Source organism: Quercus robur, chromosome 5, assembly GCF_932294415.1.
Source record: "Quercus robur chromosome 5, dhQueRobu3.1, whole genome shotgun sequence".
In the NCBI taxonomy this organism is placed as follows: domain Eukaryota; kingdom Viridiplantae; phylum Streptophyta; class Magnoliopsida; order Fagales; family Fagaceae; genus Quercus; species Quercus robur.
The window spans coordinates 49840901-49985079 of NC_065538.1; the positions used below are offsets into that span (position 1 = coordinate 49840901).

Genomic DNA, 144179 nt, shown 5'->3' on the forward strand with positions numbered 1-144179 from the left:
ATGTTTGACATGCTGGGGGAAGGTTCTTGAGGTGCTTGGATCACTGGGGGTGGTTCTTGATGTGCTTGATTCACTAGGGAATTTTTTTTTTTTTTTTTGTTGATAATTTGTCTAATTTTGGAAGTCTAGAGATGTCTTTCCCTTTTGAAAGAAACAAAGAAAAAAATTAATTTTTTATGACTAAACTACACTTAGTTTAGTGGTGAGGCCTAAACTACACGTAGTTTAGCCATCAGGTATGTTCCCACTTTTTCATTTTCTCCAATGGTTACCAACCGTTTCATTCTCTTCTTCTCCCTCATCTCTTCATCTTCTTCAGAACTCCTCTCTCTTTTCTCTTTGAATATACTTCCTTCTCCTCTCTTTTTTTTCCACAGTTTTTGACTCTCCCATTCTCTCCAACTCCCTCATTTCCTTATTTTCTCTCTTTCTCTTATCATCTCCCTCAATGGCACTTAAGGCCAAGAAATACTCTCACATTCTTTCTGCTGATGCCTTCTGTCTCACCCGTTGGAGTGGAGCCACGAGGTTGGTAGGACCTCCACCATTGACATACCAGCCAGAGAATCACATTCCCATGGGTGAATCTATAAGTTTTTCATTTTTTCCTCGTGTTCAAGTTCCTCTCTAATCTTTGGTTCAAAAGTGTTTTTTGCCATGCAAATGCTTGGGTTTTGCTGTGGGATGTGTTTAGACGAAAACCTAATGTCTTAGGAGGGGTAGGAACATGTCTAGGATTGATTTTGGATGATGCTTTCTTGAAAATGTCAAAGAACTGCTTCTGCCTGTGTTCTTGCGTGCGTGGGCTTGGGCCTACGTATGCAGCTTATATTCATGCATACATGGCTTTATTATGGCATACGCAGGTGTGTTCTTAAGGTTCTGCATACATGGGAATGGACCTGCATACCCACGGTCTTTCTTGCGTGCATAGGCTTTGACTCAAGTATGTGAGACGCCTGGTAGAAGCCCTTCTCTGCCCATTTTTACTCCTTTTCAATTGTTTCACTTCCATATGCAATTCTAACATACATTCTTGTCATTTTTGTATCTGATTATCACTATATCATTCTTTTTATCTTCACTCTTACATCAAAACACTATATTTCTTGAATTTCACTCAAATCATGAATTTAACAACATTTTCTTTTTTTTGCAGTCATCAACCCCTTATACTGGTAGGGGAAGTAGCTATAAGGTGGTGAAGTGGTTCAACTTGCTTGCAACCCAAACTAGAGGCTATGTCCGAGAGGCAGGCTTTAAGCCTATCGTCAGCCTCATCGAGAGGTGGTGGGACACTACCCATACCTTACACATTTTCGAGTGGGAGATGACTGTGACTACCTATGACTTCTACTGTATGACCGGTCTTGGCTTCGAAGGGGCCATCATCAGTTTGGATGGTGTGTCGAGTATACAGGTGGGCATCAACATGTTGGGGAGGAAGTACTCCACTGAGACTATTTGCTACTTTGACCTGGTATCAAATTACATGTCCCTCCCACAGAGGACCATGAAAGAATGTGTCCTCACGGCTAGGGCTTTCCTTCTGCACTTGATGGGGGCCTACCTCTTTGCCAATGGTGGGCAAACGGTGTCTTTAAGGTGGCTAACTCTTTTCCAGGATTTTAGGGAGGCACGAAGGGCCAACTAGGGATAAGCATGTCTTACTTACCTTTACTCCACCATCGACACTCTCAATCAGGGCATTTTGCAGCAGCTTATGGGGCCTTGGAAGCTCTTTAAGGTTAGTTCCCATTTCATTCTTTGCACTTTTATTTGTAGCTCAGGGTCTTGTATACTGTATTGCCTTAAAAACTATCATCTTACATCTATTATTTTGCAAACTATTATTGGCAAATTTTTATCTGTAAACTATTATCTTGCAAACTGTTATCTGTAAACTATTATCTTATATCCAATCCCATGGTTTGAGCTTCTTTTTGTAGTAGTAGGTGGTAAGGTATGGCCTTATAACTCTAGACACCGACTTAGTCTTGAAAGACTTCCACCAAGTGAGGGCCCACCTTGCTAGGTTGACTTCTGATGAGGTAAGTTCAGTAGTTCTAGTTTCTCATGCTTCTTCATGCACTCTTCTTAGGATATCCTTCTTCTAACCTTATGTCTTTATAGGTTAACTGGACCCTATGGACTATTTAACCCCTTCCTGCTTCTCGAGACTTGGAGCTTGCCACTCTCATTGCTTCAGAGATCACCCGACCTTTTGAAGGAGTGGGCTTGAAGGCGCTATATCTGGCAAGGAAGGTGAGGTACCAGTTGGTGGGTATGGATGACCCACAGATTCCAAGTGACCCTCCTGAGTTCATGCTTGCCCCACACTCCATGACCGATGCTGAGTACGACTTATGGGGGAGCATTATTTCTTATGCCAAATGGCTTCTTGAGGGGTTGGACTATGACGAGTTTAACATCACTCACCTCATGCCTTCTCTCACTGTTTAGGTATATGCTTAAACTCTTGTTTTTCTTCTCTCTTTTCTTTCTTGGTTTATCACGATTACTAATTTAGGAATTGTAATAGGGGGACCTGCTACTGGGGAGCCCATTGATCATCCACATACCCCTTGGATGGTTTATGCCTATGGCCCAGATGGCTTTGCTCGGGAGTGTGTCATGCCCCGTAATCCCAATGTCATAGGCTATTCTTTCCCTCCCAATACTCGAGCGATGAGTTCGTTCTTCCTTTTGTTCTTTCTTTTTGCCATTTCTTTTCTTGTTTTAGTCATTAATCCTTCTTTCTTCAAATTGCAGCCCACTATTCAAGAGCATGAGGAGTCGGTGTGGTTGGCCAGGAATCTCAAGTTGGAGGTGACCAATTACTTGAGGGATCTATATGGTCCTAGAGGAGCAGTCAACCTAGGTGGTGGTGATGATGATGATGATGGTGGTGGTGGTTGGGAGGAGACAACTCCTAGCTACCAACCAAGGAAGAGGCGAAACCATTGATTACTTGCAGTCATAGCATATATACACACAACATACAGTTTTTCTTTTTCTTTTGCTTTTACTATTTTTCAATTCCCTTAGCAAACATTTGGATTAATTTTGAGACAAAGAATTGTATTAAGAACATCTTTTTACATTTATGCTTTTGATTGGAACTTAGCACATAATTTAAAAGCACAATGATAAATTGTATGTTTCTATACAATCTTTGCTTCTTTAATGCTTGCAATTTTGCTTGGAATATGTCTTAAATGATTCTTTACGTCATAAGAACCCTAGGAATTCTTAGGAATGGAAAAACTCTACTCAAAACAGGGGAACATGCTTGCGTACTTGGAGATAAGCCTGTGTATGTAGGGTTGGCTCTGCGCACGTGGGCCATAAATTAGAAAAACCCTAACCGACTTATTTAGGTACAAAAGTGACCGTTTGGGGTCCCAAACCCTCACCAACGTATTTCTAACCCAGAGAACACTTTTTTGAGATCTGACAATGGTAGAAAACTCTCTTCTTGATGTCTTCACTTGGATTAGGAAGCTAGGTCCCGATTTCAAGGATTCTGGTGCTCCCTATGGCCTTTCTTGCATCTTCCCTTACCATTAAATTAGGGTGGATGAGCCTCTTCTTCGTGTTGCTACCAACTATTCAGTTCCTTCCCAGCATGTATTCCTCTGCAACGGAATCCCCCACTATTAATGAATTTGTTCCTATCCTGGATGAACCAGAGATTGATGATCTTATCTTTCCTATCATGGGTAGGGATCTTCCTTCCATGCTGCAAGTGGTGTTGGGTATCCCTGCAAGCACAACCAATAAGTGGTGTGTCTTTGGCAAACTCAATCTTAGGTTGGTCTTTGATTACTTTTCCGGTTCAAACCTTCCTATGGGTGAGAGGCCACGATCATACTACCTTCGTGCCTTTTACTTATGTGCCCTTGCAAGGTATTTCTTGGTTCAATAGTCACATTGTGTAGACCTTTGAATGCGTATGGTGGATTATGAGCTAAAGAGAGGTAATCTAGTGGGCTTGATCTTGGCGGAAACCCTCAATGGTTTGGATGCATTTCAAAGGAAGGAAGCAAATTTCTTTGTGGGAAGTCCTCTTCTTCTTCAGGTATGATCCCTAACTTTTGCCTAAGTTCTCAACCTAGTGGGATCCCTCTAATTTTGCATGGATTGCCTTGTGGTTTTCATCCCATTGAGCCACCTTATATCATCTTTCATCTTTATTATTTTTTCTCGCTCATGCTCTCCACTCTCTTTTTTCTCTTTTCGTTTCTCCCTCTCTTCTCTTCTCTTCTTTCTTCAGATATGGCTACAAAAGAGGCTTCAGTTACTTCATCCTCCTACTATGCCCCTCAGCACCTACCTCCCTAGGCATCTTAGGGACCACTGGCTTTGAGATGTTTTGGGCTTTGAAGAATACATGGAGCTTATGGGTTGTCTCAAGGAGACAGACATTTAGTGGGTCGTGGAATGGTGGCATATCTCAAGTATGGTCCATAGTTGCTGCAAGGACCATTCTGTGACTCTAGTTATGCTTCATTGCTGCTCTTACTACTCCACTTGTCGTATTTCAAGGCCATTTGGAGAGCGTCAAGGAGTTCCTGTTGATGAGGGTGTTTTTTGATGGAAAAATGCATGTGCGCAGCGGAAAATTAACGGATCTACTTCATTCAAAATTGATAACATGCACTATGTAAATTTCAGAATACAAGAACAAGAGAGTGTACCTTGGTGTGATGAATTTCAAAACAAAGATTGTAAGCACTTGGGAATACTTTTAATCTTCACTCCAATTCCAATAATGCCCAAGATGTGTGGTCTATCAATCAATAATGTGAATTTGTTCAAGAGAGAATTAGAGAGTGTCCAACACTCACATACACCATTTCATGCAAATTGTTTGTTCTTTTTAAAATTTGTATGTTTCTCTCTTAATAATTGATTATCTAATTGAGCTAGCTATTTAGGCCTTTCCAATTGGGCTCTAGTATGTGGCTTGGAGTGGGACCAAAAAGGACTAATAAGACACTAGCTCCAATGGGCCTTAGGCTTTTCTGTCAACTCTTGACAAGTCCAAAGTTACCATTAACTATATTTAATACCACTATATAAATATAGTTGTACTCTAGGTCTTATCTATAAATTATATCCCAAGACACTCTCATAAAATATTTGTAGTAATACAAAGTCATAAATGTAGACTGCCACTTTGTAGATTACTATATCTTAATCCTTGAGTACCCGGTTTAATCCTTTGAAGTTATTCGTCATATATTTATGAAATCCAATTTCATAAATATATAATTTTGTAATTTCTTACCAAAGTGGTTAGGCCTAACTCTCTCAATAACAAACCCATTAAACTTATCTCAAGGGAATATTTTGTATCTCCGTTAAGAGACTATGGACTTCATCTTGAGAATACATGTTCCATCAACACTAAATGTGGTTGCTCAACATACTGAGGTTTTGACCGTTACTTTAGATCTCACTACTGATATATCAAAGCAACATACACTTTATGATCAAGTCCATTATTCTCTCAGGATTAAGAGTTCATGTAAATATAAGTCGTGAGATTTATTATTCATTTGACGGTCGTTAGGAGAATAATAAATCTCACAACAGTCTAGTTCAATATGTCTTAACTCTTAAAACATATCAACATATCAACTAGGAATCTCCACTTCCATGATCAAGACAAATCATCGTAGTTGATATGTTATAGTCTTTGCAGATGAAATGCTCAATTTTATCACCGATTATGAACTAAAATTCTGAGTTTACAAAGAACTTGTGACTTATATCTTCTGTGACTAAATCACATACCATCCATCTCATGGACTATACAATAATGTCCGAATATTCATGTTACCATTATTTCAGATAATAATAAAACAAATTTATTAATCATAATATTAAGTCATACATAATGTCATATATAATGTCATACTTAATATCATATATAGCATCATACAATAGGATTTAAGGGCACTAATCCTAACAATCTCCCATTTGCTCTAAAGACTATTGTGCACTAATCTAACTCCCATTCCCTCCAAATGTGACTCAAAAGTCCTTTGAGGCAAGGCTTTAGTAAATGGATCTGCTAGATTATTTGCACTTTCAATCTTTGCTACCACCACATCTCCACTAGCAACAATATCTCGAATGATATGGTACTTCCTCTCAATGTGCTTTCCTTTCTTGTGATTCCTTGGATCTTTAGATTGTGCAACTGCTCCATTATTGTCACAAAACAATGTGATTGGAACTTGCTCCATTCTCATTACATCAAGGTCAGAAAGGAATTTCTTGAGCTAGACAGCTTCTTTTGCTGCTTCACAAGCAGTAACATATTCTGCCTCCATAGTGGAGTTTGCAATACAAGATTGCTTAATACTCTGCCAACTTATGGCTCCACCTCCCAAGGTGAAAACACATCCTGAAGTGGATTTTTTGAAATCTAGATCCGATTGAAAATCTGAATTTGTATAGCCAATGGGAATCAAATCCTCACAATGGTAAAAAAGCATATAATTTCACGTTCTCCAAAGATACTTGAGAATATGTTTTACAGCTTGCCAATGTTTTGGTCCTGGATTTGATTGATATCGGTTGACCATGCCAACTGAATAATAGATATCTGGTCTTGTACAAAGCATGACGTACATGAGACTTCCCACTACAGAAGCATAAGGAACTTGTCTCATCATATCTACTTCCTCTTGAGTCTTAGGCCTTTGGTCATTAGACAGAAGAACTCCATGTCTGAAAGGAAGTAATCATTTCTTGGAGTTTTGCAAGTTAAATCGTTCTAGAACCTTATCTATATATCTAGCTTATGATAAGCCTGACATCTTATTCTTGCGATCTCACCATAGCTTGATCCTTAGAATAAAGTTAGCCTCACCCAAGTCCTTCATATCAAATTGGCTTGACAACCAAACCTTTACTGATGACATTACCCCTACATCATTTCCAATGAGTAGAATATCATCAACATAAAGCACTAGGAACATTACTATTTTATCTCGATGTCTTTTGTACACACATGGTTCATCAAGATTTTGTTCAAAACCAAATGACTTGATTGCTTGATCAAATCTGATGTTCCATGACCTAGATGCTTGCTTAGGTCCATAAATTGACCTTTTCAACTTGCATACCATATGCTCTTGGTTCTTTGCTATAAAACCTTCCGGTTGCATCATATAGATTTCCTCTTCAAGATTGCCATTAAGAAATGCAGTCTTGACATCCATTTGCCAAATCTCATAATGAAAATGAGCAGCAATGGATAAGAGAATTCTGATAGATTTAAGCATTGCTATTGGAGAAAAGGTTTCATCATAATCAATACCTACTTTTTGTGTATACCCTTTCACTACTAGCCTTGCTTTAAAGGTTTCAACCTTTCCATCTATCCCTCTCGTAAACCCATTTGTAACCAACAGGTTTAATACCGTTAGGTACCTTTACAAGATCCCAAACTTGATTGGAATACATGGAATCTAATTTAGATTTCATAGCTTGGATCCAATGATGTGCATCTATATCATTCATTGCCTCTTCATAAGTGTATGGATCCGATTCAGCCTCTTCTGAGATAGCTTCATAAGTTTCTCCCAAACTTATGAATCTTATAGGAGGTTGAACAATTCTCCCACTACGACGAGGCACCTGTGTACTAGACATCTCATGAGTAGTATCTTGTGGTGTATCTAATACAGCCACATCATCCCTAGTTTCATCCATTGGTTGTTCTCTTACAGGTTCATTCATTTCAGCCAACACAACTATACTTCTAGGAGTAAAATTATTCATATAGTCATTTTCCAAGAATTTAGCATTTGTACTAACAAAAACTTTGTTATCTTTACGACTATAGAATAAATAACCCCTAGTTTCTTTTGGATAACCTACAAGCAAACACACTTCTGATTTTGGTTCCAATTTATCAAGCATCCCTTTTAACACATGTGCAGGACAACCCCAAATGTGGAGATATTTCATATTAGGCTTATGCCCACTCCACAATTCCATGGGTGTTTTGGGAACAGATTTTGATGGAACTAAATTCAAAAGATGTATTGTTGTATTTAAGGCATAACCCCAAAAAGAAATTGGTAAAGTTGAGTAACTCATCATGGACCTAACCATTTCTAAAAGAGTCCTATTCCTTCTTTCTACTACACCATTCTGTTGGGGAGTTCTAGGTGCAGCCAATTGGGATACAATCCCATTTTGAGTTAAGTAATCCTTGAAATCCCAAAGAAGGTATTCACCACCACGATCAAATCGAATAGCTTTTATGCGTTTACCTAATTGATTCTCAACTTCAACCCTAAACTCTTTGAACTTTTCAAAGGCTTCGGACTTCCATTTCATTAGGTACACATAACCATATCTTGAGTAATCATCGGTAAAAGTGATGAAATACTCATAACCTCCTTTTGCTTGGGTTGACATAGGACCACATACATTAGAATGCACTAGTTCTAGCAAATCTTGGGCTCTTCTACCTTTTGCATTAAAAGGTCATTTAGTCATTTTGCCTTCCAAACAAGATTCACAAATTGGAAATTCATTAAAGTCCATGGGCTCTAAGAGTCCATATTTGATCAGTCTTTGAATCCTATTTTAATTAATATGACCCAAATGCAAGTGCCAGAGATATGCATCACTAGTAGAAGGAAACTTTCTCTTTAATGATTTCACCTGAGAATTATTATCTAATTTAGAATTATATAATTCATGCTTATCAGGAGCTAAAATATAAAGACCATCCACAATATTGCCAGAACAGATAAACACTTTATCCTTCTTTATTACAACATTGTCTTTTAGGATAACATAATATCCATGTTTACCTAAGTAAGTAGCATAAATTAAATTCCTACGAATATTAGGTACATACAAACAGTCTTCCAATATTAAAACTCTAGACTCAAAACATAAATTATAAACACCAACAGCTACAACCAAAATCCCGCTCCCATCAGCCAAAGTAAGAAACAACTCCCCTTCTTTAAGCTTTCTGGTCTCCTGGAACCTCTACAAGGAATTGTAGATATGATTAGTACAACCTAAATCCACACACCAGGAATCCATGGGATTTTGTACCAAACATATTTCAAGAAGGAATGTATTATTCATACCCTTATTCTTGGCAGCCTTAAATATTGGACAATTCCTCTTCCAATTTCCTTTCTCACCACAATGGAAACATTTTCCTTTGAGCTTCTTTCCTTTGTCAGCAACCCCTAAGGCAATTTGTTTACCCTCTTTCTTGGTGAAGTCCTTCTTCTTCTTCTTCTTACCCTTGCCTTTCGACTTAGGTTGAGAAGTAGAAGCTTCACCAAAATTAGCTTCAACATTGGAAGTACCAAGAATGCCTTCTGCCGCTACCAATTCATTCATTAATTTAGACAATGTATAAATCTTTTTGTTCATATTATAGTTAAGTTTGAATTCCTTGAATGATTCTGGTAGTGACTGGAGTATCATATCCACTTGGGATTCTCCATCAATATCGGCAGCTAAAACCTCCAATATATTCAGATTAGAGATCATTATAACACAATGCACTCTCACTGAACTACCTTCAACCATTTTGGTATTATAAATTTGCCTCATGGTTTCTTGCCTTGCAGAACGGCCTTGCTCACCAAACATCTCTTTCAGACTTAGCATAATGTCCGAAGCTAGTTCTACATCCTGCATTTGATGCTGTAGAACATTTGAAATAGATGCTAGGATGTAGCACTTGGCCATTTCATTAGATTTCTACCAACAATCATATCGTTGTTTTTCCTCAGGAGGAGCATCTAATGAAGGAAAGCTAGGACATGGTTTAGTAAGCATATCTTTGTGCTCTTTAGCAGTAAGAACAATGTCCAAATTTCTTTTCCAGTCAACATAGTTGGATCCAGTCAGTTTGTTTTGATTAAGAATAGTTACAAGTGGGCTAAATGATGCCATGTTCAAATCTGAAAACAATAAACATGAATATAATAAGTAAACTGGACATTATCAATTTAGCATATAAACATATAGGAACCTTAATAAAACCACAATATAATATATGCAACGACAATCCAATCTATGTCTATAATTCCTTGGTAGCAAGTTTATTATAAACACATTAATTGATTGAGAACTATTCTCATTATTAGTGCTGTTATGATAACTCTTATCATACACAAATAATATGCCGTTATACCTTCAGCCTCTAAGTAATAATGACATAGCTCCTTTGGGAGGTTAACATTACACTTAGTCTAGTGTATACCATTATTTAGAATCGTGTGTAGCCACATTTCATCTCCCTTATAATGTTTAAACTTGTAGTACCATGGAACAAAACACCTTCCTTTGGGATCATGAGGCATATACGCCAAGACGAGGTGCTTGTCCACACTACTTTAAACAGGTTAGTTCAATCTTGTAGTACTTTGAAGCAAACACCCTCCTTTGGGATCACGAGGCATATACGCCAAGACGAGGTGTTTACCCACACTACTATGAACTGATAATGGAGGCTGTGAGATCCAACCCTTGTATCTCTCTCCCACAAGATGTTTTAAAGGAAAGGTTTTTAATTATAAAACATGCATAATCTAATTACACATAGCCTTGCTCTTTAAACATGTGAAAACACTTAGAAAAATTTCTGATTTTCCTTCTTTCGATCAATCGAATGTGCCCTTTGATCGGTCAAAAAAATTAAAAAGTTCGAACTTGACCACCTGACTTGTTTGATCGATACTCGATTGCCTCTCAATCAATCGAAAAACAAATTCGATTGATCGACTAGCAATCGAAAATCAATCTATTTAAAAAGTTTGATCATTATTTCACTCGATCGATCGGAAGTGATTTTCGATAGATCGAAACTCGTGAAACTCGAATTTCCAGAAATTTTCTAAGGCAGTTTTCTATGGTTTTTCTTGAACAAACAACTAACATACGAACATGATAGTTAGAGAATGATATCAAAACTGAATTTCATTGATGCTATAGCCTTAAAGATCAATTTAACATACTTAAATTCAAATTTAAACAACATCATAACACCAATATCAGTTTTCATCAAATCATAGTTTCAACAACCATGCAGAAAATTAAATGTGTAATCTTCTAACAACATGAAACTATAATTTCTAATTCCAAAATTCACAAAACATGTTATGCAATTCGAAATTGAAGACCGCTTTGATACCATTTGATGGAAAAATGCATGTGCGCAATGGAAAATTAACGGATCTACTTGATTCGAAATTGATAACATGCCCTATGTAAATTTCAGAATACAAGAACAAGAGAGTGTACCTTGGTTTGATGAATTTAAAAACAAAGATTGTAAGCACTTAGGAATACTTTTAATCTTCACTCCAATTCCACTAACGTCCAAGATGTGTGGTCTCTCAATCAGTAATGTGAATTTATTCAAGAGAGAATTAGAGAGTGTCTAACACTCACATACACCATTTCATGCAAATTGTTCTTTTTTTTAAAATCTGTATGTTTCTCTCTTAATAACTGATTATCTAATTGGGCTAGCCTTTTGGACCTTTCCAATTGGGCTTTCATATGTGGCTTGGAGTGGGACCAAAAAGGACCAATAAGACACTAGCTCTAATGGGCCTTGGGCTTTTCTGTCAACTCTTGACAAGTCCAAAGTTACCATTAACTATATTTAATACCACTATATAAATATAGTTGCACTCTAGGTCTTATCTATAAATTATATCCCAAGATTTTATTGTACATGCAACCCTTTCATAAAATATTTGTAGTAATACAAAGTCATAAATGTAGACTGCCACTTTGTAGATTATTACATTTTAATCCTTGAGTACCCGGTTTAATCCTTTTAAGTTATTCATCATATATTTATGAAATCCAATTTCATCAATATATACTTTAGTAATTTCTTACCAAAGTGGTTAGGCCTAACTCTCTGAATAACAAACCCATTAAACTTATCTCAAGGGAATATTTTGTATCTCCGTTAAGAGACTATGAATTCCATCTTAAGAACACATGTTCCATCAACACTAAATGTGGCTGTTCAACATACTGAGGTTTTGACCGTTACTTTAGATCTCACTTCTGATATATCAAAGCAACCTACACTTTATGATTAGGTCCATTATTCTCCCAGGATTAAGAGTTCATGTAAATATAAGTCGTGAGATTTATTATTCATTTGACAGTCGTTAGGAGAATAATAAACCTCACAGCGGTCTAGTTCAATATAATAATAAACCTCACAGCGGTCTAGTTCAATATGTCTTAACTCTTAAAACATATCAACTAGAAGTCTCCACTTCCATGATCAAGACAAATCATCGTAGTTAATATGTTATAGTCTTCGCAGATGAAATGCCCAATTTCATCACCGACTACGAACTAAAATTCTGAGTTTACAAAGAACTTGTGACTTATATCTTCTATGACTAAATCACATACTATGCATCCCATGGACTATATGATAATATCCGAATATTCATGTTACCATTATTTCAGATAATAATAAAACAAATTTATTAATCATAATATTAAGTCGTACATAATATCATACTTAATATCATATATAGCATCATACAATAGGATTTAAGGGCACTAATCCTAACATTTTCTACACTGTGGTGTTCACAAATAGGATCTTGGGTAGGATTAGTAAAGCTTGGCCACGCCGTAGGGTGACGAAAGACATTATTCCTCCTAAATACATCTACCCTACTGCAAGCTATAAGCAATGGTTGAAGGATGACATGAAGTGGATTTTGAAGGATGAGAAAGCTCACATGAAGACTAGCAAGAAGATAAGGAGGACTAAGTGACCACCTTGATATGCCCCATGTTTTACTTTTATGCACTTTTGTGATTCTCATGTTTTTGTTTTTGAATTTAATAAAGGATTGGAATGTTCCAAATCCCCTATGAAAGAAGACTTATTATTTTTTAATTTGAGCAATGAAAAAATTTCCCTTTTTATTATCTTTGCTATTGTCATCTCATTTATTCGATTTTTTTTTCTTTTTCTTTATTCCTTTGCCATGCAATTTTTGCTCATGATGTCCTTTGAGGAATATTTGCCACGCCCGTGGTCTTTTCCCCTAACTTTTTCCTGGACCACCCTTTCGGGTTTTCAATCTAGCGGGGTTCTTTTGCCTTAATTTTTGCCTAGGCCACCCTTTCGGGTTTTTAACCAAGCAGTCTTTTTCTTTTCTTTTCTTTTAAATGTGGTATTTCCGGAGTCTATCCATGTTAATAAGGCGGAGCATCTCTTCCTTATCTAAATCTATGATTCGTGTAGCAGCTCCAGACATGATCTTCTTAATGATAAAAGGCCTAGACCATCTAGGCTTCATTTTTTCTCTTAGATCAAAAGTCTCATCTCTAAGCACCTTTAGGACCAAGTCCCCCTTCTTTAAGGTTTCTTTATTTCACTTTCTTGTTGAATGCTCTAGCAACCCTTTTTTGGTATCTTTGTGCATGATATTGTGCCTTAGCTCTCTTCTCATCTATCAAAGCCAATTGCTTATATCTCGCATTAGCCCAAACCTCTTCTAGGACCTTAGTTTCTACCAATACCCTCAAAGATTGTATCTCCACTTCAATAGGAAGCACCGCCTTACTACCATAGACCAAAGAGTAAGGTGTTGCCTCAGTCGATGCTCAGATACAAATTCTATAACCCTATAAAGAAAATGGAAGCTTCTCAGCCCAATCTTTGTACATCACCACCATCTTGGCTAGGATATTCTTCACATTCTTATTGGTTGCTTCTACGGCCCCATTAGCTTGTGGTCGATATGGTGAAGACTTGTTATTGTTTTTCAAGAACCAAGCCACATGCTTAGCCTTCAACACAGAGTAGGAGGTTGCTTCCACCCACTTGGTGAAGTAGTCAATTGCCACTAGAATGTATTCATGCCCATTTGAAGCCTTGGGAGCTATCCTTCCAATTATATCTATGCCCTAAACCTAGAATGGCCAGGGAGAAGTCATGCTATACAACTTACTAGGCAGTACATTGTTCAAGTTGGCATGTGTTTGACAAAAATTTGACACGATGCTTCCCTTGATAGTTTTCCTAACCATATACTTCAAATCGAATTCTACCAATAAGATCAACCATCTTGACAATCTTCCACTCAAAGCGGGCTTCTCAAAGAGGTACTTCAATGGATCCATTCTTGCTACTACCCATATTTGGAAAGGTAAAACGATATGTCTCAATTTCTGTACAGCTCGAGCAAGTGTGAAGCATGAATTTTCTATGGGAGTGTACCTAGTTTTGTAATCATGGAATCTCTTACTCAAGTAGTATATGGCTCTTTCATTCTTCTCATCATCTTCTTATGCAAGCATACTTCCAACCGCATCCCTTATGATGGAAAGGTATAGGAGTAAGGGTTTTCCATGTTGTGGAGGCACTAGGATAGGTGGGTGGAGGAGGTGTTCCTTGATAAATTCAAAGGCTTTTTGGCATTCATCGTTCCATGTGTGTGGTTCATTCTTCCTTATAGGATCAAAAGTGGAGGTGAGCTTGGCAATGAATCGACTAATGTATTGTAGTTGACCCAAGAAACCCCTAATCTCTTTCTCACTTTTAGGTGGGGGCTTCCCAATATGGCTTTAATCTTGGATGGGTCAACTTCTATCCCTCTATTACTCACTATGAATCCTAACAATTTTCTAGCGGTTACTCCAAATGTGAATTTTTGTGGGTTCAATTTCAACCTGTATTCTTTAATCCTCTCGAAGAACTTCCTCAAGTTTGTGGTGTGGCTTCCTTAATCCTTGGACTTCACTATCATATCATCAACATACACCTCTACCACATTTTGCATCATATCATGTAGTAATGCAGTAGCCATCCTTTGATAAGTTGCCCAGCATTCTTGAGGCCAAACGGCATTACTGTGTAGCAATAGATTCCCCATTCGGTAGTGAAAGTGGTTTTGGTCATATCTTAAGGAGCCATCTTGATTTGGTTGTATCCCGAAAAACCATCCATAAAGGACATCAAGATGCTTCCTGCCGTGTTATCCACCAAGACATCAATGTGAGGGAGGGGAAAGTCATCCTTAGGGCATGCCTTATTCAAGTCTTTAATATCCACACACATCCCTACCTTCCCATCCTTCTTAGGTATAGGCACGACATTGACTATCCATTCAGCTTGGTTTACGGGTTTGATGAACCCTACCTTTAGTTGCTTAGTGACTTCTTCTTTAATCTTTAAGAGCCATTCGATCCTTATTCTTCTCAATTTTTTCTTGACAAGCACTATGTGGTCATGGGTATCAATGTGATGTTGAGCTATATTGAGGTCAATTCTAGGCATATCTTCATAAGACCATGCAAAAACCTCTTGAAATTCCATGAGGAGTTCTTAAAGATCTTTCTTTTCTTTTTCATTCAGAGTTGAACCAATTTTAATTAAGCATGGATTTTCATTATTGCTAAAATTAATAGTTTCAAGAGTTGACCAAATCAAAGTAAGCCAAATCAGAATTCATCTTATTGAAAATATTGAAAAGTACATTGGAACTTGCATTACAAAACTTTTTCCCCACGTTCTTAGAAAACCCAACCCAAGTCCAATCATTAATAGGCCCCATAGTAGGCATGATGAATTTGGAAGGATCACTTAGCTCTTCATTGGTAATGGCAAACACATCCCCACTTGTCTTTATCATGGTCTTCATTGCTTCAACATCCATGTAGTTCACCCAATCAACCTCTTCTTGCACTTCTTCGATCACCACAGTAGGCTTCTCCTTAAAAGTGACTTTTTCATTAAAGAACATCTCCCAGCCTAAATATACCCTTCCATCTTTACCTACCCAAGGTTCGGGGAAGCCATAATAAGGGAAGTCTCCTCCTTCTTTCACGAAATTCCTATTGAGAGTGCCATGGTTTTTCTTGATTCCATTGCATGAATCCTAAACCCTCCTTGGTCACTTGAGTCTTGATATTGAGAACTCAATTACCCCATTTCCTTCCTTTCCAAGGCCCATACCAAGCATGTATCCTATGTTCTTCATCATTGTAATCACCTCATGGCTACAATATGGAAACAAATTGATAGCATACTTTTCATTCTTTAATCCATAGACGGCCATGTTTATGAACTTAAAGCCACTCATTTGAAGCACATTCCCTCTTTCTTTAAGTCCACAAACCGGTGCTAGGATCTCACCATCTCCAAGCACTATGGCAATTCCTCCTTTCCATGGGATCTTCATCTTTTGGTGTAATAAGGAAGGGATTGCCCCATTAGGGTGAAGCCAAGCCCTTCCCAAGAAAAGGTTGTAATTTGGGGTGATGTCCATGACATGAAATTCTACAATGGTTTCCATTGGCCCAATCTTGCAAGGAGCCTTGAACGTACCCATGACCTTCCTTGAAATGCTGTCATATGCCCTTATAGTCAAGGGAGAAGGAATGATGGTCTCCACTCCTAGGCCAACAATGAGGGCAGTCCTAAAAGGATAAAAATTCAAGGTAGATCCATTATCAATAAGAACCATGGGAACCTTGGCACCCATACATTCAATGGTGATTTACAATGGTCTAGTGTGAGTAGCTCATTCGAGAAGGAGATCTTCATCGAAAAGGCAAGAAAAGGGTGTGAGGAACCTTCAATTCCCATGGGAGACAAAACTTCTTATGGTATAGTTTCTATTGGTACTTTTGTCCCATTCAAGGCATCGAAAAGAGCCTTACGATGTTTTTGAGAGGCCATGAGCAAACACCACAAGCACACATGAGCTTGGGTCTTCTACAATTGCATCAAGACCCTATCTTCTTCTTCTCCTTTTCCTCTAGGTTCTGTGGGTTTGGATCCTTCCCCTAAATCCCTACCAGGATGATCCTTTTCCAAAAAGGATGGCTTGTAGTGCTTCCCACTCCTAGTGATATTTACCACTTTGTCTTCCAAAACTCTTTTATTCAATTCCGTCACCCCTTTGGGAAGTGTTCCCCATATTGCTATGACTTCCTTTAGGACTTCATCTTCTTCATCCCATATTCCTTGGACTTCCATGGCATTGATATTGACAATTGTAGTTTCTATCAACTTTGAGCAATCCCATTCAACTTCATCTACTTGCACCCATTTTTTATATGGAGGGGGAGCCCTATGGTAATCAGGCAAAGGGTTCTTTCTAATGTTGGGTTTGGTGATGATGTTGGGATTTAAAAGGGTTCCATTGTCTCTGAGGTCTTGTAAATCATGTTTGAGGTGAAAGCAATTGTCAATCTTGTAGCCAAATTTTTGGTGGTAGTGGCAATATTCATTAAGATTCCAAGAGGGAGGTATGGGATTAGGCATAGGTATGGGGTCTAAAGGCTTGATGAATTCTTTGGAGGATAGGTTTTCATATGCTTGGGTGAAGGTCATTCCTAGGTTAGAGAATTCTAAACGAGCTTTCTCTAGGTAGGCCAATGTTTGTTGGGGTATGATGGTGCTCATATTTACAGGATTGGCTGCTTTAGTGATGGTCCACCCTCCATACGTCTTCTTGGTTGGAGGCTTACTTTCCCCTTTCTCCACTTGTCCATTGTTGAGAGCATCTTCAATTCTTGTCCCTCAACCACATAATTCTCCAAATGAGCTAATAGGGGATGACAAAAGCCAACTATTGTAAACCGGAAGCAAGTTCTTGACAATCATGTTGATTTGGTCCTTATCATTAGGCCTATTAACCATCCTAGGTGCCTTGTTCTTCCATCTAGTCATATATTTGGAAAATGTCTCCCCTACACCTTGCTTGGTAGTTTCCAAATCCCTTAGAGTCACATCAATCATGGAGTTGAAGATGAATTGGTCTACAAACAACTCCACTAGCTCATTCCACTCCTTAGTCTTGCTTGGATCAAGGCTATAGTACCACCTTGATACATCTCCTATGAGTGAGAAAGGAAACACATGCAAAGTTTGCTTCTCATCTAGCCCTTTCATTTTTGCAATGCTAAGGTATCTTCTTATATGTTGCTTCAGATCCCCAATCCCATCAAATTTTTATGCATCAGAGATTTTGAACTTGGGAGGTAATACAATAGGAGCCTTTGAGCTCACTCCCCCCATGTTATAGAGGAAGTCATCCATCCCTTTTGCCTTACAGAAGGCAAGTTGCATTTTCTCCATCTTCTCCCTCATAGCTATGGTTTTCGCGGTAAGCCTCTCAAATTGCTTGTTTCTTTCATACTACATTTTGTCTTTTTCATCCCATTCTTCATCTTCCTCCTCATCATCATGTATTTCCACAAGTGTAGATTTCTTGAGCCTAGATTCTTCCAACTTAGTGAGGCATCGTCCCATTTTCTTGAGAGCTTCTCCATGTTCATTTAAAGCCTTGATGATCTTTTGTGCCATTGGGTCTTCTGAGGAGGTAGCCATTGTCTCTTGGGGATTTTCTTCTTCTAGGTATGTATCCTTTATCTTGATCAAGCGTCTTCCTTTCTCTCGAATCCAAATGGGAGTGGGAACATGTTTTCTTGACTTTGGCGGTGCAATGATGCCTAAAAAGAAGCCTCATTTTCATTAAGTTCAAGTCCCAATTAAAAGGTTCCTTTCAAACTTTAGATGTTCTTAGAAAATTCTTAAATTCATTTTAATGAAGGCCCAATTACAATATTATTGATTTTCCCCTTATGGATCCTTGCCCCTATTTCATTGGCCTTTGGTCCATTTACTACAAAGCTCTCATCTTAGGCCATAGCATACTTGTTACCTTAGGCCTAAAGTCCTCTTTTTCAAAAAGGCTTTTTCCACTTGGGCCTATGATAGCAATTAGGCTATGGTCCTATGAACCTTTCAAGTTAAGATATACCTTTGGATTTAGGGACAAGCCTCTTATATGTGAGAACTTCTTTTCTTTTGTCCCACAACATCTTAAGGTATACCATAACTTTAGGGTCATCCCTTACATTTTATATCTTTTATTTGTCCTTTATGATTAGGTGAACACGTGATATATGGTTGAACAAACAATAGATATATAAAGGGTACCCTTCATGGTAGTATCTAGGATCTCTCTAATATGGGTAGGCTCCCTAAGGCTAAAGGGATAGATAAATAGGTCACTCACAACTAGGTGGGCTATGATTCTAACCAAGGGCCTAAGTGGACCCTATAGTGGATTGGTAGCAAACCTTAAATGTACCCAAAGCCCATTATAGGTGATGGCACCGATTATGAGTGGGTAGGATGAACTTCGAAAATTTTAGGCCTGAATGGAGCCTTCCATTTTCCCACTCATCACCAGCCAAGGTTAAGGGAAAATAGAACAAGTGACGTGTGTGCAAAACAAGTATTGATACAATTTTTATTAAAGTTAAGATATAGGACACATAGGAATTAAACTCACCATCCCCAGTGGAGTCGCCACTGTGGGCGCAAGGGAAAATAGATAAACGAAGTCACCACCTAGTTATATGGTCTAGGAACCATGAATATAATGTCCTTTCAAGGAAGGACCTTTGATTTTACTACCAGAGTTTGGGTTTGGAGTTTAGGTACGTTCTTGGGAAGGTGTTAGGCACCCAAAATTGCCCAACCCTAACATAAATGCATGAACATTGTTAATGCATGACTTACCCTTTACTTACCTTTCAGCAGCACAGTACCTATGGCATCAATGCATGAACATGTGAATGAATGGTATTAAAACGAAGAAACCCTAGACTAAACCCGATGGCTTGGATATTGAACTTTCACCAAACGGGGCCCATTCATCATAAAACATGGTTTCGACCAAATGGGCTTCTGCTTACTTGAAAGGGGATGGGTTTGCTGCAATCCATATCATTCTGCCATTGAGCCTTCCTTCGCACACTAGTGTTACGTTGATGGGATAAGATAGTGCTTATGCAACCATGGTCATCCCAGTAGTACGTGATATGAGACCTTTATTTTTACCATGTGGAAGTGAGTCGAGAAGGCTATAGGACCTACTTTCAACTGTAGCTGTAGGTATTCTGTCGTGTACTCACCCTTTCCTCGGAACCCTGTCACCTCCATGGGGTATCCTTGAATCTTGTTCTCCAATATTCTTGCTACTTGCAATATGCTAAGTGGGATGAGGTTAACTGAGGCACCCATATCTACTAAATCTCACTTAATGGGAATCTGATTTATGAAGGCTACCAAATAGAGTGGTCTTCTATGGTCTAGGTATCCCACCTCCATGTATTCATTGCAGAAAGTGACTTTGTTGGTATCTTTAAGCAAGGATCAGTCAGACCAAGTTTTTGTGGTGAGGCATTCGATTCCTACTCTTGAGGCAATGCTCACCAAGGCTTCCGTGGCCATCCTTCACTCGTTGGCCGTGAACTCCAACTGGTCAAACAGGTTTTTGAATGAAGAGCTCCTTTACAAAGTTGTGATGGCTCCAGCTGGTAATGAGGGCCTCTCTTCTTCTTCTTCGTCTCAATCAATGCAAATAACCATCTCTACTACTCCACTCCCCTTGTGATTAGGAAGTGGATTTCTCTGAACTTCTAGCTGGGTCAACTCGAGAGTCCTTCCTTGATTCTGTGATGGACTAGTCTGTGGAGTGCCCAACATTCTGTGGTGGCATGCTACACATAGTTATGCAACCGGCAAAATTGTGGGTCGCTTGTTTGTCCTTAGTGGGCTCTCTAGAAACATGATTAAGCTTGAAAACTCCATCTGCAATCCATTTTTCTAAGAGTACATCTAGTTCTTTCGATGTACATGGTATGGGCAGAGGGCTCTCATACTCCCTCCTTTCTAACTTCTTTCTCTTCTCGCTAGTGCACAATGTCATGGCCTATGGGGTGGACTTTCACTCCTTAGGCTTATCAAAACTGGGCCTAACTGATTAGATCGTCTTTCTGGCCTTCTGTAATAGCTGGGCGAATTGGGAAATCTCCAAGTTTTCAAGGGCAACCCGGTATTCCATGATCATGTTCCCCATGCACATCTCCACTAGTGTTCTTTCTTCGTAATAGTCATAACAGTCGAGAGCTGTGTCTCTGAACCTCTTGATGTATTTACCTACTATGATATTATTGGTTAACTGAACACAAAGGTAGAAGCCAAGTATTTTCTGATTGAACTACTAAATGCAATCCCATGTATTTATCTACTTACTGTATTATTATTTTTTCATGGACTGTATAGTATAAAGTAAAAGTCATGTGATAACTGAGAATTTTTCATATATTGTTACTCGTCAAGGCACACTTCATTTGGAGCATTCTTATAATTTCCAAGTGGTTGGTTGATCTCAAAGGCTAAGCTTGGGCATGGTTTCCCAGGCACAAGAAAAAAGGAAATGGATGCAAGCATGCAGTCGGGCCGAGTAGCCGTGTTCAATAGGTCTAGGGTTTAGCTTTACCCTTTGGTTATGTACTCTTTTAAACCCCCTCCTTCCTCCTCCCTTTCTCCTTTAGATGGTATGTATTAGGTATATCATGCTGTGTACCATTCGTTCTGATCTCTAGAGTATGGCGACCCCAATTTATTTTCCTACATTTATATTTTGGGCCATGCTCTAGGGATGTAGGCATTTACTTTCCTACTCTGTGTTCTAGCATTGTGTATATGTGATTCATGTTAGGAACATATGTCATTGTAAAATTGGCTAATCCTTTGACAAAACGCACTTTACATGTAATCGGGTAAATCTAGGATGTGTTTAATATTTCAAGAAACAAAGTTTCAAGTTCAAGTATTAAAGCCATGCAAATCTGTCCAAGAATCAAGTAAAGAAGTACTGGATTTTAAAACTCGACAACTAGCTTAACAGAGAGCATCTATTAAGGTTTAACAGACTGCTTAAGTCCGATGCTCGACAGCTGTTTGATAGATAGGTTATCTATCGAGATTTAAGAAAATCAAATTTTCAATTCTGATTTTCATCCAATCCATGTATACATGTTTGGGCTTTCTTTTCTCACAACCCTAAATGTATATATGTATTATTTTAAGGGCTGTCACAGTTGATGCAAGTCAATGCAACTTGATGAAAAGGTTTTTCACAAGCATATTATGACCAGAGACATATGCCCTAGTTCATATTTCTCTTCAAGAAGTTGCTGTGTTTGTATGCCGTAAGGTTTTGTAATCAAGGAGCTCCGTGATCTTCATCGTGGTGATGAACTGAAGAATTTTGCAACCAACATCCTTCTCAAGTTAGTGTTAGTCACGTACTTAGATTCGTGCATTGAATTGGTTAGTCACATACTAAGAGCCATGCATTAAAAGGAGAGATTGTCACTATAGAACAAGTCCAATTGGGTATTGGGGTAAGGGTTCAACTGTAGGTTGTTACAAGGTACTGTGATTCCTTTAGTTGTAATCGCTTATTGTGATAATAGTGAATTCTCGAGAGTGGTGACCATAAAATCACCTGGTAGGGTTTTTGCTTTAGAGGTTTTCCCTATTCATAAACAAATCACCATGTCAACTTTATTTTCCGCTGCATATTTACTTTGGTTGGTGATTTTTTTGTGCTACCACGCATATTGCATGTAATTGAACCTAATTAATTCACTTAGCTAGTTAATTTGTTAATTCATCACAAGGGGTCAATACATTCTTGGCCTATCATGAAGAAAAATTTAGATCTACATCTAAGGAAGATGCAGATCTGTTTTATTGTGAAGAAAAATTCAGATCTACATCTAAGGAAGATGCAGATCTTTTTTTTTTTTTTTTTTTTTTAAACCAAATTCAAATCTACATCTAAGGAAGATGCAGATCTATTTTATTTTGAAAACAAAGAGTTAATTACATGTAGATCTTTAAAACTAAGAAACATACTATAGCAACAATAAAGGAATCAAGAACATATTTTCATAAACTCAATTAACAAGGTAGAATATGAATCTTTGAAACAATTAAACATGCATCATCATGATAAGAGAAGCATAAAAACAAAACGGTTAGAAAGCAATCTCTTGCATGAGCACTCTTCTACTTGAGAGGATGTTTTAAGGTTCAAAGAAATTTACGCAATTATCTTCAAAACCTAAAAACCCTAGCTTCAATAGAAAATCAGAGAAGGGATCAGAAAATATGAGCAATTTGAGAGCCTAAAATGTATGCCTCTCAGAGCGTAAAAAAAAGAGGTGTTGACTTATAAGGTTCAGTCTCTATTTATAGAGGTTAGAAGACTCTAAACAATAGGCATGGACGATTAGGATGTGAATCCAGACGCATCCTTTTGCGAAAAGATCGAAAAGGTTGTGCCTCATCATCACCCAAAGGTCGTTGGGCCAAAGCCCAAAAGGGGGAAATTTGGCCCTTTTAGAGTGTTGTTCGGCACTCCAAAAGTGCCAAATTAGTTCTTGGACACCGAACACTCTTTCGTGTTCGGGTGCCGTTTGGACTCTTCTTCTAGGGTTTTTTTATCGACCCTGCATCTAGATGTGTTTTCATCCTCCGTCCACTATTTTTTTTTTATCTCTTTTCTAGATAATTCAGGCTTTTTAAGAAAAATAATCTTGTCGATGAATACCATAAAATAAGTCTTGATAAAGTTCAAATTATCCACAATTTTATTGTTATCCAATCATCCCTTTTATTCCTATGCATGCATCCCTATTTTAAACACTAATTATCAACCAATCACAAAATTATTTAATTAATTTTAATTGTTTAACAAATCAGAATTAATTTAAATTAATCATGTATGGTCAACTCTACCTAGACATAATGCATGTTGACCGTGCAAACTTGATCATGCAATATCTTTCGATCCAATGGTTCGATTTGGAAACCGGACACACCATTGCGACCATTAGAATCTTAAGATCATTTTTATGATATGCAATGAATGAGTTGATGCATGTAATGCAATGACAAATTGATGCATGTAATGCAAGAACAAATTGATGCATGTGATGCAATAATGATTTTTGGGGTACATGGATGGTTATTTAAGTCATTCTTCTTAATTAAATCATGGGTGCAAAATTGAGTGTCTATAGAATACCCCTCATTGACAGAGCTTGGAAAGCAAATGTCAATGTAAAACAATGATACTGATTTTAGCGACCATTATTTAATGATAGACCACAAACTGAATGATCTCTTGTGATAGAAATTAATTAATTAATTAGCCAAGTTATTAATTAATCAATTTATCATGCAAATGCGTGGTAGCACAAACAACTCACCTACAAACTAAATATGCAACGGAAATTAAATAACACGGTGATGCTTGCTTTTCTATGTTAATTTGAACAATTTCTCTTCATGTTTGTCTAATTTATTCTAAGCTTATTGCTTCTAATTAACTGGCCATTAATTAGATGATTTTAATCTTGTGTTTTGCTGTCGAAAAAGGGAATTATTGGATAGATCTTGAATATTTCAGTATAGGTAAATATAGAGATCAAAAAACTTGTATGAACCTATGTAGTATTAAAATCGTTGGTCTTAATGATTTCTTACTTTATTAAATTGCATACTCTTGTGTAAATTGATGAACAAGAATGTTTCCAATTGACTGTCGAAAGAGACTTTTGGAAGAGTTTGGAGATTGCTAACAAACAGAAAGAATTAAATTCAATTAGCTAGATGAGTAAAGCATAATGAGGTATTAGGTGAAATCGATTTCCTAGAAGTTTCTTTCTCATTAAGTTGATTTTCAAGCAACATCTTTCTTTTCCTCTGTGTAACTTTTATTTAAATTGATTTTATTTTGAATTCCAATTACAAAAACCTTAGTGACTTCTCTAGATAAAATCGAGATTAGTATAATTTTGGTATTTGTCAAAAGTAAGTTACCAATCCCTGAGGACGATACTCTTCTCATCACTTTACTATAAAGCTACAATATTGTGCACTTGCAATTTTGCACCGATCAAATAACCTTTGAAGAATGAAGTCAAATCACAAAACTAAAACAATTATAATTGGACACTAAGATTTAGTCTAAACATCAATCTTCGTATTTAGACTTTGCGAAGAGGAATTATTAATTTATGAAGAATGGTAATTCCTAGATCTAGCCTTTTATGATTTGTGGTGATAACATACAAAATTAGAATCATATGGTTTACTCTTCTAAAAAAAAATAAAAGAAAAAGAACCATATATTTCCCTTTGTTTCCAAACACTTCAAATGATAAAAAAATTGAGTACCAATCATTAAAAATTAAAATATTCTTATTAATAAGTTGTATGATACGGTTTACCTCTTCTAATTGCAAATTTTCTTCTTCTCAAAAAAAAAAAAAAAAAAAAAAAACTGCAAATTTTCTTTTGCATGACAGGGTGAAGAGCAATGAGTAGGCAATAAACAAAATGTAAAACCTATAAGACTAGTAATCAAATAAATGCTTATTTATTAGTTTCCTTGCTAGTATGAATAAGCAATAAGTGATTGATATGGAAGTCTTTTTTTTTTTTTTTTGAGAGAAATATGGAAGTCATTTAAAATTGCTTAACATTAATTACTATTGGATAAAATGAAAAAATTAAAGTTTGGGCTATTGCTAAGTACCACCACTATAAGAAAATAAAAAAATTATTCTGCATGTAATACCCTTATTTTCTTGTCAATAATGTTTTCCTTTTGGGAGGAAGGATTAGGCCCAATACAATAAATATTGCTTCTTCTTTTTTTAACATTCATGTCTCCTCTCCTCTCTCTCTCTCTCTTTCTTTTTCTTTCGACGACAAACACTAAATTTCCATTTCCCTCCTTCAAAAAAACATAAGAAAAAAAATCTTTAAACAAAATTTTAACTTCATAAGATGATTTTGACCCGAAATTTATGTGATATTTTCTTCGTAATTGACCTATTATGAGAAAGAGGTCATAAATGGGTCCATGCATGTGTGAACAACCAATTGTGAAGCCATCCATTAGATCGGCAAAAATGGCCCATTACCATCAATTTTCAAAATAATTTGCCCAGAAACACTGTTTCCAAACTATATAGCAATATACCACTTTTTTAGGTACTCGAGCTTGCCAAGCTCGAGTACCATGTTTTTTTAATCCACTATCGCCCCATATTCAAGGAGCCCTATAGTGGCGTTTTTAAGCCCTATAGTGACGTTTTCGGGCCCTATAGCGGCGTTTTTAAGCCCCCATACCAGGTTAAGGGGCCCTATAGTGACGTTTTCGGGCCCTATAGCGGCGTTTTCCTGCAAAAATTTTTTTATAAGTCCCCATAACAGGTTCAAGGGGCCCTATAGTGGCGTTTTTAAGCCCTATAGTGACGTTTTTGGGCCCTATAGCGACGTTTTCCTGCAAAATTTTTTTTTATAAGTCCCCATAACATGTTCAAGGGGCCCTATAGTGGCGTTTTTAAGCCCTATAGTGACGTTTTTGGGCCCTATAGCGGCGTTTTCCTGCAAAATTTTTTTATAAGTCCCCATAACAGGTTCAAGGGGCCCTATAGTGGCGTTTTTTGGCCCGAAAACGCCACTATAGGGCTTAAAAACGCCACTATAGGGCTCCTTGAATATGGGGCGATAATGGATTAAAAAAACATGGTACTCGAGCTTGGCAAGCTCGAGTACCTAAAAAAGTGGTATATTGCTATATAGTTTGGAAACAGTGTTTCTGGGCAAATTATTTTGAAAATTGATGGTAATGGGCCATTTTTGCCCATTAGATCACTATTTGGAGGTTTTTTAGGCTTTTAACCCATCATATTAAAGACAAGCCCAAGTTGAACTTGATCCAAAAGCAAAGTCCAAAACCGAACCCACACTCCCACACGGTAAACCAAAAACTCGACCCGCCCATCATTCACTTGAATTTCTTGCTTTCCCTTCCCATCTAGTTTCCTTGCTTCTTCTTCTTCCAAAAACCCTCAAATTCTCACTCCAATTCCTACTTAAAGCCTTTGCTTCAATTTCCAAACCTTCCTCTTAATCAAAACCAGTAATATATATTCATTCAAATTTCACTTTCTAAACCCTAATATACCAATTCTCAAATTCGACTTTATTCAAAAACCCTAGCTCCCATGGCGTCGAAGAAGAAACAACCCGAAGGCATTGCTCTGTTGTCAATGTACAACGACGAAGAAGACGAGGACATGGAAGACCTCGACGAAGAAGAAGAACAAGAAGAAGAAGAAGAAGAAGAAGAAAAGGAAAATGAAAAAGCGGAGCGGAGAGAGGCAGAGGGGGAAGAGCAATACGACGATTACAGAGATTCGAGAATGGCGGACGGAGACGATTCGATGGACATTGGAGAGAGAGTGTTTGGCGGTGATGAATCTGCTAACGATGGAACGCCGCCGATTGTTAACGACGATGCGGTGCCGGATAAGGGGAGGTTTGGGAACTCAACGCCGCAACAGCCTCAAGTTTCGCCGCAACGAGAGCCGGTGGCGCCGGATAGTTCGAGGAGGAGTAGGAGAGGGACGCTCACAATTGTGGACTATGGTCACGATGAAGTTGCTATGTCTCCTGAGCCTGAGGTATTCTTTTTTCCTTTTTCCTTTTTGAGTTTTAATTTTATTAACTTTGTTTGGTTGCTGAGAAAGTTGAAGTAATGAAGAGAGTTGAATTCTTGCATTTTTTTGTTTCATGTTGTTTTAGGCTAAGTTTTTTGTGTGTGTGTGTTTCTGTGTGTATGATTAACTCCAAAGAATGAAAATTTCAATACTTCGCATTAGTAAAGAGGGATTGTAATTGGTGTCTTTATTTATAGTTGAATTTTGCATTGCCAATAGCCTTGTGACTTGATTGGCACTTGCTGGTGTTTCCAATGGAGATGTCCAATGTCCAAATCCCCATCTCCCAACTAGCGAGCTATCAAAAAGTTGAATTTTGCATTTAGTTATTGAGAGTATAGTTTTTTTTTTTTTTTTTTAAGTTCGTGGAAATTACTTGAATCACTTGTGAAGATGAGTTGATAATGATTTGAGAGGATAGGTCTGAGTCGATCACCGTGGGGTGTGTGCCTTAGGGTGGGGGTGGGGAATGGTAGGGTGAATGGTGAACCTACTATAAACTGCGTGGCCTTATGTTATATTTTGCTTTTGTGCGTTTTATGGCAGGAGAGAGAAATATATGGAAGTGGTCGGGTCATGTTTGGAGAAGAGCTTCAAACTGCTAATGGTATGTATGATGAGCTTATGAGCTTTATATTATTTCCTTTTGTCAGTTTTGGCTCATCTTTATCACTCTTTTAATGTGACATTCACCTTTTCATTTGACATTCTATATATTCATAATGCCCTCATCCTTACAAGTAGAGTGGTGAACGGGTTATGAACTCTTGCTTGTCAAATTTGCCCTCTGAGTTTATATCATCAAAATAAGCTTGTTATATTTTTTATTTTTGAAGGGACCAAACGTTATATGTTGGAAATTATCTTTAAAACAAGGATTTTTATTCATTTATTGAAATGGGCACGCTTGGAATTGCCAAGTATGTGCCTAAGTTACCTGTTCAGCTAAATCCGCTGCTAGTTTTCCTTTGATTGCCAAAGTTAAATTGTTGGAAATGCAGAACTATAGAATTTTATTGGAGCAAAAATGAGCATTCTGTATGAGTTTTGTCATCACCCAGTCAATGTCGTAGTTGATTGGAGTATAGCTTTACAATCCTTATCCTCTTTTGCTCTTTTTGATATGTTTGAGCATTGTAATTTGAGAGTTTGATTGTACTGATCCCATTGTACACCCCTGGTGTACTTGGCTTTGTTTTGGTTTTAATAAAATTTTCGCTACTTATAAAAAAAATATATAGATTAAAAAATGAAAGTATAAAATGCAAAGTGCTGATAAAAAAATATCACAACAGTTGTTCTAATTTAGATCCTTATTTGAACATTATTTATGCACACATTACCCTTCTCTCATAACAATGGGTTGGAGGGTGAGGTCATGGGTTCAAGGCTCAATTGTTGTGTGTAAATGAAAAAAGAAAAAAAGAAGAAGTATATTTGAGATCTAGGGCCTTGGTTCAAGTTGTGAAGTGGTAGTGGGGTAGGAGAGGTCAGGTATACATCTTACTGAAAAAGAAGAGAATGGAAAAAACAATGAAATTAAAATGATATGAAATCAGATGTTTTTGTTCTTTAGTACTTTGTATAATTGTATGTCCTTTATCCCTTCTTTTCTATCTTTAATTATCTAAAAATTGCTTGCTATAGGTCATTTCCAAGATAATACACCTCCGGGTACTGTTCAGGCACCTAGCCATCAAGTAACTTCTCCATCATTTGATCAATCACAATCTGATGCAATGAATTATGTTGTGCGTGAATCGGAGGGTGCACAGGTTGAGGAAGCTGTTATGGAAGAGGGAAAAGAAGTTGATCCGTTGGATAAGTTTCTCCCACCACCACCCAAGGCAAAGTGCTCGGAAGAGCTGCAAGTAAGGTCCTTTTAAACTTGGTTGTGTTTTTTTTTTTTTTTTTTGGGTGAAAAGATCAATAATGTTTGAATGTGAAAACACACACACATGCACGTCTGACTAAGCCAAGCTTACAGGTACAGTTTTGAAAAGTACAGGACTATCAATCCCGAACTGTTCCCTTTAATATCTTCTTTGAATTAGTTTGAAGTAATGCAATTTCTCTCTAAAATGATAAGTTCGAGGCATTGGCCATTATATGCATCTGGTAATCTATTAGTTTATAAAGATGAGTTTTATTTCTTCCCTCTTTCTACCAGCGTGCTTTTTGATATATGTTCTTCTTTGGGTAGGGGAGAGGGCTATGGCTGCCCCTTGAGTAATCACTCTGAACAGTGTTCACTTTTAAAACATATAGTGTAGAGCACAATATCTGCAATAAAACATACCTTACTTATCTTTTTTTTGATAAGTAAGAAGAGAATATTATTAATAAAAGAGTAGCAAGAAACACACAAAGGGTTCACGGTAGTTGAACAAAGGAAAAGAGAAAAAAAAAAACAAAAAAGACAGGAGCAACCCCTAATCTATTCTAATAGATGAAAGAAAATCCAAAAGGGTAGAGCAATCCGAATAACCCCAACATCTAGACCAATCAAAGAGTGTCTGCTGGCAATACTCTAATAACTAAACCACAGTTTTTTCCTCATTCTCAAAAGACTGCCGATTCCGTTCAATCCAAATAGTCCACATTAAACAACCTGGAACCAAATCCCAAATATCAGAGCTATGCTTCCCAAGCCAATGATACCAACAAAATAATAAGTCCACAACTGAACCTGGTATAACCCATTCGATTCCAAACAACCGAAGCATAGACATCCACAAAGAATGAGCTATTGGACAGAAAAGTAACAGGTGATCCATAGATTCCGCGTTGCTACAGCACAAACAACAACGATTCGCCAAAGGACGACCACGAAGCATAAGATTATCCAAAGTTAGAATCTGACCATGGGTTGTAGTCCACATAAAAAAAGCCACCCTTTTAGGAACCTTAACTTTCCAAATTCCTTTCCAAGGGAAGATGGAAGGATCTACATTTCGAATCTTATGATAAAAGGACCGAGTATCAAACTTCCCACTGCCATTAAGATTCCAACAAAGTTTGTCACACCCTCCACCCCTAGGAATTCGGGCTTGGATGAAATGAAGAAAGGAGTAGGAATCTGCCAACTCCCAATCATTGAAGTCCCTCTGAAATACACCTGAAGGACATAACACCTCAGAAATACAAGCCTCCTTATTAGCTGAACACAAAAATAACTGAGGATAAAGAATTTTGAGAGGAACATCCCCAGTCCACTTATCATGCCAAAACAGAATACGAGCACCATCCCCCACCACGAAAGAGAAATGCTTAGCGAAAGTTTCTCATCCTTCACTAATGATCTGCCATAACCCACAACCATGAGCCCTACTACAAGCTCTAGTGCACCAACCCCCTTTTCCTTCCCCATATTTCATGGCAATGACCCTTCGCCATAGATGTGAGGTTTCATGGCCATACCTCCAAAGCCATTTCCCTAATAGGACCTGATTAAAAGGCGCCAACTTCCGAATTCCTAAACCACCCAACTCACGCGGTAAGCAAACCTTTTCTCAAGCCACCAATGGATATTTGAAACACTCAACTGAAGAACCCCACAAGAAGTTCCTTTGAATGCATTCCAATCTAGTCGTCGCAGCTTTAGGGATAGTAAAAAGGGAAAGGTAATAAGTCGGAAGGCTTGAAAGGGTACTCTTCAGCAAGGTAAGTCTACCACACTTTGACAAATAAAGCCGCTTCCATCTTGAAAGCTTCTTTTCCATCCTCTCAAGGATCGGATTCCAAATAGAGGTTGTTTTGTACAAAGAGCCCAATGGCATACCCAAGTAAATCATAGGCAAACTGCCCACCCTACACTGAAGGATATTAGCCAAACACTGAATGTTATGCACCTCCCCAATAGGGACAATTTCACTTTTCCCCACATTCACCTTCAAACTAGTAAAAGCTTGGAAACAAGTCAAAACCAGCCTAATAGAAAAAATCTGCTCTCTAGAGGCATCACAGAAAAGAATGGTATCATCAGTAAATAGAAGGTGAGAAACATGGATACCAGTCGAATTAACAGGACCCACAGGAAAACCCTGAATTAAACCCCCTTTCCACAGTTTTCTTCAGGATACGACTTAAAACCTCCATGATCAAAAGAAAAAGAAGTGTAGACAAAGGATCACCTTGTCTGAGACCTCTAGAGCTACTAAAGAAACCAGTAGGAGATCCATTAACCAGAACTGAGAAGCGAACGGTGGAGACACAAGTCTTTAGCCATCTCCTCCATCTATCCCCAAAGCCCATCCTCTCCAACAAATAAAACAAAGTATCCCAATTCATATGATCATATGCTTTCTCAATGTCTAATTTACACACCACCCCCGGATTACGACGCTTCAGTCTACTGTCTAAACATTCATTAGTAATAAGCACAGAATCCAAAATCTGTCTGCCACCAACAAAAGAATTCTGAGACTCTGAAATAAGTTTATCTAGCACCCGCCTCAATCTGTTAGCTAAAACCTTAGACAACAGCTTATACACACTGCCCACTAGGCTGATAGGCCTAAAATCTTTGATATTTAAAGCATTATTTTTTTTGGGAATCAGAGAAAGGAAGAAAGCATTCAGAGACCGTTCAAACTCTGAGCTCCTATGGAAATGATCAAAGAATGCCATGACATCTATTTCCACTACACTCCAATATTTTTAAAAAAAAAGCCATAGTGAAACCGTCAGAACCTGGAGCTTTATTACCCTCCATCTCATGTAGAACCTTTACCACTTCCTCCTTAGAAAATCCCTCTCTAATTCAAGTCGCTCAACCTCCTCAATTCTAGCAAACTCTAATCCATCCATAGAAGGGCGCCAAGTATCTGACTCAGTGTACAACCTCTTATAAAAATTGACCACCTTAGACTGCACCTCTTCCTCATCCTCATAAAGGACACCATCCACCTCTATACCCCAAATATGATTAGTTCTTTTGTGGGAATTTGCAACCTAATGAAAGAAGCGAGTATTATTTGCAACCCGAGGGTCAGCGATGAAAAATTCAAAATGGGTTTGTAGCCTGATGAAAAATTTCTGTAGAATTGTGGGTTTTCCTATTGTTAAGCACAAAGATCAATGCCTGGCTCTGTTCCGTCTTCTTGAACAGGACTGTGTTGATGAGGTTAGTGTTGGGTCTTCTAATGGTAATGTGAACTCTAAGCAGAAAGGGTTTAGGGAACTCAAAGGTTTGTTTTCTTCTATTAATTATGATGGGGTAGCTTCTAAGGGGAGGAACAGAGACTGCTCAGTAGGTACAGGGGCGATTATCAGTTTAAAATGAGTTTACGGCTGTTATCTTGGAATGCTAGGGGATAAATAATCTTCAGAAGCGAGAGGTATGTAAAAATCTTCTGAAGGAGTGGAAGTGTGATATAGTTTGCCTTCAAGAAACTAAGTTGTCTTCTTTAAACTCTTTTGTTGTTTGAAGCCTTTGGGGTAGTCCGTTCCTAGATTGGGTTGTTTTAGATGCAGTCAATACAGCAGGGGGGGTGTTATTGGTTTGGGACAAGAGAGTTTTTGAAAAAGTTGATTGTGTTGTTGGTCTGTTTTCTGTTAATGTGTTACTGAAGGGGGTTGTAGATGATTTTGTATGGGCTTGTTCAGGAGTGTATGGGCCTAATGAGGATAACCAGCGGGGTGCGCTGTGGGAAGAACTTACTAGAATGCAGTCCAGGTGGAATACGGCTTGGTGTGTTTTAAGGGATTTCAATACCATTCGTTATCCGAGTGAGAGATTTGGCTGTGAGGCTTTTAGTTCGGCTATGTTTGCTTTTTCAGACTTCATTGAGGCTAATGACCTTGTGGACTTACCCCTTGAAGAGGCTTCGTTTACTTGGTTTAGAGATTCGGGGTTAGTTTGTATGTCAAGAATTGATAGAACCTTGGCATCAGTGGATTGGGTAGATCACTTTGGAAACGTGACTCAAAGGGTACTTCCTCGTGTAGTTTCTGATCATTGCCCTCTTTTGGGGGTGGCAGGTAGTGTTAATAAAGGTCAGAGTGCCTTTAAGTTTGAGCATACCTTACTTATCAAATATATATATATATATATGTTTTTTGATAATTCAATAGTTACAATGGGAGAGGTGGGGTTTGAACCTTGGATGTCATGGACATACCAAGAGGTGCCCACCATTTGAGCTACAAGGCTCTTGACAAAACATTTATTACCTATCCATATATATATATATATATATATATATATATATAATGTAGAGCACAAGTAGCCCCTAAACTTCACTTTTGAAATCAATGCTATGAATATGAATAGAAAGCTATCACATGAGTGGCTCATGGTAACCTATTACCTATGTTGTATTTTAAGACAAATTTTCCTTTCAAATGGAATTGTAACATTCAAGGATAATATTGGTTGAATGAGATATAGGTTTTTGAGGGTATCACAAGGATCAGGTAAAAGCAACATATGAATTTGTGGTTAAACCAACTTTAGTTGATTACAACACTGGTGTAACCTTGCTGAAATTTAGGGCCAGTTTGTGCCAGTATCACTTAATATAACCTGAGCTCCTTACATATCCAATTGAATTGTGTATGCAAATCTAGGTGATAGATTGTAGGGATATGCTGTGGGCTGATTTTTGTATGGAAAAAAAGAATGGGTTATGCAGGACAATGAAGTCTAAGGGGGAACTTGTGTTTCGGGATATAAAAAGATAACAAGAAGGGGTAGGATCTAGGAGTTAGGACTTAGGGTTTGCTTGGAATCACAGTACTAAGTTGATTTGGTGGCTGCTTTTCTTCATCTTTTGGATTCTCATTTTCCTTGGTCTAGGGGTGGAGATCGGGTGCGTTGGAGGTTGAGTAAAATGGGAAGTTTGATATTTGTTCTTTTTATGTTGCTTTGAGGGGGTACTCTCTTGTCACTTTCCCTTGGAAGGGTATTTAGGGTGTGAAGGCCCCTTAGAGAGTGTTTTTTTGTTTGGACAGTGGCATGGGGGAAGATGAGTACTTGTGACAATCTTAGGAGGAGAGGACATACTATAGTGGATTGGTTTTGTATGTGTCAAGAGTAGTGGGGTGGGGGTGGATCACCTTTTGATTCATTGTACAGAGGCTTATAAATTAAGGTGTTTTGTATTTATTAGATCTTTTGGTATCTCTTGGGCCTTGCTAGGGAGTGTGAAAGATCCTTTGTTTGGTTGGGAAAACATTTGATGGATGTTTGGAATTTGGTTCCACTTTGTTTGATGTGGATTATTTGGCAAGAACGGAACATGAGAATGTTTGAGGATATGGAGAGTACAAGGGACCGGCTTCTAATTCATTTTTTTGGAACCTTGTTTGATTGGTCTCGAGTTTGGAGACTCACGAATAGAGGTTCTGTTCCAATGTGTATTGAGTCTCTATCTCATTGTATACAATCTTTTGTATTTATTTGTAATTCATTAGGCTACTTTATGCCGTTTTGTGTGAAGTGGTCTCTTTTCAATCAAATTTTCCTACTTATTAAAAAAAAAACCTTAGGAGTTAGCACCTCAAGTTGCTTGGAATTAGTACCAAGCATGTGATAATGATAGGAACAATGATAGGAATAGAGGAATCTATACCTAAGTGTGTGTGTGGTTGGGGTGATGGAAAATGAGAGGAGAAAATAGAGGTGATTTGTGTGTTTGGTTGGGAAGGGGGGTGGGAGCTAGATGTTTTCTCCCTGAGCCCACCATTTGGGGTGATTTTGGAGTCTCCATGAATTGGGGAGAAAATGGGGAGGGAGAGGGGCTTAGATGGGAATTTACCCATCTGCCCCTATCCTCCCCTATTAGGTGTTGGTTCCTTTTTTCTTTTTCAAAGTGATGTTCATTTTTATTTGCTTACAAACAATTATTTATTTGTGTAATAGGGGCATAAGAGTAAATTTATACAAATTACATTTTCTATCCTCTCATTTTTCTTCTCAACCAAACAAAAAGAGTTTTTCATCTCTCCACTTTTACATCCTCCCAAACACACGAGGGAAAACTAAACCTTTTCTATCTCCTCTTTTTCCATTGCCCCACCATTTTCTATCCTCCTAACTTTCCATCCCCCCAACCAAACAAAGCCTAAAGGTCCTAAACTTGCTTGGAATCTACCAAGCATTGGATGAAAGCTTCCAACACAATTTTCATTAATCCATGATCAACTATTTACAATCGTGAACTTGGGCCCATTAAATGGATTACATAAATTATATCAAACATGGAAAGAAAATAAACTCATAATGAGATTACATCATTATGAAAAGAAATATGAATAGCAATAAAATCCCTTTAATATAAACTGGGAGAATTTTTTTTTTCTTTCTGTTTTTGTGTTTCCTTTTTGTATACAACCTGTGTAGTTGGGTAGGTTTTATTTTTAATTTTTTTATTGAAATTATTTTCTTATCTAAATGAAGAAGGATTGTTTTTTTATGGTGTCAAGCGAAATTTATATCAAAGAGTTTCCTTGTATGATTGGATGACTGCCTTGGGTAGCATGATAGCATCCCCTTGATGCCATTTGTTGATTTTATCGATTTTTTGTCTGTTTAATTATATTCTTTAGAAAAGGATAGATTCACATCTTTCGTAAGTGAGCTTCCCTTCTTACTGAGAGAATCTAAGTTATTGATTTGTGCTTAATACTTCATAAAAAATTCTGTTCTATGCTAATTTTGTATTAGTAAAGTACTAAAATTACAAGTATGCTGCTATTGCTTTCAGATATAGGACATTTTATTTACTCTTATTATCGCTTTCTTTTCTCTCATGTAATTGCAGAGGAAAATAAATAAGTTTCTTGATTACAAGAAAGGTGGAAAAAGCTTCAATGCAGAGGTACGCCATAGGAAGGATTACAGGAACCCTGACTTCCTGGTACATGCAGTGACGTATCAAGATATTGATCAAATAGGGTCTTGCTTTAGTAAAGATGTATTTGACCCTCATGGATATGAAAAAAGCGACTACTATTTTGAAATAGGTCAGTAAACAGTTCCTTTGCAGCTGTTTGTCTGCATGTCTGTGTGCGTGTTGTGTAGGTCTGTTTGAGTAGTTTATTTGTTTATTCTTATGTGTGCATAGGTGTTTCTATTTGTGTGTTTCTGTACTTGCTTTATAGTATTAATTTTGGACCTCATGTCTAATTACCCAGAATGTTATTTTTAGTCATGGGGGAATATACCATTATAGGATGTGTTTGGTGTGGTGGAGAGTTAATTTTAAAGTAGTTGTGGGCTGGATAGGTTCGTCGCTAGTATGAATAGTAGATGCACAATTCAAAACCCTTTTTTTTTTTTTGGGCGGTGGTGTCCTTTTAACAATCATGAAAGTGAACAACTTAACTTTTGTCTTACTAGAATTAGTCTTGGCTTGCCAAGTTGAAGATCTGCAAGGTTGAGGTCCTTTATTTTTTTGGGTGGGTGGGTGTGTGTGGGGGGGGGGGGGGGGGGGGGGGGGGTGGGTGTTGTGTTAAGGTTGGTCTTTTATTGTTCTCCATGCTTATTTGTGCATTATGCATCTTCCTATTGCATTAGTTTCTTTGTTTGCTGGTTGTTTCTCTTTTAAATTATGTGATAATGTCTACATATTACTGCAATCATAGATTTCTTCAACATAATTTCTTGCCACTTATTTTCTGGTATGTTCTATAAAGCAGAAGCTGATATGAGACGTGAGGAACTAGAAAAGAAGAAGAATCCAAAGGTTGATTTTGTTTCTGGAGGAACACAACCTGTAACAGTTGTGTCTGCACCAAAAGTTATCATACCTATTCCAGGTCCAGAAACGATCTTATTGTTAATTCAGTGGGATGAGTTGGCTTTCAGGAAATATTCCCTTTTTTTACCCCATTTTCATGTGGGTACTGGTGTGTTCTAATATTGAGACATTTTGCAGGTGTTTCATCTGCAGCTGCCACTGGTCTACTACCTGTGCCACCTGCAACTGATACCACTACTAGGGATGGTAGACAGAACAAGAAATCTAAGTGGGATAAGGTACTCATATATGCATGTGGTGTTTGCAATTTCTCTATCATATCAGTAAACTAACCTATTTTATTATTAATTTGTTTTCATTTCAGGTTGATGGGGATCGAAGAAATCCTTTGCCCTCTGGGGGGCAGGATTCTATTTCTGCAGTTGGGGCTCATGCAGCACTCTTGTCTGCTAATGCTGGTGCAGGATACATGGCTTTTGCGTAAGAGTTCTTAACACAGGATGCCTCATAATCATCCTGTACAATATTTCTTGTAATATTTAATAAAATCTTGTTAAAAAAAAATATATTAATGATCAACTCTTTCTCCCAGTATTTATGCGTGCATGAATCTAACTTGTGTGTTATTGAAGCAGCACACGTGATGGGTTGGCTCTTCTACTTCACTTATAATATAGTTGCCATTTTCTAATTCAACTCTTTCATCACTTTTACAATTTTTTTCTATTGACTATCCCTTCCTTGCACTCTTTCAGTAACTTTTTCCATATGTTAAAGCAATTGGTGACTAAGTTTCCCCTAATGATTCTTAAAGAATTCTCTGATGTCTCTTGTTTTCAAGTGTTGCCTTGCAAGTTGTACTAATAAAAAAACAAAAAAACTTGCAAGTTGTTAGAAGATTATGAAAACTGCCAATGAGCTCTAGCTCAATTGGTATCTCATCCCCTTGCAAGTGCTAGGTGAAGGGTGAGGTTTACCCGTGAGATGTGTGTAACTTACCAATAAAGGCCCCATTTGTTTTGGCATAAAACATTTTCTGGAAAATGCATTCCTTATTTTCTGGTGTTTGGGATGGTTGAAAAACTTTCAGTCCAAAATCAGTTAATGTTGATCATAAAAAATACCATCTACGAAATTAGAGCAGTAAATGAACCAAGCTATTAAACAGCTTGAGCTTGACCCAGGAAAATACTTGTTTGTGTTTGTTTATTTAGTAAATGAGTCAAGCTCAAGTCTAAGTTTAGGCTCGAGTATTAAACAAGTCAAGCTTAAACATAATAAAGTGTTTGTGAACAAGCTTGTGGGTATGAGATTTGATTTAACTATATATAATATTATATGGTTATATGTATACAAGTATGAACATATGTTTGCTTAGACTTGAAATTAGATTGGGTAAGTTTGTAAACAAGTTCATAAGATATCAAATTATTAAATGTAATTTATTGATAATATAAAGAGTTACCTATCAAAAAAATTGATAATATAACTAGTCCATTTTCTAGTTAAAATTATATGTATAGTTTTAACAATACAAGGTTGATGAATCTAATTTTTATAAATTCATAAACGAAAATAATTCATTCTAGGAGTTCCCTTGGGTTTGATTCACATTAGGAGTTTCCCTAGATTACTTGATGCATAGTTTTGATGAGTGGGTGATACATAGTTTGATGAGTAGGGTCATGGATCCGTGGTCTACTCTAGGGTTGAGTCCAAAGGGCCCTGCCTTGGTGAGGTTCCACATCATCAAAGAAAAGAAAAACCAAGTTTGAACATGCATTCCGGTTTGGTGATGAGCTCAAGTTCAGCTCGTCTTTGAAAAAAAATCAAATGAACAATCCTAGACTTTAATACTTGCTTCTGCTTGGCTCGTTTCTAGTTTTATTTTGAATTTAAATGTATCGATCTCAAGATAACAAAAACCTCCAAATAAACAAATACCCTGAACATTTAAAATGCCATTGAAGCATTTAAAATGACCAAAATATCCTCGATACTTCTCAAATGTAAAAAAAATGATTCTAAAAACCTCTAAAATGACAAATATTCCTAGAACCTATAAAGTGAATTCCTTAAAAACCTTAAATATAACTGAATTTTTCCATTTTGAAATTTTTAACACTAATTTCTATTTGATTTTGCTTGTAATTACATTTAGCACTATATGTTCATCATCGTGAACATAGCCGTACTCTTTTTAATTATTAAACTTCTATTACTTGTCCCAAAAAAAAAAAAAAAAAAAAAATGAAATGTCCCCTAAAACCATCAAAATTACAAAAATATACCCCCGAAACCATCTAAAAGATGAAAATACCTCCCAAAACCTGTAAAATGACCACGATATGCCTCACAATTTCAGGATTTGCCCCCGAACTTTTGCAAGTTGCACAAAAAGAACTTTCAAGTGTCCTTTTAAAGGTTTTAGCTGTTTTAAATTATGCATGTGAATGTGTAAGTTTAGTTGATAATTTTTGTTAATTTGTTCGTCTTTTTAAATAGTTTTATTATGATTGTACTTATCTGAATTTAGTTGTTTTGTATTAATAATTTAAAGTGGTGAATTAAAGTTTTTTTTTTTTTTTTTAATCTATATAAAAATATAGGAAAATTTGTGACTTTTTGTACAAGCCAAATGCTTGAAAATGTTTTCTGAGCATTTTTAGGTACACAACCAAATACCAGAAAACAAGCAATTTTCCCTGAAAATGTTTTCAGCTTAAAAACATTTTTCTACAGAACATTTTTCATTGAAATAAAGGAGCCTAAATGTGAGTGGTGTATTAGGTTTCTTAACTGTACTGTAATTTACTCATTTGAGGATACTTAGGGTTACATACTTGAGTTTGGATAATATATTATGCTCCATAATTCATACGTTTTACCATACATTTTTTCAGCAATGGCTAGTGCATCTAATTTATTGGTTAAAGGGGTAGTTTGTGCTTTAAAAACTGGATGGTCGTGTGTAAAGATTTGTTAGGGTTCTCAAGTGCCATAATTTACCCATTATTTGTGGACTGAGGGTGCCATAGTTGGGTTTTGGTAGGTTTGCATATGATATATCATTTTGGTCTATGTGCAATATAAATTCATCATTTATATTTTTTGTAAATGCTAGTACACAATTATTTGAGTTAAATGGTAGGTTGTGAAGCTTGCAACTTTGATCTACTACTGTGTTCAGTATTGAGACAGACATGTAACTTCTCTACAAATGGTTTTTATGGTCAGCCTTTATGATAGTAAGGTAGTATTGTTATATGATAATAACTGGTTTGATTTTGTTTTGTTGCTTTTGATGGGTAGATATGAATTGTTTTCTTGGGGGATAACTGATAATTTTGTTGTCAGTTGAGCTTGATTTGATGGTGAACTGCCTGAATTCTTTGGTCCTGTTGACACTTCTGATTAGATAATGTAATAAAGAGTGTTTAGTCAGAGAGTGTTTCACTAAACGATCCAATGTTGATTATGTTGCAGGCAGCAAAGACGGCGAGAAGCAGAAGAAAAAAGATCCAGTGAGAGGAAGGTAGATAGAAGATCTTGAACCATTCATTGTACTACTCACAAATTAATTATCATAAAACATTTTGAGGTGGATAAATGAATTCTCTTTGCCCTCATTTAAGGCAATGGTAAGGGCTTGTATTTTTTATTTTATTTTTCAAATTTAAATCATACATCTTGTATATGGCAAAAAAATGAAAATAGATGATCTCATTAGTGCCTTTCAGCTTGTAACATGACCCTAGGAACCATTTTATCTTTTGAAAAACCAGCAAGCCCCTTTCCCTTTACTTTAGATTATATTTGTAAAGGGAAAAGTGAATGAAATTGTGAAAAGTTTGGAAGATATGTCTGAAGAATGTGATAGCCTTATTGGGGGATAAGCTCAAGGAAAGTTGAGTTGACTTGTTTTAACAGCTTAGCACTTCAAAAAAAGTTCGATACAACTTTGACCATTATCCGAACTGCAGGCTTGTAAATCATTTATTTTCTTAACATTTCTGCAATGAATAATTTTTCTTCAGTGAAGTAGCAATGTTTTATCCTGATAGGTTAATTGTTTTGCTTTTGTTTCCTTCCCCATGCGTCCTTAATTTGTTGCTGCTCATCTTAGAGAGGGGGAAAGGGGAACCCCTTAATTTTAAAATGGTCATGCTTTTTGGGACAAGTTAATACTACTTCCATAGCCACTGGAAGTTTTTGAGCCATTTTCGGTGCTGCTGCTTTTAAAGCCAATTTAAGTACGCAGCTTTTACCGAATTTGTTATGGTTGGTGTTTGTGGGGTTCGAGATTTCTCTTTTGTCGGCCAACATTATGAAGCTGTCCTTGTGTTGTTCAGCATTATCAAGGACCTATAGCGGCTAGCCAATAGCTTCTAGTACTTTATTGAAAAATATGCAATCTAGATTAGTTGAATATAGCTTGAGGATCGAGCAATTGGCCAATTGTGGTAAAAACGTGTTGTAAAAAGTGGGAGAGAGTTCTTGCTCTCCAGCTTTCTCTCGCTTTCTGACACTTGACCCTGGTCCTCAAAGCCTAAAATGCCAACCCAAAAAAAAAAAAAAAATGCACATGCTAATGAAGAAAGTCGGTAACCAAAATGTCATTCTTTTAAGATAATATGCCTCAGTTGAATGCTATCTTTTGAGAAAGGTTTTTACAACCCATAAAAGGAGAATAGTTTAAGAAGGAAGCTGTTCCTATAATGTAACCTACTAGTGCAGTTTGATTTTTTTTTTTTTTTTTTTTTTTTTTTTTTAAGTAGAGAGAGATGAATTTGCATTGTCATTTTTTTTTTTCCTAGAAAAAATTATCCTGTAGATGCACGTTTAAAATCCCAGTCAAAAGAAATCTCTTTGCAAAGTGTTTTAAAATGAGGCAATAACCCCACCTTGTCTCAATTACACCGTCATTCTTGGATGCCATCTTACAATCATATTCATGAGCAGGCTTTTTTCGATATTCATGCCAATCGACAAAATCATCCTTTGTCTCTTACTCATTCTTTGCTTCGGCCCATCAGAAGTGATATTCGGTGTTTGTTTCATGATTACTACTGGCCCATCAAAATGATATTCTTGGAACGCTGTTTCATGGGTTCAAATCGAAAAAGTACCTCATTTTTTTTAACTTCTTGAGTAGTTAGGGTTTTGCGATCAGATCGCTTGCTGTTAGCTCGATTACAGTCAATAAGGTTTCCATTTTAGAGAAAGGATAACCTTGGTATTCTAAGACAAATTTGTGCTGCATCATTACAAGGTTTATGCTAAGAGTCTTATAGCTTAACGGCACTTCTTAATGTTTTTAATGGAGACGTTAAGTTTAAATCCCTCATCTTCCAATTATCAAATTAATTTATTTTAAAAGGTTTTATATTAAATAATAAATTATTAAATTCTAACGCCAAATAGGTGTTAAATGCCAAAAAGAGAAGAAGCAATTTTTAATTATTTTTACAATTAAGTTTTTAAGAGTAAAAATGTTCTTACACTCTTGTACTTTCATTTTAGCTAATTTGGTAATTAAACTTTGATATTGTAACAAATAGACTTCCTTAACTCTTTTTTCCCCCATTGAGGACAAACTTTGATTTTGTGTGTGCCAATTTAATCTCTTTTTGCACCAAATTATTAAAATTAGAATTAAAATGAAGGTGTCATGCACTTATTAAACAAAATAAAAATTTAGGGGTCTATTTGTTATAATACCAAAGTTTATATACTAAATTGGCAACCAAAATATAAAAAAATAAATAAATAAATAAATAAAACCTTAAAAGGCCTATTTGCTATAGTAGTGGGTATAAGTACGACTATCTCAAAGTTTAGGGAGTGTAATTGTGTAAGTGCATTTAACTCTTTTTTTTTTTTAATATAATAAATCTCTTTTTTTATTTTAGAATAAATATAATAAATCTTTTAAGCAATCACATGTATCAAATGTCATTGCTGGTTTATTCTAAAATATTAATTAATAAATAAAAGACTATGCAATGTTCATGGTATGGTACAGGCATACAGCCTCAATGGTTGAATGCTGATGACTTGATTCCACTAGGAACAACCTCTATAATTTTCATAAAGAAAAAATTAATGCACAAAGCGAATGAATTTCTAATATATGCTCTAAAAGTAACTCTAAAGTGATGTTGGAAATTGTGCTGCACATATTATAGAATTTTTTTTTTTTTTTGGTTGAAAAAGCATATTAATAATTGCAACAATGAGAAAAAAAAAATCTGTTGGATGTTAATTGTTAAGTGCCGTAAAACTCATTACATTGATTCAGATTATACATAGAAAATAAATGAAATCATTGTAATAATTCAACAAGGTTACTTATTATTGAGTTCCAACTAACTACCCATGTAATTTTGGTTGTCGCGTGTGAGTTTAAGGTTTATCGAAAAAATAGAGTTCTACAAACAAAAGATAATAACATGCATATTAATTTGCATATTTGAATTGCAAGTGTATAAAATAATATTTTTAGAAATAATTAGTTGTTGATTTATACTCTGCCTAAAACTTAATAGTTGCATAAAATTTATTTTTTTTATGAAACCTATAAAATTCACAGTTAAATGAAAGTATGCAAACTTTTTTTTTTTTTTTTTTTTTTGATGAAGAAAATTTGCAAACTTTGGCATTATAATCAATTAACTACCATTTTTAGTTACACCCTTTTTAAAGGTTATGAGACAAATTATAATGTTATGTTTTTTTTAAGCGTTTATTAGTGATAGGTTCAGATAAAAGATCAGTAAAAATTTGTTATCTTTATGGTTGTAAAATATGTTGTAAAATGTAGCTAGCATTGTAACAAATAAAAATAAAAAATTACTGGGGCCTTCTGCATATGGTACAGTACAGTAGACATGGCAAAACGGGTCAGACCCGTTTTGACCCGACCCGTTTGACCTGCAACCCGTTTGACCCGTAACCCGATTGACCCGTTTAAAAATGACCCGTTTTGACCCGTGACCCGTTTTGACCCGCGACCCGATTGACCCGCGACCCGATTGACCCGACCCGAACCCGAACCCGAACCCGACCCGCACGTTTTGCCACGTTTACCAATGTTGAGTAGATTTAGATTGAGGTGTAATTTTTATAAAATATTTACTTATTCTTTTTTACTTAATATGTTATGTACTCCATTATAGTTTGTTATTTTTTACTTGCCACCTTTATTTTCTCTTCCTACTTTAAATAGATTAAAGATTATACCAAGATTAGTTTCTAGAAAGCTAGAACAGGAGTTGCACCAAATTTGGGTATTAATTCAAGTGTTTAGTGGTAATTGGTAACAATATCACTAGTGAGAATCTAATCACAATTAAGGAACTCATAAACAATTGACAGATTGCATCTATTTCCAAAAAAAAAAAAAAAAAAATTGTTTGAAAAATACGGGTCAACTCGACCCGACTCACGACCCGACTCAACCCGCAACCCGTTTGACCCGCAACCCGATTGACCCGTTTTAAAAATGACCCGTTTTGACCCGTGACCCGTTTAATCCGCAAACCCGATTGACCCGACCCGAACCCGACCCGACCCGCCCGTTTTGCCACGTCTAGGTACAAGTGTACAACATATGGTACAAAAGTGAAGTACTGAGAGCAGGTTTCCTATAACTAGTTTTACGTTGAGTAAGCTAATTGACCGTTGAATCATTTTTCTTCATTGTAATAATGGAATCCAAATCACATGACTGGCCCCCCAAAAAAAAGGGTATCCAAGTAATGTGATGACATGACCCTTTAAGACCGGGATATCCTTTGAGCAGATGCGTCTTCAAAAGTAAAAATTACCTTCTCCTTTTCCCTACTTTGTGATCTGGAAAAAAAATAGCTTTTAACATCTTTTCGGAAAATAATATACAAGTTGCTCTGCATCTATATGCCGTGACAAAAATTTGATTCTTTTGTATAGCTATTTCTTATTTTATAAACCAAACATGATTATTCTACTTGTTCTAATTACTTTCTAGTTAGGAGACACTGATGTGATATTGTTTGGTTTTTGTTATTGAGCATTGAATCCAATCTTGGTTTTAGACCTAGATTATATACACATTTGGGTTATTTAGGTGGTCTTGTCTCCATAACACAACAAAAAAAAAAAATGATTAGGATTTTGTTATTGAATTACAAATCCCATTGCTCTTTTCCCGGTCTTTGATCATGCAACAACTTTATATTGGACTAAAATATATAAACAATTATTGGGCATGTAATACTGGGCACAAACAAGCACTATTAATCTTCATAAGCGTTCAACTTATGGCTAGGTTACTTCACTACACGGATTGGGCCAATGTCCCATATTTCCTTTGCTACATGGATTGAGTTTCAAGGTCCAGGCTTGCAACTGAGATCACCATCAAAGGAAGTGCTCTTAGAAGCACACAATCAACTAGCTCCCACAAATTAAGTACTTGACAACTTATAAGCACCTTCCTACTAGCTAGCACAAACACCGCAGATCTTATCACTTCGTAAAGCAATCCAACATTATTTTCGTTACTAAGCTGTTGGACCATGGAACAAAATCCACTGACAACACACAGAAACCCTTAATGGTATGCTTGACTCACAGAGAAAATCCTTGAAGATTGCTGGTTCTTAAGGAACCTTATCATTCACATCAAAGAAGGTGCTCATATATAGTACTCTTTAGCCTCTTGGAACTCACACAACAACTACTTCCATCAGCTCATACAACAATCATTATATTTTGGGGCCTAAACCCACGAATCACATACGTAAAGAGGGGCTATTAGTTTGGTAGGTATGAGACAAGTTTCGGGAAATGAGGGACATGGTACTCATGTACCTTGAAACGTATATGCTTGGGCCTTGGGGTACATGCATTAAGGGAATGAAAATCCATGTCACAAGTGACGCAACCGAGTGTGTATGCCTCATTGAATCACAGTTCAATTTCTCTTTTTCCCAACGATGATTTTCGGTCATTATTGCAGCTCAATTAGTCTTAAAATTGTCCTCTACATTGATATGTTCAATGGCAATACCTGAAAATTTTCTAGAGGATTAACTTAATTATATCAATAATTTTTAATTCCAACAAATAGTTTATTACTATATACTCAAAGCATGTATATGTTTGAAAAAAATTTTGAGTGAAAATTTGAGATTCATACAAAAGAAGTGATCACAACAATCTTCCTTTTATATGGATCATTCACCAGGGTTTCAATTGTCGGCTCTAGTTTGAACACTCCAGTTTGAACCAGCCTTCAAAACTGTATACATATGCAAGTAGAAAATGTTCTTTAAATGAACATTCTAAAGAATAAATTACGCTTATGGTTGAAGAATATTCTATAACATGAACATCTCAAACACAAAAAACTATAAAGATGGTTTTTATAATCAAAATTGTGGATAACTGAAAGAGCTTATATTAATATAGTTCAATCTTATTGCACCAAGTGATCAGTAAACTTAATTATAGACTTTAGTAAGTTTCAAAATGACAAAATTTTGCCATGTAGTTACTTAACTAAAAAATACATTTTCATCTCATGAGAAAAAAACCACATGACAAAATCTTAGGAGGGGAATCTAAAGAACAGTGTTTAAATCTTGTACCTAAGTCTTGCCCATTTCAAAAAAAATGATTGAGAAAAATCATTTTTAAAATAATTTCAATTCATGCCTTAAGTCACTACTAACTAAAAGTAATACAAATTCACATAAATTGTGACAAAAAATCCTTCCAAGTAAAAGTATAGAAATTTTGATACATTATCACTAAATTAGTTATTATCACCAAGATATTACGATAAAATTATTATTATATAAACTCATGTCATGCTCAAATCATATTATATCTACTATATGTAATAATAATAAAAAGTGTGTCTTGGTTGCATCAAATGGATGAACTCTCCTTTTGTTATCATAAAGTTGTGATTTACAACTATATTTTATGTTGGCTTTATTCCATGACAAAAAGTGTTGTAATTGCTTTAATTTTATTTCTTGTATTTTGTGAGATTTTATTGTATTGGGTTTAGTATTAAGTTGGTGAAGAATCGACTATGAAATGAAGAATCAGTGCAGTTTTGCAATTGGCTCGCGAGTAGTTCCCGTGAAAAAAGCACGTGAGAAGCACATGTTGGAAGCTGAAGAGTCATGCCAACTTGGAGGATTTCTCAAGTATCTCGCAAGAAATGCCTTCTCGCGAGATACCCACGAAACTCTCTGCTTAGAGGATTTTAAGTGTGATTTTCTTATCATTCACCCATATTATATATATCCTCATTACCCACAAAAGTATGAGAGACCAATTCAGAGAGAAAAACCCTAAATAGGTTTTTTACAACACACACACCCATCTTTTAGAGAGAGGATTGGCAGATGCAATCGAGCGTATTGCGGGATCCGGAAAGTTAGAGAAGACATGACTCTGAGAAGTCCGTTGGTGGCAGGAGTTTGGAGAACTCAAGTACATTGGGTAGACTAGGCTTGGAGAGTCTTTTGTTATTTGTGTACTCCAACTTTATTCTCTAGTAAATCAATTACCACTTGGAGGGCAGCGAAGAGGTTTTTTGCCAAGTTCTTCGATTTTCTCTTCGATAACACGTTTTAGTGTTATCTTGTAGTTGCATCTCTCTTCCCTTACTCTTTTACTTTACTTTTATTGTTTGTTATTCATGTTCGTGCACTAGAATAGTTATCGATTTATTGTGTTTCATTTATTCTTGTTTCGTACTTAGATAAGTTAGAATAAAAGCAATCTAACTGTAATTTTTAATTGGGGGTCTAAACAAGCTCTTATGTATTCACACAAATCCGAGCTTTCACATACATTAAAAACAATGGGAAAATCTATAGCCAAAATTTCAACCAAAAAAAAAGCTAATATGATTAAAATTATAATACCAATTTTTTCTTATAAATTTCATTATTTATTTTATAATAGATTAATAGTCTACCAAAATATATTTTTTTAAGTTTTAATAATAAAATGTGCGTGTGTTTCATACTTGCAATATGTAGGTTAATGTAAGCATTACAAATTATATAACATAATTTAGTCATGTGACTCATTGTAAGTACATTAAAAATATTAACATAGTTTACTTTAAATAAAACTCTATTACCAAAGCTTTAATATAAATAAAAAACTATTCCAAAATTCAATTATCAAAAGTTTCAAAAAAATAAATAGGTGTTTTATTATTTATTTTACATTATTTTATAATCAATTATAATCTTTGATTTTTTATAAAAACTTGATCTTATAAGATTTGCATTCATCAAATAATTTGAAGTAATTTTTTTTCTTTTATTTATACTATCTATTTTTATTAATAAATATTATTAAAAAATTTTCTTCATTTTACATATTATGATGTTTTTTTTTTTCATAACATGATTCTTAATGTTCAGCCATAAGTGGCATGGACATAATACTAAATAGAATAATTAAAAAAAAGATTGTTAATACAATTTTATTAAATAAATTCTAGAGAGGTGTTTTTAAATAAATTTAAATATATCTTCCAAAAACATTTGCAGTGAAACTTTAAAAAGTTAGACCATGGCTTCGCACCCCTCTCCCCTACTATTATTTTATTTTTATTTTTTTTATATTGGAGGATTGAGTTAGGAAGAATTTGAACTCTAAACGTTTTCGTTGAAAACACAAAGATTGATGTATTAAATTAAGCTGCATGACTGTTCCCCCTCCCTCCTTCCTCTTTTCCTACTATTTTTTTTTTTTTTTGAGATAATTCCTACTAATTGTTAAGAAAAGTAAAAATTATATATACACACATATATATATATATATATATATATATATAAAAGGAAGGAAATTTTCCCCACTTTAATTGTCATCCCCATCACCCGTAGTCTTTTTACATGCATCTTTAATCCTTAATGGCATCTTATAGTCAATCATGTCTCATTCCAATTTTTCATGGCTGAGTACCTTGGTCAGCATCAATGCCATCCGTGGCCACTCGACAAACTCATATCCTTGCCCACACTAATTCTTTCGGTCATTGTTTTGGCCCATCAAAAGTGATATTCGGTGTTTGTTTCAAGATTTCTGGACCCTAATTTATCAAAGTATACTCATTTGTTCTAATTACTTTTATTATTATTATTATCATTGATTTTGAAACTCTTGGAATTGCTATTTTATGAGTTATAATCGAAAAAAGTTGTGCCTGTTGCTGCATTTATTGTCAGTTTGATTCAAATCAAGTAGGTTTCCAACTGTTCTTTTTTACAGGCCAATATAATATAGTGTACGTGAAAGTGAAATTGAAATTGAAACGCACAGCTTTCGTGGAATTATAGGTAATGTTTGGATAGAGCGTTGCGTTTCTGCGTTTTTTCTTTTTCTTTTTCTTTTATTCTTTTTTTCACATGTTTTCCCCCACAAGCGGCTACTGTTCATGTACTGTACATAAACAGTAGCCGCAACTTTTGACCAGTTTTCTGTGAATAGTGTATTTGTGCACTGTTTACGGACCCACAAATTTCATTTTTTATCAACTTTTTCATTAAAAATGAATCCCACGGCACTATTTACACATTTAAAAATTATTTTGCTACAATGTTTTCAGTTTTCAGTTTTCAATTTCAGCAAAATAAGTTCTATCCAAACAAACTCATAATGCTACAGAGTATAGAGTATAAAGTAAAGACTAGTAGCTTTTTACACATGGATTTTGAGTACATGTTAGCACAGTCTTTTCTTTCAAGTACTGGTATCCAATTAGTTTCACCTATGACTGGGGAGGGACATTCTTGGAGTACACGTATCCTCTAAAGTGATAATTAGATTTCCCTTATCCGTTTTGACCTGGAAAACAAATTGCTTTAAATTGATCTTATGCATCTTTCCAGAAAGTATACAAGTTCTTCCTCATCTATATGCCGTAACAAATTTGATGCTTTTTGTATATCTAATCTTGCTTTCTGGGTCGTAGATAATTAAAGCAAGCATTATAAATTAGTTTACTTGTTCTAGTTATATTTTAATTTAGGAGGGAGCGAGTCTAATGTTATCTGGTGTTTTGTCATTGATCAATGCAACTTTTCTTCCTCATCCATATGCTATTAGGATATTTGTGTGACAGTATAAGAATATGAGTGGTCTTGTCTCCAAACTCCAATACACAGCAAATATAATAGGATTTTACTAATGTGTGCCCTTAGGGCACACATTAATTTCTATTTTTTTTTAAAAAAAATTTCGAAAATTGAAAAAGTAATGACAGTTTTTTCAATTCTCGAGAAAATGTTTCCAAAAACAGAAAACTTAATGTGTGCCCTTAGAGTTTTGTTATTAACCGGACTCAATATAATATTAGAGTTTTGTTATTGAATAACAAATTCAGTTAAGTGCAAAAAGTCCCCTTCCTAGCTATCGTTATCGTTGCTGGCAGCATTATCTCTTATTATTGTTGCATTTAGTAGAACTCTCATAATATGTAGACTCCAATTTCTGCATATTTATAGGGTTCACATATTACGAGAGAGAGAGAGAGAGAGAGAGAGAGAGAGAGAGAGAGAGAGAGAGAGAGAGAGAGAGAGAGAGAGAGAGAGAGAGAGAGAGAGAGAGAGAGAGAGAGAGAGAGAGGCTGCATGCAGCTAAAACCTTTTTTTCCCCTTGAAAAATTCATTATATTGCATTGAAATAAACTGTAGATACACCAGCAACTAGAGTGGATACACACCTCTTGCAGCTGATTAGCTATCCGACTGATTATTTTGTTGATTTCTTATTGAAAAATGGAAAAGAATTCTGCAGCATATGTGTCAAGAATCAAGAAAAGTTAGGGATTCTACAATTATCGATAGGAACAATTTTCAATCATACATTTAACGGATGGGAAGGCAGCTTTGGTGTAATAGAACTGAGAAACTTTGTCCTTGTACAAAAAGCAAAGTACTTTTGGAATAAAGTCCAACAGGAGGACCACCTTAACGGACACAGTTTTTGTTCAGCTCCCATCTCTCAAGAAGCATACAGCATCAGCATTATCCTTCCAGAAATTACTCCCACTAATAGATTAGATTTTACACATACATGTCACTATGTTAGATCTCCTAAATTTAAGAGAGAGAGAGAGAATAAAAGAAAAGAAAAGAAGAGGAAAAAACTTTATATATGGCCTAATCTATCGGGGGTAAAGATGGTACGAGCACTGCACAGCAACAGTGCTCACTCTCTAGGTCTAGGACCTTAAAGCTGAATCATTTCAAAATTTATAGTAAGCATGAATCATTCATAAAGAGACAGCAACATTTACTTTCTCATCGCTGGAGCTTTCTATCACTTGTGGGGTTTATTCCATGACATCAAAGTGCTTTTGCAATTGGTATTAGAGACTTTCTTGGTAGCCAAAAGGTGGTATCTTTAGCAGACCCAAAAATGATAAAGATGATATCTTTTGAATTTATTTCCGAAGAGCCATCCCCAAAGCATCTTACATCCTACCCTCCCTTTCGTAAAATTCTCCTTAAACTACTGAGTGAGAGTCACAACTCACAAGAATGGTATTTTATGCAAATTTTCACATTGGCCATGATTTCATGCGGCTTTCTTGCTTTTTTTTTTCTTGGGGTAGTCACCTTTATTGGCTATAAAAAGATAGGAATCTAGCCTCTTTGGACCTTGAAGTGCATAAACTGAATCTTAAGACACTTCCTAATCGATACCCTGCAAAAATAGGATCCTAATATGACTTAAAAAAACATTAAATACACCTAAAATCAAGGAAATAATAATCCTAAATTCTAAAATTTTGAAAATTATAAAAATATATATTAAAATTAATATAAAAATATATATATATAATTGTAGATTATGTCTTATATTAGAGATGTTCTGTAGAATGTCATTAAATTGGAAATTTGATTGGAATTATTTTTTGGTAGTTTCAATGAATAAAGGAAGGGTATCTGTATAAGAAAACCAAAATTATCACTAAATTACAAGATTCATAAGGAAATAGAAAGCTCTTGATCACTGTAGGCAAAGTTCTTATTTCATTTTCATTCATTTAAGTAATCCTTTTTTTGGTGTGTAAAATAAAAGCCAAAGTGCATAAACACATAATTCCTTTCAATTTTTTCATGTTAACTGCTTAAGATTTTCATATTCATAAAATGCACTATTGGCATTAACTTCTATATGGAAAAGAATCATACAACCATCAAGTTACACCCAACAACTAATTCACGTAAAATAAAAAATTGATAGCAATAACATAGAAGAAATTAGCAATTTTTTCTCAAATTTGATAAAAACAAATTTCTTCTATTTTATTGTTATATTTGTTTCACTTGTTGCTACAAATTAGTTGATTGTTTGTTATAATGGTCAAATGATTTTTTTTTTTTTCCATTATTAAGAGTAAACAGAAGTTTATCGTTGAGAGTAATTAGAAGTTTGTCCAAATTAATAATCGTTTCATGAATGGAAAAACCTTAATTAAAGAGTTATAAAGAAATTTTAAAGGGTTCGGTTAATGTGTGCTCTAAGGGCACACGTTAAACTTTTTGTTTTTGGAAACATTTTCTCGAGAATTGAAAAAGCTGTCATTATTTTTTCAATTCACGAGAAATTTTTTCTCAAAAATTGAAATTAATGTGTGCCCTAAGGACACACATTAGTAAAATCCAATTTTAAAATCCAAAATATCAATTTGCAACTACTTTTGTTTATGCATCTTGGCCTACAACAAATATGTCAAATATCTGGCAGAATCCACAGTAGGAGCTTTGTAACAACATAGCTACGTTCCCTGATAGGCACATGCTACGTTCTGATACACTACAAATAACTTTTTTTTCATAGACAAACTGGTACAAAAATATTAAAAGCTTTTCAAAAAACTAAAAGATTAATAAAAGGGTAATATTTTTTTTAATTTGATTTATATTTTTTTGAAAAGTTGGTTGGTCAGTTTGGTCTGGGCAAGTGGACAGAGCGGTAAATATCATGAATTTCGCAGCCACTGTGACTGTGAGTGCAGGTAAAAAGTAAAAAGTGAAAAATAGAGCAACATGTATTGGGGCACCGAGATCGATGCTGCTGCTTGTCTTGGCATCAAAATAGAGACGTTAGAGATTCGTACACTGTTCTTTCACACGTTGGGGCCTAGTCAGACTCTCTGTTTATTTAAACAGAAGCCACGAACAGAAACAAAGCACCAATCACCTAAAAAAAGAGAAAAGCTCAAATCATTTCTGAAAAAAAAAATGAAAAAAGAAATTTCTTGCCTTCGTATGGGATTTAAGTAACTGATAATGACCTGGAATCTTTCAATTTTTTCCCCTTTTTTAAAAATAATTGTATATTTCTTGAACCATTAATTTGGGATAATTTACAAACCAACAATTTTTTTTTTACCTTCATTTTGAGTTTTGATCTCTATTTTTTTTTTAAGGTTGTTTTAAAAAAAAAATGGTCTAATCAATAATAAGCCAAAGAAATTTAATAAAATCAAGTTGTGATTGAATTTTTTTTTTTTTTTAGTTTGTATGTCTACGTGTTTCCATTAAACACGCCAATATGTAACAACCAATTGAGTGATAAGGTTCTTAGTATAAATTTCACTCTTAAATGCTCCATTTTGGCCAAAAAGAAATGGTAAACTCCTCACTTTCTTTTACAATTATTTTCCTTAAAAAACTACAGTTTTTTGAGCTTAAGATTCATATAATTTTTTTGAATATTTTAATTAAACTGAGGATATAAATTTAATGTACAAACTTTAAATCAAACTGAATATTAAAGTTTAGGATTAATAAAATAATTTGTTATCTTATAAACTTCAAGTATTAAATCTCAAGTCTATGTAAATATATTTTATTCATATAGACATATAAAAATATAATATTATATATACTTAAATCGACTTTTATACCTAACAAGCTTATTCAAGAGCACATTATTATTATGTTGAAGTTCGTATTGTATAATTGTCAAGCTTAATTTAGACTCGAGTTGAGCTTATTTGTAAATAATCTTTTTTCTCGAATTAAATTTAAACCAAATATAAACAACTTATAATTATGACGTTTTTATAAAACTGAGTTACTTGATCAACTTCATTTAACCCTCCTTAATTAAGGGAAAAAAGGATTTGAAGTCACACATGTAATGACACACATGTAATGACAACGGGGACAACAGATAGCAGTTACCTTAGCAGAGTGGCATGTCCTGGATATTAAATGTGTTCAATACTCAATAGCTGTACCTAACAACAATAAAAACAAATTAATTCGCCAATGCGTACGGTACGGACAAGGGCATTTATTCTTTTTGTTTACACTATAAGTGTTTCATAATTTCATTACCATGTTTGACGAAGCAGAGATTTTAATTTTTTTTGGACTTTTTTTTTTTAATTTTTAAGTATTATAAACAGGTTTTTTTTTTTTTTTTTTTTTTTGAGAAACAAACACACACATTATGTAGTTGGTCAAATTAAATCATTCAGGTTATAATTATGATTAATCTGATGAATAAAAAGGAAGGGAGAGAGAGAGAGAGAGAGAGAGAGAGAGGAGAAAAAAATGTATCAGCCAAACAAAACCAAAAAAAAAAAAAAAAAAGGAAAAAAAAACAATAAATTATCCCGCTTTTATTTTGGGAGTTCATAGCTTCTAGTAGTCTGTCATAACTCATATTCTAGCTTCAAGTAATGATAAAAATAATTGACTATAATGGAGAGAGCATGTACCATGTTCATTTATGCATGAAATTGAGATGGACGGAGGTAATGATCACTTCATTTTAATGATCCCATTATCCCAAATTTATAGCAAACCAAACACACAATAAAGAAAGGAAAAAGAAGAAAAGGTTTTTTTTTTTTTTTTTTTTTTTAAATAGAGTTTTAATTTATGGCGTCCGTTTTTGATAATTCTGTTTTTTATTATCAAATTAAGACACCAATCGATTTTTAGTGTAGACGAGGATTGAACGATCCCTTATTCAACTATCAGAAATTTTACTAATTGAACTAACTGGAACCTATAAAAGGTAAACTCTTAGCCCAAATGAAATTCAATCAATTTAGTAATAGTAACACAAAAATTTTGCAAACTTTTTCTAATTACTATTGGAGGGACATTATGATTGATATGTAATAAGAATTGTCAAAATAATAAATTTATGTGGAAGTAATTTTGTACTAATTGCAATTTATTGCCTTAAAAAATTGAGAAAAAGTTAACTCCCCATAACCACGACTTTCTTGTGTTGGGCATATATTGGACTAGATTCAGGTGGCAGCCTCTTCTTTTAGCCAAGGCTGTTTTACCTCAGTAAGCTCGGATGAACAAAATTGGGTTGGAGCTAGCTAAGTATGCCAAATTGCCAAGTGTATAACTAATTGTATGATTTGGATGGAGAATACACCTCCATGTGTAGAGCATGTAGTTACTCAAGATTTATAAGCCTTTACTAAAACCCTATTATCTTTATATTCTTTATATAATAATTTATTCTCCTTCATAAAATTTATGTAATAAGCAATAAAAGTTTGGGATAATTACATAATAACACAAATTTATGTAAAATGTACTTAGTGTTTTATCTAATTGTTAAAAGATCTTTTTATTCATAAGTTAAAATTTTACTTTGAAAAATATAAATAAATAAAAAATTCAACTTATTCATGCAAAAAATATATATATAATGAATCAATTTTTTTTGGTTGGTTTTTTAAAATCAAATAATATACACATAAATTGATTTGATATCAGGTAATATATGTGTGTAGATAGATTAGAGTGCACATGTATAATGTCTACATAAATTGTGCCCCTAGAGTCCGTCACTAATGTCTTAGTTTGTTGTAATTAATAATAAAAATAATGTGAGCAGTGGGCTAACATGAAAGTGATATTACTCTAATAACATTTTATCGCCTTGAAAAAAGATGATGAATTGTTCAAAAAGTTATATTCTTAGCACGCTCAATAAAATTAATAGGAGAGGCGTGATTATGCAAAATCCTGATTCTGCCACTTATGTCATAACTCATTATGATTAATATATAATAAAAGTAATGTAAGTGATGAACTAACATAAAAGTAATATTTTTTTAATAACATTTTATCACCAGAACAAAACAAGGTGAATTGTTCAAAAACTTATATTTTTAACATGCTCAATAAATTTAAATGGAGAGTCGCGATGATCATGCAAAATAAGCACTGCTTTAATCTACATACATGATATCATCATCCACCCACTACCTTTGCTTTCTTTTTTTCTTGGGGTACAATGGATAAAATTTCATTACTTTAATGAAAATGCCTATCCTTAGTCTCTCTTTTTCTTTCTCTCCTTTTAAGGTAAAAAATTAAATATTTGTAAGGATAGAAAGCATCTCCCACACAAATAATATTTTTTTCTTTAGACAAATGTTATGTCCATAATATTTTTACAATATTTTCACAATAAATCACAAATGATTAGTTGTTATTGATTCAAATTTGAACTTAACACTAAAATTACTTTTTTACCCTAACAATAACAATCAGTAATAATCTACCACTTAAAATTTGTTGTAAAAATATTATAGACATATTTCTCTTACTTTTATTATTTTTCCTTTGAAGGGCAACAAAATTACCAGCCAAAGTATTAAAGAAGTTGCCAATGTTAAAAATTATGGGAAACAGTGAGGCAACGGTAACATTCAGTTTGGCAGTTCCTTAAGGGGCAGTTTTGGGAATTACGAAAAAAAGCTCAACGGAACTTTGTATAAATCAAAAAGCAGAGCAAGAGAGAGAGAGACAGAGTTTTAACTCTACACTCGCTCACAGAGAAAGACCTCAATTTAGTGGGCGGCAAAGTGCAATTTCTAGTCTCTCTTTCTACTGTGAAATCTTTCTCTCTCTCTCTCTCTAAACTTTCTTTTTCTTGAATCTCTTTCTTTTGCTTCCATCAATCCCATTGGTTTTTCTCTATCTGCTTTTTTACTTTCTTTGACTTTCTCTCCCTCCTTCTCTTTCTCTCTCATTGATTCATTAAGCAAAATTTTATTTTTTTCATTCATTTTGTGAATACCCCATTTGGATTTGGAGGCAAAAGGAGAGAGAGCTTTTGAAGTGGGTGTGAGCCATGGCAGCTCCAGCTCCAAAACCAGAAGAGATAAGCCACCCAGCAATGGACCAACTTCAAGGCTTGGAATACTGTATTGACTCAAACCCATCTTGGGGTATGGCCAAAGTTCATTCCTTTTCACCACCCCATTTCTTCAATCATTGATTTATTAATCTTTTTCAAAGTTCTAGACCTTTTTTTTTTGTGTGTTCCTTGTTTGTGACCCATTCTCATTTCTGCATGTGAAAACAGGGGAGGCAATAGCTTTGGGTTTCCAGCACTACATTTTGGCCTTAGGAACTGCTGTTATGATCCCATCATTCCTTGTTCCGCTCATGGGTGGCACTAATGTGAGCTAATCTCATCTATCTATATTGGATTGCATGTCATTTAAGTAAATCTACCATGAAGTTCCTAAAATCTTCAATATTCATTGTTAAGTAAGTATGTTATTTAGGTTTTTACCACCTAGTAAGTATTTAAAGAAAAATATTTAATAACATCAGTTTGGCACCTATTTGAGTTATTGAAGACTTGAAAAAAAAAAAAAAAAAAAAATCAAAACTACCCATTTACAAATGATTAATCATTTTCATTGACCTTGATATCTCAAAAAAATTTCCCATGATAGGAATTTTGAGAACTAAGTATGTTCTATGATTTTTTTTTATTCACTTGTTTTGAAGGAAATTATGATTTTTAATGTTTCTTAATTTTATGATAAACTAAAATATGCTCCAAGGTTGTTTTTTAATGTTTGTCCAATTGATTGTTCAGGGTGACAAAGTGAGGGTGGTACAGACTCTACTCTTTGTTGAAGGGGTTAACACACTAATACAAACGCTGTTTGGGACTCGATTGCCAACCGTGATTGGAGGGTCTTATGCATTCATGGTCCCCATTATTTCTATCGTTCACGACTCGTCCTTGGCGAGTATTGATGATCCCCATCTGGTTAGTCCAATTTTTGTAACGTTTTTCAGCCCCTGCCTCTGTACCATTTCTGCTAAAGCTGTACTCACTATCTTGAAAAGACAAGTTCTTTCGGTGAATAATTGTGTGTCCCACCCACTTAACCCAATTGACTTTATCATATCAAACAATATCAAGGTAAGGGTATATTGGTTAATGACCTTAAACTAATCAAATGTGAGTCATGTCAATGTGTAAAGATCCAAGGTTGATAAAGCATGGACCAGTCAAATATTTTTTTCCCACATGACATGAATTTGTTATTGTAAATATTAACCTTATGCGCGTGTGTAATAGTTTGGATGACTAAGTTGGCGGGCCTAACGGCCCTGACTGTGTGTGTATGCGTTAATCCTAATTAATACTACCTTTAAATTATGAATTTGTCAAATAAAATAATTCCATGGCAACAAGGCGCAACAAGCTTCCAATTTACTTAGCTGCATTCCCTGTGTGGTCCTGTTTTAAAATAGATTTTGTCATAACAAATGCTAACTGATAACTAATTTGCTCATTAAAAATTATGGGAGTGATTTTTTTTTTTTTTTTTTTGAGGAAAACTATGGGACTGACTTGATTGTTGTTCCATAGAGCAAAAACTAATGCTCTTGTATATTTTTTTTTTTTTTTTTTCTAGAGATTTCTCAATACCATGAGGGCAGTCCAAGGTGCTCTGATAGTAGCATCAAGCATACAAATTATTCTGGGATTTAGTCAGCTGTGGGCCATCTGTTCCAGGTACAAATTTGATCCCAAATGAATTTTTGCTCTATTAGTCAAAAGCAACTAATTCCAGTATCATTTATTTCAAATATCAAACGTTAACATTAATTTTACATTTCAGGTTCTTCAGCCCTCTAGGAATGGTTCCAGTGATTGCACTAGTGGGTTTTGGTCTGTTTGATAGAGGCTTCCCTGTGGTATAGTTTAAAGAATATCACCGCGATTTTTCTTTTCAATCCTTTATATTGAACATGCTGTATATATCACCCATTATGTTACTTGTACTGCTTCTCATTGATTCATTGAACTTGTATTAGGTTGGACGTTGCGTGGAAATCGGCATTCCCATGTTTATCCTATTTATAGTCTTCTCCCAGGTACTGCTTCTATTAGTTCTTTTTTAATCAGATTCATGTATAAAATTGTGCTAACACATTTGATACCATCTTGTTCGAAAAAATTAGAGAAGCCAGATTAAAGTAACTTTCCATATCGAGTTATTCATGGTGATTTTTAGGAGCAACTTCTACATAGAATTATAGTTTGTTAGAGATTATTCTATGAAATGAATTTAGAACCTAAAATGGAGTCAGTGGCCTCTTGGATTCACGTCTATTGACGATGACATAAAGTTAGAAAGCTATGTTAAATCAGCAATTTTGGGAAGTAATCAATAAATTTTTACTATATTTTCCAAGTAAACAAAATTCACATTTTTATATCAGCTCCAGAAACTTAATTTTTTCCAATTGAGTTTAATTCTTTGTGGTGTTAAGAGTCCAACAAACTCTTATATTTAGAAAGATCTTAGGCAAGTTATCTTAATTATACTATAGTTGAACAACGACACATTCTCTACAGCTAGTTATTCAAATGGATGATATAAAAAGGGAAGTCAGGTAATTGGAAAATGGTATATCCTAGGGAATTTCTCTTAATTCTTCTTGTATATTTTCAAAATGTGGTTTATCATGCGAAGTCTGCTTTCTTAGTTGCATAAAATAGATACTTGCTATATAGAAAGGCAATCTAATTATCATTATTCTTTTTCTTTTCTTTTCTTTTTTTGGTGTGCAGTACTTAAAAAACTTTCAGGCAAAGAAACTGCCAATACTGGAGCGGTTTGCTCTCCTCATATCAATCACTGTTATATGGGCATATGCACACCTCTTGACAGCCAGTGGCGCATACAGACATCGACCAGATTTAACACAAATTAACTGCCGAACTGACAAGGCGAATCTCATTTCTTCTGCTCCATGGTTGGTAGCTAAAGTAGTCCTTATCAGTTAAATATTAAAATCTAATAAACTAAAACACTTACTGAATGATGACTAAAAATATGCGCAAATTCCTGCTGAAAATTTAGGATAGTTTCTGAATGACCCTCAGGACTCAAATCAAGCAAATTCCTTATTGCCATGCTATGAGGAGTTATAGGGAAGTTACTGTTCTTAAGAACAAGAAAACTCCACCAAAAGAAAAGATGCAGTCCTCTTTGTTGGAAACTGCTGGTGCAGAAAATGGGTGGCATCCAAATGCTCTTGTGATTTTTTATTGAAAACCACTAAAAAGCGGCACCAAGCTAGAAAAGTTTGACTGCCGTCCTTCGTCATCTCACATGTGCACTGAAATGTAATATTATTAGGAGAATCTTTTGATTTCTGATTAGTCAAACACATTTTTTTTTCCAAACTTAGTAGAGATCGTGAAAAAATCAGATGAAATTTTTAGCAACTTCTTTTTTTACCATGAAATTGATTTTTGTCAGGATCAAGATCCCATACCCTCTTCAGTGGGGTGCTCCTACCTTTGATGCTGGTCATGCTTTTGGAATGATGGCTGCCACTCTAGTTTCGTTGATTGAGGTAATACTTTAAAATAAACTATAGAGTTGATGAAGGAGATCATTGTGGATCAGAGAAAGTAAAAACTATTGTTTTCTTGACAGTCAACGGGAGCTTACAAGGCTGCATCACGTCTAGCAAGCGCAACCCCACCTCCAGCTCATGTTCTTAGCCGTGGTATTGGCTGGCAGGGAATCGGGATTCTGCTGAGTGGACTCTTTGGAACTTTGACTGGTTCAACAGTCTCTGTGTAAGCATTAGTGCTTCTTGCTCTTAACTTTATCATTTGTTCACTGCAAGTAGACTAATTAATAATGGAAAACAACAGAGAAAATGTAGGACTTCTTGGAAGCACTCGCGTTGGAAGTCGCAGGGTTATCCAAATCTCAGCTGGTTTTATGATATTTTTCTCTATGTTAGGTAAGTGACTTATTATCACATATATTTACCTATATAAACTCACTTCTTAATGTCATTTTTAACTTGATTTCTTGATTCCTGCAGGAAAATTCGGTGCTTTGTTTGCGTCAATACCCTTCACTATATTTGCTGCTGTATATTGCGTTTTGTTTGGTCTTGTTGGTGAGTATCATTGACTTCACATTTTAATACCATTTTATGGCGTTTCTTTCTTGTCTCTTCTCCCTGCATATGATTGTTGATACATTTTTGTTTCCAGCTTCGGTGGGGCTGTCATTTTTGCAATTCACAAATATGAACTCGATGAGGAACCTGTTTATCACTGGTGTTGCCTTCTTCTTGGGTTTGTCTGTTCCAGAGTATTTTAGAGAATACACAGCCAAGGCTCTTCATGGTCCTGCTCATACCAGAGCTGGATGGGTAAGTTTGTCTTTTCATCAGTACTCAGGCTTGTATCCTACGTGGAAAGAGAAAAGCCTCTGTTGGCAACTTCATTGGACCCCCCGATAATTTGTTTGGAGTTGTAAGCAAAAACTACCATGAGTAATAACTGTCTATCTGAAAAATGACAGACTCTGTCTTGAAGATGCTGACAGCTTATGTGGACCCTGTTGTATGGTAAATAGCCTAAGATTTTCAAAATACCTTTTTACACATGATTGCGGAAATGAACTTTTTGCAATGACTTGACTCAGAATGTTTGAGCTTAGGCCGTATATTTAGGCTATTATACTCCTAATATCTTCTCCTATATATGCTTATAATGATTTTTTTTATTGTATTAAGTTGATAAATATGACAGCATATCACCATTTGCTTCTTCTCCACAATTATAGTTTGTATATTTTTGCATTAACTTTGGAGACCTTATTACCTTTTTCGGTTAAACTACTAATTTGGTCCTCCAATTATAAGGTAAAGTTTAATAGGTCCTTCAATTATTAATTGTGTCAATTTAGTCCTTCAACTATAAACTTCATTTGGAGGAAAAATTGAACCATACCCCTAATAGTTCAACTATCAACACACACACAAATATATATATATATATATATATTGCAATGTCTAGGGTATAGAGTAAGGTGCAAGACACTATGGACTATTAAATTCTTCCTATAAGAACAACTTCCTATACGAGCAACTTCCCTTACTTCGTGGTGGAAGAACTCTACATTAATTCTTAAAGCTGTATTCTGAGGGTGCTATAATCATTCACATTAACTCGTGTTTATTTGATGTGCAGTTCAATGATTTCCTTAATACCATCTTCTTCTCATCCCCAACTGTTGCATTGATTGTTGCAATTTTCTTGGACAACACACTTGACTACAAGGAAAGTGCCAGAGATAGAGGAATGCCATGGTGGGTTAAATTTCGGACATTTAAGGGGGACAGCCGTAATGAGGAGTTCTACACCCTCCCTTTCAATCTCAACCGTTTCTTCCCTCCAAATTGAAGTAATGCCATTAAAAAAAAAAAAAAAAAAAATGAAAGATGTTAGAGGAAAAGCATCATTTCCATATAAGGATTATATGATGATCACAATTACAGTGAAGAAGAGTAGTGAAACAAGGATCCATATGTTCTGAATTGCAGAGGAATGAATATGATCACAATTACAGCAAAGAAGAGTAGTGAAACAAGGATCCATATGTTCTGAATTGCAGAGGAATGAATGAAATCTTTGCTTTTCTCTTCCCTCTTTTTCATTGATTATATATATTTGAGTTGGATTTTTTTGGTATAATAATACAATAATGCTATTATATTTGCCCCTGAATTCAGTTTGATTCAACATAAAATTCACCTCATTTTTTGGTTTAGTTTTGAGAGATTTCAAGAATCGAGTCTGTATATTGTAAGGTGGAAGTGATAGTTTCAGCTCAATGTTCATGGAGGTGGTATAGATACAACATTTAATTAAATGACTATTAATCAAAAACATTTAATTAAATGACTTATACATGTTATCTTGGGAAACCTTCTCAGCCACCCATGGTCAAAGATTTAACAAAGAAAAAGGGGAAAAAAAAAAACGAATTTGGCTATATAAATTACAATTTTCAAAGGTTATTGAACAAATCGAATGGAGATTTTTACAATCTGTGAAGTCACTTGAAATACTCGACTATGTTGGACACAGATGAGAAAAATAACAAAGGATTTAAAGAGACTCAAACCAGTTATCAGCATGAGATGTGCTAACGAGCTTCTTTGCACATGCATTCTGGGCACCTAGGCTGACGATAAATGCTTCGACCAAAGCCCCTTGCACGCACCCTTTGACCTTCCTCAATCATCTTTTTCACTCTATCTTCAAAACCGTTCCACCCAATGGTGCTATTCTCTGACAAAATTGCTGCCAGCCTCTTCTTGTTAGGCCGCAAGGTAGGGGCGTGGCCATCACCATAATAAGTCCGAAACCCAGATACAAGGGATGAAAGTTGGCTTCCAGAGTCAGTAATGGCAAAGACATCAGCAGTTGCACATGCAATAAAGTCCAATGCAGCCAGCTGCATCCATACCAACTCTCTATTTTAGTAATGTAATCAAATTTAGTTGACAACTAAAGAATTACATGGTATTGAATCAAGGTCACTGTTCCTATCAGGTGAAGAAACCACAACTGTGAACCAAAGATGCAATTTGACAGTTTGCCCTGGAGATTTGGCTCTAAATGAACGTTTGATGATTTATGCATTTATAAGAACTAAAATATTGAGTAAGGAACATTCATTAAAATTGTTACCAGTCCAATAAACAGGCATCAATCTTATGCATAAGATTTGTTTGATTAATGCCATATGACATAAGGGAGGAATTTTGATTATTAATAACTCATATGAGATCACTTGTCAAATCAGGTCATGGTGTTAATTAAATACAAAATAGCATTCCACAACAATACGAATATGGTTTGAACGGCAAAATCTCCTTGGATTTAAGATATAGTTCAACATGTATTACTATTATGATTTGATTTACACCTTTGCTTTAAGCTAGTATTTAAATTTTAAATATTATTATCAGACCAGAGGATATGATAGACAGAGTGCACACAATTCTTAGGTATGCAATACATTTTTCAATTGCCGTTCAAGTCAAACAGTGAGAACTAGGCACTTGGCTCCTGTTTACTTCCCTAGGTTACACATTAACATAGAAGGCATATTTTATATATTCAAATTCTTCCTAGACTCTCAAGAGACAATTTCCCATACTTTTTGTATTTAACTTGTGTCCATTTTTTTTTCCAGAGAATTCTAGCTATTTACCTAACATCAGAACTAACCTGTCTTGAGTTGAATCAGCAAATGCTGCTCTTTTGACTGTTTGGATTTTAGCACTCTGATATTTGGCTAACACTCTTTTAGTTATGTATAAATGAAGGAATGCAAAATAGTATAAAATGCTTAAGACATCCCTCCTTAATCATGCAGTTTTCTGTTTGTTAGTTTTTAAAAACTGCTAAAAAAGAAGCAAGTGGAGCCTACATGAATTTTGTAACTGGTTTAAAACACCCACATCATGAATTCATAATCAAATGAATGTTGATAAGAAAAGAACTGTCAGATACCAGTGAGATTTAAATTAAAGTTTGATACATTTAGAAGTTAATGTGATATGTTACACTTAAAAAATGAAATTGATAACACTCATTTACCTGAGAAGAGAAATTTCTAAATTGTGCAAGTTCATCAGATGTGAGGAGACTCTCCTTTGTGACCAAGTTGGGATAGAGGCTGGTGAAGGGAAGCATCCTGGATTCTCCTCCATAGATATGGTGTCCTGCCAAATAAATGTAAGTTCCACGCTTAAAACCAAGTCCAGCTAGAACTAGTGCTGCTTCTTCTGGTGTCAATGGACATCTTCCCAACTTTCTCAACTTTGTAGGAGAAATAGGGCTGCAAACACCAATATTTTTAAGGGAGATAGATCAGTCAACTAAAACTTGCTCATCAAAAAACATTAGAGAAAACCATAACTTGATAAGCCTCAAGAAACTACCTTGAGTTCTTTAAGCGCTCAATAAGTAAAGGAAAATGGGTTTCTCTGTAGGCTTGAAGATCCTTTTTCTCATTTTCTCCACCCCCAAATTCACATAGGGAGTAGGCCACCATATCCACTTCAAATCTCAAGTGTAAAGCAAGGTATTTGGATGGGCCTCCAGAAGTATCCTGCTTGTTTGAGGAATTTTTGGGCACGAAGTTTCCAAGCAATTGCTTGTCCAACATTCTCCGGGCAGCATCATATTTTCTTATCCTTCTAACCAACAATGATCCAGTTTGTTGAATTTTTGGTACAAACTTCAAAGCATGGAAGTTGCATTTGCATCTTAGTTTCTGCAATACATTGAAGTATATTTAACTGGATTATAAAGGCATTGGGATCATGCACAAGAGTTATATGCCACTATATATATTATACAAATATGCAGAATTTTTCACACTTCTGAAAAGTATAGGACAAATTACTTTAAATCAACTACCAAACAAGTTCTCAAGAAGATATTATGATATTCAATAGGAACACAGGTAGGACATGCATTTTCTAGCTAGTAGCTTTCATTGCACAAATAACTATTTTTGTGAAATATTCAAATCATTAGGGGAATCATTTATAACCTGAAGATTAGAAGGCAACGGATCAAAGCCCAGTCGATTTCCAAATCCAAGAAAGTGAACAACTCCATTTTTTAAGAGAGGAGGAAGTACACTTTTAATGTAATCAACAGGCTTTGCCTCCTTCACAATATCTGCATCAGTAATCTGAAAAGGCAAGGTTAAAGCTTTAAGATATTGTTCTCGAAATGAGTGCAATTTATTCATCTAAAGTATCACACACAAATTACCAGGCTACCAAGTGCTTCAAAGTCAAGTGAACTCAGATGAGGAGGGAGATCCTTAACAATGTTGACATCATCCTTCAGGGTACTCATAAAATACTCCTCTTGATAAATATCACCAAACTGGCTGCACTTATGTCAAATTAAATGTGTGCATCAATAAATGAGGCATGTACATCGCAATTGAAAAAAAAAAAAAAGCACTAACTGTATCTAGGCATTAATTGAATCATAGAGGTCATGAAAAACCTATCAAGTAATCAACCAGAGATTCTTGAAATGGATGTACAATTCATCACGAGCAACATTTTCTTGTTCTTTGAATTGATATCATTCAAATGCTCAGAAGCTTAGTTTAAGCTAAATGATATCCATCTAAATATAATTTTATTTTTTGTAGATGGGGAAAAGAAATAAATTTTATATGAATACTTCTCAAGCCATCTGTGATAGTTATCAACCACATTGCATGCTTAAGATACTTATTTTTGGTGTGCACCTTAAGATGCAATGTTAACTTAACAGTTTATCGTATGAGATGCAATGGAGAAAAAACCAAAGATCCCAGGCATACTGGGCTTTCAAAGAGAAGAAAACTTTGGTTTTAACAAAAAATATTTTGCTGAAAGGATAGTGATAACTACAAGTCATGCCTGCTATGTGTTAGTTCAAGAACAAGAATTGCTAAACAAAGCAATGCTGGGTTTGGCATCCTACTCTTCTGTAGTTATAATAGCCAAAGTAATACTATGTAGTATGTACAGAGGTAAACAAGTAATAGAGAACTGTTATTCATATCTGAAACTATCTTTTTAGGATTTAGCTGAAGTAGAATGACATAATAAAATACCAAGACTGAACTGAGGATTTGTTCTATGAAAACTGAACACAAATCTGAAATTAGATAGCAGAACATTCACACATAACCAGAAATTCATGAAGCAAACCATATAACTAGAAAAAACTAGTTGTTTGTTTGGGTGATACCAACATTGACCTACAGAACTATGTCAATGCCATCCTGATGATGTGAAAAGTAACCAACTTAAAATTACTTTAAAAAATTTCAAAAATAATATCAGATATGATCTCAAACCTGGGATCCTTCCAAACATTGCTATAAAGAAATCTTGGAAGAACTAGAGTGGCATTAAGAAGAGATGCCACGGCAACAGCATTACAAATCTGTAAGCATTAACAATAACTTAGTCAGTTCCACTAGTGGAGGAGATAACTGAATAAAAGATCAGAAAAAAGGGACTATAAAAAATTCCTCCCAAACACACACCTGCAAAGAAACTAGAACTAGTTGATGAAAAAATGGAATCAAAATTGAAACACGTGAGACATTATTTAAATATGCTTCAATCACTTTTAGGTAGAAGTTATATACAATTCAAATTTTGTTTGGAAAATTAAGTATGCAATTAAATCTATATCAATGAGACAATAAGAATGGTCCAGTAGAGCCAAACACCTAGCCCCATGTTTATATAACACGATTTTTACATAAGCATCCTTAAGTTTCTGAAAACCCAAATTCTTCCGGATGTTCATTTCCATGGATACTCCTATATCAGATAATTAGATGAAAGAACTCAGAGCAAACCCATATCAGTTGCAAAAGAAATCATGATACTTGATAGTGACCCTATTAAATATACAAAACCTAGGACAAAGAGCTGTCTAACGTCACAAGCTTGGAGCTGTCCAAAGTATTTCTTTTCTCAGTAGATGGAATTTCAAGATTGTCCTAAGTAATTTCATTTTTCCTACTCCAAAATTTCATTAGGTTTCAGATTTTTTTTGTAGAAGGAAAACTATGACTCAAGGCAGCCAAGGTACTTACAGCAACTCGTTGTTGATTGAGACCACCATTTGCACTGATTAATATGTAGCCATTATTTTTGTCAAATTTCCCTGTCCAAAAGCATGACAAAGTTTAGAGTGATTTGCACAGTAAAGGATGCAAGTTCAACTGTAGTAACTGACTATCATTTGAAATGCATATTTCTCATGCATCGAACAAGGTTAAAGAAGAATCAAATACCCATATTCGTTGGAACTTTTCTGTCAGAGCATGGTTTCCATGCAGAGGCCTGCTGATATGGTTCCTCCAAGAACCTTGATGACTCTTGCTTAAACTCTTTCTAAAGCATAGTTAATGTCTCAGATATTTGCACACCTAATTTCATGAGCTAATCTGAAAATGTGTACCAAACATTAAAGTTATGAAGCTAACCTCAGCAAGAGCACTGGATGCTAAGTTTAGAAGCCGGTCATACATCACTGGTGATTTTTCTTCATTGATGTAGGCATCTCTATCTTCCTCCTTTGGAAAATACATGCCATTGGAATTAGATATATTAGTCAGCATGATTTAATAATATTTCCCTTATTCTAGAATTAATAATTCATTACAGTTTGCTCGTGTATTAGAGGAAAATCCTTGCCACATGACTAAAGAAACTCCACACACTAACTGATGCACATAAAGCAGACTTGGAATGCAAATTGCCCATGACCAGTAGCAGCTGAAATCCTGAGCCTGAAGAGTAAAAACACATATGCAAACACAATGTCCCAAGTCTTGCAGATAGAAAAAATGGACATGCATTTTTTTCATACCATATGCCAATGCAGACAGATCGCTTAACTACAACATTTCAGTAACAAAATATGTTCTAAAAAATGCTAAAATGCATCTATCTTGAGGATTCACCCATAGGTTGAAAAGATAGAAACAAAAGAATCAGACACTCAGTCATCCACAGCAGCAACAGACTATCAGTGAACCGGAGGATAAGATAACAAGAAGAAAATATGAAAGAAACTACCATATTAAGAATTGAACAAATAATATTGACTAAATTCTTGTTATTTAACTTCTTTTCAAACACTCAGTCACCTACACTTTCATTGCTACATTCTTGCCAATTTAACTTCTTTTCCTTGAGTTCCAAGTTACTAATTGACCAGCTCTTACCTAGGCAGCTAAATCAAGAATGGAACATAAAATATTGACTCAAGAAGCATTTCAAAAAGTGTTATACCTTGAGTCCAGTTGATTTTCTTTGGGCTAAGTGATGCTGAAAATTTCGCAAATCAAAAATGGACATCAAGAGAGAATCAATCAATAGAATAAAACCCATCAACCCCAACATGAAAGCAATCAATTTCACATGCTTTCTAAGCCACAAATTTTTCTTCCCCACATAAACTCCCTTAGAAGCATTATATTTTGCAGGATCATTCTTCCACCCATGAAGCAATACAGTTTTGGAATTCCAATGGTTATCACCCCATGAAATTCTCCTTCCAATAGAAGGATCACTACCAGGTAAAGTATCTGGGCATCTAAACTGATACTCTTTCATCCCTAAAAAAGAATAAGCCTTTGGGACACTTACTTCCCCTTAGACCATTATCTCTCAGCAAAGCTTCAAGTATTCAGAATTTTAACACAATACCACAACTACCATCTCATATTCCAACAAAATTTTGGCCAGTAAATTAAGCCTAAAACAGATAAACACCCTTAATACAACGATTTAAACATACTTATCAAGCCTGTGTCACCCTCCATTTCTCATTCTGAAACCGACCCACCAACCCATCAAACCATACAATCAGGAAAGTCCAGTGTTGGGTGGCAAATATTGATATGAAAGGGAAAACAAAGTTTATTTTTTGATAAATTAAGAACGTCCAAGAATTAATTCAAAGTGAAGCTAAGAAGTTGGTGACAAAGATGTACATAAACAGATGAGTGAAAACCAAGCGAGAAGCCAAAAAAAATACAATGGAACAGCTACTTGTCACCAACCAGAAAAAAAACGTTGGTTCTGTGCTTTCTGGGTTTCCATTGTCGAATCAAATGTATTACAACGAAAGGTTTTGAACACAAATATGAGAGTTTTTTGATTTGGTATTGGCGGGCCCTTTGAACCAACCGTATATTTATATTTAAGTTGGCTCTCGGTAGCACACACATTTTATTAATTTATTAAGCATATGCTAGAAAAAGAATTTTGAACTTTTTTCTTGCGATTGGTGTGGTGTAATATGTAATTTTCATATAGCTTTATTATAAATACAATTTTTATTATACACCAATTATAATGTATTGCTATAAAAAAATTATAGCGTACCAATTTAATAGTTGTGTGAAAAGTTTTGTGATTAGATCTTTTGTAATTAACCTTGTGATTGCAATTAGTTCAATTAGTAACTGACAATAAAAGATTTAAAGTTCAATCCTCGTCTATACTAAAAATCGATTGGTATCTTGGTCTAATGATAAAAAATTATTATCAGAAGCAGATACTATAAGTTGAAACTCTCTTTAAAAAAAAAAAAAGTAAAAAGTCAATATGACAATTTCTTATTGTAAGTTCCAGTTAGTTCAACCGGTAAAGTCTCTGGCAATTGAATAAAAGATTAGGAATTCAATCTCTTTAAAACAAACCGACTGATGTTTTTGTCGCATAATAAAGAACTATCATCAAGTTATAGGTTAAAAAAAAAAAAATCTTTTGTAACCCATCTGTGCTGCTTTAGATTAGGGTGAATTTTGCAATAAAGATTTATTTATTTAATCATTTAATGGATTCTGCTATTTCATTAAATTTTTTTTTCTTCTAATTTTAGACTAACGGATATTATTATATATGTTTTTAGATTTCTGAAAAATAAAATTTTATTATAAATTGACGGAAAGTTGAAAAACAAATGAAGAGGATTCTAACACATAAAAAAAAGTGATAAATAACTTTTCATTTTGAGCTTTTTGACCTTTGAATGCAATGGTTAAAAGATAATGTTAATTATTTCCTTGAATAATAGAATTAAGGTAAGATTGAGGATTTAAGATTGTATGTTATTCCAAAGAAAAATAACTTCTGCGCACTTTTTTTCTTCATAATTTGATTGTAACAAATAAAAATACAAAAAAAAAAAAAAATGCTAGTTAAATTACAACACTTTTGACATACTCAAATGTATGGAAAGTCCTAAATTAATTTAAATTCAAATTATTATAATTTTATAACTTATATTTTTTATATTTGTAGGGGTGATAGGCCCAGTAGTATATATCTATGTATATGTTGGACAAGGGCCCAATCCAAGGACGCCTGGTAGTCCAAGGACAGGTAATCGCTATTATGGAAGTCGGCATTAGTGAATAAAGAAAGGAGATTGGTCATGATGGTCCAAGAAGGTGGTCCGAGGAGGATTGCTTCCTCTGCTAAGCAAAGCAGAGATCAGAATGTGTGGTCTGCCATCCAGAAATAACGTTCCAAGAGATTCTATTGATAAGGATACGCATCATGAAAGCTCAGGACAAATGAAAGTTATGAAATATCTAAGAGAAAGATGCTACCACTGTATTGAATGTTCTGTAGCTAACTCTCTGGCCGCATTAATGAAGAAGTAATAACTGAACAGTAATTTTCAGCCTTACAGCTACTACCGAAGACTTCAGGAATGTGCTGATGGGACAAGGATCAACACCAGCAATCTAATCTACACATGAAGGGTGGAGATAAAAGGAGAAAGATAGTATAAAATAAAAAGAAGGCCTTGAGAAAAGGAATCAGAGAATTGAAAGAAAAATATTGTAGCAACAAGAACTGTACGTGCCTGTAATCAAATTCAAGATATATATACAAGAACTAATCTCTTCGGATTGTGCCGAGGACAATTTTCTTTAGATAAAACCAGTATATGTTTACTTTCTTGTTATCTGAATCCATTATCATTGTTACCCAACTCATTAAAGCCTAATTTTCTAACCTACTCTCTACAAATTCATCGTATTAGGCTCTTTAGACCTAGATCCTTTTACTCTTTGGGCTTAAGGACTAAAAACCTGCTCTTACAATATTTATATGGAAAAACTTTAGTGTGATCATATTATTGGAATATTTTTGAAAACTAAAGGTGACACGGTTTGCATTATACCAAATGTCTATTGAAATAATAAAAATGCAAAGGTTATAAATTTATCAAATTGATGTTAGAGGAAAGCTTGTTCAAAAACTTGGATTGCTTGTGTTGATACCCATTTTTGCGACACATTTCGTACAAGCCCGATTCAAATAAGCCCGACTTCCTTGTGGGCTCAATTCATGTATTATATTATATTTTATTCTTTTAAGCATGGTCCAAGCTCATGCGACTTATTAGGGAAATTGAGGAAGTATGGTTTGGAGGGTATGGGTTGGTTCCTTTCGGACCTTTTACATGAGCCCTACCCATGCGTGCTACCAAGTGGGTAAGGGACACTGGTAGCACTTCAGGCTCATGGAGGAGGTCTTGTATCCAAAATTTCCACCCCAAAACAGCTTTTATGCTCTGTGTGATTGTAGCCTAAAGTTTCTGCCCAAACCATTTTTTTCCTTTAAACATAGTTTGCTCCCATTGGCCAACTCCATCTGCTAGCCCTCACTTAGGTGACCCTGCCAATGGTTTGAAATTTCTGACCAAAGGCAACTAATTAAAGAAAACCCACTTTATTTCCAAAATCATGCTAAAAGCATACCAAACTCTTCCCTAAACAAAAGCAACCCAAGCCAAAACACCAAAATAGTATCATAGGGGATAAAAGCCTCTTCCACTACTCAAAAACCAGTCACTTAGAGCACCCCAAGTTCAATACAAAAGGCCCCAATCAGATTCAAAATAGAGGAGCAACATTCTACCTAGAGCCCTAAAACTTCAAAGCAAAAAACTCATTCAGCTATTCAACAATCTTACAATTTTGAAGTTTAGGGGTGGAAATATGGGTATAGGGGAACATTTCCTCTCTTCCTCACGATCTCCCTCAATTTCCTCTTCTGTGTGATTATGGGTCGAAGTTTCAGACTTGTTAAACTACGTTTTCCCTATAGAGCTGAAACTTGAGAGCAAAAACCCACTGAGCCAAGAGACATTCTCACAATTCTGAACCTTAGGAGTGGAAATATAGGTACAGGGGAATCTTCCCTCTCTTCCTCACGACCTTTTTCATTTTCTTTTTCAGTGTGACTGTGGGTCAAAGTTTCATACCTATTATGTTTTTATGCTTTTTCTGCACTTTCATTATTAGCATTTTGATTTTCTCTTGTCAAAGCACCATTAGCCTTTTGTTCATTATACATTTGGAATTTTGGGCTTGATTCTCCACAAATAAACACTTCTAAAGAACCCAAGGGGAGATTTGGGTCATTCTCGCATTTTCGGCCCTTGTCGCAAAAATGTCCCCGACAGCTTGTAAATCAAGTGGGGTCCTTTTTTAAGAAGGCATCAGATGGGTTATTAACAATAGAGATCATTATTCATCAAAAAATCTTGTAAGTCGTAGTTCAACTAGCACCTTTTTATCATTTTTAACAAAGTTGTCTAGTGATCACGTCCCCTTTTTTTAATTATCGAATTATCCCCCCAAAAAAAGGGACGTCTATTCTCATGCTTTCAATTCAAGAACCTTAGTGAGGGATGGGGGCATGATGTTGGTAAAGCTTGTGTTTGTTCAATTTAGATTAGAGTTAGAATTTTGAGATTCTCTCATTTATCTTACCAAGTTTCATTCAATTAAATTTAAAAGCTATTCTTATGAAATTTTCCTCTTAATTAAATTAGCTTACAATAATACAATAATGTGGTATTTCCTTCTCTCACAAAATAATAAATTTATCAATTAAATTTATAGTGGGATCTATTATTTATGTGAGAGGAGGAAATACCAAGGTTGTTAAGTCTTATTTATGTTGGCAATTTATAAGCAAAACATAAGTTTTAAGTGTCTTTAGAAGTTTATTTTTGAAGACAAAATTGCTGCAAAGTTCTGCAATTCAAAGTTCGAATCTGGAAATTTTAACCAATCGAGACTGAAGTTCGACCAATTGAAAATCATAGATAGAATCAATTTGCAAATTTTAAAGCCTAGCACATCATCCAATCTACTAGGGTTTTGTGCCATTTATTCTACACTATATAAGAGATTGTATTGGATCTAAAAGAGAGAGAGAGAGAGAGAGAGAGAGAGAGAGAGAGAGAGAGAGAGAGAGAGAGAGAGAGAGAGAGAGAGAGAGAGAGAGAGAGAGAGGTGCCTCTTATGCCTCTTATTCTGGATTTGGGATTTCTGTACCCAAAACTCTCTCATATCTTTTACTGGTGATATTCTTTGAAAAAACTCAAGATTCAGTGTTGTAGAAGCTGCATCCTTATTCTAGTCATCAAATGTGCTAAAGATCTAAATCTTCACTATGATTGAAGTGCATGAAGTCTGTGGGATTCAAAGTTCAGTTTGGTAATTGAAGTTAGATTTACTATGAATTGATATTCTTGACTGTAAATCTCCAACTTATAGTGAAACTGTTACCTTGGGATTGATTAGGTCAAGTCTCCTATGTTTTTACTTTGGAATAAGTTGTTTCATAAGGTTTCTTGGGTCATCATATCTTGTGTCATTTACATTTCCGTTGTATATGATATGCTCTATTAATTGTTTAACTTAAGGCTTTCATAATAAATCTAATTAACAATTTGGCCTTAAAACTGGTTAAATACTGTTTGTCTCAGGTGATGCGGGATAAATCAGATTCGCAGCTTCCGCATAATCAAACAATAGAAATATACAAGAAATAAGAACAGTTATACGACTCTACTCCGATCTATGAGTTAAGCCATGATCAAGGTTCAAGACAAAGAGAAGAGATAGAAGAGTGCTACAACAATTTTTTATGAAAATCTACCGGTTTCATTATAATAATCAATTTGATAATAATATGCTTCATTTTCCCAAGGTCCCTTTACACCCTTTTATAATAAAACCTCACCTGCCTTACGACTAGGATTCCTAATCAAACTAAGAAATATAATAAAGATAGAGATAAACCAGGAAAACAAATAAATCTAAATCCTAATTCAAATACAAATAAGACTCCTAAGTCAACTAGAAGACTAATAAGGGAAATAAATAAATTGGAAATCAATTAAAGATATGATCTCCTGCTTTCCAACTTCTACCTTTGAACTTCTCATAAAGATAGACATCATCCTTGTAATTTTCATTGATTTGGGTATGCTGCAGACTTCAACTTAATTACCATAAAATGTACCAGAATATCTTTTGCAGAATTTTTGCATGATTGGCAAATTAACCTTGAAGATGGAATGCAATCTTCTGGATATGCTGACCTCCTATTATTTCTCATTAATTTCTGCCATGGAATGCCATCAGTCCCTTGGTTCTCGCTAAGTACCAAATCTCCGGGGTTGTTGCTGCAGAATGCGTCATCCTCGTCAGATGTCCCTCCATCATCAGGGGTCTAAAACTAACAAAGGCTATACACTTCATGACCATAAATATTGAATAATTTCCAATGCCTAATTTTCCGAAGATCCAAACATTCTTGTCATTGTGTAAATAATAGCATTCTTGTTAAGGAGGTTCTTGGTTAAGAGGTTTTACTATTTTTCAAATATAAGCTCTTTGTGGCAATCTCTCATGTCCTACGTAAATGTTCCTTCAATCATTGCTAAAGGCCACGTTTTGGGCATCTCACGGCCTGTGGTTGCCTTAATATTTGTGCTTGTGCAAATTTGGTTGGGACAAAATTGTGCTTTCTTTGTGTCTTTTCTTCACCTTGAGATTCCAAGGATGATCCTTTTTCCTTTGTGTGTTTGGAACCTTTGGCTACACTGAAATCCTTTTTTTTTTTTTTTTTTAAATGTAAAAAACTAATTCTAACTTGAATGAAGTTTGTAATCTGAAAACGGTGGAATATTGTCATTCAAAAGCCCTCTTCAAGAGAGCTAGTGACCATCTAGGTGAATTGACAAAAGGCCATTTAAGCGCTGGTTTAAACTCAACACTGATGGATCTTCACTTGACAATCTCGGAATTGTAAGTGATGTAGGACTCCTAAAGAGACTTTCAAGAAGAATGAGTGAAGGGTTTCTTAGGCCATTGGAATAGTTACTAGTATTGTAGACTTGTAGTAGAGCTATGGGCGCTCTGAGATGGGCTTCTTAGTGCTTGATCTTGAAATTTGGTGGGAGTTAGTTAATTTGAATTGAGTGAATGCCTTAAAAGCAAACCTTAAAGAGGGTGTCTCTGTTTTATTAAAATGCTTCATATTGTTCATCAGATTATAATGTAAGCTAGATTAAAGTTATGAAATGAATGATATGGAATGCTTAAAGTCACAACAAAATATATATATATATATATATATATATATTTATATCTTTAAATTCATTTTTAAGTTTTATTTCAATTCTTGACTATTCTTTATTAATAAAAGTTGTAGTGGGCTTGTAAAGAAATGTTAATATTATTATTAGCTAGAATGCCTTTAACGTTTCCTTTTTCATTCACAATCGAATGGATGAAAAATGTTTTTAATATTTTATCGCCTTAGTATTTGTTTTCTTTCATATCTATATTAAAATGACAAAGAAACAGAAAAAAAAAAATGGAAATACAAAGCATGTTTTAGTCAAATAAAATTGTGGGATCATACAATTCTATGATCCCACTTTTGTCCAAACAAGCTAGTAGATCAGATTAAGATAGGTGGGAGGAGCATATGTTCATTTTCAATGGCTTATGTAAGATACTAAGATCACAATCCAAAACCAATCTTACCCAATTAATTTTGACATCCAAGAGGTCCAAACCTATGTAGGGTTTCTTCGTTGGGCTAAATGAACCTCAAGATGGGCTGATCTTGTTTCCTTTTAACTAGGTGTTTTCGGCCCAAAACAACCCATTTTTACACCTTATAGTCAGGCTCAAGTTTCATCATTGTTGCATTTTTCCTGTTTCGGTCCAGACCTTTCTTTCTATGTACTTTTTTTGCCGAGGTATCCAAAAAAAGAGAAAAACCACAACAGTGTCTCTGAATTCTAATGCTTTAAGGGGACAAATTCATGTTATCTTTCTTTTTTTTTTTTTAATCATCAAAAAATGTTATCCTGTTTTTTTTAATCAACCCCTTCTTTTTCCCTGACCATACAATAATCAATGGTGAGGTGACTAACATAGACTTTATTGTGTTAAAGGGATGGAATGTGAATAATAAAAAATACACAAAGCTTGTTTATGGTCAATGTCTTCTTTGGAGACTGAGAAAGGACAATGTTACTTTCATAATTTTCAAAGGGTGACCTTTGTGACCAACTTTTTCATATTTGTTTATCATTCTTTTTTCATTTTCCCCTTATGTCTTCATAACTAGGTTCACATAACCATTTCCATGGCTACCATTCGACCTTATTGGCAAATATACCATAACTATGAAATCCAACACCAATGAATGGATTCCAACAAAGATCTTTTTGCAAATGGAGCTGAAGCAGGCACTTTGTTACTATAGGATTACCACGCTCGCACTTTACTTTTGGTTTTTGGCCCTATATCCTTCCATTAAGCAAACTTTTAAGTCTCATTAGATATGCATTTATTTTAAGAGATTAAAATGTAAAGAAAAAGAGCCAAATTCATGCAGTGCGTCACACCAAGCTCACGTTGATCCCCAACCGTAGAATGTAGATTGCTTCGATCCACATATATTATAAAATATAAGCATATATATTGGATTATTATATGCCCTGCTCATTAATCATAGATTTCTTAAAAATTATTATTCAAATTAAAGAAGGCATTAATTATCAACTGAAAATTATTAGGTACTTTCGGAGTACTATAAATGCGTACTCTTTTCTCTCATATAAATGGTGGGTCCCACCATGAATTTAATTAGTGAAACCCACCATTTATATAAGAGGAGGGAGTACGCATTTATAGTTCTCTGGAAGTACACAATAATTTCTCCATTCTCAACAAATAATAACTATAATATAAAAAAGGCATTGCGGTGAAAACATGTTCAAACAAATTGCTGAGCCTGGTTACATAGGCTTATAATAAAGTGGGGAATTACAGTAGTTGAATCTATGTTTGAATTGTATGGTTTTAAAAATCAAATTGGTCAAAGAAATAGAAAATGCATCAATTTTAGTTTTATGTTGGACCAATTCCAAGTTTGATTTCATGTTCAACTGATTGAACCAACTGATCCAATTTAGTTTTTAAAGCGATGGTGCCAAGGTAGAATCAGTATCACGGCCTGCGTCCATGGATTTTGATGGGTCAATTCTGCCTTACATGGATGAGTAGCAATTACAAATAGTTGATCATTAATATTGATTGTTTTCCTCACATATCACATTGCAGACAAATTTTATCTCCCTAGATCATTATATTGAAAATGATGTATAAATCTTTAACAACTACTAATTTTGTATTCTTAATTCTGAATCACAGACTTTCTTTTACTTGTTTTTATTAAATTTCAAACACATTAATTGCAACTCATGACATATTTCTAATTAGAGCTAAAATGATGGTAACCTCAAATCAATAGACTTAATTGTCTAGTTCTTAGCTTACAACTCATAGTTTTTATTTTATTTTTAGGATGCTGTTAATGGGTGCTGTACAGCACCCGTTAATATGATAAAATTTAAAATAAACTATTCACGTTTTTTTAGGGATGTGAAAAAAACTGAATATGTATTAAATGTATGTCAGTTTAGATGGAGAAAGTCAAATCATTTTGTGATAAATAACAGTTGAAAAGTAAAACTTTGCCAGTTTCTTATGCAATGGGATTTGTGATATATCATAAATGAACCACAACTAGTTCATTAACCACAGCTGGTTCATTAACAGATACTGGCCGGCACCTGTTAACAAAGTCCTAATTTTTATATTCAATAGTTACGACTTACTATAAGAGGAGGGACTTAAAAGAAGGGGAGTTATAAGGTTCTCATAACCAATCATACCAATTATTGGGCTAGAAAAACCCATAAATTAGTTGAGGTTTTTTCATATGATAATTTTAATGCTTGATGTGCAATAGAATCAATGGAACCGACCTTTTTTTTTCCCGAGCAGATTGATTGATTGAACCGAATTAAACAATCCATTTTAAAAGCTATTGACTTCTTGTCATGGTGACATGAACTTAATGCAACAACTAACATAATAAATTTTGCTTTGTTCTATACTATATTCATTACTTCTTTATAGCTTCAACTCCCTTGCTTTTTAAGTAAGCACCAACTATTATGTTATGTGCATTATTCCCTACAATTTGTCCTCAAACAAAACTTTCTTTATCTTTATAATTTTTTTTTCTCCTTTTAAGATTATGAACCAAAACTATTCGCAGAACCATTCTTTTTTATTTGCTCTCTCCAATAACAAGTCTACCATGAGCAACTAGCCACCCAAAATTGACTACTCTTTTGAGTTGATGCTCAATATTTTGATAATTGGCAAAATTTATATATTATTTTATTAGCGTTGCATCTTATACCTAATTATATTCAATCATTTGGTTGGATTGACCAATACGTTAAAATACAAACAATGCTATCTTTTTTTAAAGGTAAGTAAATTTAGCCATGTCATCTCTGATCAATATAAATGCATTGTTAAATTTATTTGAAAAGCTTATGTCACAATACGGAAGAAAATTGTATCAAATTTTACCTTTGAAAAAAAAAAAAACTCAACAAATTAGATTTAAAATTCATAAAGGAATATCTGCCCATCATTGTTCATTATGTTGAAATAGTTGATATTCAATATTTTTCCCTTTTCACATGAGGCTTCAATTATGTTTCAATGTCGACAAAAATATTCTTCAAATTGTCAAGAATTATTGTATAATATTACTCTACTTTTTTTTGGGTAAATTATATTACTCTCTACTTTGTACCTATAGATGTGAAACATCCTTTAAGTTTCATAATTAAGTCGTAAGATTATGCATTTTCATGTTATAGTAGTTGATATTTTATTTTTTCTTCATTTCACATTAATAACATTTTAAAAAGAAAATACAATTTAAGTGGATGAGGGAGATTTAAACTTAAAAAGTCGCCATCAAAAATAAGGAAGTGGAATTTGACTTAAAAGTCGTTAGGTATTAGCCACAGGCAGGGTTTCAATTATATTCTAACGTCAACAAAAATATTCCACAGCATAAAATAATATTACCTTATTTATACTTTTCACCTATAAAATGTGAAACAGCCCAAATTGAGTTTGATAAGTCATAACATCAATAATGTATAAAACAACCTAATAATATAGCCTTTACCTACATGTTTTCTATTATTGTATTGTAACAAAAGTCATTCGCCTAACGTTTTCCATATGTAGGAAGAAAGAAGCAACGAAAAAGTTGAAAACACGACCATTACGCCTAAGAAACAAGAGTAATATTACATCCACAAATTATTTTGTAATATTTTTACAAACTATCTTATTAATTCTAATATGTTTGTCAATAATTATTTAAAAATTACTAAAATTATATTAGCAACTTGTAAAAATATTATAAAATAATTTGTATTTGTAGTATTATTCAAGAAACAAAAATCAGAAACATTGATTTAGAAAATATTTTTATGAAAAATTGACAACTTTTATATTTTGTATAAAAATGTTATAAATTTTTTTAAAAAAAAATAATTTATTAACCATTATCTAACTGTACAGGTTAACGGCTCCTGTAGTAAAACTGCGGGCGGACAATATAACAAAGAATGTACAAAAACCAATCATGTTGACGTCGGCAGAACGAGAGACGAAATTGTTGAAAAGGTCAGTCTTCGTTATATGAGTGAAACAGTGAGGGGCGTTTTTGGCAACATGTGAAAAAGAGAGAGAGAAGAAAAGAAAAGAAAGAGAGAAGGGAAAGAAAAGAAAAGGAAAGAGAGAAAAGTGTGGGAGGAATCAAAATCACATGGGCTTGTAGTAGCTGTAGTTTTAGTTGTTGTTGTTGTTGTTTCTCTTGGGTCCAAATTCCTCTGTCTCTTTCTCTCTCTCATGATTTCCTTCTTCTTCTTCTTCTTCTTCATCTTCGTTACCGGCTGAGCCAGCCTACGACAACGACATCAATATTCCTCATTCCACTGCCGTGCCGAGCTGGACATGGCTGACGACAAGGTATTCTCCGCCGTTTTCCCATTAAAATTCTTTTTTAATTTTAAACAAGAGACTAATCTGTTCAAGCGGAAAAAAAAAATGTGGGATTTTTTCCTTCGTTTTCTCGCCTACCAAACGCCGTGGTAGGGTTTTCTTTCTCTTGTTTTCTCGGTTGATCTCGATCGCTGAGCTGGGGGGGGGGGGAGATTTCGGAGAGAGAGAGAGAGAGAGAGATCCTTTTTGCTTTTTTTTTTTTTGGGTTTTTTGGTTTTGGTTTGATCTGAGATCGGAGCTAGGGTTTTCGATGTTTGAATCTTCGTTCTTCTGCTTCTTATATCTGAGAAGGCTCCGATCTCTCTCTAGGATTAACAATTTTTTCTTTTTTTACAAATTTTCCAAATTTTGGAGCTTAATTAAGCTGTTACCAGGACCAAATTTGTGTTTCTGAGCTGGATTTTGCTTTAGATTACTGTAATTAGCTCTTGAATAGGTTTGGTTTTGATAAACAGTGGGTTCTTTGAAGAAATTGGGTTTGATTCATACGATTTTCCGTCAGATCGAACTTACTTCGTAGTTGCCTCGGTTTCTGTCTAAATTTTTTTCAGTGTTTTGTATAATTTACTTAGTGGGTGATCTTTATATTTGGTTAAGATTGCTTTTTGGATAATTATAACACGTACAGAAAAAAGAAAAAAAGAAAAAAGCTTTAGGAGGTTAGTGGATTTTGATCCCCTTGTGTTATTTAGCAACAATTTCAAGTTTTAAAGCATTTGGCTTTTTTAGCTGTTTGGGTTGAATTCGTCTCTATAAAAGTTTTCTGAGCTTTTTGGATACCTATTCTTCTCATGGAAATTTTGGGAACTTCTAGTTTTTGTAGTCCAAGCTGATAATATGCTTTGAAAGTGCTGTATTAAGTGTGTTTCTTTTCTTTACTAGTCGGCTGCAGCTGCCGATTGTCAGCTAGTGTCTGCTAATTAGTGAATTCTACTATACAAAGTTTTCTGGTCCTTGCTGGTAGTAGATCGTTTGTAGATATTGCGTATAATGTTTGAAAGTATTTTTGATTAAATCCCTCAAGCCTTAATGTGATTTGTTTTGCAGGAAATTTCTGGTCCTGTTGTGGATGGAAATGATCCGACGGGTCACATCATTTCCACGACAATTGGTGGCAAAAATGGAGAACCTAAGCAGGTAAGCATTCTCGGGAGTCGGGAATACCTGTTTGTTAATCTCTTGTTCATTTCCTTTTGTAGCTTCATGCTTTTGACTGTTCTCAATATTAAAATATAAATGCTGAACAATGTTAGAGATTTAGACGGTTTAATAGCTGATGAGGTTTCAGTTTCTTAAAATGGGAAGTTGATGCCTTTGGTGTGATTCTTCTTGCAGACAATTAGTTACATGGCAGAGCGTGTTGTGGGAACTGGCTCATTTGGAATTGTTTTCCAGGTATCCTAGTGTTATATTTCTAGCTCATCCTACTTGTTTATCTGTCATGTCATTTGCCTGATATTTCTCTTTTCTTAGGCAAAATGCTTGGAAACTGGGGAGACAGTAGCTATAAAGAAGGTTTTGCAAGATAAAAGATATAAAAATCGTGAACTGCAGTTAATGCGTGTAATGGATCATCCAAATGTGATTTCTCTGAAGCATTGTTTCTTTTCCACCACCAGTAAAAATGAACTTTTTCTCAACCTGGTTATGGAATATGTCCCTGAGACCATGTATCGGGTCTTGAAGCATTACAGCAATGCAAATCAGAGAATGCCACTAATCTATGTGAAGCTCTACATGTACCAGGTATACATGATGGTTTCCTATATTGTTGGATTATCACACATTCTTCCTGATATTAACCATGGAATGTCTGCAGATTTTTAGGGGTCTGGCTTATGTACACACTGTTCCTGGAGTTTGCCATAGGGATTTAAAGCCTCAAAATATTTTGGTACGCTTCCCTTTTATTTTTAATTGGAAGTAGAACTTGGGACTGAAACTTGTTAAAATAAAATGAACAGTCAATTTGTAACTTTTATTTGTTAAGAAGATTAAAATTACAATGCTGTAACTGGTTTTCTGACTATATTTTGCTTTCTGCAGGTTGATCCTCTCACTCACCAGGTTAAGCTCTGTGATTTTGGAAGTGCAAAAATGCTAGTATGTTGACCTCTTTTCCTCAAATATTCAAAAGTTTCGTCCTGTTTCTGCATTTCTTTTATGTTACAATTGGCCAATTATTTATGCTCCAATTATCTTTAGGATGTTAACCTGTTGATAACTTATCATTCTGATAAACATTCACGTAATTTTTCTGCTGAGAGATTGATTGGTGAAATTGTGGTATATTTTTATTTTAAGTGATTGCAGGTAAGTTATAGGTTTGAAGTTCCGTGTTGAGCGTAGAAAAAACAACTCCCAAAAGTGTCAAAACTGTTTATTACCTGCCAATATTTATTGTCCTTTCCTGCTACAATGTGACATTTGTGTAGTAGTGAGAGCAAGATGGGTCGTGCTTTTTATTTGTGGGTGCTAGTGGATTTGTCATTTGTGTCTTTAAGCTCCCTAGTTGGCAAATTTTTTACTCTGTATTTGGAGAGATGATTTGTGTGACTGCTGATTATTTTATGTTACCAAATATGATTTTATTCTTTAGTCTGTTTTCTAATATATTTTTTCCATTATTCACCATAACTTTACATGTGTGACCAGGTCAAAGGTGAAGCAAACATATCATACATATGTTCCCGATTCTATCGGGCTCCAGAACTTATTTTTGGTGCCACAGAATATACAACCTCAATAGATATCTGGTCAGCTGGTTGTGTTCTTGCTGAGCTTCTTCTGGGTCAGGTTAGTTTTTCCCTCCTTCCCAATTTTAACTTTCCAGCAGTCTTCACAAGGTAAGTTTTTCTCTATTGTAAGTTGTCTTATATCTGACCTATTTGTTTTATAATTTTTGTAGCCACTGTTTCCTGGAGAAAACGCGGTGGACCAGCTAGTAGAAATTATCAAGGTTTGGTTTGATTGTCAATGCTTCAATGCATGCAATTCTAGTGATCATGGGTAAACTTCTAATGTTGTTATTTGTACAGGTTCTTGGTACACCAACTCGGGAAGAAATACGTTGCATGAATCCAAATTATACCGATTTTAGGTTTCCACAGATAAAAGCGCACCCTTGGCACAAGGTTTGCATTTTATTTCCTTTTCAATCACAAGATTAAGTTGAAATGAGGAGGTGTTGTCCGACTTTTGCATTTAGACTTTTTTAGCAAATATATGCCCATTCTTACTCATGTTATGTGCATGTCAGATGTTTGTAAACCTAAGGTTCTTAATGATGCAAACATTAGCTTGATTATTCTAATACCAATTATATTGGTCCTCTAACATAGTCGGCAGTGAATTTCACTTATAAAAAAATTTGGCAGTACATTTCAGCTCAGTTTTAAGTTTCTGGATATAGGTTTTCCACAAAAGAATGCCTCCGGAAGCAATTGATCTGGCTTCACGACTGCTGCAATACTCACCTAGTCTTCGCTGCACAGCAGTAAGTTCATTTTAGTTTGTGCTATTTTAATATGGGTATATGATTACAACTTGTATTTGGTGTAGCCAATAATCATGTGAAGTTAGTTCGTCAATACTTACATGCCAATGGATTATTTGGTGTCAAGAGTATTGCTATTATGTTATTTTGTGTTTTTCATGTAAATGTGTTTATATTATGCAAGTGTATGTGGATATTTTTTATATAGTGTGTACATGTGCGCAAGCGTGTGTGTCTGTGTTTGCTCTCCTTTCTTACTAGGATTTACTTTTGTTATTGCAGCTTGAAGCATGTGCACACCCTTTCTTTGATGAGCTCCGAGAACCCAATGCTCGCCTACAAAATAATCGCCCATTGCCACCGCTCTTCAACTTTAAACAGGAGGTACATATTCTAATTTTATCAGTTTGTACTGAATATGCGTGTCCATTAGTGATTGGATTCAAAATGATGTCAGTATGGATTTTTAACGTCCAAATACAGAGACACCAATAATTAATATGTCTCTATGTTAGCGTGTCAAATCTAGGAGAAAGTTAGTCCTTTATGGTGCCTGCTAATGCATGGATATGGCACTGCTTTTTAGATTGCTAGTTGCTCAATTTTTGTAGGGCTAGCCATCACTGTTCATTTTGTGTAGGGCAGAGAGGGAGGTGGAGAGTTGTTAAATGGGAGTTATCAAAATTGTCCCAGTGGCCAGCAGTAGTCTGTCTTATTGTACATGGCCCTTTTGTCCCCTTTAGGAGGTTTATGATGTTTGTCTTAATCTTCCTACATGTTATAGAGAGTAATTATTAATGGTGGGAAAATATCTTTGATGTGCCTTTTTTGGGTGATTAGGTAAATGTTCTACAACTGATATATTTCATTTGTAATAAATTGCTTACATGATTCATGTGTGCTGATTACAGTTGTCAGGGGCATCTCCAGAGCTTGTTAATAAGTTGATACCAGATCATGTGAAACGTCAAATAGGTTTATTGCATCCAGCAGGCACATAAGTGTGGAAAGTCATGCGGGAATGGTTATCTTTCTGGTTGATATGTGACCCAAAGCAGTAATATCTGTGTTCAAATCACAATGCATGAGGCCTGACCAATATCAGTTCTTGCTATACCGAGACGCATAGAGACTCGAGTGGCTGGATAGCTGCACTTCATGTTGAGTTCATTTCTACGTTTTTCTCACTATTATCCTCCTCCTCCTCCCTCCCCACCCCTCCCATCCCAAAAAAGAATCGCTCTTTCCAACCCCCCTCCTTTCTCAAGACACCTTTTTGTTTCTGTACATGTTTGATAGTAAAAGTAGCTGGAGATGAACTGGTCAGAAAGCTGCTAGCAGAGGAAAAGCTAGGGAAAGTGTATCTATAGCTAGGATGAAAAGCCCCGAATAGAATGGCTGAAACTAAAGGGGGTGGTCTTCTTGTTGGTTTTTGCAACTTGTTGGGTATGGTTTACTTGCATGTTGTTTTCCATTAGTTCTTTGGTGGTTTGGGGTGGCTGACTTGTATTTGCAGACAAATGCTTTCACCTACTGTTTGTGCGAATTAAATGCTATTGTTCTCTATTTAGTACTGTTTTGCACTCGATTCCTTTGCTGGGCTTTTCACTTATCTTTTTCGCTGGATTCATAAAATGTTGGGATTGTGAATTGTTCTTTTCTAGAATATGATTGGTTTCTTATCAAAAAAAGAATATGATTGTTTCAATGCGGCATGGATCTTGTGAATTTGCATTCAGAGCTCAGAACTGCACTGTTATAAAGTGATGGAAAGCTTAGGTGCGTTAAACTAAAAATGGTGGTTAACTAGATTTTCTCCCTAAGCTCAAATTATGACAGGAAAATTCATAATAGGAACATAAGGTTTTTGTTAAGGATAGGTGGTACTGAATATTAATAACTCGATGTTGAAATTACCCTGGACAATGAATCCATTTCATTCTCCCAAACAATCTCAATTGTGAAGATGGCTTTGAGAGTTGGGACTACTTGTAGGATGTGTTTTAGTAGATTTTGCTAACCAAACAGGCACCCATCTCATCCTCCCTTTCTCCACGTTCCCTGCCACTTCCTTCACCCTTTCCTGCCAGCTAAAAAATATTAAGTATAAAAATAAATTTATTTTAATAATTAAAAATAATATGAAATGTATAAAAATAAATTAAGAATAGACTCTGATCTTTTCCACTATTATTTCTGGTTCTTTAGTCACTTTCATTTTTGGACTACTGGAATCTAATATTTGACTATCCAATTATGGAAGAGTAACACTAACACCTTACTGATTCCAAGAGTGAAAAACTCTTGGGTGTGGGAAGTTAAATTTGAGGCATTCAAGCTATGCCTGTAATTCAAAAGCATTATGAAGAAGTCTCTGGAGGAGAGCTTCTTTGTGGTAGTTGGTTAATCAGAACAGATCCTATCCGATCCGATATCCATGTCCCATTCCTCCCAACCACAAAGCCGACCAAAACATTAGGGGTCTCATGACTCAATGAGCTTGTTGTCACTCACTCACACCTTCACTCTCTATCATACTTGTCTAAATCCAACAAATTTTAATCATTTTTATCTTCTTCAGGAGAGCATGAGCATCCCATGTGCTATTATTGTCTTTGAAAAAAAAAATCTTGTCCCTTGTTCCTTCCAAATTGAGACCAACTTTCCTTAACACTTGCTAACTTTGCTCACTTCCTATATGGTCAAATAAAATGTAAATGTAAATGTTATGTACATCTACTTTTTTTTCTTTATATACTTTTTGGTTATGACACTCCATTGGACCAAAGATGATTGCACATAAAGAAGGAAATGTAAATGTTATGGTTGTCTAAATCCAGGAACTGTTCAACAGATTTTTTCTTCGTGAGAGCATCCCATGTGCTATATATCTATTATTGCCTTTCAAAACCCGGTCCCTTATTCCTTCCAAACATGGTGGTTAGGCTATTTGGGTCTCTTTTTTTGGTTGGTACACGCATCGCATTCTAATGAGCCGGTGATTGGATCCGGATTCTCCATGATAGTCTAGCCTGAACTCTGAAGCTCATGCCAATGGACCACTTTCTGATTGTTACTGTTGGGTTTTTCTTTTAGCAATAAAATAATGTAGTAAGCGGGAAAAATAGAAAAATAATGAGAAAAGAGTGTTCTTTTATGAAAATAATTAAGCTTTAAATCATACAAAGAGAAGTGATAAAATAAATATATATATATATATATATATATATATATCATAAGGAGGATACGTAAAGTTCAGAAACCTTCAATTCAAGGGTCTAGATCTCATCATTGTTGTCCTTTTGTGCCAAAGGAAACCAAATGAGCACCATTATTGGGAAGCTTCAGAAGTATCGTATTGGTGGGAAATATTGAAGTGTTTTGGCCGTTGTGCAGGCTAGACAAATAAGAGAATCAATACCAATCTTCCGCCAAATCCGAGGTATTTTCAAACAGTTCTGAATGGTAGGGAAAGTTAGGGTTTTCAGCAATGTATTCTTCAAAAACATTGTAACATTTTGGTCTTTGTGCAAGCCAAACAAACAAGGGAATCAACTTTATCAATGCGACTTGACAAGAATTCCTTTAGTAGTAACATTAACTTAAGGAGACCATTCATCAATCAATGGAAGGAGCATCAAATGAATAACCATCATAAGGATCCCACGAAGAATCATCATTACATGCATGCTCATGATAAATAGCATATTTATTACATAGTCCGCAATATAAAAGTGGCTCAAACTCTAGAGTTTTTCCTAGGATGAGAAAACTTCTTGGATTACAATGATCTGCTATCCGCAAATGAGCAATGGCATTGGCATAGGGTCTGGGACTGAAAACAGAAATTCTATCTATGCTTCCTATGAAATGATAATCTTTCCATAGGTTTTGAGCAACATCAAGAATTTGATTATTAAAATAATTTCTCTAACATTCTGCAAGAGCAAAAGGATCTTTGAAGGACAAGTGAGAATTTCCTTCAAGCTATGTTTTAAGGGCTGGACATTCATCCAGTTATCTCTTTCCTATTTTGGCAAAGTGCTTTAGCATCTGATGGAAACAAAAGATCTAATGGAAGAGCTTTCAAACCCTTTAATAGCAGTCTGAATAGTAAATAGAGCCTGTTGATTGGATTTATCTCCATCCTTGTGCTCATCTTGTTCATTATCAAATTGTTGTTTATCAAGGTTTTTATCAATTTTTAACAATAACAATTCTTGTTTAATATTATGGTTATCACTTTTAATGTTTTTAAACTCATTTTTTTAATTCAATTATCTCTTGTTTAACAACAGTGATTTCATGTTGAAGATCATTAACAGTTAAATCTTTGGATTTCTTTTTATTAAATCTTTCCAAAGTTTCTTCAAAGCTTATAGTTGATTTTAGTTTTTTACTAGTTTCATATTTTATCAAATTTTTCTTAAACTTATCCAAATATTCTTTTTGTAATTCAGGGTTTTGAATTTGATTTATTAATTGAATTATTAATTTTTCATTCTCTTCACTCTTAGTGAGAGTATTAACAGATTTAATAACATTACAATAGGAATCTCTACAACCAATTTTATATTTATATATATAGAGAGAGAGAGAGAGAGAGTGTGTTCTTGGTGATGGTGATAATGCTAGCAAAGATATGATTGTCTCATTTTCCTCTATTTGATAAATATGAATCTTTAACTCGAACAAATGTGAGGGCTCATTTTGTGAGGATCTAGCCCAAAATTCATGCCGTTTAGCTTGATTGGTGATGGTTACAGATGTTCTTTTGGTTCCCTTTAGTGATCTACAAGAAAAAGAGAGGGGGGGGAATTGGTTCTTGAGAGACAGCAAATGAGATGAGATAAAGAAGATGGGCAGAAGGAAGGTGAGAGAGGGAGAAAGTGCAGGAAGATAATATAATCCTCGGATCAAAATCTATCACAGTTCAATAAGAATTTGTACTAGCAGTACAGTTTTAGAGGAAATGATTTAAATTAAATTTGAGAAGTCACTCCTCCGTAACAAAAATATTCCCACTACTCAACCATTCAGCGAAAGCAAATTCTAGATCTTGCATAGCTCCTAGAGCATTTTACAATAAGGGTAAGTTTGTCTTTTTGAAGATTTTTCCTTGCTGTTATCTTTTAGGTTTTAAAATAGTTATTGAAGAGAGATACAACTTTTTTTTGGATGGAAAACAGAAATACAACTTGATTAGTATCTCAATGCATTATTTCTAATACCTTTCAAAAATTAGGAAGGTCAAATATTAGGAAGGATTAGGATTTCTATGGTTTGATCTCAAAATCTCAAATTTTTGTAGGTAAATATAAATCAACCTTCCAAAAATTAGGAAGGATTAGGATTTCTATGAATTGATCTCAAAATCCCAAATTTTTGTAGGTAAATATAAATCAATTAATTGGCTAGAGGTTTATGTGTAGATTATCGTGTAAAAGTTTAGTGGAACAAAAATTGGATAGGGAGAACAGAGAGATTATAGAGAAATGGGTTCTATTATTTAGCTCTCTATTTGCCAAAATCGAGTTTCAAAACAAGAGTATTTTGTTCGATAATTTCAAGAGAAAAATATTGTGCTACATAGTTTTCAAATTAAAGGTAAATACTTATCTTGGCTCACTTAAACCACGTGGAACACTTGGATCATAACACATAACACATAACACCATTACAAGTTTATTGGCATCATTTATATAATTGTTTGTAAGTATTCCCAAATGGCTTTAGTGTCAAACGATCAAAAATGAAGTAAGAAGACCCAGAAACTGATTTGAAGAAAACCAGAGTCATATAACTGAAAGCAAAGAACGAAAAGAGTTAAGAGAGTTAGAGGAACATGGTAGACCATCCAGAAGCCAAAGCTGCTTCTGAATTTCCTGATTTTTTTTTTTTTTTGAAAGTTCTTTCCGGGTCGGTTTGAGTAGGTATTGGCAATCAGGTTTGGGTTGGCTTGTGGCCATCCCTACAACATCAGCGTTCGACAACACTAATGGCCATAAGAGAAGCTATCATCCAAGACAAACTCTGGGGATACAGCAATCCCATCCTATTACTGTCGATAACAAGGCTTGAACAAATCATAAGTTCATGACGACAATGGCCTTTGGCAAGACTATCAATGTGTGGTGCCAGTGCCACCCCTGGTTTTCAAGAAGGCTTACTAACTACCTAGGCAGGCTATATCAATATACTCAAACAACTTATGGTCATGTGCTAGTTAAACTGATCTGTTTTGCCTTCAATAGGACACACCATCCCCCAAAAAAAAACCTGAGGCAGTACATAAATAAAAATATATTGACAATTGAGTAAGCTCATGCTTTTTATCTTTTAGCTTTTATGTATAACTTTCTAAAACCTCATTTTTTTTCCGCCTTTTCTTACATTTTCAATTTTTTTTTCAAGATATACTTTAGCACATTGAAAGTTTAGACTAAAACCTGTACATAAACTCAGTTAAAATAAACTAACAATTTAAGCTAAACCAAACAAACAAACATCTACTAAATTCGTTGGCTTAGCTTTAAAAAAAATAGTTTGGATAAAAATAAAACCTAAAAAAGTAATAACAAAAAAATATGTATATTTTTTTAACGAATCATGCAATCATCACTCTTTATAAATCTCCTTCCCCTACCAGCCCCTCTTTCAACTAGAATTATTTAAGAATTTGGCAATTTTGTCCTTTTTTTCTTAGTAGCAAACGTTCCCTAAATGCTTTTTTTTTTCCCATAAGAAAATTTATTTGATCGTTTGCCATGTGATAACTAACTTGTTAACAATGGTACACGTAGAGCATGGAACTGTGATCCACCCCCATGGATAAGTTATATCATGAAGCAAAATGAAAATTGAGATATACTGTCCAGAACCATGTACCATAATATCAACCAAAAGTTGGCCACCCTTGATAATCCAGAACCATATTTAGTTTGTCATGTAACATAATATTAACTAAAACTAAAAGCTGGACACCACTCATCACACATAACACTAACTAATTATAAATATATGAAAAAGTGAACTTTAAAGACTGACTTTGATTGAGTACAGGTTTGTGGAAATACATTAACAGGTTTGAGCATTTGCATGTTTGTCAGATGCTACTGCAACCACCTCCAAGTGCGTGAGTCATGGCTTCAATTTCGTCGTTGTCCTCCATATTAAGCTGCACATTCAGATCAATAGCTTATAATTAGAATGACCAATTTTAACATACTCAAGTAACCTTAATTAAAAACAATAGTAAGTCAGTGTGAGATAGTTAACAATAGTGCAGACATACATAAGCAAATAACACACATTTGCACGACATAATGTGAGTAAACAGAGTTTGTAGCAATAGATATGTTACTTAATATGCTTTATGGGTCACAGAATTAGTAATTTATTTAAAATGAATCATTTCTTAATGTCTATGTCAAACACCTAGAAAGAGATATAAAGTCATTTACATTACGGTCATTATGAAAGTGCATAACAAAGTAAAAACAATTTTTTTGAAAAAATATGAAAGAAACTTACTCTAGCTGGTGTGTGGCTCCCAAGAATGCGTTGGCCCTCATGGAAGAATTGGATGGTCCTATATTCATATTGGCGCTTGTCACAGTAGGCAGTGAAGAGCTTGATGAACTTTGTGTCCGACCTAATCTTAAAGTACAGATCTTGCCCATCCTACAGTAAGTAAGAAAGAAATGATGGTAAAATGAAAGCACAAAGCTGCACTGGATTTGTTGTTGTAAAAATTGTACGATATGGCATATGACAGTAAAAAAATTAATTAAAGATGATAAGGTTGGAAGCTGTACAGAAAAAATAGATTTAATTGGATATATAAACTTGACATAATACTTAATTTAGGTAGAACCATCAGTCACAGGCTCACAGCAATGTTGCGGTAATGTATTAAATTGAACATCATCATCAATCTATCTGAAATTTATTCGCTATGCAAGAAAGTTAAGGATAAAGGAAACGGAAGAAGAAATCTAGGAATTTAAGGACATATTGATCTAAGAAAATTTTGTTCCATTGAATCAAAACGTGGGAATCCAATTCAAGTACTGAATCATATTGAACCAAAATGCATTGTGTAAACTCTTTATCATGAATGACTTATTGTTCTAATTGTGGTTCAATGGACCATAAACACCTTAATCACTAGTTCTGCTCTCAATGAGTCTACCCTTAGGGTATGTTTGGGATGGAAGGAGTTTTTTTTTTTGTGGGGGGGGGGTGGGGGGGGGAGAGAGAGAGAGAGCAAGAGCAAGCTAAGCATTCCTATGAATAATAGCTAACAAACCAAATCATGCAAGTTCAGAACTGTAAAAACTCTCCAAACTCTTGCGAAACAGACCTGACAGAGAAGGAAAATTAAAAAGGGAAGCGGGACAAGATCTAATTTATCATATTTATATCTACAATGGATATAGAGTGGCATTAAAGTGGCCTTTTGATAATTTCCTACCATATAGTCAAATAGATTTTTTCCTATGAACTCCAGCCTTAGTGAGTCATTTTTGCCAAGGTACATTCCAATTTTCCTACCTCTCCCAAAAACAAGAAGCATAATATGTACAATAACCGGAGCACAGGTTCATAACTATCAAACTATGTATTTCAAACTATTTTAAGCGCTATTGTGGCCACATTAACCTATCTCAATATGTACAATAACCGCCAGGAGCCCCGTAACACAGCGACATTGCCTGATCTCCTTAACGAAGAGTACCAAGGTTAGAATCTCCCTCCTCATTTGTTGTAACAATTGAATTATCAAAAACAAAGAAAGATATTACAATAACCATTGCTCTGAACATTGCCCTGCCCCTTGATACAATGCAGTATGGAGTTAACATTCCATGAACATAGAAACACACACACACACACATATATATATATGCATATGCAACTACATCTTCTTCTCTCTCAGTCTCTCTTTTTTTTTTTTTGGTCTTGTCTTTTGGGTTTTTTTTTTCTTTTTTGATAATCTTTGGTCTTGTCTTTTGGTTTTTGGTAAAATAGCAAACAAACATAAAATGATACAAACATATATGTGGAAAAAAAGATAACAGTCTAGCATGCGTTACATTTTGTGACCAATAGACACAAGATTACAATAATTCCGATCAGTTATAGTAAGTATAATACAAAATAATGGCTAAAGCCCAAAAGCTGTTCCAATGCCAGCCGTTACTCCTTACTCCTCTCTACCAAAAGATTGAAAAAATCGGAAACATCCACATTACCAAATACCCTTTTTTTTAATACATTTTTTTTGCTGGGAATCCTTCAACTTAATACTAAACAAAAATACACGCTAAACAATGATTATTAATATTATTACAGAACAAAGACCTAGCAGACATTTTAACAATAAAATAATGGAAAGATTGAGAAAGCAAAGACTTGGGAAAATGATTACCCAGAAACAAAGATTTATATATATATATATACCTGACTCTTAACCTTGAGGTTGATACTGGGCATCTCGCTTGGTCTACTACGCTTACTCATTCTTTTCAGCGAGCTTAGCTACTTAAGAAAGAAATAATCTTTGTCAAAATTCTTACAAACCCAAGTGTAGTGTTCTCGTCTTTGTGTTTATATTCAAAGAAAAAGAGTAAATGGAAGGTCAGATTGGTGGGTGAGGTTTGGGTCTGTGGAGTGATGACAGGAAAAGTGGAGAGTAATGAAAGAGAAGAAGTGGAAGAAGGAGCTGAGCTGATTTGGTCTGACTTGATTAAGACCAGTCATGACCTGTGGTCTGTAGAGTGATGACAATTTTCATATGAGCGAAAGAAAGAAGGTGAAAAGAAAAGAATAATGTGGGGGCAATGCATGTGATCTGTGAAGGAAGTGGCAGATAAAGATTTTGCCAAAAATGGCTGCTCTGTCTTCTTTCTCAGAGTTTTTTGGCTTACGTGGCTTTGCTTCTTCTTTTTTTTTGGAAAGGTACGTGGCTTTGCTTGATTCGTGAGAGAGAGAAAGAGTTAATTAAAATGGGTGACGTTGTTTGGATTTGATTTTTGATTTTGTGGTACTGAATACTGAGGGTCTGTTTGGATAGAACTTATTTTCCTGAAACTGAAAACTGAAAACTGAAAACACTGTAACAAAATAATTTTTAAATGTGTGAATAGTATTGTGGGACCCAATTTTAATGAAAAAATTACTCAAAAGTGAGATTTGTGGGTCTCGTACACTGTTCACGGGACCCACAGAACTAATAAAAAGACTGAAAAGTCAACAATTACCGGCTACTGTTCACGTGAACAGTAGCCGTTGTTCCCTAAATGAGTGCGCAGCAGCAGGAAAGAAAAAAAAAAAAAAAAAAAAAGTGAAGAAACGTAAACGCAAACGCAAAAAGCTGGATCCAAACCCAGCCTGAGTCTGAGAGATTGTTGCTAGACTTGCTACGTTGCTTGCTCGATTCACGATTTGATTTTTGAGTACGAAATTTGGCCTGAGTCTGTGAGACTGTACTGTTGAATTTGAAACTTTTACCGACACGATCACATATATCAGTCATAAAATAAATAAAAATAGCGTGAACTTACGTTTTTATAATATTTTTGCTATATATTATAAGTAGTTATTTATTATTGTTATCTATTAACAACATGTTAGTTGCTGCCGTTATCTATAGCAAAACAACATCGTTTCATCCTTTTTTTTATTTAATTTAAAAAAAAAAAGTTTGATCTTGGGCAAAACCCTCACTAAGTCCTAGGCTGTTTGGAAGTGTTTTCTGTTGTGAAAGATTCATATTTAGTGTGCGTTTAGTATGGATTATTTTTGCCAACTTATTTTACTACTTAGTTTATTTTTGCTATTATTCATGGATCTTATTTTACTTTTTAGTACTATTCGTGGGTCTCACTGTACTATTTCAGCTAACTTTTACATTTATTTACATTACTTTCAATAAAAAAATTTCAGTTTCAGCAAAATAAGCGGATTCCAAACAAACCCTTAGAACCATTGAAAAAAAATCATTAGAATCATTGTAGAAATCATTTTGCTACAGAGATCTTGTAGTAATATTGAATAGAATTAAATCCCTAACAACCCTCAGTCTCTTTAAATTTTTGTAATATTTGAAAAGTGAACAGTTGATTTTACCTTTTGCCTTTCAATCATTGGAAAGAAATTTGTAGAGTTCTTGGTTTATCTTAAGAAAACCATAAACTTACGACTTTTAGTCCAATTCTTTTAGTTGTGCTAGAAGGGTATTCAAAATGAGTTGAAACATGAGTGAATGATAATAAGTCCATTTCTAAATAGATATTCTTTTTTTTCTTTTCTTTTTTTTTTCTTTTTTTTTTTTTTCGGTGGTAAAAAGGAGATTTCATTCAAACAAACAAAGAAACAAAGAAACAAAATCAACTACATCAGGTTTAGGACAAAGCTTGAAATGAAAAAGACCGTAGAGGCCAGACAGATAAGCATCCAACAGATTAGGTGGAGAGGAATTATAATACAAAATATTCAAATCTTGAAGTGATCCTATTCTAGCAAGAGCGTCCGCACAAAAGTTTGCTTTCCTATAGCAGTGCACCACCTTAATCAGAGGAACTTGAGCATTTAGGAGCCTACAATCAACCACAAGGGATGAATTAATAGCATTAGAGATGTTGTCATTGTTCATCAATTCAACAACAATTTGTGCATCCAATTCTACTTCAAGAGCACTAACTCTCAAATTTAAACACATGATTAACCCATCCCTTAATGCCCACAGTTCAGCTAGGAAGCTAGTGGTATTTCCTCTGTTTCTAAAGAAAGCTTGTATCCAAGCTCCCGAATCAGAGCGAAGAATGCCCCCTTCTCCTCCTGCACTTGGGTTTCCAAAAGAATAACCATCAATGTTTAGTTTGAACCAACTTCTGTAAGGTCTTTCCCACTAGATACCTCTCCCAACATGAGGTCTCTTTATAGAATTCCTTAGAGCACAAAATGCATGCTCAACTGCTCTTTGAATGATTTCTAAGTGGATGGTTTGGTTGGGGCTTTGCTTTTGGAAAACAACTTTGTTCCGATGCTACCAAAGAGTCCAAACACCAAAAGCAAAGATCAAGTTCCAAGGAATACGCATCTGCCCAAATTTTATATCAAACTTGCAATTAAATTTCAGCTAGTCATGGAGGTTTCAGCTTGAAGAAATTTGTTCTGAAGTTAGCTCCAAGGTTTTGCCAACAATTTAGAGCAAAATTACAATCCCTCAAAAGATGGATAATCGTTTCTAGAGCATGCTAGCATATCAGGCAAGAGATGTTTATATGAATACCTCTAGCTACAAGACATTCATGAGTGGCTATGCTATTATGAAAACACATCCACATGAAGAACTAGACCCTTGGGAGAACATTTAATTTCCATATCCAACTGCCATTAAAGGAGAGGTGAGGCTCAGAAATCTGGTTAGACAAAAGGTAAGCACTATTGAGGTTAAAATGCCCATTGGAAGTTGCTACCCAGATCATTCTATCCTTCATTGATGCAACACAAGAACGAGGCATAGCTCTAATTAGGGATGACAATTTTACCCCACCCCGCTTTGACTTGCCCCGGCCCACCCCGCCCCGCAAAGGTGGTGGGACAGGGATGGGGCAATATTTTGTCCCTGCATCCCGGCGCGGGGCGGGGATGGGTTTAGTATTTTTATCCCTAACCTGCCCCGCACTAATAAGGACTATAATTGTAAATTTAGTAAACCTTAAATCACTAATATTTAAAGTGAAACACAAGAGTACAAAACATGAGATAAAAATATTTTTTATTCTAAAACCCTACTGTTATTGCTGCCTTCTAACCCATCCCTCTTCTCTATAGTCTATATGTATTTTTCAAGTTTCAAGCCAGACTTCACTCCAAGTCCAAGACATTGCTTTTTAGGTTCATCTCATTCACTATCTTCCTTTTGTTTTAGTGTTTCTTAAATCAATTTTTTTAAATTTAAATTTTGGTTCTTTTTTTCTATCTAAAATTGGTATTTTTGTTTATAGCTATTGAAGAAGTACAGTTGGAAGGAAAAAAGGCTGGTCACATAGTGCTTCCAATAGGCAGTAGGTTTGTTTCTTATCACATTCCAATTGTTTCGATTTTTTTTTTTTTTGCACATTGTTTCATGCTTCTAGTAGGCAATAGGTTCGGGCACACTTGGATTTCATTATGTATTAGGCAGTTTGAAGCTAGATGTGATTCATTATATGTTCGACCCCACACTTGCTATTAGGCAATTTTGAATTATGTTGTTACGTATTAGACTATTTAAATACTTGGTTTATTTAAATGCTTGGATTTTAAAACATTTTGTTTTGTTGTGATTTATATTATTGTAGCAAAAATTTTATTTATATATATAAAATTGTATTAGGGGTGGGTCCCCGTGGGGCATCAAGGGGCAAGGTAGTTTGCCCTGCACCCCGGGGCGAGGCGAGGATGGGGAAGGGCAACAATTATGCGGGGCGGGGACAAAGATCACATCCTCTGGCCCCGCCCTGCCCCATTGCCATCCCTAGCTCTGATTTCCATGCCAACATGGCTTGGCAAGGTTATAGAAATTTTCCCCCAATCCCAGCCAGTATCCGAGACTATATCCCTGATTTTAAGTTCCTCTTCCCCTCTAGTGAGTGGACCATGTACAAGAGATCTCAATGGCCCATTAGAAGTCCAATTATCAAGCCAAAAATTAATATTACTGTCCCAGCCTAGGCTCCATCTGGTACCTTTGGCAAAATTAATATTCACTCCTGGTAAGGGTGTCATTTCATTGGCATCAAATAAACAAATGTGCATTTCTATTGCTATTGTGGAATATGAGTTTATAGCATTGGCACCAATAGGCAAAGAGACTGAATGGATAAGAAATAAGATGTTGGATGTAGAGTAGTAATCACAAGTTCACAACCAATACCAACCATTTTTGTGTACATTGCAATAGAGGCGTCACCATGTTTAGAGCATACAACAAAGTGTACAATGAAAAATATAGACATATAACTTTAAGACACAAGTACATAGTAGATGAGGTTGTATCAATTGTAATATCTCACATGATAATTTGGCAGAAATTTTCATCAAAATTTTTTCCCTAGAATTGGTAAGAGAAGAAATTCATTGGAATGAGACTAAAATCTTTCAAATAGAATCACCATTGCTGAAACCCAACCCTAAATAGATCCAATATAAATAGGTTTAAATGAAAACATGATGCTAATAAGTGTTAAGTAGAGTGTTAATAGTTAAGTCTTTTAGGTACTTTGATATTAATAAAACTAATATGTAACCCGTGCTTGTACATGGGATTGATGAATTGTAGTGGTACTACTGATATTAATTTGGGTTATTAAACACATATGACATAGTATGACTAGGACATTTGGAAGTACTAAAATAATTTTTCCTTGCTATTTTCATGATATTGGTTACGCCAAGTTTCTCATTACATTGTTATTACATATATAATTTTGAAAATCACTATTGGATACTACATATACAATATCAATTTACAATTATTGTCTGTGAAATTATACTAAATACAATACAAAATAAAATAATAAATTGATCAAATAGTATCTCCTAAATTGAATGAGGATAGGTATATAGGATCATTCAGCTCAATTATAGTTTGTTACATTCAATATCTTTGCATACAAAATATTTGAATAGAAACTGTATAAAAAATATGCTCATTAGTTCAAAGAAAAAATAACAACAAAAATCTAAACAATTTAATTTGTATGAAAAGCTAACAAAAGCATATATATATATATATATATATATATATATTACAATTTAAATTGGTTAGTAATTGGTTGTACATAGTCATGGTATATTATATAAATAACTTATAAATTTGAATTGTTTTTAGTTACATGATTAGGTTTTTTTAAGGTTTATTTATATTGAATTCCTCATTTTCTACACTAAATTAACTCATTTGGCACAAAAAATTAAAAAACTTAGATTAGATGGGACACATGGTGCAAAATTAAACTTTGAGATAATTACACATAACCCACCTGTGGTTTGGGTGAAAATCACTTTGCCTACCCGTGATTTGAAAAGTGTCACTTAACCCACCTGAGGTATGTTTCCGTCAATCTCCGTAACCCACCTCGGTCTCTGCCGTTACAAAAACACATTTTAATCCCAAAACAGAACATAACACGAATCAAAATACCCAAAAATCAAAAACTTTTCGAGAGAGGGACCTGAGGTGAGATCAGCTTGTTCTTCGTGGTTTGGAGCATTTGGAGGAGGAGAAAACACTTGTTTTGCATCATCGAAGTTAGGCAAGGTATGTGTGACTGCTGTTCATCGTGACCCACCCATGTAATTAGAGTTTTCTCAAAATTTTACCATCTTTGATGAAGTGGGTCTCGGGGTTGGATTCGTTATAGAGGTGTCACACCGAGGGAAGATGGTACTGCTTAAAGGAGGGTGATATGGGGAGATCAAGAAAATCAAGGGTGGGTAGAGAACGAAGAGCTTGTGCGTTAGTGGCAGGCCACAAGTTGTAAAGTACAGAAGCCAAAAAGGCAGAAAGAAGAGGGGAAAGCAGAGTAGTCGGAGGAGGAGAAGCGATGGGAGAAGAGAGACCAAGTGAGGTACATGGCGGCGGCGGTGAGGGCTCCGCAGCCAACGCCGAAGAGGAGAGCGACGATGACACTCAAGATGTCCTTGGTGCGGTCACAGAGGGAGCTGAAGTCATAGGAGTGACGACGACACTCAAGATGTCCTGGGTTTTATTTTGATTTATAGCTCCTGTTTTGATGTTTTTTGTTGGTATTGGCTGCTTTTTGTAAAGAGTTTGAGTTTTATTTGAACTGGGTTTCGAAAATTTTGTTCATTTTGATTCATAGAAATGGTATGGGATGTGTTTGATTTAAATCTTCTGTGCCGTGTGAGTATTGAAGAGATTTTGAGGTTTCCTGAACTGGGTTTTGACTGTTATTGTGAATGATGATGTTTATTTGGGTTTACTCAGGCACATTGGGGCTTGGTACTGTCGAAGAAAGAAGTATACTTCAGTGCAATATAGGAAACAAGAGTCCTATTTTGAAGGGAAATATTGTATAGTTTGGTTATTTGTGTAGGTTGATCTAGGTTTTATTTTTTTGGATATGTTCTTCATGTTCAAGATTTATGTGAATTAAGAGAGATCAATACCACTTTTTGATCTTGTTTCTCTTATATTTTTGTGCTATTTTTTGTTTTGGGAGGAGAGAGACATAAAATTTGAGCAAAAATATCTATTTACCCCTGATTTTAACAGAGGTGGGTTACGGAAAACAAACGGATCATACCTCAGGTGGGTTAAGTGATACTTTTCAAACCACAGGTAGGCAAAGTGATTTTCGCCCAAACCACAGGTGGGTTTAGTGTAATTATCCCTTAAACTTTAATTGAAATCCATTTTTTACACTTAATTAACGTTCTTGGCACAAAAATTTAAAATTTAGATTAGATGAGATACGTAACGCAAAATTAGACTCTAATTGAATTCAAATTTGAAACTTAATTGAATTTTCTCTTAACCTTACCTATTAATATATACTAGCTTGTAATCCCATGCATATGCATGGATACACTTAAAGATATACACAAAAATGCATGGTATAATTCCTATATATATATATATATTTAAATACTATTGATAGTCATTCTTATATTTTGTTAACTCTTTAAAAAGTCTTGTAAGAATATTATTAGATATAAAATGTAAATTTTCCGTTTTTATTTTTATTTTTATTACTTCTTAATTTTTGTTATTGTGAAGTACTTTTTTTTATTCATTTATTCTAAACACTTTAATTTTTGTACTCAATAACTCACTTGAATTAATATTTATGATATGGTCCCACATTTTATTCTAAAATTATGAAATAAAACTATTTCTAAAAATAATTAATTTAGCACATATGGTGCAAAATTTTACTTAAATTTGAAATTCTAATTGGACTTTCTTTAAGTTTTGCCTATATATATATATGGAGAGAGAGAGAGAGAGAGAGAGAGAGAGAGAGAGAGAGAAGCTTGTGACCCTATGCATATGTGTGGATATACTTAAAAGATATATATTAAAATGCATAGTATAATTCCTATATATATAATTTAAATATTATTAATATATAGTCATTCTTATATTTTGTTAACTCTTTACAAAATCAAGTAAGAATATTATTAGGTAGAAAATGTCAATTGTTCATATATTTTTTTTTAATTTTTTTTATGAATTCTTAATTTTTGATATTGTGAAGTACTTTTTTTTTTTTTTTTTTCTAGTTCATTAATTCTAGACTTTTTGGTTTTTGTATTCAATAACTTACTTGGATGAATATTTATGATGTGGTCTCACAATTAGCTCCAAAATTAAAAAAATAAAACTCTCTAAAAATAAATAATTTAGAACAGATGGCGTAAAATTGGATTTCAATTATAGACCTAATTGGATTTTCTTTAAACTTTACCTCTCTCTCTCTCTCTCTCTCTCTCTCTCTCTCTCTCTCTCTCTCTCTCTATATATATATATATATATATATATATATATAAATGAGGTTCTAATTTTCAAAACGTATATACATATGTTTATACATAAACATTTAATCAAATAGCATTTGGAAAAGTTAAGATTTAACTTAAGAATAATAGAGCTTTTGAAGGTGAGTACTTCCTGTCATAGAGGTTTTAAGATTTATTTTGGGAATATATCTAAGAAAATCTCAGTTATAAAACACATAGACAAAATTTCCTTAATAAAGCAAAAAACACAAATATAAACAATACATCTAGAATCATCATTTTTATTTATTTAAAAAAAAAATGAAGTGACAAGTTATTACATCATCAAGGTTTTGTTTTGTTTTTTTTTTTTTTAATATTATTAAGAGTTGGTACATTTTCTATTTTATTCTCTCTCTAAATTGACAAATCAGTGAGAAAAAACATTTTAGTGGGTTTTCTCGTTTTTAAAGGTAAACGTTTATTAGTTGTTTTTAGAAATACAGTTATACAAAGGTACATCAGTTGTTGTAGATAGTGTGATTTTTATTATGGGCGATAAATCAAACCAATGGTTCCATTCCATCTCCCAACACCCTAACTCTAGGTTTATCCTTCAGAGTTTAAAATGTTGGGTATGGTCGAAAACCCAATGGATATATTAAAAAAATGTATACATAGTACAAAATAATATAGAAGAGGCTTAAGGCTGACAAATAGACTCCAGGAAGAGATTTCAATGCTATCATCATGGTTGATAGCAGTTATTGGTGGTGACTATGAATTTTTAGCCCCAAGTCCTAAACTTCATAATTAACTAATATTTATATATTATTTTTTTTACTAGATGAATAATCCTTTGTTGTAGTGTCACATTCTGCTTCCAAAGTAATAAACCATTAAAAGGCCAAATTCAAAATAAATGATGGCAAAATGATTTTTTTTTTTTTTTTTGAGAAACTAAAAAAAATGACAAAATAAACATTAGTTATTTGAACATATGAATAAACATAAGTTTATATATTATTTCATTTAAACTAAAACATTGCTTGTGGCTAATTAGAGATTCACCTAAATATTAGCTTAGTTAGAGGTCTGTTACCCCCCTTATCATTTCATAGTTAAAATAGGAAAAATAGAGCAATATTTAAGAAAAAAAATTGGGGTTTTGTAATGTGCATAACTCTATTCAACACATCATATCACTAAAATTTTAGACAACAAAGTACAACTGTACAACCCATTTCAATAGACAAGTTAGGGTGTTGCCATTGGAAATTTGTGTGCTTTTGGTTCATGGGTTTGCCTTACGTGGGTGGATGGTTGATGCTAAAATTGTAGTCAATGATGGGTTTCTAACTGTGATTAGTGTTGGCTAGTCATAAATTTTCTCATTTAAGATAAATTAGTGCTAACAATTTTGTTGTGGAGGATGAGTTTTATACTCTTAATGGAGTTCAAAGTATAGTTAAATGTCTATGTGACATGGATATAAAAAAAGAATTTCACCTATGTAAGAACATAAGTGGTGTTGCTTCTAAACAAGAGTTATAACTTTTCTGTTGTAAACGCTGGTTAATCCAAGGAGTATCACAAGCCCATAATAGTACCAACAAGTTGTATATTCTTGCCGTTTAGGATATTTTCATGTGAGTGTTTTCTTTGGCTTTAAGAAAATAATTTGGTTTAAATTTAGACCACAGTTAACTTCTTGAAGTTTAGGCTGCGTTTGTTTCGCCTGAAATGCATTTCAGGAAATCATTTTACACCTTGCTATGTGTTTGGTTGTGCATGGAAAATTTGGTCACACGAAAAATCATTTCCGTTGACCGTAAAATATACCCACTTCAGCCGTAAAATGAATTACACTCTCATTTTACCTTCAAATGAATTCCAGGACTCAGAGAGAGAGAGAGAGAGAGAGAGAGAGAGAGAGAGAGAGAGAGAGAGAGAGAGAGAGAGAGCACACCAGTTCGAAACCTATCTCCCCTCAGCTCCACCCCACACACCAACGAGAGAGAGATGCAGCTTCACCCCACATGCAGCACCGCCGTACCCAATCCACTCAACCTCACCTTCGCCCATTTTGAGCTCTGCATGTACCCAATCCACCAAGGCAAAACTCTCCCTCACACCGGCGAAGCCCATCTCACCTCTAACATCTCCAATTCGTCGCTCCCTCATGCCGGCGAAACACTTCTGTCAAACCCACCCTCTACAATACCCGATCCACCCAAGACCGATCTTGATCTCGACCCACCCAAGACTGATCTCGTTGCCGCCACTGAAGATTGTCATCGCCGCTAAAGACCGATCTTGTTGATTTTGATTTTGTGAATAAAAGATGTTTTGGTCGGTGTTTCTTCCTCCTGTCATCGAGTTTGTGAAGATGTTTTTATTTTGATTTTTGGTTGTGTTTTTTTATTTTTTATTTATGGGATTTTTGGTTGTGTTAAGTGTATATTTTGAATGTCTCTGTTATAAAATTTGTATGGTAGCTGAGAAAATGTGAAAAATTTGTAGGAAAATAATATTTTCAAAATGTTACCAAACACTGGAAATTGTTTTCTAAACTATTTTCCATTGCAGAACCAAACACTCAGAATTCAATTTATATTGAACCAAACACAGCCTTAGAAATTATGACACTAAGGGGATGTTTAAGTTGAATGACACTTTTTTTTTTTTTAATTATTATTTTTTTTTTATGTGGATGATAAAGTATCTACCAAATTTGATATGACTATTACAAGGTTACAGCCTACTACTTGGGGGATTGTTGCATATATAGATACATACATATAGGTTTTAATATTTGAGAGATCCTTGTCTAAAAATAGAAGAGTAAAGAGTGTTTTAAAAGAAAAAAAAAATTTGAGTTGAAAAAATCTCACTCAAGCGAGATTAAAGTTTGCTCCAGTGAGATGGACCACACAAGTGAGTGACAAACAACTAAGCAAAGCATAGATGTATTTTTTTGTTTGACTTATAAGTCACATATTGAAGAATCTATTCCAGTGAAATGTGTTTTTGCTCGAATGAGATACTTATAGAAAGTTTGGTTTTTGGCTTTTTGCATAATTACACCCAAAAAAAATAAAATGAGAGAAATAAATGTGCTTATGTATCTAACAACTGGCACCTACTAACCTACAACGATAACATTCTAAAATACTTATCACATTCCAAGTGACCTTCTCAAAGGTGTTATTTTATTGCTAGCTCTTAATTGTTTATAAATAAACATTTAATTAATTAATTTTTTTGGGGATTTTTACATACCATCTATAAAAATTCAAATATGAGAAGATTTTTTTTTTTTTTTATTACCTTCAAATATGAAAAGATATCTCATATATAAGATATATACATCATTTGTTCCATAAATACTATACAAATAAGTGTTTTATACTATTAAAGAGAAGATACATATATTTTTTTTATACTAGCTGATAATTTATTATTCAAAGATGTCAAGAATTATGGATTTTAGGTCTTAAAATTTGAAGAATAATTGAAATTTGTAAGCAAAAAAAAAAAAAAAAAAAAAAAAAAAAAAACCAAAAAAAGAAAAAGAAAAAGAAAAAGAAAACAAAGAAAGGACGAAAACGACGTCGTGTTGAAAGTCCAAAAAACCGACAAGGCGGCAACATAGATCTTCGCGCCAATAGCTAGCACTTGGAATTTCAAAACCTCTATACTTTGTCCCCACCTAACCCCCCTCCCAAAAAAAAAACCTAAAAAACTACTCACCGTCGATCAACAATTTCGAAACCAAATCATAAAAATCCAACGGTCCCAACACGCCCATCATGTACATACATCTCAAACAAAACAAAACAAAACAAAAACACAAGTACACAACACAACCCTATAACCTACCACACACACACTCTGCACAGTGTGTTTGAAAATTTTAACTGAAAAACCAGCCGACAACTCGTGTCCACTTCCCAAATCTCGAGCTTCTCTCTCCTGGTTTTACGCACAGCACCACATTCACTTCCATTTTCTAATGCTACCACTTAGTTTTAGAGTATAAAAATTATACTATAAATCTCATTTTTTTTTTAGCTTCCCTAGGCAAGAAAGATTTCACAAAAAGGTTACCCAGTAATGTTTCAATCAATTGTGTATGACTTTTTGTTCAAGCTAATTACATTAACATACTAGTACATCATTCTGAACCAACCTGAGTGCTTAAAAAAACCCACTAAAGATTTCCAAACTTGTCTGGTTCTTGCTTTTTTTTTTTTCCTTTTTAGTATGGACTGTGTAAAGTTGGGTTTTTTTGGGTTTTGCTTCTACTTGTGGTTGCCAATGGTTGCTGCCTCTGACAATCTTCTTTCTCCAAAGGGTGTTAACTATGAGGGTATGTGCCAAGTGGGGTCTTCTTCAAAAGACACAAAACCCATGTCTTTTTGCTTTGTTGTGTTCTTCTTCTATATTTTTTTTTCTTCTTTTGAATGAATCTCTGATTAATTCTGTGTTTTTTTGGATGAAGCAGTGACTGCTTTGATGGCGGTGAAGATTAAGCTAAAGGACGAGTCGAATGTGATGAATGGGTGGGATATTAATTCCGTTGACCCTTGTACCTGGAACATGGTCGCTTGCTCTCCTGAAGGTTACGTTGTTTCCCTGTGAGTCTCTCCCCCATTGTAATCATTTGCACCTTTTTCACATTTGGGAACTCAGAAATTGAAGAAAAAATAAAAAATAAAAAACCCTTTTTGCTTTCTTAGTTAGCTAACTTAACAAAGAGGATTTGAAAGAAAGATTGGTTATTGGGGCTTATTGCTTTTCTTTATGTTTGTTTGGAGCTTTGCTTTCTTTGTACTAGTATTGGGTTGTTATTGGTTAATGAAATCTGAAATGTATCTCTAATGTTACTTCTTTCCCATTGATGTTGGTAGTGAGATGGCCAGCGTGGGCTTATCAGGAACTCTTTCACCAAGTATTGCCAATTTGAGTCACCTTCAGAAAATGTGAGACTTCTCTCATTCCATTTCTGCTGGACTTCATGGCAACTCCAATTGTCTATTTCTATTTCTTTTGCCCAGTTAGTCATACTTCAATAAGTAATTAATTGCTACTCATATTTTAAGCTTAAGTAGTTGGTGCTCTATTTCTATTCCACTTGGTAATGAAATGATGAGAGAGAATTGCTTGAAATGGTTTGCTTTGCTCATGTTTAGAGGAAAGTGATTAATGCATTAAAAAGAGTGAGTTGATTCAAGTGGAGGGAACCAAAAAAGGTAGGGGAAGACAAAAATAACATTAATAGTAGTAAAACAAAAGTCCATTAAGAAAGTAACAAAAAGTATGACTTCGGATAGAATAGAAACTAATACATGTGGTCAATCCTAATTAATCTGTTGAGGATTTATAGCCAACCCCAAAAATTTGGGACTAAGGCTTAGTTGTAGCTGTAATGTTTTTCAATATGGCTAATTTAGGAGCTTCAATAATGCTTACTTTTAGAGAATTCTTTGTCTTTTTTTTGTTTTTTTTTGTTTGTGTGTGTGTGTGTGGAGATTTTTGTGTTAAAAAATTAAAAGAATCAAAGGTAATAACTGGTAATGCATGATTCATGCCCATATTAGGTCATGTTTTAAATTGATTTTGGTGCAGTGATCTGTATACATGATGTCATACTTAAAAGTGTGTTAGCAGACTTAGATTTTGTAGGAAGCACTGGGCTAGGACAGGTGAGCTTGATCAGAATTCATTGCAAGGGTAGGAAATACTAAGCGTTCTTGTCTGTCTAGTTGCTTGATAAAAGGAAATATTTTGGCGTATAAGTTATGAGATGTCTTATATGTCTTTTCTTGTGCCCCTGCAGAAAAGATTATAAGAATTTAACATTTACCAATAAATATTTTCCATTTCTATTGTTGCAGGTCGTTGCAGAACAATCGGTTATCTGGCCCTATCCCAGCTGAGATAGGAAAGCTCTCAGAGCTTCAAACGCTTGATCTCTCACAAAACCAGTTTGTTGGAGAAATTCCAAGTTCTTTGGGGTCTCTAACTCATCTAAACTACTTGTGAGTATGAATTAAATGATAAATTGTGCACTACAATTACTATTGGCTTTAACATTCTGTTTGCTCTAACTATTTGTTCTCTAAACCTTTGCCATGCAAGTTTTTCAGGCGGCTCAGTAAAAACAATTTATCTGGACAGATTCCTAAGCTTGTCGCTAACCTCTCTTGTCTTTCATTCTTGTATGTGTTTCATCAGATTTCAACTGTGTTTTCTCTTTCAACACGTTTTGAGTAATTTTAATTTTGTATAACTGTATTGCATAGGGATTTATCGTACAACAATTTCAGTGGTCCCACTCCGAAAATACTAGCACAAAGCTACAGGTGATATCTTTAGTGAAAAGAAATGTTAGTATATAATAATAAAACCTGATTTTTATTTCCAGTTCATAGTTAACTGATTATAGTCCATCATTTTATGTCAAGTGGAGCATTCAATGGTGATCAATATGCTAAATTCCCACTTGATCACTAGATAGGCCATCCTATCTAGTAGCTTAAGCTTTTGTGTTGGATGCTCTAACACAAGTATCCAGCTCTTGTTATTTTATTCAATTTCTTTTAGGTCCTCCTATGGCTTCAGATTTTTTTTACCAAATTATAATTAGTTTCTGATATGTAAATAATCCTATCTGATGAATCTTCATTTGGGGAGTTTGTGTTGGATGTTGTGTAATTTTACTATAAAGGCAGAAAGAACAAAACAAAGATACTAGAAGAACAATATGACTTTTCTTTATACACAAGTGTTATCCTTAAGAGGAATTATGTATGTATCCCAAAATGTGGTAAAACAAAGACACACTGCATTTGCTTTTTTTGAATGTGATTCAATAGTTCGTATTTAATAAATACAATTTCTTCATATAGAATAGGAAAAGTCAGGTACCAGTGATGTTATGTTCAGTAGTTGATATTAATTTGCAATATTCCATTTGCCTGCATTCTTCATTTTTTGTTGACGCACTTCAACAGCTGAATTTTTTAAAATCCTTCCCAATATGTTATTTCAGCTATTTGACAGCTTCATGTTTTCATTGTAGTATTACAGGGAATAACTTTCTTTGCTCTTCTACATCAGCACAAATTTGCATGGGTGCTTCAAAACCAATAAATGGTAATATAGATATAACCTGTAAAATATACTTTGCTAATGAGTGCCTAAATATATTTGAATGACTATGCAAGATGGTGTAACTACAGATGCAAGGTCAACTCAGAAAGTCAGTGGTCATCATCAGTGGGTGCTTTCTGTTGCCATTGGCATAAGTTGCACATTTGTGGTTTCTGTGATGCTGCTTGTTTGTTGGGTGCATTGGTACAGATCTCGGCTACTCTCTTCATCTTATGGTACTAAACTACTCTTTTTTCTATGAAACAAGTAGATGATAGGGATCTGGAGAATTTCTAAAGATTCGAATGTGTTAAAAAATGCATATTTTCAGTGCAGCAAGATTGTGAATTTGATATTGGTCATCTCAAGAGGTTTTCATTTCGTGAATTGCAAAATGCCACTGGAAATTTTAGTCCCAAAAACATCCTAGGGCAAGGTGGATATGGAGTGGTTTATAAAGGATGCCTTCCAAATAGGACAGTGGTCGCGGTTAAGAGGCTGAAAGATCCAAGTTACACAGGAGAAGTGCAGTTTCAAACTGAAGTTGAAATGATTGGCTTGGCTTTGCATCGGAACCTCTTACGTTTGTATGGATTTTGCATGACATCCGATGAAAGATTGCTTGTTTATCCTTATATGCCAAATGGGAGTGTTGCTGATCGTTTGAGAGGTTTGTTACATTGTTGCTTGTCCCTGACCCTCTCTCTCTCTCTCTTTCTCTCTCTGTATTTGAAAATTTTGATTAATTTTTACATTGAATTTCTAGTTGTTCTACATAATAATGTTGTGGGTGTATGTTTTGGTTCATATAATTATTTTGGAATTACTAAAAATATTAATGATTATCCATGTGAACCAAATAACATATTATCTAGTTCATTTTTAAGATTCAAACACTGGAAATGAGTCAATTTTCTAAAAAAAAAATCTTTCTAGAAAGCAAGTCATTTTCCAAAAAAAAAATAATTTTCCATCAAAACAAATGGAGCATGAGAATCTATTTTCACTTTCAGCAATAGTTTCAGAAAATGATTATGATATTTTTCGTAAGATATTGATTTAAATTCTTCAACTAGGTCTTTGTGTTAGATATCTTTTGTGATTTTATTTATAAGTCCTTTTAAATATGAGTTTTACAGTATAAGTCAATGCTTAATCATGAGTTTTACAGTATACTAGAAATTTTTGCCTTTGGCTGGGAGGGGTATAGTATTGTTACACAACTCAAGACAAACTATATGTGTGTGTATTACATGTGTACAGGTGCAAGAAGGGAGGGGAATTTGTTAGAAATACAATGATGGTTTGTGTGTTTTAAGGGAATTCAAGTAGAATATTGAATGGGAAGCAATGAGAGATAGGTTTTCATGGATATTGGATTTTATTTATTTATTTATTTATTTTTTATGGTTGAATGCTGAAGTGTGGGCATGAGTGGTTAATAGTTTGGAGGGCTTGGACAAGGGATTTAGATCATGGGAGGGTTGGCCACGGCTAGGGCAGCAAGTGTGGATGTGATTTGGGATGGATTCTTGAAAGGAAAATGGCTTAGGGATTGATGGTAATGCAATAGGGCTTTGGAATGGAAAGTGGAAGATTGATGGTTGTTGGAGTTAATGTTTTGAATATATGAACTGGTTGAGAGATGGAATGAGTTTTGATTTCTTCTTGAGAGTCATTTTCTCCCTATGGAGACCTCTTCAAGGGAGTCTCTTCCTCTAATGCAGGACAATCAAGTCTAAGCAACACAAATTGGCAATTTCATTAATGAATTGGAAGTGTAATTATTTATAGAACCATAGAACTAATTTGACTGGCCCACTTGGCCTCCTCTTATTGGTTCTATTATTCCTCATGTGCAACTAATAATTCTAGCATGTGTTTATGTTATTAATAAATGTGTTAAATGTAATTAGCATGCTACGGTATGTAAATAACTATTCTATCTTATCCTCTACTAATTAACTTCCAACTACTTGGACAAGTTGATTTGATTACACGGGTTCACCCCAAGCTAATCCCTGACTTGAATATAGGGTTGTCAATACTTGTCTTGAATTACCACAGGTTCTGTGTGAATATGGAAGCAAGTAAAGGAGGATAAGGCTGGTTGGAACATATGGTTAGAGAGGAAAGGGTTGCTCGGCACTTATTTGCTAGTTCCAAGTTCCGCCTGACACTTTTGGTCAGAAACCTAATCTTTGTGTTCTGCCTTCATTCCTTGAATCAGCTTGTTCCTAGAAAGATGATAAGTATGAGTGTGTCCAAAAAAAAGAGAGTATTATGTATGTGTGTATATAGGGGGTACATGTACATGTTTTTAAATTAAGAGAGAGAGAGAGAGAGAGAGAGAGAGAGAGAGAGAGATGTCTCAATTTTTAAATTGTAAAGAAAGTCATAACTCATAAGTATATTTTATATGAAAGTTATCAAATCTAATATAGATATTTATAGTATAATTATATAAGATAATTTAACATCTTTCTAAATTCTATGAGCATGTAAAAGAATCCACAAAAAAAAAAAAAAAAGCATCTTCCATTAGAGTTTTGCTTGATGAAGATATAAAATTCATTCACATTCATTTTGGGGACCAAATTTTAATTTTAATATAGGGTATAGAAAATTTTAAAGATCTCATAGTATAATGTGGTACTGCTCTTGTGCTTGCTCAATATGACACCCTTAAGATTCCTGGTGGCATCACATTTTTGAAACTTGAACAATTTAATAACTGGTCATTTAAAAATATTTCTTCATGGATCGATATTTAATTACTTAAATTTATTATTTTCAATTAGAGCTATACCCAAGTGCAGCCTTTTTCTTACTCCTTTGTTAATTCCTAAATTGCATTCTTCTTATTAGCAGAAACTTGTCGAGAGAAGCCCTCTTTGGATTGGAACAGAAGAATGCAGATTGCCATTGGGGCTGCCCGTGGACTTCTGTACTTGCATGACCAGTGTAATCCAAAAATAATTCACAGGGATGTCAAAGCTGCAAACATTTTGCTTGACGAAAGTTTTGAAGCTGTAGTTGGGGATTTTGGTCTTGCTAAGCTGTTAGATCGGAGGGAATCACATGTCACTACTGCAGTACGTGGCACTGTAGGACATATTGCCCCAGAGTATCTTTCAACAGGCCAATCTTCTGAAAAAACTGATGTTTTTGGATTTGGCATACTACTTTTGGAACTCATAACAGGGCAAAAGGCGTTAGATGCTGGAAATGGTCAGGTTCAGAAGGGAATGATTCTTGAGTGGGTAAGTAGTTTCTATCTGTTATATTCGTAATGAAATACTTATGAAAAAAAAAAATATTCATAATGAAATGAAATCATTGGACTTTGTTTCTCTTTGGTCTTATGGTTCAAGATTGATAGAAGTTCATGATGATACTGTGACACAGTGAATGCCAGGAGAATACCATGGTTATTGTTTAGTTTCCAGTAAATTAATGGAATTGTGATTGATGCGAGTGTTTTAATAGTATATTATGGTGTGCTAAGTGGTGACTGATTATTAATATTATTTTAAATTCAAAGTGGATGATGCATCTTCAGACTTAAGTTGAGCATCACGAAACAATGTAAACTGAAACCGTGAAGCTTTTTCCTATCGATGCTGGGACACTCGCATGCTTTATATTTGTATAAGATTTTTATTTTTCCTTCATACACTTCCGGATATAATTTATCATCTGTGTCTTTTGTTCTCTAATTCATTCTGTAAAATATCAAAGCTACGTAACAAATGTTTGTCTTGTATTTAAGCTTATTCCTCAGCAGCCTTTTCATTGTTCTCAGCTTTGGCATCAATCATAAGTTTCTAAATAATAATTGAATAATGCAGGTAAGAACCTTGTTTGAGGAGAAGAAGCTGGAGGTGCTAGTTGATAGGGATCTAAGGGGATGCTTTGATGCATTCCAGTTGGAGAAAGCAGTAGAGGTGGCCCTGCAGTGTACTCAATCACATCCCAACCTCCGGCCAAAGATGTCTGAAGTTTTGAAGGTCTTGGAAGGCCTTGTTGAGTCAGGACAGGCAGAGGATTCACAAAGTGGAACCAACCTTTGTGAGGCAAGGGCTTGTAGTTTTTCCAGAATTTACAGTGACGTTCAAGAAGAATCTTCATTTATCATTGAAGCCATGGAGCTTTCTGGACCCCGCTAACAAGCAGTTTAATTTGTTCCTTTCTAAGTTCAAATGTAAATGAGTTTTGCGCTTTATCATAATCATATACAAATTTATACATTTTCTATTGAGTTAATGCTTGTTGGATTGTATTGTGATTTGGGCTTCTTGTGCAGATTGCACCACAAGACTCAAATCAATAATAGTAAAGACAAAGACAAATAACAAGCACACAAAGAATATTAAAATTTACGTGGTTTGGTAGATCGTTGCACACAACCAATAGGAAAGTCGCCCCCTCCTAACTCAGTTTTGGCTTCGTCCTTGCCTATGAGGTTGACATGTGGTTCCAATGGATGACATACAAGAGGCCTATAGATTATCTGTTGATGAAGAAAAAAGCCTATAAGGCAAAAGGGAGCAAATAGGATTTGTTTGTGGCAAACAAAAATGCAAAGACTCCTACGTGGGGGAAGGTGAGTGAAGTCCAATATTGAATAATAATGAAAATGGTGAGTGGTCCATAGAACATAATTACTCATATCTATTAGTTTAAGTTTTTGGGGTTAAGTGGTGTCCGTATAGGTTATAAAATATTAACTATTTAATTGGAGTCTCACCAGTGTTTTCTCCCTAATAGGGCTTATAGAATTGTGTTCATATGAAAAAAAAAGTAGAACAAAACAATGATATGGATTACAACCACTTTCAATCAAACTTTAAAAAGTAAATTGACATTCTCATAAAGAACAATCATAATGATTAAGATGGTTCCTAGGGTACTCTACATGGTATAATTTTTTTTTAAACCTCCACCTTTAACAATAAAATGGTTTAAGAATTAAGATAATGTTACATCATCAATCTACTAATATAACCCTAAATTGATTTTTCAAAAAAACAAAAAATACTCCTACATATTTATTTATAGGAGTGTTTCTATTAGTGTCCAATCTCTGTTTTATTTATTTGGAGAAAATCATCAACCCAAGAACACAAAGAACACTAAAATTTACATGGTTCGAAAAATTGCGTACTTCCATAGGTGGTGGCATGGAGAAATTTCACTATAGTAAATAAGGAGATATAACTGTAGTACAAGAACACTTTAAAAAAACCTAAACTCCAAAATACACCCTAAAAAAAAGGCCCATCAAAGAAGTATTGCCAAATAGTTCTAGATTATGGTATGTCGCAAGCTTTCCATGGGCATGGAAATGTAGTTCAGGTTCAAATGTAACAACTTAACATAATAGTAATTTCATTGTTGTATTTATGTTTAAACATGAATACATGTTCAACTCTACTATGAGATTGGTGAAGTTTAAGAATAAAAATTTAGTATGGAAATAGTGTTTACCTTAAACAATATTGTTACTTATATTTTTATCAACCTGTTTAGTACAAGGTAAGTGAAAATTTTACTCCAAAATTTAGGGATTGGGTTTTATGAAATCTCTTCTTTACATTATATGCTATTGGAATTAATTTGATTCCGAACCGATTTGTAACGATATCATAATGCCACTATTTATAGACAAAAAATCAATATACATTTGCAACAATAATGAGTACAAAGATAACAAATTTTTGTCTCAATCTCTAATAGGTATCCAACATCATAAAATTTATTTTCAGATGAGAATATGATTCATTTAAATATTATGTCTAAATATATATTTATGTTAGAAATTGTGTTCAAAATTAAATAAAAATTTACAAATAATAAAGTGTGAATTGATACTTTATTTATTTAAATTTATCCATATAAATTTATACATTCTAGTATTAGTTTAATGTGTTTTACATATGTTCGTTAAAGTGTCCTAAACATGTGGTCCATATGTCACTTATAATCACATCATGCACACAAATAGGAGTACTTTCAGCACATTATGTAGAACCTACCTAATTGACCAACTTGAATGAAGGAAGATGATCTTGATTGGGAACATATTCTTGATTTTAGACTCAATTAATGTGTCAACATTTGTTATGTTACGTATGTTAATACACACAAATCTATCATACAAGTCAAATGACCATTTAAAATTAAATACTTGATTAAAAATTATACTCCATAAATGAAAATTTCAATGGATAAATTTGGTGGAACATAATTTCTAACCTAAACAAACTTGCCTATAATAGATTGAGACGAAATATGTTATGGTTGCACTTGTTTGTTTTTGTTTTGTTTTGTTTTGGTTTTTTTTTTTTTTTTTTTTTTTTTTTTTTTTTTTTTTTTTTTTGCATATATGAATTTTTCCAAATCACTTTTATAAACTTTATGAGCCTAGGAGTTTGATTGCTTTCCTCAATTACCATCCACAATCTTTTGAAAGAGGAAAAAAAAAATCATAATAAGGCTTAATTCATTAATTTTTTTTATTATATGAATTCAAAAACTAGTTTTTTCTTTAGCTTGGAACAAATCCAAAACATAATTATTGATGAGAGAGAGAGAGAGAGAGAGAGAGAGAGAGAGAGATATTTAGTTATCACCCATGAAACAGCTTTACGCCTTTGATAGTTGGGAAATATATTATTAAAATATATATATATATATATATATATATATATATATATATATTTATATATATCAATAACTACCTTGCCAAGATTCCCAATTGTAATTGAGAAATCCACATTATATGATGCATGATCTTCTGTCATGCAAATATTTTTATTTTCAAAATTATAAGGAAAAAATGTCATTAACCAAATTTGAATTATTATAAATGATCTTTCGTCAAAATTACAAGAGTCAAAATGATATGATCTCCAAAGTACAACGGCAAGATTGTAAAAATAACTGTGGACAATCTTGTATCATTTTGTTGCTCTAAGCTTTTGAAGTAACAAAAAATAAAAGACAAAATTCAAAAGAAATGGAAACAAATTACAAATTAAAGATGGGTCATTTGAATTTTTTTTTTTTTTTTTTTACTGAAACAATAGAAAGGGTCATTTGAAACATGAAGAAACATATGTTTAAAATTCATAATTTTAATTGAGCCAAAGAAATAATTTGTGCTATTTTTTTTAAGCTATAGAGGAAAATTCGGCACCTATGATTTAAATTTATGTTTTGTGATGTATACCACATAATCATAAACATCATTTTAATTTCAACTTTTACAAATATACTACGATTTAAGGGATTTTTCCAATTTGGATTCTTACTTTTTGATGCCCAAATTACCTTCATCCTACTTACTTTTTGATAACACCTTAAAATGTATATTCATTATATATCTATTTGGGCGTTATCTTCTTATTATTATGCTTAATTTGTATAATTAAGCTATGATATGCATTAATCTATATTATTTATCTTTACAAAATTTCTTAAATAAAATGTCATTCATTGTGTGTAATTTTATATTTAGGAAATCATGTGAAATATGAGCTTATAAGAGTTTGTGGGAGAATGAAGGTCACTAAAGAGGAGCTAAAGGACCATTAATATCATGCTTAAATTTCTAAGAAGGTGCAGCTACAGTACTTGGGTCGTTTACCAGGTTTGCAAAGTTCAAAAAGGCATAATCTGAAAAAGGAAATATCAAATTTGAGCACTAATTAGTATTTTGAGCATATCTCTCTCCTAAAAAATCCAATTGACTTAAAGGCCTGATGAGCTGGTACCATGACTTAAAGATAAACAAATTTCCAGATTTGAGTTTTTTGAAATTTGTACTTTTTGAAGACCGAATTAACCCATAAATGGCTGCTGAAAATCTGGACTAATATTAAATAGTCAAAAGTTTTATTTTCTTTGTTTTTATTTTTATTTTTATTTATTTTTATTATTATTATTTTTTTATGTTAGGGGTTTGAACGTGGGCTATGGGGAATGAATTTTGGAGACACAAAACTTGTATTTCTTATTCTCTCATGGCAGCCTAAGCCAGGGACGGACCTAAGATTTTAAGTTAACAGAAGCCAGAGTATAAAGAAAAAAAAAAACTCCAAATAAGCATCCATATAATATTAAAAAATTATAAATACTCAAAATCATTGTTTCTAAATATATTAAGATGTAATCATTTATCAACAAAGACAAAAACAAAAACAAATTAACGTTTTTTTTTTTTTTTTTTTTTTTTTTTTTTTTTTTTAATACTAGGCTAACTAGGATTTTTGTTGTTGTTGAAGTTAGAGCATTCACAATAGTGGTGCTAAAGATTTTAGCTTTTAGCACCTCAAAAATCTACTTTATCTATTTTATTACCTCACTTTATAATACACCCAATATCAAATGTTCTATTCTTTTTAACACTTCATCTAAAATAATATAAACAACTCATTACAATAATAAAGGAAGGGGGAGAATTTGAGTTTTTCAATTGAAGGAAAGTATATAATCTTAATAAAATATTGTATTTTATTTTTGTGAGAGTGCCTTTTTTCTGTGACACTCAGGCCCAAGGATCCCGGGCCTAAATAAAAGGTTTGGTGAACCGGGCCTTGACTCACCGCAGCTAACAAGCTGTTTAAGAATCAAGTGATATATAGGGGATGCTCCTGACAATAAAAAAAAATGACAAGTAAGGATATTCGTATTGAAGAATGCCAAAAAACAACAAGGTAAATTCAAAAGAAAAGAAGCAGGATTAGCAAAGTGGTACAAAATTAATGCTAAGGGGATCCTGGGATTAATGAGGCATATTTCATTAATACGTTGTCTGTTAAGTTACAGAAAACTCACTAGGACGTGATACAAGGTTCAATCAAGCTCAAAAATTACAGTCTTGAGTGGTTATTTCAGCCTTCAAAACTTGCAAAGTTTGATTCTCTTTGAATCTGAGTATGTGCAATAGTGGCTTTTACAGGATACCGGGAAGTAATGTTCGTTTTCCCTTAGTGTTTTCTTTCTCTTCACCACAGATTTACTGATAGTTTTTTTTTTTTTTTTTTTTTTTTTTTTTTTTTTTTTTTTTTTTTTTTTTTTTTTTTTTTTTCTAGAAAATCTCTTCTTTTTTCTCTCTTTTTTCGCTGCCCTTTCTTCGCAACCCATCCCTTCCTTTTATAATGGAGTTCTGGTCTTCTCGGGGAACTGTTGGTTCCCCTGTTTTGCCTTCTTGCGAACAGAGCACGTCCCGTACCTATCACTCGGTAAGTCCAATTTCCCGTTTTTCTCATTCTTTCCTTCTTTCAACTCTGATTCTTTTGAAAGTTCCTGGTTGGCCACCTTCTTTGGGATGTGCTGAGGTATGCCCTTCTCGGCATCCCCGTTTTTTGGCAGTTTCCACTTTTCCCTTTTCTTTCCCATCTGGGCGGAATCCTATTCTGCCAACTTGAAAGCCGCTTGTTATCATTCTTTTTTTTGTGCTTCCCTGTTTTGGTTCCCCGAGGTTTTTTTCTGTCTGTGCCATGAGAGGTCACCGGGTTCTACTGGCGCTTGTGTTCTTTTGCTTTTGTTTCTTATTTTCTTCTTCTGTCTTTTTCTTTCGAGCTGTCCTAGTCTTCCTTTGTCTTTGTGCCTGAAAGGATCCGCGCCTCTTGATGGTTGCTGAGGATCCTGACTTCTTATCCTTTGCCGTGGTTTTTTTTTTTTTTTTTTTTTTTTTTTTTTTGGATGCTTCTTCGTCTAGGCTTCAAGTCTCCTGGGCCTTTTTATTCCTTCATGGTTCTCCTGCATCTGCTACTTTGGACTTAGCTTGATTTTTCCTTTTGGGCCTGACTCATTCTTTTGGGCCTCCTTCACTATGATCCTTTATAGACCTCAACATTTAGCCCCCCGAGCTCATGGGTTGCCTGAAGCCCACGCGTGAGTAATTCAGGTTTTCTAAGATTTTCGTAGGATCCCCCCCCTTTTTTTAACTTCTACTGGGTTCCCTTCCTTTTTACTTGGGATCCCGGCCCTTTTCTGCTGCTTTTGGTCACCTCCTTTTTGTGTGTTGCGTTCCCTTATTATTATTTTTTTTTTACAGTTTCCTCTTTGCACGGGACGTGGCAGTTGAGTATTTGAGGTAAAATTCCTCTACCCACTTTTCTCGTTTCCTGTTACTTCTCATTAATAACCGCTGATTAATCCCTTCTTCAAATTAAATTTTTTGGCAACTGGCGCGTCTTTCCATACACTGTCTTCCCCAACTGCTATTTGCGCATTTATTGTAGCCGTTTCATCTTATCACTTTGCTTCTCTGAGTCTTTCATTCTTGGGTTTCTCTTTCTTTTTCTTTTCTTCTCTGTTACTCCGGTCTTCCCCCTTTTCGCACTTTCAATCTCTTCTCTTCTCATTGTACGTGTTGTTCCAATGGCTTCTTCTTCTTCTCGAAAGAGGAGAGAGCGTACCTCCAGTCCTTCTGAGGGCGAAGGTTCTTCTGGTTCTGCTCCGAGTGATTCTCGCGAGGTTACCGAACGTCCGGCCTTCCCTTTACGGGATCCTTGGTATTCTCCCAGTCCATTTTTCCCTCATGTATCTCATGGCGAGGCTCCTCCATCTCCTCATGCTTGGATGTTTTCTGGCTAAGCGGGTTTCACCGGTTCCGCCCAGGTTCTTGACCCTAGAGAGATCTTTGACCTTTAGATTAAACAAGGAGTTCGAGAGGCGGTGCCTATCTTCTTTGATTTTGTCCCGGGAAAAATCCAGGGTTGGCCCATCTGGGTAGACAAGGAACTGTCTGATGCTGAGTTTGTCGGTCGCTTGGAGCGCGTTGGTATCCTAAAGGCAGTGGCTATTTCCAGAAACCTTGAGGGCTTCAGAGACGCCAAAGGGCTTAGGCATCTGGTACGTCGTTGGTGCCCTTCCCTTCATACTTTTTTCTTTTCTGTTGGTGAATTGACGATTACCTTGGAGGATGTGGTTAATAACTTCCTCCTCCCGGTATTTGGTGACGAGAGCTCCTTTGATATTAACCTTTCTGGAGAGGATCTCGTGGTGGAAGATAAACTGTTTGGTCATTTTGGTGGTCGTGCTGCCTCTTCTGGTGGTAAGCCGGCTAGAATGGGGAGATGGGTGATGACCCTCTCTCGTGAGAAAAATAAGGAAGTGAGGTGGGCCGGTTTTCTGGCTTTTTGGCTTAGCAAGTTCTTGTTTAGTGAGTTCCCTGGGTATGGAGTTAAGTCTTCCTTTTTTCCGTTAGCGATCAAGTTGGCTCGAGGCACCCAATATCCTTTAGCCCCTCTGTTTTTGGGTCTTGTTTACTCTTAATTGGACCAGCTTCATGGAGATGAGACCGAGGGTGATTCTTGTTATGTGATTACCTCATCTCTTCACTGTGCTATCTTTCAAATTTTCATGTGGGACCGTTCTGTAGCTACTTTGGCCAAGTGCAGGAATTTGAAATTTGTGAAGGATAAATTCCAAGGATCCCCTGACATAGTGAAGGGTCTTTGTGGCAATTCGACTGATGCTTTTCCCATTATTTTTTGTTGGATTAGCTTGAAAGGTGGTGGCCTCAATCTTGTGGAGTTATTTGACCAAGCAGGGAAATTACATTGGAGATCCCCTCGTGAGTTTGGCCCTGGCTTTGCGTGTGATTCTGTATTGCCTTCTTTTTTATCTTCTATAGGTAATACCTTTGACTTGCGCCATGGTGATGAGGGCAGTCTGGCTTATCTTGCCTGCAATAGCTCCTCTTGGCTTCCTGTGCCTTCTTCGAGTGGCCCAAAATATACCCATTATTCAGCACACCGGGTGCTCCGACAGTTTGGTTTTGACCAGGACGTTCCTCCGGTTTTTAAGGACGTGGTGCCGTCCTTTCCTTCTTTGGATCCATTCTTGAGGCTGCAGGCCTTTTCTTATTGGTCACAGAAGAGCCCCCAATTTGCAGCCCCCAATTCCCAGAGAGGAGTCTTTGCTTCTAGTGGCTATACTAGTTATTGGAGAAGAGTACAGAAGTCTTTCATTGACTATGTTGGCTCCGGTATAGTTCGGGAAACCCCGAATCTTAGTATTGTTTCTGCTCCGACATCTAATAGGCGTTTATCCCTTCCTACTGCTGGGATTGTTTCTGCTGCTGTGAGCAGTAAGACTGGATTCGCAGAGTGGCATGTCTCCAGGGGAGGTTGGGTGACTTATGCACAGGATTTTCCTGAGACTTGGCTGGGTTATAGTCTCGTCATTGGCACTTCCTCTGGAGTGCCCATCAAGAAAGGTGCAGTGGAGACAATAGGTGCTGCCACCGCTCCGAGTAAAGGTAAGGATGTCAGGTCGGAAAAAATGAAAGCTGTTGATGTTGAGGAAAGCACATAGGGTGTGAAGATAGGTCTTGAGACGAAAAGAAGAAAAACTGGGAAATCTCAAACACACTTGGCATCTCAGGAAGGCAAGGATGTCGGGGAACCTTTGGCTTCAAGGACCCGGAAGAAGACCAAGGTAGAGTCTTCTTTTTCCCAGGTTCCCGTGACTGCTTCAGTCCATGGTTCTTTAGGATCCTCTGGTTTTGTATCCCAACCTCTTTTAGGACCCTCTGGGCGTACTCGTAGTAAGCAAAAGACTTCTAGAGAATCTGTAGAGAGAGAGAGAAGGGCAAGACTTCTTTCCTTCTTCTCTCTTTTTCACTTGTTCACCTTGTTGCACTTATTTCTTCTTTGCTAACGAGTGGTGGTTTCCTTTGCAGTCCAAACGCAAGTCTGATTACAAGAATGGCAAAAGCCAATCTTCTGGTGACGACGTGGTATGTGTGTTTTTTTATTTATTTTTTTTATTTTTATTTTTTTATTTTTATGTTCTCTCCCTTTTGCTCTGGCACTGTGTTGTTAGCATTACCCCGTTGTTTTCACTTGACACTGCTTTTTCCCTCCTCTTTTTCCTTTAGGTGGAGGTATCTCCTTCTATGACCGGCAAGACTCTGGGAGAGGAAACTGTTACAGCTCTTTCTGTTGCTTTTCCTATTGTGGGGGAGGAGCCCCCTATTGGTGGTATGGCTGAGGAAACCGGGCAACCGATGCAGGGTTCCCAGGATTCTCAGGATCCCAAAGCCTCTAAGATCCCTACATCTCAAAGTCCCCATCTTGAGCGCACTCCTAGTCCCATTAGGACTGTGTTTCCTCAAACATTGTCAGATAAAGGCGCTTTGGGAGATACTCCTTTATCCAAACAAACAGGTGAGCCATGTTTCCTTGAAATAGCGTTACATCTCTATTTTCTTTTCCAGTTTTTTTTTTTTTTTTTTTTTTTTTTTTTTTTTTTTTTTTTTTTTTTTTTTTTTTTTTTTTTTTTGAGTTCCTTCTTTTCTTTCTCCTTTTAGGTCAAGCCAGTGAGAAGTCTGCTCCCAGTATTGCCTCTTCCTTAGAATCAGAAAGTTCAGAAGGTGAGTGCGAGCTGCTCCCACTGTGTTTCCTTTTCCTTTCTTTCCTTCCCTTCACCTTTCTCTTTTTTTTACATAGCGAAACCCCCTGCATCTCTTCCTTCCTTTAGCCATTTTGCCATTGGTTCTTCACCCTTTCTTCAACTTGCCTTATGTTCTTTCCCAGAATCTTCGGGGAAATCAGGGGATCAGGAAGAAGAGGCTCTGCCTCAAGAAGCCGGTACTGGTTTGTTCTTCTCTCTCCCCTTTTTTTTTTATTTTTTTTTATTTTTAAGACTAAATCTGTTCTTCCTTTTCTTTGTTTTTTTGAATATTGATACAGGCTTTAAAGATTCTGAGCCTGTTATCCCTGAAGGAATTGTGAGATCTGTTCGAATTGCTGATCTTCAGCCAGAGCAAAAGGCTGCAAGTCCTCCAGTCTCTACAAGTGGTGACACAGCGATGGGGGACGCCTCGAGAGTGGCTGCCTCAGATCTTGATTCAAGGCTTTCCTCCTTCCTAGCTCACTTTGACCTCTTGGAATTTAACAGTCTTCCTGCCAGCCATTTCCATGCTTTTGGGTCTTCTTATGGCAGCTTCCTGCGCTTCTTTGTTCCTGTTGAAGGCCTGCCGCTGTTAGAGAGTCTGTTCAAGAGTCACGGGGATTTCACCAGTGGCTTCAGGGGAGGCGTTTTTCTGGGTAATATTTTGATGGAGATGTTATGTGCTGTGCTGGTTTCCCTAAGGAATTCTTCTGTAGATTCTTTGTCTGAAGAAAAGCTTCTGGAGTGGAGAGGGGTGGAGGCCAAGTTCAATTTTTCTTTTTTGTTGGATCACTTGTGTCTATTGGCTCATATGCTGTTTCAGAGGCAATCATCCAAGAGTATAGACATCGAGATAGCTGCTGCTGAGGAAGCTTTGGCTCGTGCTCACAGGGTTTTACAAGATTTGAAGGTCAAGCAGCAGAGGATCCTTTCTGCTTCGACTGTGCCTATTATTCATCCGGATGCCTCTCTGTTGGCCGGCCTCATTCCTTAGCCTACTTTAGATTTATATAAACAATTTGAGGTTGTATAAGTTTTTTTTTTGAACATTGCTTTCCTCTTTCTTTTTTTTTTTTTTTTTTTTGGTGTTTCAAAACTGTTTCTAATTTCTTAGTATATGAATCTGCCTTTCTCTTTGATATATTGCCTTTTCTTTCCTTTTTTTTTGATATATGACTTTTCTCTTTTCTTTCTTGAGTCCTGGACCATGGTTCCCACAGGCTTCACTGTAAGTTCTGGTCCAGGTACCTGTGATCTATTGTGCAAGTACTGAACTGGGTACACTGGTATCTTTTCCTATATATATATATATATATATATATTTTTTTTTTTTTTTGAGATACGGTCCCAGTTCATGAACATTGACAGGTTCCCCTCTTTTGCCAAGTGCTAGGCTAGGTATCTTGGGTATTTTACTTTTACCTGTGATCCTAGACCTATGCACTTGGAACTGTTTGTAGGGTATCTGAAATTATCTGTGAGGTGAATCCTGGGCCATATGTAAAAGGGTATTACATACCTTTTTTTTTTTTTTTTTTTTTTTTTTTGACTCAGGTATCCTTCCTTAAATCTATCCAAACTTGGACTTTGCAGTATTTAAAGAAAGACTTAAATATTGAAGAAAAAGGAATTTCATTAAAATATGGTCATCTTTTAAGGAATAAAGAAAATCATTTAGTGCAGTATTGACCACAAAGTGTCAATCTATCATAGGTTCCTGAACAAAATCATTTTAGACCATAATTCATGATAAAGGCAGAACGAAATAAAAAGATAAAAATAAAAACACTTAGCAGATTGTGAAGTTGGTAAAAGGATCCTGATGTGCTGGGATCCCCTCGTCCTTATGCATAGTATTGTTTCAGCCATTTCTTGTTTATGGGTTCTATCAGGACTGTCCCATCTTCTTTGGTAAGGTAATAATACCCGCTCTCATGAGCTGCACTAATGATGTAGGATCCTTCCCACTTTGGGGTGAACTTGGAAGGCCCTGGCAGGTTCCTCCTTACGTGTTCCGCCATCCTTAGTACTAATTGCCCTTCAGTGAACATTCTTGGGCGTACTGCTTGTGCATATGCTCTAGTCATTCTTTGCTGGTACCTCTGGCTTCTTTTCTTGGCCAACTCTCTTTCTTCTTCTACCCCTTCCAGATCTGCTAGCGTCCTTTCATTGTTTGTGTCCTCACTTTCTCCTTGGCTTTCCTCCAGAACTACCCTTGGTGTAGGAATGACTAACTCCACGGGGTTGATGGCTTCTGTTCCATAGACTAGGGAGAGTGGGGAGAATCCTGTGGCTGTCTTTACAGAGCTCCTACATGCCCAAAGTACATCTGCCAGATGATCACTCCATTTCCCTCCATACTCATGCTTCATTTTCTTAAGGATCTTCAACATTACCCTATTAGTAGCTTCAGCTTGGCCGTTTTCTTGTGGGTAGTATGGGGTAGATCTCCCATGCTTGATGTGGTATGTTTCAGTTAACCCCTTCATGTCTTTGTTTATGAATGGTGTTCCGTTGTCACTGATCAATCTTTTGGGGATCTTGAACCTTGTAATGATGTGGTTTCGAATGAAATTTGCTACGGTTACTCCAGTGGCTTTTTTCAAAGGGATGGCCTCTACCCATTTTGTAAAGTACTCGATGGCTGCCTGGATCCATATGTAACCGTTGGGTGGAGGGTTTATAGGCCCTATGAGATCAAGCCCCTAAGTGTGAAAAGGCCATGGTGTCGTCATATCCTATAGAACATTTGGGTGAGTGTGAATTGCATCTCCCAGGACTTGGTAAGCATGACATGTTTTGACCAGCTCCTCAGAGTCTCTTTTCATCGTTGGCCAGTAATATCCCAACAATAGTAATTGCTTATACAGCCTTCTCTTCCCCGGGTGACTTCCACAATTTCCAGAATGTACTTCCCTGACTACTTCTCTAGCTTCCTTTGGTCCTAGGCACCTTAGGGGATCCCCACGGTATCCCTTTTTGAATAAGATGTCGTTTTGCAGGAAATATCTGCCCGCTAGCTTCTTGAGCTTGTGGGCTAGTTTTCTGTCGGTTGGCAGGATCCCCTGAGCCAGGTATCCTATGAAAGGAACCCGCCAATCTTCTGCAATAAACACCGCGTAGCTTTCTTCTTTATCTATTGCCAAACGACACTCCTGACATTTCTCCTGTATAATTGCTACTTCCTTGTCCATATTTGGCCAGTAATACCCCATGCGTTGCATCCTTCTATATAGGCTGACCTTTTCTGCAACTCCACATGCTTGGGTGTGTAATTCTTCTAGCTTCGACTTTCCTTCTTTCTCGGTGATACATCTAGACAATATTCCTCCTGGTGGCCTTCTATACAATTCCCCTTCTATCTGAGTGTAATCCATTAGTTCTTTGATGTTCCCTCTAGGCTCTGCCTCTTTCATCTTTTCTTTGACTTCATTCCTCCAATCCCATTGTTTGGACTCTCCGGGGTACATCCCTTGGAGGATCCTTACAATAGAATGTTCCTGCCTTCCTATTTTTATCAGCGTATCTCTCCCATTAAATGGTATTTGGGATCCCAGGGTGGCGAGCGCATCAGCAAACCTGTTTTCACTTCTTTGAGTGTACTCTATGCTAAAGGTCTGAAATTCCAGCTCCAGCCTTTGTGCCCAAGTTCTGTAGGCTGCTAAGCTTTGTTCCCGTAACACGAAGTCACCTTTCACTTGGGAGACTACAAGATTGGAATCTCCCAACACTCTCATATGTTTCACTCCTATGCTGAGTGCTATAGTCAACCCGGTTAAGTATGCCTCATATTCCGCTGCATTATTAGAGCACGAGAAACCAAGCTTGAAAGATAAGGGTATGATATCCCCATTTTCACAACTTAGTACAATTCCTACCCCATTTGAAGTTGCTGTAGCCGACCCGTCAAACCTCATGGTCCATTTCTTCCCTGAGATTTCCATTACTGCTACCTTGCCAGGGATTTCATCGCTCAGCGGGCCTTCCTCCTTTCCTGGGAATTGAGCTAGCAAATCTGCTATGGCCTGACTTTTGACAGCCTTGGGAGTTCTTATGCCTATATCATATTGAGAGAGCAAAACTAGCCATTGTGCTATTCTTCCCGTGAGAAGGGGCTGGTGCAGGAGTGCTTTTATGGGGTGGGACTTGGTTACTAAAAGGATTTGGTGAGCTGAGAAGTACCTCTTTAGCCTTTGAGACGCGTAAATGATCACTAGGTAGGCTTTCTCTATTCTGGGGTACCTGGTCTCGGTATCCTTGAGTGTCCTGCTTACATAATATATAGGCTACTCATTCCCTTGGTCGTCTTCTTGTGCCAGTAAAGCTCCTATTGCCTGGGAGTTTGATGCTAAGTATAGTAGCAGAGGTCGCCCACGTATTGGTGCCTGGAGGGTGGGCAAATGATTCATGATGCCCTGAATTCTTTGAAAAGCTTCTTGCTGCTCCGTCCCTCAGGTAAATTCATTCCCCTTTTTCAACAGTTTGGATAGACTTGCTGTAGCTGAGGCCAAACTAGGCACAAATCTCCTAATATAGGAGACCCTTCCCAGGAAGCTTTTGAGTTCCCTAACAATAGTTGATCTTCTCATTGTGGCGATAGCTGTGGCCTTGGCTGGATCCACACTTATGCCTTTGTGATGTACTAGAAACCCAAGGAACTTTCCAGCAGACACTCCAAAGGCGCATTTCATGGGGTTCATACGTAACTTGTACTTCCTGCATCTTTCAAAGACTTGCTCAAGTACTTGGAAATGTCCTGTTCTGGTCTTTGACTTGACCACAATGTCATCTACATAATCTTCCATCTCCTCGTGCATCATGTCATGGAAAATGGCTGTCATGGTCCGCTGATACGTAGCCCCCGTATTTTTGAGGCCAAAGGGCATTACAGTGTAGTAAAAGTTCCCAATTGAAGTTCTGAATGCCGTCTTCTCTGCATCTTTGGCAGCCATGCGGATTTGGTTGTACCCACTATACCCATCCATAAATGAGAACATTGAGCTTCCTGCAGCTGAATCTACAAGGAGGTCGATATTGGGCAAGGGGAATTTATCTTTAGGGCATGCCTTATTTAAGTTGCGAAAATCGACACAGCAACGGATCTGACCATTTTTCTTCTTCACAGGTACAATGTTGGAAAGCCATTTTGGGTGTTGGATGGGTTTGATAAAACCAGTTGTTAGCAATTTTTTGACCTCTTGAACTATTTGAGCTTCTACCTCAGTGTGGAAGACCCTAGCCGATTGAACTACTGGCCTCATCCCTGGGTCCACATTAAGAGAATGGATTACCAATCCTGGGCCTAAACCAGACATCTCATCATAGGTCCATATGAACATCTTTGTATTTTTGAAGCAAGGTTACTAGTTGTTCCCTTTCTTGCGCCACCAATTGACTGCTAATGAAGACAGGCTTTCGGGATCCCGGTTCTGTTCCAAAATCTATTTCCTTTAATTCTTCCTTAGGCTAAATCTGGGCCTCCTTAACTGGTTTTTCTGGAATTTCTTCTTGGACCATTATGCAGCTTGGTGGTCCGGGACCTTCTTGCATAATGCATTTGGGTCCCGCGCACCTTCACAAACAGTAGATTAGCCTCCCTCTGGGTTCCCGCACCACCACACATTCTCAGGATCCTGAAGAGCTAAGCTCCATTTTTTGTCTTTTTCTTTCCAGAAGGTTTCTCAGGTCACGGGTGCCCCTCCCTCCTTCTTCTTCTTCTAGGATGGGTGCCCCTGGGGTCCCTGGGGCGGGGCTCTCAGCATCTGGCTCCAATTCATCATAGAACATCGTTTCTGCAAAGTTCACTTCTCCCTGACTGAAAGGATTATGGTTGGCAGGGATCCTTATGGGCTTCCTATTCAGTCTCCCTTTAATACATTGATGGAACGTGGATGGAATAAGGCGATGTTTATGAAGCCACGGGCGTTCCAGCAACACATGATAAGAAACTTCTGCATTAATCACATGAAACCTTGTCAGGGCTACTATTGGCTCTACCCTTAAGGCTAGCTATATGTATCCTTCTGTTGATTCCACCGATCCTCCAAATCCTGTTATTTCCATGGGAGCCCCAGGATCCTTCTGTCAACTAAGCCCACAGCTTCCAGGGTACTCAAGGCTATGAGATTGAGCGATGCCCCCGTGTCCACCAGTGCTCTTCTGACTTGAACGCCGTTTATGGTGGCCATTAGATAAAGGGGTCTACGGTGGTCTGGGTGCTCAATCTCCATGTCTTCATCAGTGAAGGTTATTGCATTGGTTGTCTCCAGGAAAGCTCAACTAGCATGTGACTCTGCTGTAAAGCATTCCATCCCTGAATCTACTGCTATGCTCATGAGAGACTCTGTGGCCACTCTTCTTGCTTCTGGTCCGAATCCTAATTGATTGAATAGTGACCTGAACTTGGGATTCTTTTGGAGGGTCCTGACTGTGCTCGGGTGGGAGGATCCTTTAGATTCTCCTGCTTTTGCCGGGTTCCCATGTATTACTACTGCTACCACCCCTTTCCCTTTGTGGTTAGGCAAGAGGTTCCTCTGCACTTCTGGCTCCTTTTGAGTGAGTTCCAGGGTTCCTTCTCTCAACTTTTTGTGGAAGAGTCTGCGAAGGGTTCAGCAATCCTTGGTGGAGTGCTTGACATAATTATGGATTTTGTAAAATAAAGGGTTCTTCCTTTCTTCTTCAGTTGGTGGCCTGGACACAGTGAATGACCTAACAACCCCATCTCCGATCCATTTATCTAAGACATGGTTTAACTCTTCAACTGTACATGGGATCACTGGTGGTTCCTCGAACACCTTCCCATCTGGTCTCTTCATTTTTTCTCCTACTGATGCTGTCATAGCTTGGGACACGGGCAGCCTTTTTGTCCTCATGGTTTGCGCCGTCCTTCTGGTTCTCTGTAGCAGGTTAGCAAACTGCGTGATATATAGATTTTCAAAGTTGAGCTTGTAATCAAAAAGCATGTTGGCTACACAGGTTTCCACGAACTCCTTTTCTTCGTGGTCCCCATAGCAGTCTAGGGACACATTTTCAAATTTTTTAATGAACTGGACGAGATCCTCTCCAGGTCTCTGCCTCACCATTTGCAGGTTCTGGAAAGTGATCTTGTCTTCACCAGGATAATATTTGGCGTAGAATTTTTCCATCATCTCATCCCAGGTTTTGATGGACTCGGGTCTCAGCGTGGTGTACCAAGTGTATGCCCTATCCACTAAGGACTTGGCAAATTCCCTTAGACATAATTCTTTGTCTCCTACATAGGGGCCCATAGTGTGGATAAACCTACTCACATGTTCCATAGCACTTCCATTTCTTCCATCGAAAGGATAGAACTTTGGGGGTTCATACCCCTTAGGGTATGGTTTGCCAAGAAGTTCTGGAGGGAAGGGGGGATCCCGAGAGAATTTCTTGGGGACCCCTGAGAGTTTTTCCCTTTCTTGCTCCAGGAGGGCATTGACATCTGCCAGTATTAAGTACTGAGGGTTGGCTTTTTCTCCCATTACTGACCCTCCTTCTGGCTGCGTTCCATCTTGGTGACCAGTAGGGAGAACATTGTCTCTGATTTCCTGTGTCCTGCCTTCTTTGAAAATACGAACTTCTTGCTCTAGATCCTTCAATATTGCTATCATCCTGGCCATGAGGTCTGGTTCCTGCCTTGTGTGTCTTTGTTCTGACACAACCTCCTGTTCTACCAAGGGTATCCTGCCTCCTTGCCTGGAAGCTACCTCGTTTTCTCCTACGGACTCAGAGGCCGTAGGTGGCATATTAGTTCCTTTGCTATTTCTTTGTCTTGGAGGCATACTCTGTGAAGGGATTGCTTCTTCCCTCTTTTTTGCCCAGTCCCCAGTGAAGTCGCCAAAATGTGAGAGTGCCTTTTTTCTGTGACACTCAAGCCCAAGGATCCCGGGCCTAAATAAAAGGTTTGGTGAACCAGGCCTTGACTCACCGCAGCTAACAAGCTGTTTAAGAATCAAGTGATATATAGGGGATGCTCCTGACAATAAAATAAAAATGACAAGCAAGGATATTCGTATTGAAGAATGCCAAAAAACAACAAGGTAAATTCAAAAGGAAAGACGCAGGATTAGCAAAGTGGTACAAAATTAATGCTAAGGGGATCCTGGGATTAATGAGGCATATTTCATTAATACGTTGTCTGTTAAGTTACAGAAAGCTCACTAGGATGTGATACAAGGTTCAATCAAGCTCAAAAATTACAGTCTTGAGTGGCTATTTCAGCCTTCAAAACTTGCAAAGTTTGATTCTCTTTGAATCCAAGTATGTGCAATAGTGGCTTTTACAAGATACCGGAAAGCAATGTTCGTTTTCCCTTAGTGTTTTCTTGAGGAAGAGGAGGTATATGGTGTCATCCAAGGTTGTAACGGCGACAAATCTCTAGGATCAGATGGTTTCTCAATGGCTTTCTTTAAGGCTTGTTGGGACTTTTTAAAACTTGAAATTATGGAGGTTCTTGCAAACTTCCATTCACAAGCTGTCTTTGAGAAAAGCATTAATGCAACTTTCATGGTTCTCATTCCTAAGAAAGTAGATGCTGTCAATGTGAGAGACTTTAGGCCTATTAGTCTAGTGGGCAGTATTTATAAAATCATTTCCAAATTGCTGGCTAATAGGCTGAGAAGGGTGATTTCTGGAATTATCTTTGAGTCTCAAAATGCTTTTGTTCTGAATAGACAAATCCTAGATTCTGTCTTAATTGCAAATGAGTGTTTGGATAGTAGGCTCAAGGCAAGGATTCTTGGGGTTTTATGTAAGTTAGATGTGGAGAAAGTTTTTGATCATGTCAGCTAGGATTTTCTTTTGTATATGTTGCAGCGTTGTGGATTCTCTTAGAAATGGAGAAAGTGGATTCTGTTTTGTATCTCCACAGTGAGATTTTCAATTTTGATAAATGGCTCCCCCTAAGGATTTCTTTAGGAGCTCTAGGGTGCTGCGCCAAGGAGATCCTCTCTCCCCGCTCCTATTTGCTATTGTTATGGAGGCTTTAAGCCGTTTGTTGGATGGTGCGGTTCTGGTTGGACACATTTCGGGTTTCACTGTTGGTACCAAGTCTAATACCCCCCTCATGGTGATCCATCTTCTCTTTGCGGATGACACTTTAATTTTTTGTGATGCTTCTGCAAGTCAAGTTGAATATTTGCGGGAGATCTTAGCCTCCTTTGAGGCAGTGTCAGGGTTGCACATTAACCTGCCTAAGTCAGAATTAGTTCCAGTTGGAGAGGTGACTAATATGGGGGAGCTTGTGGCATTGCTAAGTTGTAGTCAATCATCTTTGCCAATGACTTACTTAGGGCTGCCTTTAGGCGCTAAATTCAAGGACAAGGCAATTTGGAACTCTATCCTTGAAAGAATGGAGTACCTATCACTCGGTAAGTCCCATTTCTCGTTTTTCTCATTCTTTCCTTCTTTCAGCTCTGATTTTTTTGAAAGTTCCTGGTTGGCCACCTTCTTTGGGATGTGCTGAGGTATGCCTTTCTCGGCATCCCCGTTTTTTGGCAATTTCCACTTTTCCCTTTTCTTTCCCATCTGGGCGGAATCCTGTTCTACCAACTTGAAAGCCGCTTGTTATCATTTTTTTTTTTTGTGCTTCCCTGTCTTGGTTCCTCGAGGTTTTTTTTCTGTCTGTGCCATGAGAGGTCACTGGGTTCTACTGGCGCTTGTGTTCTTTTGCTTTTGTTTCTTATTTTCTTCTTCTGTCTTTTTCTTTCGAGCTGTCCTAGTCTTTCTTTGTCTTTGTGCCTGAAAGGATTCGCGCCTCTTGATGGTTGCTGAGGATCCTGACTTCTTATCCCTTTCCGTGGTTTTCTTTTTTTTCTTTTGGATGCTTCTTCGTCTGGGCTTCAAGTCTCCTGGGCCTTTTTATTCCTTCATGGTTCTCCTGCATCTGCTACTTTGGACTTAGCTTGATTTTTCCTTTTGGGCCTGACTCATTCTTTTGGGCCTCCTTCACTATTATCCTTTTTAGACCTCAACAATTTTTAATAACTTGCTATAGTTAATTGATATTTATACCAGTTTACTGTAGTTGAAAAAAAAATTTAGCTTTAGCTTCAGCTTCTTCAATAACATATGATTTTTTTGATTCTTTGGTGGTAAAATAGTTTTTTTTTTTTTGGTTGCTAAAATACAATCACCATTGTGAATGTTTTTATTGTTTTTGTTAACTTTTTGAGTTGGATAGTTACTATTTGGGTTAAGCTAGTTAGGCTTATTGAGGAGAAGGGGACCCAACTATAAAAATGAACTTTAAAATAACTATAAAAAAAAAAAAAAAAAATTTGGACCTGGGGGGCCCAGGCCCCACCTGGGTCCGTCCCTAGCCTAAGCTCTCAACTAGGGCTTGGGGCTATGTTTCTTCTATACAATATGATAATTCATTATGATACTTCATAATTTTTAAAACAACAACATATTTGATTGTTCAACGAGATTTTTGCTGATATATGAGTTCTTCCATTCTTTCAATAAGTTCAATCATATTTTTCTTATTGTTTAGTTGAATTTCTCATAGTTTCAAATAGATATTAGGTTTTAAAGTAAATGAGTTTTTTTTCTAAAAGCTATTCTAATCACATTGTTAATCTAGGTTACTATGTGTTCTTAGATTGTTTTAGTTCAACCAAATCATAGGTTTTTCATTGTCTAAGAAGAATCACTTATGACATATATTTATCTTTAGATCACAAAGAATTTTACACCCATATAAGTAAACGCCCCGATGCCCTGGTGTTTACATTATTGATTTAAATTTGTCATTATTTTAATTCTTCACCAAAATTGTTGTTTAATCACATTATCTTTGAATTTGTCCTACTCCTTGTGGTTCAACCTTGATATTCTGAGAATTATATTGTTACGATCTTTTGCACTTTGGAGTGAGCAAGCACTTACAAGTTTTCAAGTAATGAGGATAAATACATAAAAAAAAAGGGGATAAATATGTTAAAAAAATTGCAAACTATTGTCCTCAATTTTAGTTTTTCAAAAAGAAAACTACTAAGCTCATCCCTTAATCTAATATGCAAATTCAAATAACTAAGTTGGGCGATTATTATTATTTTTTTCAATACATATCTTTTTGTTTTGTTTTGTTTTGTTTTTGTTTTGTTTTGTTTTGTTTTTTTTTTTTTATAATTTGAAGGGAGAAAAAAAAAAACTATTAGTCTATTAATATAACTAGTATGTAGCCCCGTGCTATCACACGGGAATGGATATATTATTAATTATGAGTTTATTCATGTTTAAAAGGCTCAGTTAAGTCTAAATTCATATTATTAACCAGAAAATTTTATTAACAAAACTTAGCAGTATATACATTTTACATAGAAAGATGAGCCTTGGTGACAATATTTATCCAAAAGATCCATGCATGTTTTTGAATCTTCAATCTCTATTAGTGATTGAAATTTTCACAGCTTAAAAAATTTAAAATTAAAAAAAAAAAAAAACCCTCAGAGTTGTACTCATTTTGTAGTTTTACAATGGGTTATTTTGTAACATGATGGACATTTGTGTGAAGAAAAAACCTCTGAAGTTCTATGGTTGATAAAAGAAATTCTCTCAAATCTCTTTTTATAGAGAGAAGGGTTTGTGCGTGTTTTTATACATCCTTCATAGATGTATTATCACGAAGCAGGTCCAATGGATTTAGATTGGTACTACCGATTCCCAAAGCATGAGTGTTTAATATGTTATTAATTTCATCTCATTGGCTTCTGCACATGACAGCAAAATTAAAAATAATTAGATTGTACACGTGTATAGTAAAATTGGACTCCAATTTCAGATTCTAATTGAACAATTGGAATGATAATATATGATAGTAACAACAATAGGAAAATTCAAATAAAATTTCGAATTAAATTGTAACAATCTAAATAAAAAATTTCAGTAGAAAGACAAGGTGGAGTGATCCACTCCAAGAAGGCAACCAAACTTGCGTAAATATAGAATAATAAATCTCTCTCTGGAAAATTTACATTGTTTATAACCTTTACCTTCACTGAACATTTTAAAAACATAGTGACTCACATCTGCCATCCAGACATCTACAGCCAGGTCCTCTCCAATTCGCGTGAGATTCCATTGATCACTAAGTTCCTTTGCAGCCTGCAAAAAGTATCATCCATCAGTCCACAACAGTGCTTTCTTCATTTTATAGGTGCCAAACTTGAACAAAAAGCCAAATATAAGGATAGTGAATTTTAGGCATAATGTGCATCTAATCACATATTAGCAATTTATAACAAATGTAAAGATGCAAACTTTGTAAGTGAATAGTAAACAAAACTCAGTGTCAGAACCAAGAAGAAAACACTTTAATCCGAAACTCAGTGCAAATGTAAAGATGCAAACTTTGTAAGCAATTTATAACAAAGATGCAAACTCTGGCTTTGCTATCTTTTTGGAAATTATGCAATGTACCCAAACCAAGTTCTTATTACCGATATTAATCTCTTTGGTTTTCACGTTTGACTACAAAATCAAGAAAAAACTTAATTAGCACAGTAACTCACTTGACCTGATACATAGAAATGGTTTTAATGAGAATGAGCCCACGTACATTTAGCTACATGATGCAAAATTCAACTTCAATTTCAGATTCTAGACACATGGCACAAAATTAGAGTTCTAATTTGAAATTCAATTTCACACTCTCTTTGTTTCACCTATTATTTTATATATAGATTTCTAATCCATATCTACTAAATTTAGGGACCACCGCAAATCCTTTATCCTCTAAATGGCAAGTCAATTGCTATAAGAAAACGTAAATAAATTCCCTCTCTCCACTCTCGTCTCTCATAAGCGAAGCTAATTTCTTAGTTCTCATTCTTTTGGTCATCTCATTATTAATATCAAAGGAAGTGAAATTAAATCCACTTTGTGATTACGCCAATTTTAATAGTGTCTACTTTATTACTTAACTCATCTGAGGTAGCTTCCATCAACCTGAAGTAGTTTCTGTCAAGTTCGTAACCCACCTTAACTTCTTAATGCTAAAAAATTAGATAAATAAGTCTTTTTGCTGCTCTTTTCTCCCAAAACATAAATATCATAGAGAAATTAGAGACAACAAGAAGAAAAAGTTGGGGTTCGGTAAAAATATAGAGGATATAAAGGATTTGTGGTGGAGTGTCTTTTGTTCAATCTAAGACAAACAATCTCTACCTGAGTTTAAAATGGAGTGTCTTTTGTCCAATTTCTCGGTGTAATTTGGGAAAAAATATAAATATACTCAATTCAATTTCTTCTTCTTCCTCGATAACACAGAGCACAATGCAGGTGCTCATTTACTTCAAAAACCATCCCCACCTCTCACATAAACTTCTTCTTTCATACCCAGTTTGTAAAATTAGTACTTCTCTTTAGTTTTGACAACACCACCAGATTAGCACTAAATTTTTTTTTTTTTGATGGGATCCAAATTCTTCTTTCATTCACTCTTCGCCTTTGCTTTCTCATAACCCAGATGCAAAACGACATTGATTGAGATAGTTCCTAGGGTACTCTATAAGGTAGAATTTTTTAAATCTCCACATTTTACAAAATAAATGGTTAAGAATTAAGATAACGTCACATCATCAATCTACTAATATAACGCTAAATTGACTTATCAAAAAACAAAAAACACTCCTATATATTGTTTATATTAATATTAGACTTCTAAATTCTAATGGCGTTCAATTTTTGTTTTATTTATTTAATTATTTGATTTGATTTGATTATTTTTATTTGTGTGTGTGTGTGGAGAAAATCAACAACCCCAAGAACTCAATCCAATTTGTTCTTGGCTCACAATCATTCTCCACCACAACAAGCTTTCTCAATTTTATGAACACTTTTCTAAAATTGTCTGCTCGTTGCTGCGGCAATCACGGTACATCTCGGTGAGTGGTAAAAAAGTCGTCTCCAAAATCAAACTCAATTGGCAATTGGCAAGGCGGCATGAAGTTCAAGCCGAAGTCAGATTGTAATTGTACAATTATAATACCTTTTGACATTCCCCAAATTTAGATGATTTTCTCAAGGAAAAAAAATAAATAAATAAAAAAAGAAAAAGACAAAGGTTAAAGAAGGCCATTAGAAGTCTGAAACAAAGATTTATAGAAATCTGCTCTATAGAGTACTAGAGTAATCTAAGAAGTCTAAAGGATCTCCACCCAAGATTATATATAAATTAATTTTGGAGAAAATTACACTTTATTACCTTAAACTATACCATTAATTACATTTAATTTGCACTCTAAACTTTTTGAATGCACACTTTATAACCTAAACTATGATCTTTGTTGCACCCCGACATCAAGTTTATCGTTAACTTATGTGGAAAAATACATCACAACATGAAAAGACCTAACTGCCACTTTTCTTAACCCCTTTAAAACAAATGAGAAATTACACTTTATTATCCAAAACTATGCTCCTAATTACACTTTACACCCTAAATTTTAAATTTCCATCCAATTTAACAGCAAACTTAACGCCGAGGTGCAAAGTGTACAATTGTTATAATTTAAGGCACAAAATGTGTGTATTAAAAAAGTTTAGGGTACAAAGTGTAATATATGGTATAGTTTAGCGTAATAAAATGTAATTTACCCTTAATTTTGCCCTAAAAACTTTTAGGGGGAGGTTTTTTTTTTTTTTTTTTTGTCAGTTTTATTCAGATATGGACCTGTTGAATCCTGAAATTATTTAATATGAAAATAAAGTATTTTAAAGGGTATTTTGGTCTCTTTCAATTAATGAAATATAACGTTGTTATTTGGGTGGAGGGCATGGTAGTTTTTTTTTAAGGAGAGGGCATATATGGTAATAATATGATCTTATAAAAAAACATTTCGTGTCCCTTATTTGATGTCCTTATTAAAAAAAATAGAGAAAAGTTAACGAAATGCCTCAATGGTATTAATTTGTAAAATATTTTTAGAAACCTTTTAGGAAAAAAGAATAAAGCAACAAATTTTTTCATAACTTTTTATATTTCATATAAAAGTAGTATAAATTTTTTTCCTAATTAGTCAATTAACAAATACCCTAAAAGCAATTGATTGATGAATAACTTTTAGGAATTTAACCATTCAAAAATAGGATTAAGAACTTCTATATCTACCTTGAGTTGAAAGGGTTCATTCTATTGTTAAGATTTTATTTCTTAAATTTAATAATGTATAGATTATCACACTATTTAAAATTTTAAATAATGTAATATTTGATACACGTTTAGATTTATATATTATGTAAAACTAAACCATGTCAAAACTAAATTAGTTCAAACAGAGGATGAGCACATATTAGTTTATAAAAGATAAACTTGAAATAGAAATTTGAAGCTACAGAGATACCATTTGCATTTAATTCTCCACAACACAAAAATAGTTTCCGTCCCAAATCCCGTAATAAAGAAAAGCCTTACGTGCAAATGGAAAATTACACTCGTGCCAGGCCACAAACGTTGCCCTATTGGCCTTGACATAACTTGCCCACCACAAGAATTGCAAAGTGGAACCCCATGGTGAGGATCTATAATATTTGTTTTACTTATCCTTTTCATTTGCATACCATGGTATTGAGTAGGGATCCCTGTGCGGCTCAGACTTTGTTCTCTTGTAGTATACGCCCTAATCCCAGGTATTTGTGAGGAGTAGCACAAGATCATTTTTGTTATAGAGAAGGGGTTGATTGAAGAGTTGGACGTTGGAGTGTTAGTGTGGTTGTTTTGCAAGCTTGGAGAAGAGAAAGAAAAACGAGAAGCAATTAACCTTGCAAATTAGTCTAACAGAAAGTCTAGGAAAGCTGTTAATTGGGCAGGGTACATCTTTAAACTAACCAACCTTGTGGAGCAGTCTAAGACACTCAGTACACTCAGATTATGTGAATTTGGGTTTGGGTAAATCTATCTCAAGGTATGGCAATGGTGAGGGGGAAGTTGGGTTTGGGTAAATTTGGAGTTACTCTTGAGTGCCACTAATCCAGCAAATCTTCATCAGCTTTAAACCCAACCTATGTACATTAAATCTCACAAAAATACGAGAATAAATATATATAAAATTAAAACAAATTTGACATGGAATAAATCCAACAAAAACACATTAAGCAAATTCATAACTTAATAGAGCGGACCAAGGGAAATCTTTTCAACTTTCATCCCTAACTACTAAGCAGTTATAGGGATGGTTGTCTATTTTGATCTCCAGAATCTATTTAAAGGTAAGGATTGGGCATGCGCCTTTACTTGTGGGTCGGGTTCCACCTGTACGAATGAGGTACATGTCATGCTCTTTTTGAAAACAAAAGGCAAAACATTCTAGCAGAAACAAGCAAGAATATTATCAAAGCAAGAATATTATCATACATATAAGGTGTTGCAAAAAATTATGTCTCTAGTCAAATTTTGCACGTCATTCTTAAACTTTCTTCTTTCTCATATGATAAATCTAAAATTATAAGGAGTAAAGTTCAGAAAAATTAATTTAGAGTTGACTACATGTATAAACATAGGTTAAAACACAAATATAACAATAAACTAAAAAACATAACTATTAACGCTATAGTGGAATGTATTGACACCTTAATTCATTTCTTATTGTGTTTTGAAAAAAACAATTATTAAAATTTATCAATGGTAAAGTATAATATGGAGTGAATTGTTGGGCTTTGTGGAGCTTAGTTGTGTTTGATTCGGTTGACGATCCGACCCGACCCGAATAATGTTGCGTGGTTTTTAATGAGAGATTTTTTGAGACTTAGTCCATGAGCGCTTTAACTTGGGCCGAAAATTTTTTGGCCCATTTTGTAGCCCATTGTGAATCATGTGCGTAGGATGTAGAAAACACAATTTTGTGATTAGGGTTTTGTTGTTGTCATGTTTCTTGAGTGAGAGAAAAACTGTAGCCGCACTTTTAATTTTTTTCCCCTAATAATAGTGAAATCCCTGTAACTCCGTGGACGTAAGCAAATTGCTGAACCACATAAATACTGTCTTGTGCATGTGATTGTTTTTCTTTGCCGTGTGTTTTTTTTTTTTTTCCTCACAGGATGGGAATTCGGGTTAATTCCCTACATGAATAAGTATAAAACAGCATAATAATAAAAAATTGAGAATAAGGATTATATTCAAATATCTTACTTACCCACTTAGAGAAAAAGTCCATATAAATGACGTCGAGTGGATTAACCAAAAAAAAAAAAAAAAAAAAAATTGTTCAACCCTAAATTGTTCATTGTATTGGCATGATAATGGTAGATATATTTGGATGTTGAAACTATAGCTATTGAAATTTAAGACAGCACGTACATTTATTACTTTTTGAAAATGTCATAGGATGTAGGCATCTCTTGAAAGAAGGTCTGTTGTTGGTAAGGTTTTCCTCCCCCATTCAAAATTTGACAAAGGGCTTAACAGAGAATCTTTTTTTTTTTTTTTTCTTCGAAGATAAAAATTGATATAACCATCTGGCACGAGTGGCTAGGTTGATTGATCATTGAAATGGTCAAGAATCCTAAATAGAAAATAAAAGATGCAATATAATTCTAAAGTCCCAGACATATGTTGTTTTTTCAAATATAAATAAGAAACTATAATAATAATTTTATCAATATCTGAATTAATTAGATTGTTTAAAAGTCCAATAATATATATCTGTGTGAGTGTGTGTATGTGACGCTAAAGTTTTAGAATTTTCAAGATCTAAGTAATTTTTAATCTTCCTATAAAACAATTTGGGAAATTACCCCTATACTTTTTAAATTAAATAATTACTATGAATCTCTTAAATTTCTTTTACTTTCACTTTTGATTTATAATTGTAGCTGATGCTAAAAAGGGTATTCAACGTAATTGGCTAAATTAATTTTTGCCTACGTTATGTTATAACTAGTGTTGTTTCCATATATCATTAAGAAAACTCAAACAAAGTTATAAGTATGTTATGTTTAAAATTATTTTTCTAGAGATAACATTTAAGTAAAATAACAATAACATAAACAAGAGAATAATTTTATTTAAGGTAAACAATATGTTCAAACTAAATTTTGATTCTTAAACTTCCTTCATTCTCGTACGAAAGAAAAAGTTATAAAGAGAAGAGTTGATAAACGTTAATTAAGAGTTGAACATATGTTTATTATGTGTAGACATAAACACATATAAATAAAATATAAGCACTAGAAAGGACTTACTCACACTCACACATCATTCACAGGTAGAAGAGAAAGACCTGGACCCTGGTAACAAGCAGTTTAATTTGTTTTTATTTTTTTAAGTTCAAATGTAAACGAGTTTTGTGCTTCATCAATAGATATCATATACAAATTTATAAATTTTCTATTTTTGAGTTAACACTTGTTGGATTGTAATGTAATTTGGGCTTTTTGTGCAAATAGCACCACATGACTCAAATCAATTATAGTGAAGACAAAGATAAATAACAAGCATACATATAAAGAACATTAAATTTTACATGTTTTGGGAAATTGCCTACTTCCACAGCTGGCAACAAAGAGACTATAGAAAATAAGGAGTTACAATTGTGGTATATAAAAACACTCTCTAGAAACTTAAACCCCAAAATACACCATAGAAAAAGTCTCAGCAAAGGAGTATTGCCCATAATGCTAGATTATGGTATAACACAAGGTTTCCACGGGCATGGAAGTGTGAGTTGAGTTCCCATGGGTGGCATACAAGACTACAAGAGGCCTATGGATAATGCATTAATGAAGAAAAAAGCTTAGAAGGGAAGAGGGAGCTAGTGGAACTTGTTTGTGGCCCACAAGGACTCGTACATGATGGGAGATTAGTGAAGTCCCACATTAAATAATAATAAAATTGAGTGTTCCATATAACAAAATTGCTCATATTTATTAGTTTAAGTTTTTGGGTTAAATGGTGTCTGTATAGGTCATAATATATTAATTACTTAATTGGAGTCTCTCTAATGTTTTCACCTTAATGGCTTCCAGAAATGTGTTCACATGAAAAGAAAAGAAAAAGTTAAACAAAGCAATGATATGGATTATAGCCACTCTCAATCAAACTTCACAAAGCAAACTCACATCTTCACACACAACAACCATAATGATTGAGATATTTCTTATGATACTCTGCAAGCTACAATTCTTTAAATCTCCACTTTTTACAGTACATGGTTAAGATAATGCCACATCATTAATCTACCAATATAACCCTAAATTGATTTTTCAAAAAAAAAAAAAAAACACTCCTATAATTGTAATTGTACAGCTGTAAAACTGTTTGCTCGTTGCTACCGCAATCATTGTAAGTGTTTATAAAATAATTATAGACTCACTCACATTCACACACTATTCACAAGTAAAAAAGAGATTAGAGAAGAGCTCTTTTAGTTAACTATTTCACTTCACTTCACTTCACTTACTTTATTTATAATTTAAGTGGATGTATGGATGCCTATATAATACACACACACACACATATATATATATATATTAGCATTGAAGTCTTCATGACATTTATTAGGCCATATGTGAAAACTTATAATTTTGCAATTTGTGATGCACCAGCTTATAAAATAAATTTCTACGAAAAGATGTAATAAACACATTCCTACTGATCAGGGATGGAATCAGGATTCATACTTGGGGAGGCCAAAGCTTAAAACCAAAAAAAAAATTATGAAAATAAAAACTAACATCTATTTCATATTCAACAAAATACTAACTACAAAATAAGTATTTCTTAAACATTTCATATTATAAAACACATCAACAAAGTATAACATACAAAGTAAGTGTTTCTTATTTTGTGTGCGATTTTTGTTTAGTCCATATATATATATTTTTTTTTTTTGGTTTTGTAGTTACATGAATTTTATTTATTTATTTATTTATTTTCTTGTAGGTCAATATTTACATATTTTAGAGTAGGAGAGACAAATATATATATATATATATATATAAGGGCAAATCTTAATTTTTTTATACTAGTTTTTTTTTTTTTTTTTTTTGTTGGGGGGGGGGGGGGGGGCAATGGCCCCCCTCTTGCATAGTGTAGGTCCGTCCCTGCTACTGATAGTTGATAAAACTTGAAGTAATTGATGAGAGAATGAAGAAAAACATCCACTCTGAAATTATGTTTTCATAATTTTATGAAAACGCAGAAAAAAAATATATATATTCAACTAGTAGTCTTAAGTAAGCTTCAAATCAATAAGAATTAGTTACAGGAGGAAAAAAATTGTTTCATTTTAGATACAACGTACAATATATGTTTAAAACATAATCTTAGTTATAGATTCGATTTACCTTAATCATGCCTGGGTGATCACTGGCGTTATTCCTAGACGAACACGCTCATAGTCTACCCTTCTTTTGCTGTCTTCTACTCTTTGTTCACATGCACTTTATTAAGCCGACGAAATAGTTAGTGATTATTGAAACTCTCCTATCCGTGAAAGTTGTAAACACGTGCATTGTGTTGCATGCAATCTGCATGAGCTACATGCAACGTCATATATATATAAATTTAATTCCAGATTACCAAAATATATATATATATATATATATATATATATATATATATATTTATAGACAACTTAAATTATGAAATAGTTTAAGAATAACAACGATTATACTAACTCTCATACTCCCATAAAAAGAAAAAGAAAAAAAAAAAAAAAAAACTCTCATACTGGGATAAGAATAAATAAATTGAACCAACTACAAATTAAACAAGTTGTAACTTAAATTTATATTATATTTTATAACTTAATCATGTATTTTATTTAATAAATTAAATATTTTTTTTCTTATATTAATTGAATTTCTTGGAATTATTTTTGTCTTAAATAATTTATCTTAATCTTGCTCCCTAATCTAAAGTCGTGACTTTGCCGCTACATTGATATGTAAGTTCATTTTCCATATAGCTGTAATTCCTACATCAACAGTTAATCATCAATTGATACGGAAACTTCACTGGAACTTGAATAGAGCAGAAGCTATTTTGGCTGCCAGCATGCCGCAATATGAAAAACTTTTATCTGTTACCGTCACCATACTCATGCCGAGGTACACTAGACCATTTTAGAGGGTTTTGTATATGTTTTTACAAGGCTCTCGGTAAAAAAGTCTATATTCTAAATAAAATATTGTATAGTAGTTTTGCATTTAATAATTAGGTACTTGTGATTTCAAACATCGTACACGGATCCAAGGTGTAATCAAAATGCTAAAGTACCTCACGCAAAGAAAGTAAAACATTTCATTCTTTCAACTTGACATGTACCTCATAATGCTAAAGTATCAACACCAACACACCATGACAAAAGTTGTGTAAATTATAAAGTGAATGTGCTTCTACGTAAGCTTGCTTATTAAATGATGCCTCAATAGGGGCGAAGGCCTTCATATGCGTGGAGAAGTATGTGGAACGCAAAAAAGGTGG

At 35.1% G+C, this 144179-nt stretch overlaps 6 protein-coding genes across 9 annotated transcripts; 4 read left to right on the forward strand and 2 right to left on the reverse strand.

Moving 5' to 3' along the window:
* Positions 1-26796: 26796 nt before the first annotated feature.
* LOC126726225 (uncharacterized) lies at positions 26797-41198 on the forward strand. The gene is made up of 8 exons (XM_050431435.1): positions 26797-27417; positions 28000-28060; positions 29101-29324; positions 36219-36420; positions 37096-37215; positions 37335-37435; positions 37522-37637; positions 40644-41198. Exons 1-8 carry the CDS (start codon positions 26959-26961, stop codon positions 40708-40710), a joined length of 1350 nt encoding a protein of 449 aa, XP_050287392.1. The 5' UTR covers positions 26797-26958; the 3' UTR covers positions 40711-41198.
* A 15787-nt stretch (positions 41199-56985) lies between these two features.
* On the forward strand, positions 56986-63035 carry LOC126726227 (nucleobase-ascorbate transporter 2). Its single transcript, XM_050431439.1, has 13 exons — positions 56986-57408; positions 57546-57643; positions 58071-58247; positions 58903-59003; positions 59110-59185; positions 59306-59365; positions 60066-60250; positions 60760-60856; positions 60940-61085; positions 61164-61255; positions 61340-61417; positions 61515-61675; positions 62499-63035. The coding sequence occupies exons 1-13, from the start codon at positions 57312-57314 to the stop codon at positions 62709-62711; spliced, it is 1581 nt and encodes a 526-aa protein (XP_050287396.1). The 5' UTR covers positions 56986-57311; the 3' UTR covers positions 62712-63035.
* A 119-nt stretch (positions 63036-63154) lies between these two features.
* Positions 63155-69749, reverse strand: LOC126726226 (O-fucosyltransferase 8). Its single transcript, XM_050431436.1, has 10 exons — positions 69155-69749; positions 68344-68433; positions 68152-68251; positions 67951-68021; positions 67198-67286; positions 66108-66228; positions 65881-66024; positions 65264-65598; positions 64920-65160; positions 63155-63768 (listed from the first exon to the last, which is right to left on the reverse strand). Exons 1-10 carry the CDS (start codon positions 69476-69478, stop codon positions 63457-63459), a joined length of 1827 nt encoding a protein of 608 aa, XP_050287393.1. The 5' UTR covers positions 69479-69749; the 3' UTR covers positions 63155-63456.
* Positions 69750-80866: 11117 nt separating this feature from the next.
* On the forward strand, positions 80867-86228 carry LOC126726228 (shaggy-related protein kinase eta). Its single transcript, XM_050431440.1, has 12 exons — positions 80867-81117; positions 82198-82287; positions 82486-82545; positions 82624-82896; positions 82970-83044; positions 83197-83253; positions 83806-83946; positions 84059-84109; positions 84189-84284; positions 84563-84646; positions 84929-85030; positions 85558-86228. Exons 1-12 carry the CDS (start codon positions 81103-81105, stop codon positions 85645-85647), a joined length of 1134 nt encoding a protein of 377 aa, XP_050287397.1. The 5' UTR covers positions 80867-81102; the 3' UTR covers positions 85648-86228.
* Positions 86229-91490: 5262 nt separating this feature from the next.
* Positions 91491-94514, reverse strand: LOC126729104 (small ubiquitin-related modifier 2-like). The gene is made up of 3 exons (XM_050434822.1): positions 94112-94514; positions 92180-92329; positions 91491-91823 (listed from the first exon to the last, which is right to left on the reverse strand). The coding sequence occupies exons 1-3, from the start codon at positions 94169-94171 to the stop codon at positions 91752-91754; spliced, it is 282 nt and encodes a 93-aa protein (XP_050290779.1). The 5' UTR covers positions 94172-94514; the 3' UTR covers positions 91491-91751.
* Positions 94515-106085: 11571 nt separating this feature from the next.
* LOC126726229 (probable LRR receptor-like serine/threonine-protein kinase At5g45780) lies at positions 106086-113582 on the forward strand. Of its 4 annotated transcripts, none has more exons than XM_050431441.1 (12): positions 106086-106535; positions 106671-106803; positions 107077-107148; positions 107837-107899; positions 108064-108207; positions 108316-108387; positions 108472-108531; positions 109251-109324; positions 109396-109557; positions 109653-109991; positions 112193-112584; positions 113173-113582. In XM_050431441.1, exons 1-12 carry the CDS (start codon positions 106430-106432, stop codon positions 113488-113490), a joined length of 1935 nt encoding a protein of 644 aa, XP_050287398.1. In that variant the 5' UTR covers positions 106086-106429; the 3' UTR covers positions 113491-113582. The 4 variants fall into 4 exon arrangements, with proteins under 4 accessions (XP_050287398.1, XP_050287399.1, XP_050287400.1 ...); XM_050431442.1 differs by having other exon boundaries at positions 106087-106535; positions 109411-109557; XM_050431443.1 differs by lacking the exon at positions 107837-107899 and having other exon boundaries at positions 106089-106535.
* Positions 113583-144179: the final 30597 nt, after the last annotated feature.

Excerpts from the sequence above, each read along its gene's own strand:
- LOC126726227 (XM_050431439.1), top strand. The coding sequence starts at position 57,312 with ATGGCAGCTCCAGCTCCAAAACCAGAAGAGATAAGCCACCCAGCAATG. Across the intron at positions 59,004-59,109 it reads CTGTGGGCCATCTGTTCCAG|GTTCTTCAGCCCTCTAGGAA; the intron begins GTACAAATTTGA and ends TTTACATTTCAG. Across the intron at positions 59,366-60,065 it reads TATTTATAGTCTTCTCCCAG|TACTTAAAAAACTTTCAGGC; the intron begins GTACTGCTTCTA and ends TTTGGTGTGCAG.
- LOC126726229 (XM_050431441.1), top strand. The coding sequence starts at position 106,430 with ATGGACTGTGTAAAGTTGGGTTTTTTTGGGTTTTGCTTCTACTTGTGG. Across the intron at positions 106,804-107,076 it reads GAAGGTTACGTTGTTTCCCT|TGAGATGGCCAGCGTGGGCT; the intron begins GTGAGTCTCTCC and ends TGATGTTGGTAG. Across the intron at positions 112,585-113,172 it reads AGGGAATGATTCTTGAGTGG|GTAAGAACCTTGTTTGAGGA; the intron begins GTAAGTAGTTTC and ends TGAATAATGCAG.
- LOC126726228 (XM_050431440.1), top strand. Across the intron at positions 82,897-82,969 it reads TGAAGCTCTACATGTACCAG|ATTTTTAGGGGTCTGGCTTA; the intron begins GTATACATGATG and ends GAATGTCTGCAG. Across the intron at positions 84,285-84,562 it reads AAGCGCACCCTTGGCACAAG|GTTTTCCACAAAAGAATGCC; the intron begins GTTTGCATTTTA and ends TTCTGGATATAG.
- LOC126726226 (XM_050431436.1), bottom strand. The coding sequence starts at position 69,478 with ATGAAAGAGTATCAGTTTAGATGCCCAGATACTTTACCTGGTAGTGAT. Across the intron at positions 68,252-68,343 it reads CATCCAGTGCTCTTGCTGAG|AAAGAGTTTAAGCAAGAGTC; the intron begins GTTAGCTTCATA and ends ACTATGCTTTAG. Across the intron at positions 66,025-66,107 it reads TTGAAGCACTTGGTAGCCTG|ATTACTGATGCAGATATTGT; the intron begins GTAATTTGTGTG and ends TTGCCTTTTCAG.
- LOC126726225 (XM_050431435.1), top strand. The coding sequence starts at position 26,959 with ATGGCGTCGAAGAAGAAACAACCCGAAGGCATTGCTCTGTTGTCAATG. Across the intron at positions 28,061-29,100 it reads AGAGCTTCAAACTGCTAATG|GTCATTTCCAAGATAATACA; the intron begins GTATGTATGATG and ends TGCTTGCTATAG. Across the intron at positions 37,638-40,643 it reads GCAGGATACATGGCTTTTGC|GCAGCAAAGACGGCGAGAAG; the intron begins GTAAGAGTTCTT and ends ATTATGTTGCAG.
- LOC126729104 (XM_050434822.1), bottom strand. The coding sequence starts at position 94,171 with ATGAGTAAGCGTAGTAGACCAAGCGAGATGCCCAGTATCAACCTCAAG. Across the intron at positions 92,330-94,111 it reads ACCTCAAGGTTAAGAGTCAG|GATGGGCAAGATCTGTACTT; the intron begins GTATATATATAT and ends TACTTACTGTAG. Across the intron at positions 91,824-92,179 it reads GGAGCCACACACCAGCTAGA|CTTAATATGGAGGACAACGA; the intron begins GTAAGTTTCTTT and ends CTGAATGTGCAG.